Genomic DNA, 118,964 nt, shown 5'->3' with positions numbered 1-118,964 from the left:
TTGTTGGCTGTGTAACTTATACTTCAGTTAACTGGTTTCAGTTGATAAATATTCCATGTGCATTGAATAGGATTGTGTTTTTTAATTTGTTGGTTATAAAGTTTTATACTGACTCACTTGGTTAATTAGCTACTGATGCTTTTAGTATTTTTCTTTTCCTTTTTTTTGAGATAAGGTTTCTCTGTGTAACCTTGGCTGTCCTGGAACCCACTCTGTAGACCAGGCTGGCTTTGAACTCACAGAGATCCGCCTGTCTCTACCTCCCAAGTGCTGGGATCAAAGGTGTGTGCCACCATCACCCACCTTTCTTTGATTTTTATAAATTCATATTGTGACAGGACAAGGCAGTGTAGAGGTTCCTCCATCTTGTATTCTTGCTGAGGCTATTCCAGGTTTAACTTGAATTTGATCTTCTTTTTTTTTCTTTTTTTTTTTTTTTTTTTTTTTTTTTTTGTTTTTCGAGACAGGGTTTCTCTGTGTAGCTTTGCGCCTTTCCTGGAACTCACTTGGTAGTCCAGGCTGGCCTCGAACTCACAGAGATCCGCCTGGCTCTGCCTCCCGAGTGCTGGGATTAAAGGCGTGCGCCACCACCACCTGGCTCGAATTTGATCTTCTTGATGGGAATCCCATGGAAAATTATCCAACTCTATTCTAGGAACCCACGTTCAGGATATCCTAGCTAACTTATCTTAGCTTCTGTTAGACTGCTTGCGTGTGCATTCTCCTCCCCCCACCCCTCCCCCAATAATTGCAGAGCAAGATACCAGGATGTGATTTTCTGCTTTTAAAAGCCCCTTGCTCTAAATGCTTGGGGGGACCTACACTTAGGTCCTAAATACCTGAGTGTAGTCTCAATCAGCTGGAATCAAGACTTGCAATTGTCTATAAACTGATTCTGAGTGGTCATCTCTGGTGGACTCCTTGTAACAATATATACAATATATTCTAAACATATAATCAGTCTGTCTTGGCTTGCAAAAGCCAATCATTTTTGGCATATTTGGCTTGGCTGAGCGAGCCTTTGAATACTTTGAAATCCAGCCCCTTTCTCAGATTGCCCAATTCTTCCCTTATAAGGAAAGGAGATGTTTTCACACTCTACCTTTTGAATCTCCATGCTTCTTTAATCTTCCCAAGTAGGAGTCTGACTAAGGCATATTTTAGTTTTATTTCTATTTACAAAAAGACTCTATTAGTCTTCTTAGTCACTGGATCAATGTTTTGTTATCAGCGAAGGTTTTACTGACTCCCATGTAAGATGGTGGACTAAAAGTCACGTCAGAAGGAGTGGTTGATTATAGTTTGGGAAACAGTCCCTTCTTGTCTCTCATTAGAAAACAAATAGGCTTCTAAGGGATAATGACATAATATAATAATATAATATAATATAATATAATATAATATAATATAATATAATATAATATAATATATAATATAATAAAAATTAACACATCAGAGTTGGAGAAGACAACAAACAGAAGGAAAAGAGCCCAAAGAAGGTACAAGAATCAGAGGTCCACTCATTCACACACTCAGAAACCGCATAAAAATACTGAACTGGAAGCCATAATATATACACAGAGGACATAGTGCAGACCCGTGCAGGCCCTGTGTATGCTGTCTCAGTTTCTGTGAGTTCATATGAGCTTTGATCATGCTGATTTAGTGGGCCTTGTTCTCCTGGTGTCCTCCATCCCCTCTGGCTCCTACACTCCTTCTGCCTCCTCTTCTGCAGGGCTCTCTGAGCCTTGAGGGAGGGGTTTCATGGAGATATCCCATTTAGGACTGAATGTTGCAAGGTCTTTTACTCTCTGCATAATGTCTGTCTGTAGGTCTCAGTATCTGTTCCCATCTGCTGCAGGGAGAAGCTTCTCTGATGATGGCTGAGCAAGGCACTGATCTATGCGCATAGCAGAATGTAGTTTTATAGGAGTCGTTTTATTGCTGTTTTTTGTTTGTTTGTTTTGTTTTTGTTTTAGAACAATAGCATTTGGCTTAACCCTAGATTCCTGGGCCATCTAGTCTCATGTTCTTGGTCACCCAAGCAGTGTTGTGTATGAGTTTCATCTTAGAGAGTGGCTCTAAGTCAATTCAGATAATGATTGGTTACTCACACAAGCTTTGTGCCACCATTTCCTTAGTTATCTTGCAGGTAGGATAGTATAACAGATAAAGAGTTTTTGTTTGAGTTGGTGTTTACGTTTCTCCATTGGTAGTGTACAGCATACATTTCTATACCAAGAGGCTAGTATGTAGGGGTAAGAGCTATATGTGGACACCAGCTCAACTTCTCCAGGTTCAATGAGTTGCATAGCTATTGTCTTTACCAATGGGAGCCTTGCCATCAATTTGTGCCTATAGTCTTGACAACAGCTTGGGTTGTTTGAGGGTTCTAATGGGACTCTTTGGCCAACAACTCAATTAGATATAATCCAGTCCCAGAACTGGAAGTTTCATTTGGTAACAAGAAGTGGCCGGTTGGCATCCTGTCTCCCTCATTATTTGGCGATTTCAGTTAGATTGCTTCCATATGTGTATATATTTTAGGAAGCTTCTACTGTGTTAGGTTTCCACACTTCCCCTCAAATAGCCATTAGTTTTAGCTGTCTCTCCATCATTTCCTTTCCTCATCCTTCTCTACCCTCTTCTTCCCCTCCTGACCCTCCAGTCTCAGCGCCCCATCCATCCATAGCTATATTCTAGTTCCCTTTCCCAATAAGATCTGTCTGTCTTCTCAACCTCAGCCCCCTGCTGTATACCTAATCTCTGTGGTTTTCTGGATTGTAGCTTGGTTATCATGGACTTAACAGCTAACACCCACATATAATTGTATATATACTGTATTTTTCTTTCTGGGCCTGAGGTACCTCAGAGTAATACTCCAGTGCATAAATCTACCACATTTTCTTTATCCACTCTTCTGTTGAGAGAGATCTAGATTGTTTCCAATTTCTGGCTATTATGAATAGAGAAGCAATGAACATGGTTGGTCAAGTATCTCTATGGTAGGATGAAGAGTCCTTTGGGTATGTGACCAAGAATGGTATAGCTGAATCTTTGGGTAGATCAATTCCCATCTTTCTGAGGAACAGCTATAGTGATTTCAAGAGTCGACATGTTTGCACTCTCACCAGCAGTGGAAGAGGATTCCACTTGCTCCACATCCTCTCCAGCATGAACTGTCACTTGTGTTTTTGATCCTAGCCATTCTGACAGGTGTAAGATGAATTCTCAAAGTAGTTTTGATTTGCATTTCCATGATGGCTAAGGATGGTGAGCATTTCTTTAAGTGTTTCTCAACCATTTGAGTTTCCTCTTTGAGAATTCTCTGTTTGGATCTGTACCTCATTTAAGATTGATTTGTTTTCTTGATATCCAGTTTTTTTCTTTTTTCTTTTTTTACTTCAGATATCAGCCCTTTATCATATTGTATAATTGATAATTTTTTTCACTCTGTAGGCTGCCACTTGGTCTGAATGATAATGTCCTTTGCTGTACAGAAGCTTCTTAGCCCTTTGAGATCCCATTTATTAATGTTCTTAGTGTCTGTACTATCAGCGTTCTGTTCAGGAAGTCTTCAACCTCTGCCGATGAGTTCCAGGCTATCTCCCACATTCTCGTCTATAAGTGTATTTCATTTTATGTTGAGTCTTTGGTCCATTTGGAGTTAATTTTGTGTAAGGTGATAAATATGGATTCTTGGACATGAAACCTCCAGTTTGATCAGCTCCATTTGTTGAAGACGCTGGCTTTTTTTTTTTTAATAAAAAAATCAGGTGTCCACAGGTATGTGGATTTTATGTCTGGGTCTTCAATTCGATTCCATTGATCAACATGTCTGCTTCTGTGTTAATACCATGCTTTTTTTTTTATTACTATAGTTCTGTAGTACAAATTGAAATCACAGCTAGTGATACCTCCCACAGTTTTTTTATTATCCAGGATTGTTTTAATTCTCTCTCTCTCTCTCTCTCTCTCTCTCTCTCTCTCTCTCTCTCTCTCTCTCTCTCTCTCCATATGAAGCTAACAATTGTCCTTACAAGATCTGTTAAGAATTGTGTTGGAATTTTGAAGGGCATTGCATTGAATCTGTAGATTGCTTTTGGTAGGATGACCATTTTTACTATGTTAATCCATGAAGATATCTTCAAATATCTTCTTCAATTTCTTTCTTCAATATCTTAAAGTTTTTCTCATACAAGTCTTTCACTTGCTTGGTTAGGGTTGCCCCAAGATATTTTCATGTTATTTGAGGCTATTGTGAAAGTGGCCATTTCCCTGATTTCTTTCCAGTCCATTTGTCGTGTGTGTGTGTGTGTGTGTGTGTGTGTGTGTGTGAATGTGAATGAAAGCTACTGATTTTTGTGAGTTAATTTTGTATTTAGTTACTTTATTGAAAGTGTTTATCAGCTATAAGAGTTCCCCAGAAGAATTTTTAGGGTCACTTACGTATACTTATATCACCTTCAAATAAAGATACTTTGACTTCTTTCCAATTTGTATCCCCTTGATCTCCTTTAGTTGTCTTACTGCTCTAGCTAGAACTTCAAGTACTATATTGAATAGATATGGTGAGAGTAGACAGCCTTGTCTTGTTCCTGATTTTAGTGGGATTGCTTTGAGTTTCTTTCCATTTAAGTTGATGTTGGCTATGGGCTTGCTATAAATTGTCTTTATTATGTTGAGATATGTCCCTTGTATCCTAATCTCTCCAGGACTTTTATCATGAAGGGGTGTAGGATTTTGTTAAAGGCCTTTTCTGTATCTAATGAGATAATCATGTGATTTTTTTTGTCTTTCAGTCTGTTTATATGGTGGATTACGTTTATTGATTTACCTATGTTGAACCATCCCTGCATCTCTGGGATGAAGCCTATTTGATCATAGTGGATGATCTCTTTGACGTGTTCTTGGGTTTGTTTTGAAAATATCTTATTGATAATTTTTGCATCTATGTTCATAAGGGAATTTGATTTATAATTCTCTTACTTTTTTGGGTTTTTATGTGGTCCAGTCATCACGGTGACTGTGGCTTCATAAAATACATTGAACAACGTTCCTTCTGTTTCTATTTTGTGGAATAATTTGAGGAGTAATGGTATTAACTCTCTCTTGAAAGTCTCATAGAATTCTGAGCTAAAATCATCTGGCCTTGCACTTTTTTTGGTTGGGAGATTTTTAACGATTGCTTCTATTTCACTAGAGGTTATATGCCTGTTTAAATTGCTCAGTGTCATGACGTTTTTGTAGTAACAAAACAAAAAAGTCAAAACTCATGACTTCTGTGAACATTGGTGGAAACATGAAGTAGGTGGTTATAGCCAAGTGAGGAATCTCTACTGTTGTCCTCAGTTACACTTGATTCTAAGCCTTCGGGTCAGTGGAAACTGGGTGTTTGATTGTGCTTTCCCAAAGCGTTTATTCAATAGTCACAAGGATGTCAGGTCACACACAGAGGTGAGTAAAAATGCCTATTTAGACAGGCAAAGACAGTTTGGGACAGTTTTGGCCCCCAGTCTGTAACGTTCCTCCACAGTTCTCAACTCTGCTCCTGCCTGAGTTTATGCCTCAATTTCCCTCAACAATGGACTGTGATTGGGATGTGTCAGCCAAATAAACCCCTTCTTCCCCAAGTTGCCTTTGGTCATAGTGTTTATGACAGCAACAGCAATTGAACTATGGCAGAGCCTGAGTATACATGTAGGTGTCCTTGGAGGCCACAAGGCATGGGAGGAGCCTCTGGAACTAGAGCTACAGTGGATTGTGAACCAGCTGATGTGGGTGCTGCAAACCAAATCTGCTTCTCTGCCAGTGAGAAAGTGCTCTTACCCACGGAGCAACCCTTGCAGCCCCTGTGCTCTGGGGGTTAGTGTCTGTTTTCAAGATTTTCTTTTTGCTTTCGATATTCAGACGTTTGATTGCAATGTGTCTGCAGGTTAATTTTCTTAAAGATTTGTTGGTTTCATAAATATATATTCTGATGTTTTTAGCCATTTTTTTTAAAATTGGCTTTTCAAATATTTCCAAGGATTGCCTTCCTCTCCCCCTGGTATTTCAATTATGAGCAGTAGGCTTTTAAGTGCGCCGAGGTGTTTTTCCCTATGCTTTTCTTCTTTACAATGTTTCATTGGCTACTAATGACCACTAGTAAATATATTTACATGTCAAGACCACTAGAAACCATGTAACGAGTTCTTTGATTCTAATACTGGAGTTTTTCAACCCAGAATGCACATTCGGTCCTACAGTCTCTAAGTTAAAGCCGGATTCTACTTACTTCCACTTGTTTTATGTATCTTCTATTCTTATCTCCCGAGCTTACTAAATAAAGCTATTTAAAGTCTTTATTGACTCCATTATCTAGATGTCTGAAGTTCACCTTGTATTTGACTTATTCATTTTCACTATGGAAAACTGTGTATAGCATACCATTTGCCTTCCTAAATCTGTCTTTAAGTGTAGAGTTGGATTATATTAAGCACATTGGCAATGTTGTATGCTTAACTTTAGCAATCTTGGCCATTTGCTGTATTTTTCCATCCTTTTGCATGACCAGTTCTCACATGCAGACATCAGGATCTGCATTGAGGAAGCAGCGACCCATGGTGCCTTACCCAGTACTCTCCTCATTAGCAGGATTTTCATTTACTTCTCATTTCTGCCCCTCAGCCTCATCTGCCTCCTTCAGATTCAGTGTGTGCCCTGGGCTGAGAATGGGTCTGAGGCTAGGACTCTCACTCCCATCTTACGTGCTAAGCCTGATTACCCACCAAACGACAATTTCCCGCCCATCCTGTGACCCTAATTTCTGTAGCATTCCCTGTTTACAATCTTTTTATGTCCCATGAAAAAGATCATCAAAAAATGTTCCCCTAGAAAAAGAAATCTTGCTCTATGTTACTGTGCATTTCCCTGTTTATGCATATGCATAAGCACACTCTGTGTGTGTGTGTGTGTGTGTGTGTGTATGCATATGTGCGCGCACACACCCCCCTCATGTGCACACACACACACACACACACACGTGTACACACACACACAAACACGGATCAAATGGCTATGGTACCAATGAAAGAATATTCTAGATGATTTTGGTACCCTCTGTTTTCTTATTATGCCAATTTCAGAGAAGTAGTTTTATTATGTGTCAAAATGATCAATGGCAAATAGTTGATTGGCATTTTGAATGATGAATTTTTCTTCAAAATCAGCCCAAAGGGATCAGATACATTTCATTAAACACTCAAACTATAACTCCCAATGCTTTCTGATTTATCTTTCTTGAGTATAGTTTTGGGTAGAGGGGCAGAAACTGTTGGCTTACGATAGCAATAAATGTTAAGTGCGCATGCTCAGGCCCTGAGACTCAGCTGAGCCCAAGGTAGTAAACTGGTTGACTTTCTAATTACAATGGGGTGGGTACTTACGTTGTTTTCTGTTGACTTTATCACTCATGCTTCTGACAAGGACATTCCATTGGTGAAAAGACATTGATTCCTAACCACGTTTACTTAATTTTGTGGGTGATATTCATCTGTCATCATGGTTTCATGTAGCATGTGGCAGAGCTAAGATTTGAATCCAGGCAGCCTGTCAGTTGGGTCCATTACACCACATAAACAACAACAACAACAACAACAACAACAACAACAACAACAACAAATCATTTATCATTCTCCGGAGCTGCAGGAAAAGGACAAAATACCGAGAACAGAACCTTGTTTCACGAAAGCACAGGAGACAGGACTTTGTGCAGCTGCCTGTCTTGGAGCCCAAGGCAATGATGTACCATTTGGAGGAGCAAAAGCGACTCACTGTGGCTGGGGGCCGATGGAGAAGTGAGTCGTGGTATGAGGCATGGCTAAAGGCTGTCATGTGTGCTGCTTGACACCATGTCAGGATTTGAGGTTCCATCTCACAGCAAAGGAAAACCACTGCAACTGCGTGGCAGGCTAGACCCACACAAGATGGAGATGCTGTGTTATTAGAGGTGACATTGTTGACACGGAAAGTGTAAGAAGACCTTGGAGGAGCCGAAGGGAGAGTAAAGTTCAGTGTTTCTACAAAGGAGCCATTGTAGAGGTGACTGACCTGATTAGACAACTTTAGACTTAATATCGAATGTCCTGTGTTTAATTGGCTAAGGTTAGGTTCCAGTGTTCCAGGTTGCATGAGTGGTCCTGACTATAGAGTTAGGAATTCAGGAAGCAAAGCATACTTGTAGAGAAAGACCATGAGCTTACTTCAAACATGTTGAATTTGAGGTCCCTCTGAAGCACATTAGTAAAGAATGAAAGAGGAAAATGGATTATTGGATTTGATACTTAGAAGATCAAACTAGCTTGGGCTAGACATGTGACCATCACCCATCACTCATCATTATGCATGAGACATGAACAAGGTGCTTGCTACTGTCATGAACAGGAGTTGTCTCATCGCTGATGAACAAGGCTTAGCAGGTCTGTAAGTCTCACCATAGGAACTGAAGACATGGGATAGGAACTGAAGACCTGGGACAGCCTTTGTAACAGCAACAAAGAAATCCTTGGTTCCTGTAGCTTCCAGTTGCAGCCTCCTAAAAGATATTCCATGCCCAGCGCCTGTTTCTTATTTGGGAGTACTTTCATCTTTAGTGACAGATCCCCAGGAGTTATATACTTTACTGTGTGACTAATACTTCTGAGTTTGGCTGCTCAGCACATACACAGGCATCTCATGCAACTCGAGCCTGCCTGTTCTCCTCCAGAGCAGCACAGGAGAGTGGAACCCAGAAGCCACACTGCAATGATGGTGGCATTCTCAGATGCATGGCAACAATAATCTCCAGCAATGAACCTGTAGCTTCCTGTCCTTCCTGCTGCCTGTGATCCACGAGAAGCCCGCTGTCTTTCTGGATGTTCTACGAAGCTGTTGTGAAGTGGATTTGGAATGCTTGAAATCAAAAGTGTCTTCATTAGGACAAGTTTTATGTGTCTAATTAGAGAACCATTAGTACAAGGAGGCTGGGCTCATCTGGCCTGTGACCAAGAAAGCTGGCATTATCACGCTCCAGGATGCAAATGAAGACTGTAGAGACTTCTACAGAAGACTGTGGCTGAAGCCACAGAAGATAATTTGGCTTCAAATGACAAGAGGGGCCTTTTGTGTGTGGCTATCACATAGAGATGTTGAGCAAAATTCTAAATGCACTCCTCAGGCTTGCCTACACTCCCTTAAGTGAGCTGCGAGGCTCTGCTGCCTCTGTCTGATCTGCTCCTCTCCTGATTTATCTGCTTTTGTTTTTCCTTTATTGTTGAGTGGAGAGGGATTCAGTTACCAATTACTTTTACAAATACACAGAGGGATGGCTTGTTCTTCTCTGCTTTGGCGCAGTCTCATTACAGAAATGTGTGGCTTGTCGGAGCACCAGGGTTGGTGGGTTTTATCCCTTCATAGAATGTGACAATACAGAAATCTGATGACCTGGGTATAGTGAGGAAAGAGAAGAGAGTATTGGAGTAACTTTCTGTCTTTCTTTAGAAGACAAAGGTTTCAGAATGAGAAATACTCAAAGAAGTCATTTTTGTTACTAGTCTCATATCTTATTAGATGATCTAATTTAAGAAGAGGAGTCCTATAATAATCATGAGGAGTGCTGCAGGTTTGAGGCTGGCCTGGTCACCAGCTCAAAACATTAAACTACATAAATAAACAAAGTTTCTAATGTACTGTGTGTGTGTATATATATATATGTATATATATATGTATATATATGTATATATATGTATATATATATATCATGACCTGTGTTAAAGAATAAATAAGAAAACACTACACCATACAAAAGAAAGTCTCAGAAATATGACACCTCAGTGTCAAATTTATTTTTATATTTTGTTCATTTGTTTAATGATTCTGCAAAATGTCCTGCCTCATGAAAAAAATGAAACACACTGAAACTCAGAAAAAAAAAAACCCCACAAAAGCTATGCTCTTTCGGCACAAATAGTTGATATAACATCTAGGAGAGAACAAAACTAATGTTCCCACTGGCATTGTGCACCATCCAGTAAATAAAATCCACCTTGGCTGGAGGTAGAGTCTCCCTTGAGTGATCAGGGTTGAAAGAGGCATCTGTGAGTAGCCCACGTGGCATGTGGAATGGGAGGATTAGAAGACAGAACCTGGTTTGAGCTGCTTTTTCCTTTTCAGGTGATCCTTACTGTGTTCTTGAATCCTCCAAGCTACTCTTGTTTATTCCATTGTGTTGTGTTTGATTTCTCTTAGCCAACACTGATCTATTTGGCATGTTGCCATACAGCACTAACCAAGCACAACCAGTACTCCACATCTCCAAAGAGCATCTCAGAGGTGAGGTGTGCCTGGCCTCTGTGATGATCAGACAGCCCAGATCTTGGCCAGGGAGAGGCATCTATCCGGGTCATCCTCAGGCTGTGGGGAGGAGGCCGAGGAGAGAGGAGACAGATTAAGTAGTCCCCTGCTCCCTCTCTCTGTGTGGTGGTCTGGTTCCTGCTCTTGCTGTTCATCTTGGGAAAACATCCAGGAAGTGACTGTTTGTAGCTATTGGCAGGTCAGGAGTACCTTGTGTGTGCAGTCTGATGAAAAGCGCAGGTTGGCCTGACCCACATCATCCCCTTTCACCAAAGCGCTCTGTCCTGAAGACATGCCACATGAGAACTGCTCCAGGGTACCGACTTGGAACTTTTCAGCTCTTCCCACTTACCACGTGTACACAGTTTAAACCAACCTAGAAAACCTGATGGTTTTTCACTTTCTGCAATTGGCATTACAGAAACAAAGCATATGTAATTATGCTTTTTTTTTTTTTAAATCCACACAATTCCCGTGATCCATTGGTATATGCTTCTGGGAAGATGGGGTGCAGTGTTGTTGTGTACAAAGAAGTCTGATTTCTTCAGGTTCCAATCTGATTTATACATACACATCACTTCAGAGTGTGCCGCCTTAGCTGATAAATGCAAAGCTTTCACCTTGCTACCCTTCTAGCCATCCTTCCTGCTTGGCAAACTTTACCTGCTCATTACTTGTCTTTGATGCAGGAGAAGGACAACTGTATTTATCCTATGACTTCCCACATGATGGAAAACTAAGCCTTCAGCAAACACGGTGGTATGCAGCCTTCAGTGAGAGCTCCTGGGTGGGGACCTAATGTAAGAACGAGGACTTGTCCAGGCTTGGTGGTACAAGCCTGCAATCACTACACCTGAAAGGCAGGGAGAGGAGGGTGGTGAGTTCAAAGCCAGCCTGGGCTACACCCTGAAACCCTGTCTTCCAAAACAAAACATCAAAAATATCTTTTTCTTTGTTTCTGATATAGGAACTGTATTTCATATGTAAAAATGCCTTGGGGTCTTATAACTCTGTAATGATTCCCCTCCCATCAAGTGGCATGACCTTTAACTGATGGACCGGTTCTGCTATGCAGCTCACTGATTCCTACACTTAAAATATATATTTAATTTTAAAGTATGTGCCTGTGTATGGGTATGCGCACATGATGCAGATGCTCAGAAGTCAGAATACTGCCTTAGATCCCCTGAAACTGAAGTTACAAGCATTTGTGGGCCCCTCACCCCTAGCTGGGCATGGGTGCTGGGAACCAAAGGCCAGTCCTCTTCAAGGGCACCAAGAGCTCCTGATTGCCAAGCTGTCTCTCCAGCCACCTTTTATTTGCTTCCTTACATTTTTAGTGTGTGTGTGTGTGTGTGTGTGTGTGTGTGTGTGTGTGTGTGCTTGTACATGTGCCACAAAGCATGTTTGTAGGTCAGAGGACAACTCAAAGAACTCAGTTCTCGCCTTACTCCATGGGGATCTTGGGGATCAAACTTAGGTCATTAGCCTTGGCAACAGGTGCCTTCTCCACTGAGCCTCCATTTCAGTACTTTGATCATCATTATTAATTATTTATTATTTGAAATGCTGGAGCTGAACCCAGATTCTCACATACGTCAGACAAGCACCCTATGAGTGGTCTTCTAGTCCCAACCCTGATTTTGGCCATTTTTGCTTCCTTCAGCTACTGGCAAGGAAGGCCTGGGTTGTAACTGCTGTGCTGATGGGTTTCTGTAGCCTTGCAGACTGTTACGTCTTCCCTTGGTGAGGACACTGTAATCACATCAGTTAAACATTCCTCTCTCAGTTATTTGGCAAATTGATAATAAGCACTGAAAATATTTGTATTCTCTGTGGATGCTCTTTTAAAATTTTTATTGTTTTTTTTGAGACAAGGTCTCTCTGTGTGGTACAGATTAGTCTTAAACTTGTGATCCCCTGCCTCACCCTCCTGAGCCCTGGAATTACAGGTGTGTACTATTCCACTTGACTCACATTTTTCATATTTTTAACAAGAAATTTGATTTTTTAAAATTCTTTTTTCAGTTACAGAATGGCTTCCATTTTTATCATCTGAAGCAGATTAATGTAGCAGATATGTGTCTCCAGATTTTGGTTTTTTTTTTACTTATTAAATTTTAAATGGATGTATAAAGACATAAGAACTGTGCATGTTATATTTTGATATATGCTGTGTAGAAATTTCATTTCTAAGTCTGTAGAAGTCTCAGAGCCACAGTCCTGGAAGAGCACAAAGGTTTACCTCCCCAAATAATTAAAAAAGAAAAACCGTAAATATCTGGTAGGGATAACTGAATAAATTATGATGAAATATTAAACAACTAGCGTGAATAATGTGGTAGAAGCCTAGATAATGACATAGGAAGATACCAAAAATCCACTGCTAAAGCTGTGTCGTTTGAAAAATTACCATGCTGTGTCTCACCCTAGTGTGGAGAATTCCCCTCTGTTGTGTCCTGTTGCAAACCTGAATGGAAATATGCAGAAAGAAGACCGAACGGGATGAAGACTCAGGTGTGAAGGTTGTGTTCTCCTTAGATTTGTGATTTTATCGCTATGGAGGAAATTCAGCAATACTATAGTTCTAATCCTCACACCCGTGGAACAAGCCAGCCATGGCTGAGGACATTTGTAACCCCAGCGCTTGCGGGAGGAGGTGGGGAAACAGAAACAGGAGTATCATGGGGACTGACTGGCAGCCACCCTAATCCCATGTTCGGGGGAGATCCTATCTCAAGGGAGTAAGGTGAAGAGTGATGGAGCAGGCCCCCCAAAACCTTCCTCTGGTCTTTGCACACGCACATACAGAACACACACACACACACACACACACACACACACACACACACACATACACACACACACACACACACACACCAGGAAGGAATGGCAGAGTTACAAAACAAGCATGAAATCTCTGATTGGAGAGCGCTCCGCTTTGAGAAAATGCATGCAGTGAGTGTATCCTCAGCTTTGATCGCTAGAGGTCACTAAAGTCACGGAGATTATCGTCCTTCTCAGTTCTTGTTTTTTGAGTCAAGGGCTGTTTCTGGCCTCCTGCTCCACTTTCAAGCGTTTACTGGAATATCTCTTTCTGCTTAGACATAAAGAAGAGTAAACTGTTTGGATTAGTTTTTTTCCCCTAATATTAATATCCTCTGAAACAGACAGTCATCTATCCATGGGACTATTCAAAACAGATGGGTGTTTCTGGAGAAGTGATTTATTCCCTCCTCTGATACCGAAGGGGTTGTTGGCTGATACCAGCTCAATGTGAGTTCTGAGTAATGTTGTTGAGACAGAACCACAGCTTGCCCAGCAGCAGCACACACCGTTTCAAATGAAACAGCATGGGCCATTTCAAGGAAAAAACGTCCTGCCTTTACTGGTAACGTGTGTGGGGTAGGAGGGCTTCAATGAAGCAGAACATTCGAGAACACCCATTGCATCTTTTGAATAACAGACCACACTCCCTCTTCACGCACTAATGATTCCTCTTCTTTTTTTTCTCTTAAACTCCACATTAACCCAAAATTATGGAGAGGCAGGAATGATCACAAAACTAGATTGGGTCTTGTAAACATTATAAGAGACTGTCTTCCTTCACAGGGCTGCTCAAATCAAGCTAGAAAAAACATAGTTGTTAATGTCAATGTTCTTAATATATTGACATCCCAGAGAAGGATAATTCATGGCCCAGGTGAAGTTGTCATGCTTAGCCAAGACACACCATGTAGAATGTGTGTATTCATTAGGAGTTAAAATGGCAAAGATATGCTAGGTCACCAGTGAGCCTCTCCCACGGTCAATGCTTCAGTTACCAACAGACAACTCGCTTACCTGGTTGTGAGAGTGAGCCTTTGTTTGCAGTTTCCTAAAGTCCCCTCTCTGGAAGAACCCCCAACACTCAGATAGCTGACAGGTCCAAGGCTGAGCCTTTCTTAGCCACAAACTAAGAGCCTTCAAGCCAACATCAATGTGACACACTCTGCATTCGAGCCTACTCCTTATGCAATGGATTTGACTTGACTTTGATCTCAGTTAACTTTGAAGTAGCCAAGGTCCCTACTTTCCATAAGTTTTCTCCACCTCTCCTGTAAGTTAAATCAGACAGGCGGGCAAAGCAAAATCTAAACCTTGAAAGAAGTGAAAACAGCTAGATGCAGTCAGCGATGTATTTCCACTGTTTTGTTTAATGTAGCAAGCACATTGCTGTAGTTAAAGCATTTCATGTCAGCAAATTACTTCGTAGTTGTAAATCATGGTCACATTTTCCATTGCATCGAGGGAGACACATTGTTGAGAACCTGTTGTGTGATTCATCTGAAAAGTTCATTTAACTGCAAGATTACAGACTGTAGTTAATGGTGTACTAAAAACAATTACTACAAAGTAGTGTGGATAAAGGAAATATTTGTGTAAGAATTCTGATATTTGAGAACATATATGTGAAAGCTGGATCTTTTATGCAAGTTCATAGAATTCAACATTTGCATTTGTATTTATAAAATTATTGATGCTCACATCTCAAACATGGGTTGATTTTTCCATATTATGCTCCAGGTACACGAGAGGATTTTATTACTGCCCTAAAGACAGTTGCATTGAATGACAGAGTCCATATACAAATATACACATATGTACAAGGCATGTGTGTCTATGTGTACGAAACTTGCATCTGAGAAGAGTAATTACAAAACCTGGCCCAGCCAAGCACCATTCATCTTTTCCACAACACCTCATCGACCTCATTCTCCTCTCCTAAGTGTGAGGAGGCTGGTAAAGGTAGGTAAAGGTATGTACAGATTTCTGTTGTAAGAGATCACCTGCAGACTGCCCTAGGGTCTGTTCATGGAGCCATTTCCACCGTGTTCAGGAAGAAGCAGAAGTGTGTCTTGTCTTTCAGGTCATTAGGAAGGACTCTGTTCTCCTTGGGGTATGTCAGAGTCCGTCAGCTTTCAGATCCAGGAGACTTACTGGGCATTTTGTCTGAGTAGTAATGCAGTGAAGGCATTGGTATGCTTCTTAACTGTGGCACTGAAGGCACTCTGGAGTAGGAAGCAAGCTATTCATCTCCCTGGGCACTAAAGCACTCATTTCTGAACTAATTTTTGATTCCTTTGGACATTTGGGGAAAATCCAGGAGATACATTATTATGTATACTGAAAGATCTTTAAAGATGAGGCTTCAGAGATAAAGAAGTAATAGGATAAAAACACATGTGCCTCTGCACTCACGCTCCCCCGAGAAAACTGTGCCTAGTAAAACGAGACACTGTCCAGGTGACGAGATGCATGGTTTGAACTGTGCTGTAGGTAACTCTGAGCGCATGTTAGCAGGCTAGCTTATCAGAAGTCGCCCTTTGATCTCTGAGTCTCAGTATTTTTAGTTGGAATCCTCCAGCTGTGTGCTACTAGGCAAGCTACTTAACCTCTTTGAATCCCAGTCTCATCGTTTCTAAAGTAGAGATAGGACACACTTGGAAGAACTGTGGTAAGAATCAGGAAAGCATCCAAATATGAGGCACTTACGCGTTTTCTTCTATGGAAGTTGGTTGTAAACTGCAAAGTGTTAGTTAAGTATTGAGTCATTATTAATGCTATTCTGAATCTGTATGTTGGATGCACTTATTTTTTCTATTCATATAACTTCAGTGAACAAAATAGATGGCCTAGAATTGATGTAGGAATTGTACTTGTTAATGCAAATCCAAGTTTATGAGAGTAACCCTTTACCCCCAAGGGGGAAAACAGTAATTAACAAAGAACTTAACTTGGACATGGGGAAATTCCTATTTTTCTTCCTTTGGACACTAAGGTGCTCCCAAGGTAAGAAGAGACACAGAGTTAGGGGTGAGGTGGGAGAGAAAGAGGGGAAATAATGACTAAACATAAACTGTGATACTGTGATCTTAATTACTTTTAAGAATGGAAGTCTTACCACTGACTCTTTCTCCTGATCGTGAGATGCTTTTCCTCCTATTGGGTTGCCTTGGCCAGCCTTAATATGAGGGCTTTCCCCTTGTCTGATTGTATCTTATTGTGTCCTGTTTGGCTGTCGTCTTTTGGAGGCCTGCTTTCTTCTGAAGAGGAAATGGAGGGGGAGTAGATCTGGAGGAGAGGGGAGGTGGTGGGGACATAGGAGGAGTGGAAGGAGGGGAAACTGTGCTTGAGATGTATTGTATAACGGAAGAATCTAGTTTTAATAGAAGGAAAAAAGAATGAACATTGTCTTAACATGTAGTTTCCTTTGAAGGACTAACATCTATAATTAGGCACACAGCGCTAAATAGACCTAGAAAGAGCTGATGTTTGGGGGCTGAAGGTTCAGCTTTAAGGAATGGTCGAATATTCTTGAAGTTCCCCGTATGTGTTGAAAATGTTCAAACCATGCAGACAAATCATAGACCCATCCTAGAAAAAGCTTGCACCACAGGGTGAGACCAAGAGAGTTAAATGCCTTGGGATAAACAATCTTGTGCATCCTTGAGGGGCACTAAACATAGAAGCCAAGTCCAGTAGTCCAGAACACACAGAGGCAGGGTATCATCGGGGCTCTGTGAGGGTGTTTCTTAATAAACTAGGCTTCTCATGGATAATGGCTTGTTCAAAGTCGTGGGAGACACCTTAGAAGAAAAACCAAGCTCATCTGTCCATCTGATATCAAATGAGTAGACAATGATCCACGGGAAGAAACAGCACTGAAACTTGAGAACTTGCTAGAAACCAGCCCGTTTCTGCTTTGTACTTTGTGAGTTCGGTCAAATTGAGTGTGTGTGTCTGTGTATGTATATATATCTTCTGAACTCCATTTCTTTATGTAGAATAAGGCAGCATTGGGTGACATGCAAAAATGTATGTAAAGACTTGAGTTCTGTGACATATAATAAGCAGCTATGATAATGGATCATATTTTAAATAAAGTATGCACAAAATGCTCTGTCATGTGGTCAGGGGCTTCAACCAAAGGCCCTCTGTGGAAATATGTCAGGAATGTTGGAGCTGTCTCGAAGAATGTTCTATGCTAACTTGGAGAGTGAAAAATGAGGACTTAGATAACAAAAGCCAAACAAAATGGGAATCATACTCTAATATGTTCTTTGAACGTCTGTTCAAGGAAAAGTCGTTTTGGACTAAGTAGAAACAGCTTCCAGATTTAACAATTCAGTTTTGGACTCTGGCAATTGTCTTTGTGCCCAGAGACTTTAAGTATGTTATATTTTTGTTGTTGTTGTTTTGTTTTGTTTGTTTGTTTTTAGTTCTGGAGAAAGTATTTTTATTTATTTATTTTGTTTTTTGAGACAGGGTCTTCCAGGGTTCAGGTTGGCCCCAAACTCACTGTGTTGCTGAGAGTGGCCAACCTTGGACTTGGGATCCTCTGGCCTCAATCTCTCACGTACTGTGATTGCTGGTGTGCTCCACCACACCAAGATGAAGGCATGACTTAAAGTATACTTTATTTGATTATCAATTAGTTGGTTAAGGCTGTTACATTAAGTGTGTTAAATTCCAACAAATATTTATAAAATACACATGCCTGTATTATCTGCATTTAGTTCTTTCTGGGGGAAATTTAGTCAACAAAATTCATGACCCAGAAATGATATGATAATTCTATCAGATGCTGAAAAGCTAATTTTAAGTCAGTATTTTCTCTCCATGAAAAACATGTATAGTAGTTAAAAAACAACGAACATTGATATTGTTTAGTGATGGCTGACTCCTTCTCTCAGAGACTGACAGTCCAGTGTAGACAGTGATCATAAGACACGGGAACGGGACTCCTCGTCTTTAGTGGTCTGCTTTTCCTGGTTGGCTCCTGCTGGTGCAATTATCGCCGGTCCCGCTGTCTGTCCACATCTACTGTAAAGTCAGAGAAGCGGGGAGCTTTCCAAACCTGACTAGACTAGATGTCCAAGGCAAGCCAAAGAAGAGGCAGACTGAGCTTCCCCCTGGGTAGTTTGTTCTGACACTGCCTTGACTTTCATTTTGGATGATTCATTGACATTGTTCACTGACGGTTCATTGAAGGCCAGGCTGCACTGTCATCAGTGATAATTTACTCTATAGTCGTTTATCATGAGAAAATTATGGTCTTTTGTTCATAAAGTATTCAACGAAGTGTTCAGTAAAGCAATCACAGAAGTATAAGACATTAGTAAGTGGTTATAATAGGACAAATTAAATCATTGCAAGGCCTTCCAAGGACAGATCCATTATGGCAAAACATAGGCAAGGATAAGACACAGAAGAGGAGACAGACAGGGAGTGTAGGGATTGCTGACCATGGCAGGCACTAACAGTGAGCCGGAAAAGGATGGAGTGGGGAGAGAAGGAGATTGAATGTCAGCAGACGTGAGAGGGCACATGACTTGTTGACTCGCAGGCTTAGAGATCGGCAGCCCAGGAATGGGGTAGAATCATTCCCTGAGGAAAAATCAGGAAGACAGTAGACAGAGAGGGACAGACAGTGAATGACAACATGCAGGTCCAGGTATTATAACATTAGATATTATGAAAAGCAATGGCATACAGAGAAATACATATTTTCTAGAATAGTACTTAAAATAACAGGGATCAAAATCAGAGGCCTCAAGGACAGAAATATTTCAGCCATGACACAGACCTGTCTTTCATGACTCAATAAATTTTAACTAAATAAAACTACTCATTACAATAAATTGAGAAAATATGGTAATAAACATCAAAAGGACTTGTGAGGTTAGTACTTTTTTTTAATGTTTTCACTATTAAGAGGCCAGGAAAATAACCTGTACAACGTATACAATGCACAAAGGACACACAGAACAGCAGAAAAAGGATCAAAACGTGAGGTCACACTGGAAATCCAACAAGAAGGCTGAAAAGTAATCACTCAAATACACAAATATACAGATAATCAGCGTTCAAAATTAGTTTTCTTGAGGAGTCTTTAAAAATGTGGGTTCTTTAGTTTTTTTCGGCAAACCAATCACTGGAACAAAGCATAAGCACGGAATGAGAAGCGCATGTCCCCTCCCTGGTTCCTCAGCTCTGGGGTCCAGGAATGGCTTCTGGCCTCTGGCTCTGGGGAAACATGGGACCTTACCTGAGCCATTGACCAGCAGCTGGCCACAGCTTCTCAGGGCTTTCCCTGGGCCCAAAGAGACTTTCCTGGTTCTGGATGCTGGCTGGAAGCGTGTGTGGCAGAAACATGGAGCCCATCACAGGGATCCTCACAACACAACAGCTTGGTGATGAGGGGTAGAACACAATATGGAAGGCACGGTTGTTTCTGTATTACTCTCAGGAGTGACACCTGTCATTTCTGTCATAGGCTATTGTCAGTGACGTATCTTGATATAGTATGGGAGGATTCCACATAGGAATAAAATTCCAGGAAGCAGGGATCATTAAAGGACATCTTGGAAATGGAGTCTTGCTAGGTCATGTGACAATGACAGCACATTAACTGAGTGGGGAGATGGCTCAGCTGTTGAGTACATATAATGCTTTTGCAGTGGACCAGAGTTCTGTTCACAGCATGCCTGTCAGGCGGCATACAACCCACCACTTGTAACTCCAACTTCAGGTGGTCCTATGCTCTCTTCCAGACTCCAGGTACCTAGACTAACATGCATATTCCCTTCCCCCAAAATTGAAAAAAAGGTTAACTGAGCAAAATAGAGAATATAAAAAAAACTTTAATTATTATAGAAAAAGGTCAACATAAAGATAACAGACATTGTTTGCCTACATTATAAGCAATGTTTGTTTGTTTCATTTTTTTTCTGTACAGATTTTGATATTTTATAAGAATTGTGTAGTGGGCTGGAGCGATGGCTCAGCAGTTCCCAGCATCTGCACGGAGGCTCACAGCAGTCTGTAACTCCAGTTCCAGGGGATCTGATATCCTCTTCTGTTGTCTGTGCTTGCCCTTCCATGAAATATACCCACAAAGAAACATACACATAAAAGTAATAAAAAATAAATCTTTAAAAAATGATTTTATAATTACCACAGATTTATTTATTATATTCTTTATAAGTGCTTAAGAAACTCAGAACAAGCATTGATCAGTTAATATTAATTTTTCTTACATTCAGTATGAACACGCACAATACAAACCAAATTCCTGACCAAAAAGAGTGAAGTATCATAATAACTCAATATGATTAATTAAATTCAGACTGCCAAAATTGAAAGGACCCATATGCCTCTGAGCTCAGGTATCGTGGAGGAATTCAAAGACAATAGCTAGGCTCTTGGTGGCAGGGAAGCTAATATTTCATTTTCACCTTCTAAAAAGATACTTTGTGCCTAGGCTAGGGGACCTCTCAGGTAAGTTTCCAACTTCAAACTCCGTTGATTTTCAGCAGATATTTATTAAACGCTTAATAAGTATTTAAAGCATAATGCTTTTTCAGCCAACTGCTACACAGTCCAAGATTCATGAGGAATTTCAAGGTGTTTTTGGAAAGAAATGTTGCTGCGAATGTTTATTTTTTACTTGCACCATGAAGTCCAGACCCTGCCCCAGCACACCGGAGGTTGGCATTTGGAGACATGAAAAGCATGACAGAAGTTGTCTGCAGCATTTACAGCTTCAATTGCTTGCTCCATGGAGGGGGCATATCTGTGATTCTGCGCATTTAACCCTGAGCAGGGTCTGCTGGTACCCAACAGAGGTCGGTCCTGGTATTTCCTTCTGCAGGATGTCCGCTCTGCTTGTCTTCCCGCATGAGAGAATGCAGATGTTCCCGAAAGCATCTTTTTGTGGACTGATGCTGAGAGAAGGGTGGGGCTGGATGGGAGCTATCAGGGCCAGCCAGGGGGTGCAGCCCAGCTACTGAAACATGAGCTGTTTTCCAGGAAGCAGATTCACTCCTGTTTCTGCTGCACCAGAGGACAAAATGTTCTACTGCTCTTTTAAATTTCAAGATCCAAATATCACCATTACAAAGACACTCTTGGATCATCTGATTCCATGAAGTGTCACTAACATGTTTCATGTAGGTGTGTGATGCAGAGACCTGGATGTGGTAAAGGCGGGTCCAAAGAACATGGAAATGTCATGTGACTGCAAGTTGGGATGATGAGCTCTATACATGTCTATCAAAATGTCACTCAAATGATAAGACCACTGCCCATTGTGAAGGGCTTTTCCAGGCTGTTTGTGATATGGACACCAATAAGATGTTTGATAGTGTATGGCATATTGCATACTTGAGTAGTTGGGTTTCCTGGAAGATGGAAAGTACCGACATCTGCCCCAGAAACCTGAGACATACAGATGAGGAAAGAGCCTTGGGGATGTTGCTCTTTAGAGACTAAGTTGAGAAGACACATTAGCTCATTCATACACTAGGATTGTGAATGCATCTTCTGTGTGTGTGTGTGTGTGTGTGTGTGTGTGTGTGTGTGTGTGTGTGTGTCGGGGGGGTGTCTCTCAGTCATATATAAAGAAACACACAGGAGGAAGTCAGACATGTGGGTGTGGACTAAACCAAGCCTCAGAAGTATAGTCGGGATTTTGGGCATGTATTTGCACCAAAGCAGACAAAATATATGTACCATAGAATGCAGAAACATCTTGGTCATATTCAAGTCACAAAGTAGGTAGAGAGTCCATAAAGATTAGTCTGAGAGCATGAAGAACTTCCCTGAGTTCATCTTTTCCCACAGTTCCACAGATGGTGAAGACTATGTCAGAGCTTAAATAAAATGGAAGAATGGTGGACACAGACAGAATAAGGCTGAGAGGTGCTAAGTTACAAGTTCAACTTTCAATCTGTTCACAGCCAAGAACTCCTTGGCCAATCAAATCCTTAAATGCTTGAACACAGCACACCAGGCAGTCTGACAGCTGAGCCGCGGCTGGGTCAGTGTCCCTGTTTTGGTACAACCTTCTTTTGGAAAGCCTGACTGGTTTGCCACCTTACCATCTTTATCACTGGGAAACAGGACTGGTTCTCTGAGATGGTAATAGGGAGTTCATGACTAACAAGACGTGAAAGTTGTCCATCTTGAAGAAGAATGGAAAGAGAGAATATGTTTCTTTCATTTACAGCCCTAGGACTCTGTGTGGTAGGAGTGATGATAATATTTAACGAATAGTTACAGAGCAGGTAGCGTTAGTAACTTGTATGCATTATCTCGTGTAAACCCCCATAGTAACCCAATGAGGTCAATACTATCATCTTGTTAAGGAAAAATTAGAGAACAAATGCACCCATGATTTATAAAATCAGTAAGTGCAATTCTTTCTTTGACACATGGCCTTATACTCAGAGACCATTCTTTTTCCACTGGCCAATGTTTCTTTCCTTAAGTCTTGCATAAAGTGGCTCACATAGAGCTGTTAAAGAGGTCAACCACTCTGTGCTATTTCTTGAAAATATGCTCTGAGGGCCTCCTCATCACCTGCTCCTCTGGCAGGCCTTGCCTTGCTTCCCCATTAGAATGTGCCATGCAAACTTCCCTGATGTCTCTGATTTTCCTCATTGTGCCCGTTGCTATATGATATTTTAGAGCTATTGTGTGTCAGCTTATTTTTACCCTTATTCTGGTATGCATGCTTCATGATACTGTGAGCTCGGTCCTCCTCCTCTTCTCCCTCCTCTTCATCCTCTTCCTCTTCCTTTTTCGTAGAACTTAGATCAGGGCCTAACAGACAAGAGATAATATATAAGCAGTTAGTTGGTTCATATGCATAAATATACTGTTATGAATATTTTACTTGGTTTGAAGTAAAGCAGAAAAATCATAATTGGCCCCATCTTTGTTTACTACTCTGTCTTTGTCCACTGTACTCTGTTACTGTATTTATGAAATATCAAGCTTTAGTTAACTCTTCCCCTGTCCAGTATTAAAACTCACTACAAGGAAGACAGTTAAAGGAAGATGACTTTGCCATGGACGGCCACGTGTCCACCCAAACCCACCATTCCTGTCCTGTAATGCTTGGAATGACTCTGCAGCCTTCACCCATGTCCCCCAAGGTTTTCTCTCTGGATGGAGAACAGCCCTAGGATCAGCTCTTGGCAATGACGAGCCAGGTGGGTCATTTCAGGGATGACCTTTTCAGCACAAGATGAGTTTCTCAGTTTTCTCCAGCTAACTACAGATCAGGGCAATGAAGCCTCACTGGAGGATGATCCAAAGATACGGCCTAGGTCTCTGAGTCACTCTGTGTAGGAAGATTACTTGCTCTCTATAGGTGTAACACCAGCATTTTAAATGAGTAAAACATGTGCCTTCAGGATTTATTTGTTTTAATGTCTGTTTTACCTACATTTATATAATAGGCGAGAAAAATTCTGGGAGATTTGGTGGAAATTTTGGTTCAGATTTACAGTCTTTTTGAACTAGAAGACATGTCAAAGATACTCTATATTTTTCTAATTTTTAGTTTTCAGGCTTAAAATATTCTTTAAAAGTAAATCATTGTAACTTTGCTTTTTATTGGTGGGGGGAATCAAGGCGTGGGTCTCTGTTTCCTGACTCAGAAGTGCCGAATGAGAGGAGTTCATGACTGTAGACTTTCCAAGTTCGTGGGGAACTTCTGACTAGGACAAGGCAGCCGCGTCTCCATGTTAACACATGGTGTGCCAGCAGCAATGAAGGATGTGGATGGATGTCTCTGAAATACAGCTGAGCGGCCTAGACTCCCCGTGGGCCTTCCAATAAGGTTAAATGATAATGGACAGGGGAAGAGTTAACTAAAGCTTGATATTTCATAAATACAGTAACAGAGTACAGTGGACAAAGACAGAGTAGTAAACAAAGATGGGGCCAATTATGAAACTACTAGAGGCATGCCTTAACCTACAGTGATTTACTACTTATCTCTGTTCAGATAGAGCAGGGCCTTTGTGAAGGACCATATTAAGTTGGAAGGATCCCTGTGTTAATGTTCTAAAGGCTTTAAAATAGAACAATATTTAATTTGACTCATGGTTTCAAGGGAGATTCGGCCCATTCAGAAGGAAAGGCATGGCTGCAGGAATGCCTTCCTACAAGAGGGGTTGCTTCATGGCAGTGGCAATATGTGAATGCTGCTTTTCATATCCTGGCTGACCAGGAAACAGAACACTCATGGCAGAACCAGAAGTGGACATAACCTTCAGGCCTGCCACCAGTGACCCAGTCTGATAGGTAGGCCATACTGCCCAAAGGGTCCTTAGTTTCCCAGAACAGGGCCACCATCTGAAGACCAAGTGTCAAGACACACAAGCCTGTGGAGGGTGGGGGGGGGAGCGTTTTACATTCAAACCATAGCAGTCAGTGATTAAACTCATCTTCCATGATTATTGTTTTGGAGTATAGAAGATATATAATAGCTGTTTTCCTAAACAATGCAAGCTGGAGAGATAAAAGTACTTTAAAAACTATTGATATAGAATACATAATGATATACTTATCCTGTACAAATCATGATGGATTTTTCACAAACTAAACAGACCTATGATATCCATACAAAATAGCAACCCTATCACACACCCTTGAAAGCCTCACACGCTCCTTTCTAATGAGATTAATCTCTTAAAGGGTTTCTAGCACACTAGCTAGTTCCCTTTTTTATAATGTGTGTGAATGGGATCACATAGTGGATATTCTTTTGTATCTGACTTCTTACACTAAATATTGAGTTGACAGGACCTACCCTGTCCTTCTACATACTTATACACCATTCCTTATTACTGCTTCCATTAAATACGCCACATTTGTTTAGACATTCTACCCTATAGACATTTGGATTGTAGCCAATGTGGTTTAAAGTTATTGCAAATGGTTCTTTCTGCCAAGCATGTTCTAGTTGTCTTTTAGTAAAGTCAAATTGTATTCTCATAGCTATATGTACTTATACCTAGATCAGAAGAATATTAGATACCACCAAAATGCTTTCCATGGTGGGTGAGCCAGTTAATGTCACTACCAGCAATGGGTGAAGATTTGAGTTGCTTTGACAGCACTTAGGATTTTTTGTCTTTATAGTTTTAACCACTCTAGAAGATAGTGATAATATATTGTGATTAAATTTGCATTTCCTTCATGGCTTATGAATTTGATAATATGGAAATATATTGTTGCTCATTTGGATGCTGTAGTGGTTTAAATGAAACATGTCCCGAAAGGCTCAGGTATTTGGGCACTTGGTTCCCTGTTGGTGGCACTGTTTGTGGGAGGTTTTGGAGCCTTTAGGAGGCAGAGACTTGATTGAGGAACTGAGGTGGCTGTTGGGAATTTATTGCTTTACCTCACTTCTAGTTCATGCTCTCTACTTCCTTTGTGTGGTTAAGATGTGATCTCTCAACTTCCTGCTCTAGTCCCTCACTGCCATGTCTCCCTGTTGCTGTGACTCCCTCTCTGGAACCATAGATCAAAATAACCTCTTCCATAAGTCACTTTTGGTCATAGTGTTTTGTCACAGAAACAAAAAAGGTGACTCAAATACCTTTGTGAAGTCTTTTAGCTCCCTTTATCTATTTCTCTATTGAGTGGTCTGTATTTTTTTCTTGTTGACTTACAGTTCTTTATATTCTTTAGATAATGATCTTTTAAAATGTTATGTTCACACACACATAATATCTTCCTACTTTTGGGTTGTTCTATTATTCATTTAATATCATATTTTCATGAACCAATACTCCTTTTACAAAGCTACAAGGCAAAAAATGATACACTGCTAAGTGCTAAAAGCAATTTAGTCTAAAGAGTGGAAGAAATATTGAGATTCCTAAGCCTGTTAAACTGCATATGTATCTTCTAGAATCCAGTGACTTATTTGTCTTTTTCATTCTTGTCTTTCTAATAACAGTATTTGAAAATCAACAGTTCCCCTAGTGTCGTGAAATAGTAGGAGTAATTAAAAAATTCTTTTACATTCATCATGAGTGTGAGCATGTGTGTGAGCGTGTGGGTGGGTGGGTGGGACGCACACGTGGACATCAGAAGACAACTTGCAAGAGTCGGTGTTCTCCTTTCACCATGTGGGTACCAGGGATTGAATTCAAGTTGTCATGTTTGGTAGCAAGGACCGTTTCCAACTGAGCCATCTCATTAGGCCTATTAGGATTAATTAAAAATATATTGCCACCAAGACATCCCCATGTGACTATTTCAATCATACTAATTCCCCAGCAAAGATGGTTACCACAGTACAGGCCCTTTAGAGCCTTCAATGCCAAGTCCAACCTAGCCACAGGCTTCCCCAGAAAACAATCGTCAGCCTTCTGAAAACATTAAACCAAAAATCAATGTCCAGTTTACAATAGCACATAAGGAAGGCAGTGAAAGCAATGTTTTAAGATTTAAGTTTACCTCAAAATCTTCTTGGGCTTTCTAGTCTAGTTAGTGATATTTTTTATTTTAAAACTAAGGACATGAGATATTATTGAAACAACTAGAATTTGATGTCAGAACTCAATCCAGCACAAGTTCTATGTTGGAAAAAAACAAAAAAGACAAAGTAAGTTATAACTCTGTGTACAGTAATGTAAATGAATGAACACATTCTCTAGAGAATTGGAATTTACTATGTGAAGTCTTGTAAAGAAGGGATATTTTTAAAACCTTGGCTCTAGACTGATTGTTGAAATGATTATTTTCCTCCTAAGACAAAATATATTCTTGTCATATAATTAAATATTTTATAACCTCAGAATGTTGTTTTACAGTAGACCAGCTATGAGTTGGGATTAGAGCTGACTGTACTGTGGTCTGGTGGGAGTTGAAGCAGAGGACATGGTTTCTAGAAGTTATTTCTTCAGCCTGGATACTAAGGATCAGTCACCTCCCTGATGCATCCTTTCTTCCCACAGATTTGCTGTCTCCCTGTTTCCTGGAGCAAGGTACCATTCCTTAAAGACTATCTGAACCCCTTTTGTGTTCCCATCAGAAGGGATTACCAAGTAACAGAGTCCTATTAGTAACAAACAAAAATACCATGGGACATACTTTTAAGCCCCATGTAGGAGTAAAAACAAAACATCAAAGTGGATTGAAAGTTCACTGAAATACTTACTGCTGGACCTTTGGAATCATCCTGGAGGTGGGGTAGTTCTGTCTCTCCCCTTCTTGCCTTCATTGTTCTTAGCATGTTATTATACATGTTGGATAATGTAAATGTACTTCTGGGTATAAATGAACATCAACTCTTCTTTTTGAAATTTTAATATAGGAATTTAACAGCTATTGCTTATTATAAGAGTACATTATTAAGTATTCAGAACTCAGAAAATGAATCATTTAGTAGCAAATTCTTCTAATGAGGTACTTTTTTCCCCCCAATGGAAAATGTGATCAAACCACTACAAACTTTGGTATTTGATTTTTCTGGTTTGAGACAAGGTCTCATATAGACCAGTTTGGTCTCAAATTTGCTATGTAGCAGAGGCTGGCCTTGAACTCCTTATTCTCCTGCCTCTACCTTCCAAGCGTTGGGATCACAAGCACATGCCACCACACTTGACTCATGGCAAAGTTGTAAAACACAAATCTCCCTCAAGGAATGTATAAAGGGATAACCTCACGATGGCCCAGTGTAATTTTTTATGGCTTAAATTTCCTTTAAACATGATCTGTTTTATTTTAAGATATAAATATTTTTAAAAGCATAAGTTGTAAGCAACTGGAAAATTGGTTTTAAGTACATGCAATATATGATTTCAAAAATGTTTAGAATCATAGTGTTATTTCCATGACTGAGATTTCATAAACACATCCTACAGTAACTCTTTGTGGTTTGGTATGTTTCTGTAAAACTGAGGCACTCATTAAACACAAACACATTTTCTACCCATCACTGTAGACACTATGCTTTATTGTGTTGTTAGAATGTTTTTATGTATAAATCTTTTCAAAAAATTTTCCTCTGGTCATAACTGTATCCATAGCTAAGTATATAGGTTGCTGTTAGTACAAGGATAGCTAAGTGTTTGGGCCTAACTGCCCTTTTTATACAGGTGTTTGAAGGTAAACTGATATTATATGCAAAACCAATTATTTTCCTACTCATCCAGAACTGTTGCTGTTCAAACTACTGTGCTAATAAAATTCACACTGCCTCTTCTGCTTGGTGCCATATCAATGCTGTTTACTTATCTTTAACATACAGTAGAATTAAAACTATAGAGGAAAATCTCTTTTTCTTATTAGACTGCTGCAGGGAAAAAAAAAACCTTCCTTCTGTGATATCTGTTTCTAATTTGTCTTTGGGGAAAGAAATGCCAAATAGTTGCCTTGTTTTCCCCTCAGATATTCAGAACCTCACCAAACTGCAGTCCAACCAAGATGCGCGCCCCAGAGTGGGTTTCCCTCTCAGGATCATAGTCAATAAACTTGATTGGTTTGTAAAACGTTCCAAGCCACCAGCCCACAAGGCAGGTTGAGCCAATACCTTCACTTATTCCCTGTTCCTTCTAGACCACCAGGGCTCTAGTTTGTATTTTTAAACCTGGGTTAAATTGTGGCATAACCACAAACCATTGTATGCTATTAACAGCGGGGTTCCAATGAATGACTGACGAACAAAATCTTAGCACACGAAGCCCATTCCTCTCAATGGTAAACACATGTTATTAATGAAATGTTTCTAAGTGGCCCAGGCAGTTTGAAGTCTGTCTTGACTGACGAGACTGTATTTTGCTGTATGGGCTAAACAAACAAAATATTTGAAAATATTTTATTAGAAGAATATGTCTCAGCGAATCACTAAGATACAATTTGTAGATCTGGACTTGGAACTAAATGTCCTCTCCTCCTGGATGCTACTCATATTCCTCCAGAGGTCAAAGAAAGCATATAATTCTTCTCTCTTTCTTAAGAAGATCTGAAGGGTGTCAAATTTAACTGCTAGGCCAGCTTCAAAGAGAAATATCTTGATGCAAAAAGATCTGGACACAGGTACTCCATGGGACACTGTGGGCGAGGATCTGTTTCCTGTGCAACTCAGATTCCAAATCCAGGTCCTTGGAGAATTTGTTCTCTAGGATGCTAAATAAAGATCAGATGTGATTCACCCCCAGCTTCCTCTAAGTTCATGAGGTAGGTGATTGAAGACTGTGTTCGTGCCTGTGTGGTGTTTTCATTCATCACTAAGCCCGACTGATTAGCATGTAGGCATCCATGAACATAGACAGTGAGTCTTTTGTGCAAATTTCCCAAACTCCTGTTTAACATAAAGGGTAGTAAACCCCAAACCAAATAAAGCAGCATTGGCGTTGCCTGCTAGACGTCTGTGAACCACTCCAGGGCTTTGGCCACCAAACTCGAACCCACGATGGCTGCATTTAGTTTTGATCAAATTGGGCAGTGTTGCCTCAAGCTGGTTTGTATTTCTTCTTTTCAAACTTACCCAAGCCTGGTTAGAGTAACCAGAGAGTAGAGAGCTAGCAGAAGCACAACCTATCCTTAATCTGTCTGGAGTTCTTTTGAGAACTGCGCTAATTGTGAGGGAATGAGGGACAATACCACCAGCCTCCAAACAGCTCTGAGTAGCAAATGTGTGGAGAAGTGAAGCCTCAAAGTGGCCGGGTGAAGGTATGTACTTCAGAGACACCACACTGCATCCGGCAGGTCATTCTCTGTTGGATGAAGTTAATGTCATAGGTATATGGTAACAGTAAGCTGAGCAGGCATCCCTGAGAGAGCCCAGGTCCAAGCTCAGCCCCAGAGAACACGTGAATGGACCAGAAGTCTAACCAGCGCCACCCGAGCTCTGTCCACTGTTTCTGTTCTCTGTCTGCTCTGCACATGCCATCTTCCCAGTCAACAGCACACCTTCCTCTGTCTACTCGTCCATGAGCTTACTACAGGTGCACACTGCCTATTTACATGCTTCCTGCCTGGGTTCCACTCTAGAAACAGTACATTCAGAAGCCTGTGGGGCCTGGTGTCTTTGCTTTGGTGCATGAATTCTTCCTCCTGATTACTGGTGGCCCTTTATACCTCTGATATGCAATGAACACTCTATGACATACCTTTTCATTCCATCAAAACATTCGTCCTAGCTATTCCCTTCTCTAAAATCCTAACAGTTGAGTCAACAATCTAAAAGTGAAATTGCAGAGGTAGAGGAGATGGCTCAGTAGTTAAATCATTTACTGTGCAAGCTTGAGGGTGGAAGCTCAGGGCCACAGAAACCACGGAACTGCTGGGCAAGCATGGCGGCCCGCCTGTAAGTTCCACCTTCGAAGGCAGAGACAGGGACCTCCAGAGCATGCTGCTTAATAAGGCCAGCTGTAACAGTGAACACAGGGTCTGACTTAGAGACTGTGCCTTGTTGAATAAGACAGAAGAATTGAGGAGCCCGAGTCTTAACATCAACCTCGTCAACCATGGGCCTCTACATGTATACATACACACATGCCTATGTACTCACACATGGGCACCCACACACATGTGGAAACGATGCACAGAAGCATGTGCATACCACACACACACATGAAAAATGAGAAAAACATAACAATAAAATTTATCTGCCAAGAGCTAATCATGAACTCGAGAGTTATTGTGTACATTTCACAATAGCTTGTGTGGAGAGAACACATCTAAAATATGCTAATAAATTAGGATTGACAGATGGTGTCAAGGAGCAGAAGAAGGCTTCCAGATGCCAGACATCCCCTCATGCTCTAGCCTGTGGCCTGTTATCCATTAACTGCTGCTTCAGCTCCCCTCTACCTGGATGATATTATACGTGAGCAAAGCCTGTTTCCTAATACTCCCCTTTTGCAGGTAAAGAAACCATTAGAGGAACTACCTTCTGAGGTTCAATTAAAAAATCGTCTCTACATTTAATTGATTTGACAAATGGTTAGAGAAAAATAATTTCTGCATTACATGTTTTATGATAAGGAATTCAAGGGTCCTAGAATTTTGTAGCTGATAGGAGACTAAAGTCAAATAAATTCATATGATGAATAACAGAGTAAAGACCAGAAACCAAGTCTTTCTGGCTTTTCAATATCACACATAGCAAGACAGATAGATTACATTGTTTTCAATTGTAGTAGGCCTCTACTGATGGCTTGATATTAAATACAAGCACATACCCCCCCCTCGCCCCTCCCACACACACACTAATTGGAGGAATTGGAATTTAACCTTAAATTCATTTCTAATTTGTCCTTTTGAGTTTGATATTCTTACAAATTCCAAGCCAGTGGAAGTTGTTGTTTCGCCCTCAGTATTAGAGAGCCCAGTACAGCAAGGCTGGGTTCATTTTTGTCTTGATTTTTACATTTTTGAATTCTGTCTTGTAAAATCAGTGCTTCAAAGACTCAGAGATGGGCCTGAGGAGACAAATGTCCTTCCAGTTTCAATGTTTATCTTAAAGTAGGTGTGATGGCACGGACTTATAACCCTAGTACCCAAGAGGCTGAGGCAGGAGGATCAGGGTGCGAGTTTAACCTCAACTATAATGTGAGTTTGTGGCCAGCCTGGGCTATCTCAAACAACAAACAAACAAACAAACAAACAGACAGAAAACCAGCCTAAGTCTTAAGTGGTGCAACGGCTTCACCAGCTGTTCTGTTCATTTGTACTCTGAAATTTATTAAGGATTGCCCGTAATTCAGGCATCGCATCTGGCACTAGGTGTGCACACAATGAAATAAGACATTTCTGCCTGAGCCAGTGACCCATTGGTCTTAACCAACATGAATCCCTCCCCACACTTTTTTCAGGGCACACAGAGTATATTTTCCAATCTCCTTTACCATATTCCTTCCAGAGGAACGAAAGTGCAAGCTTCATGAACATTTCGGGTTTACTCTACAAATGTATTCTGTGTATGAGGCCGGTTCCATCTAATCTATGACATAAATGAACAGGACTCTACTAACCTAGAAAAGCGAGGAATCCCAAGAAAAAAGGAGTTTCCTGAGTGCCTGTGCAGAAGAGAGACCCTGCCCAACCCATCATCTTGCAGCAGATCAGGGATGGGAAATTCATTTCACTGTACTAAGTCATTGGCATCCCCTAACCGTTAGAGCAGTTAACGGATAGTTTCCATCAGAAGTAACAAACTCCTCAACTGGTGGCTGAAGATGAAAACGATGCTGTGTTGGCCATTTGGATGGGGCTCGTCTGGAGTGCCCATCTTTTAGATGAAGTAGAGAACCTTTATCACTCTTAGGCCAGCCTTACAGGCCACACAAGGTCATTTCTGTCATTGTTTGGAAGCAACTCCTAAGCACATGAAGATTCAGGCTGAGTGGACACAGGTGCCTCCATCCTCCTTGGAGATGGCAAAGAGCTCCAGAGTCATATTTTCAGACCACCAAACTCCCTCTCTGTAGCTAGAGTTTTCCTGCCTGGCCCACAGTCAGGACAAATCTCTCTCACCTGCCAGTCCCACAGCTGCTCAGACCCGACCAAGTAAACACAGAGACTTATATTGCTTATAAACTATGGCCGTGGCAGGCTTCTTGCTAACTGTTCTTATATCTTAAATTAATCCATTTCTATAAATCTATACCTTGCCATGTGGCTTGTGGCTTACCGGCATCTTCACATGCTGTTTGTCATGGTGGCGGCTGGCAGTGTCTCCCTCTGCCTTCCTGTTTTCTCTGTTCTCCTCTCTGTTAGTCCCGCCTATACTTCCTGCCTGGCCACTGGCCAATCAGTGTTTTATTTATTGACCATCAGGCACATATTACATACAGACCATCCCAGCACCTCCGAAGCTTATCTGAGATATTGTTTTCTTACAACCTCAAGCACTCTCGAGCCGAGCTATCTGAGATATTTGTTCTCTCTTCAACCTGAAGATTTGTTTGTCGTCTGAGTCCAGGTGGGGTGAGAAACTAGGGGTGAAGACTATTTGCTCTCATCCTGTCTTCTCCAAAATATTTGATCTGTGCCATAGTGCTTCCACTTACTGAGAACTGGTATTTGGAAACTCCGAGGCCGGGAAGTGGCAGAACATGATGTCTTTTACTGCTGCAGGCCTTCTCCTAGGCTAAAATGTTCTACCCAATGCTCTGCTGCCTGAGGGTAGAGGACCAGCTGGTAAAGGAAATACTGTGTTTGTGGTTGGGCACATTTGTATTATTAACATGTATTTAACATTCAAACATTATTCCATCAAACATGCAACAAACCAAAAGATGAAAACCATTATTCTGCTTCGATACTTCCAGGACACAATGTGTTTGTAATGGTAAGCTCTCTCCCTCCCTCCCTCCCTCCCCCTCTCTTTCTCTCTCTCTCTCTCTTTTCCTCTACTGCTTTTCCCTCTCTCTTTTTTTGTTTACTATTTTTTCTCAGTTGCATCCTTGGAAGATTCCAGTAATTTATAGGCTTAGAAACCTGGAAACAGAGTGGTAACTCTACCAGATTATATTTTAAACAACTGTGCAGTTCCTCATGCTATCACAGGCTCATCAAATAGTTCACAGTTTCCTCCTTGGCACTATACAAGTAAGAAGTGTCACTGTGTCAAAGGCAAACCAAGTTGTGTAGATATACAAGTGTTTGGAATTCCCCATAAAACCTTACTTACGGACAGGGTAAGAAAAACATGGAGTGGACAGTGGACTCTTCCTGCTGTCTTTCAAATCTGTGACAAACGCCTCTCAGATTAATATTTACCTTCACAGACACTATTTGGAGTGTCTCAGATGTTTATTTAGTTCCCCCGCCTCCTGTTGTGTGTGTGTGTGTGTGTGTGTGTGTGTGTGTGCTGTGGATATCGCTCTGTATAAATAAAACACTGATTGGCCAGTAGCCAGACAGGAAGTATAGGCGAGACTAACAGAGAGGAGAATTGAGGGAACAGGAAAATTGAGAGGAACACTGCCTGGAGCCGCTGCCAGGACAAGGAAGATGTAAGGTACCAGTAAGCCACGAGCCACATGGCAAAGTATAGATTAATAGGAATGGGCTGAATATAAGAGTAAGAGCTAGACAATGATAGGCCTGAGCTAACAGCTAAGCAGTTTAAATAATATAAGCATCTGTGTGTTTATTTTATAAGTGGGCTGAGGGACTGCCGGAGTTTGGTGGGACCTGGAGAGAAAACATTCCAGCTACATGTGTGCATGCACACACACATCGAGGAACCACTTCACAAGTCAGCTCTCACCTTCCACCCCACTGAGGCGCAGTCTCTCTTTTGTTTCGTCACTGTGCTGCACACTACAGACTACTCGGCCTTCACCTTTCTGGGTAATTTTTCTGTTTCACTTCCCAATGCACCGTGGGTATGCTGGGATGACAGGCGTGGGCCACTGCATCCAGATTTCTGCAGGTTTCCTGTCTCCACTTTGCATTTCATTATAGGAGTGCTGGGGTCACAGGTGCATGCCTTCTCGTCTGGCTTTTCATGTGGGTCAAGGGTCACACTTGCATTATCATGTTTATCTAAGCAAAGGCTCTAACCTGATGAGCCATCTCTCCTGTCCCCAGATGTTTAGTTCTGGATTTTTGAGCTATCATTTGACCTGTAACAGCTGCTTTGTCTCTTCACACTTGTTTTGGGTTTTATTTGCGTGTCTGTTTCTGAATCCGTTTTGACAATGGATTAGCTTGAATCTTATCCACCAGGCTCATCCTTGGAATACAGGTGTCAGAGGTGAAGTGGAGAACTGTCTTTCTGGGAGGCTGTGTGCTGCACACCAGTGGGCACAGACAGCATCTGTAATGGAAGAAGAGGGTGGACCCACTACTACGGAGAAAAACTGGACACTCTGAGTGTTTAAGACAGACAATCAGAATGAAGGGTAAGAGCCTGATATTGATTCTCTAGATGACTAGAGACCAGAGGACTGAAGGACCAAGACCAGAGAGTCCTGCTGGCTAGATCCCACACAAAACACAGTATGATGCCCAGGGGCCAAGGAATTGGTCAACATGCTTGTGGGAGTGACCAAGGGATGAATCAAGTTCCCTAATTGGTTGTCAGACCCTGAAAAAAATGATGCCTGTTCGATCCTATAACAACCAAGCAAAGTATAGCTGGCTTTAAAGATGAATTTAGATTCCCATCTGGTAGAAATATACTGATATTACATGCTTAAATCTTTTAGACAATTTAGACTTACAAAACACTGATCGACTAATGGAAAAGTGGTCTTTGCGAATGTAACATGAGCTCTTGTGTGTTGAGGGTAGTGCTGTTTGCCTCAGAGCCGAATAGACTTTTGCAATCTCAGTACCTACTGTGGGTGTGAAGTCGGAGTGTAGACAGTTGGCTGCTTGGGATCCATTTTTCTTTTAAACCGCAGCAGAAGTCTGAATAAAATCCAGCCCGAGTCAGCCTCTAGGCATGGATGAAATTCAAGTTCACAAAGATCTCTTGCAAGCTCAATCCAGCTTATTTACACATTTTAAGTGCCTTTGAAAGAAACGCTGGGCTGTAATTTCATCAAACACTGACTTGAATATTTAGCAGGGCAAATGACTGCTTCAAACTCCCCTTTCCAACAAGTCTGGCAGCTGATTTTGGCTGACAGTGCAGCAAATGGAGTTCTGTGCTTCAGGGCAAGACCTCTGGCACCTTTGCCCAGGCAGCAAGAGATGGAGACACTCCAATATGTTATTTGCTAATCTCATTGGACTGTGGGATTGAGGTGTCTTAGTACCGTTGAGCCATTTGTCCCCAGCCAAAAGCTGTGTCAGTAGGTTGGGACTGCCCTACACACTCCTGATCCTTAAACTGGGTTTTTTTGCTTGTTTGTTTTTGAGACAGGGTTTCACTGTGTAGCCATGGCTATCCTGAAACCCACTCTGTGTTCAACCCAGGCTGGTCTTGAAATCACGGAGATCCACCTGCTTCTGCCTACTGAGTGCTGGGATCAAAGGCATGTGCCACCACTGTGTGGCTGATCCCTAACTGGTATTCCCTCTCTAATATGGACTAAGGGGGTCCAGGCCCTTGAGTCCCCTCCCAGGGTCTAGAAAGAATCTACAATCAGTTGATAATTTAATCTTTGATGATAGGAAATGAATCTACATACATGAAATTTTTTAGTCCATACACTTTATTCTTCTGAGTCAATTCTCTCCCTACACAGTTTCTATTTTGCTCCCTATGCCTTGCTCCTTTCTTGGCTGATTTCTCTCTACATTTATCTGCTGTCCCCTTCTATCTTAATTCTCTTGCATTAGTTCTGCCCCATCTAGGTTCTCATCCGTCTACTTCCTTCCCATCTTAGCTCCTCTCCCATCTCCTTCTCTCTCATCTTGTTCTTCCTCATCTTGTTCTTCCCCATCTGACTCTTCCTCATCTTCCATCTTGTTCCTCTAGTACTCTCCTTTAGCCCTTCAATCTATTTTTTCCCTATCTAGTTAATTTCTCTCTAGTTCTTCCCCATCTAGTTCTTCAATTCTCTTTTCTCTTCTCTGTCTCATCCTCAGGTTCTATCCCTCAAATCCTCCTCTTAGTCTCCTTATACCTCTCCACTCCCTCATCTCTTGGGTAATAGCAATCCTCAGGCAGAGCAAGGTCACCAGGCTTGAATCCCTACAGGGCCATAAAGGCAGATAAGAGTTTTCCTCAGGCAGTGACCACCAGGCTTTCTTTTACAACCCAAAAGGGGAATGGTAAAGGAGGAGGTCAACTGAGAGTTAATGATTGGTTAGTATATCAGAAAAAGGGAATTTATGTGCTCAAACTACATTCCCAGAAGTGGTTAGGTAAGAAGTTAGGAGTCTATAATATTAGTAAGGCTGTGTAAGAAAGGAGGGTCTCAGCTAAAATTGCACAAGAAATAATGCTATCCACCTGACCTAGGAAGCATGTGTCCTTTCCACAACATGCTACCTTAGTTCAGGAGACTGTTTGGCCTTGGGTGCTTGATAGGCATTTTAGATAAATACACCCTTAGGAGTTCTTGGAAGCACACAAGAAAATCATTTACAGGAATCGGCTAATATATACAAAAGCTAAAATATCACCAAGACTTCTTCTTTTTTTTTTAGAGTATTATTTTTTTATTTTATAATTTAATTTAATTTTACATATCAGCCATGGATTTTCTGGTCGTCGTCCCCCCCCCCTCCGCCTTCCCCCCAGCCAACTCCCCATACCCATCTCCTCCAGGGCAAAGACTCCCCTGGGGATTCAGCTCAATCTGGTAGATTCAGTTCAGGCAGGTCCAGTCCCCTCCTCCCAGGCTGATCTAAGTGTCCCTGCATAGGCCCCAGGTTCCAAACAGCCAGCTCATGCACTGAGGACTGGTCCTGGTCCCGGTCCTGCCTGGATGCCTCCCAAACAGTTCAAGCTAATCAACTGTCTCACTTATCCAGAGGGCCTGATGATCCAGTTGGGGGCTCCTCAGCTATTGGTATATAGTTCATGTGTTTCCATTCGTTTGGGTATTTGTCCCTGTGCTTTTTCCAATTTTGGTCTCAACAATTCTCGCTCATATAATCCCCCCTCTTTCTCGCCAATTGGACTCCTGGAGCTCCACCTGGGGCCTGGCCGTGGATCTCTGCATCCGGTTCCCTCAGTCATTGGATGAGATTTCTAGCACGACAATTAGGGTGTTTGGCCATCCTATCACCAGAGTAGGTCAGTTCGGACTTTCTCTCACCCATTGCCAGTAGTCTATTGTGGAGGTATCTTTGTGGATTTCTGTGGACCTCTCTAGCACTTTGCTTCTTCCTGTTCCCATGGGGTCTTCATTTATCATGGTCTCTTATTTCTTGTTCTCCCTCTCTGTTCTTGATCCAGCTGGGATCTCCCGCTCCCCTAAGCTCTCTTTCCCTCGAACCTTGCCCTTCATTACCCCCACTCACGTCCAGGTTGTTCATGTAGATCTCATCCATTTCTCTGTCATTGGGCAATCCCTGTGTCTTTCTTGGGGTCCTGTTTTCTAGGTAGCCTCCCTGGAGTTGTGAGTAGCAGTCTAGTCATCTTTGTTTTACATCTAGTATCCTCCTATGAGTGAGTACATACCATGTTTGTCTTTCTGAGTCTGGGTTACCTCACTCAGGATGATTTTTTCTAGATCCATCCATTTGCATGCAAACCTCATGATGTCATTGTTTTTCTCTGCTGAGTAGTATTCCATTGTGTATATGTACCACATTTTATTTATCCATTCTTCAGATGTCGGGCATCTAGGTTGTTTCCAGGTTCTCGCTATTACAAACAATGCTGATATGAACATAGCTGAGCAAGTGCCCTTGTGGTATGATTGAGCATTCCTTGGGTATATGCCCAAGAATGGTATAGCTGGATCTTGGGGGAGATTGATTCCCAGTTTTCTGAGAAAGTACCATATTGATTTCCAAAATGGTTGTACAAGCTTGCATTCCCACCAGCAGTGGAGGAGAGTTCCCCTAGCTCCATCACCAAGACTTCTTAAGCCATGGCTTGATCTTTGGAAAAGTCCTTGACCTTTCCAATTAGTAGCTTTTGTCATAGTAGCTGGGTTACACACGTTTTCCTGCGGCCTGCAGCACCTCTCTCTTATCTAGCATTTTCTACAACACAGTGGAAAGCCTGGCTTCGTGTACTGAGAGGGCACACGCTGCCAGTGCCACTCACGGCCAAGCACCTGCGACCCTGGAGCCCCCTCAGGTACCCCTAGTATTCAGGTAGGTTTAGTCCCCAAACCCCACCTGCCTTGGCATCTCTGAAGTACTGTCTGCAAGTAAACCCAGAGCAGAAGAAATAACCCCTGACAATGCACTCTGGGCATGCTGAGAGCAGTTTGGTTCTAATCAGTGGCTAACACGCACTGTTTCAACTGATCTTACTTGTTTTCTCTGTACAGAAAACAAAAGCCTTGGAGTGACATGCTTTTGAAAAGATGGCCATGGTTTTATAAAAGAAACTGTCAAAAACGACACTGGGTCCTGTGGCTTTGGGGATGCTCCCAACACAAGGTAAAACACAGTGCACATGTCAGCCATGACATGGAAAGAGGAGAGGGGCTTCTGGCCTTGGATTTCCAGGGCAGGTTCCTCTAGGGAAGTGTGTAGGAAGTTTACTTCCCGGTTCTGCAGAAGCTGAGAAATTACAGTCCCACTAAGAGCACATACGTGTATGGAAAGCAGCCATGCCACTGTTACATGACTGCTGTTGCACTTTTCAGAGGGAAACAGTCATGACTTCAAATGGTCCCCATCCTGGATGTGGACAGTTTTTCTGTTCTTTCACTATGTGGACACTTAGTCACTTGGTCATTGTGAAGTGACTGATGGGTGTGGCCTGAGATCCTGAGAGGGTAAGCTCAATATGTCAGACTACGTCTGTAGCCAGTGGCCCCGCCCCTCCTCTCCCCTGAGGACCTCAAACTGCCAGGCTGTTCCCACAGAACACTAAGGGCTTTAATGGCTGGACTCAGCCCCTCCAGAGGCAGGATGCAAGCTCTGCCCTACAGAGTGAAAACGCCAAGCTCAGGACTTGAAAATCCACCAATCCCTGAGCTTGAAATCCCACCAATCCCTGGGCTAGCCCCAAGCTCGGACTTGAAATCTCACCAATCCCCACCCTGGAGATCTCCATGCTAGAAAGCTCCACTCACCAAGAAACTCTATATAAGCCCTGTCTTCTGCTCAGTTCTCTGCTGATTCTTGCTGGAGCAGAGTTAGCCGCCCTCCTGGGTTTTACCCCATCTCAGTAAACCTGTTGTTTGAATTTTGTTGTGCTGTGTGACCTTGCGGTATTCCTTAGCTCCTGACTACAAGGATACCTTTCCCTTTAGAGCAGTAACACTTTGGGGAATCCGTCCCCATCTGGAGCAGAGCTGCAACACTTGCTCTGGGGAAGCCTTTCCCCTCAGAGCGGTAACACTTACACTGCCTGCTCCCGGTCTTTGTCTCCCAAATTTCCACACGTTTGTGTTCAACTGGCCCCTCTACCTCAAGGTTAAGTATTTTTCATTCAGAACTCACAGCAGGTCCGTTTAACCCTGCCCGATGCCAGCCTTTCCACCACAGCTATAGATTGGGTTTTAGTCTTGAGTTCTAGGTACGTCATTTTGCTAAGTTTTGTTTGCCTGGGACTCCAGCATCTTTGTTTATTTATTTTTTTCCTACAAAGCTTGTGTCCAGTGGCTGAGGGTATAGGTCATACAGGGTCAAAGAGGCCTGTGTTCTGGTCTTAGTTTATCATGGAATCAGGTATATTTTTTCTATTGGTAGATTTTTATTTATAAAGTAGGACTAATAAAATACAGCTCAGATGATTGCTGTGAGGGTTAAATAATATATTGTATGTTAGCTTTCTGCCTCTTACCAAATACCCAAGACAGCTTACAAAGACAAAGGTTTATTTTGACTCATGGCACTGGAGGTGTTACTCTGTAATGGGCAGAGTTGTTGCTTTTAGGCCTCTCCTCTCTGTGGGGCTGGGGGTTATTACACACACACACACACACACACACACACACACACACACACACATATACACTAAATAGTAATAAATCTTAAAAATAATTCAGAAGGCAGGCCAATGTCCTGGGAAGAGATTCTTTAACAATACTTTCGATTTTTACTGATTTAGAAACGTGTACTGACATCTCACTTGCTTGCATTTGGGTGCCCAAGTGTTTGAGTGTTTCTTTTCGTCTTGAAATGACCTTGTTCTTCATGGTCTACACAGGGTGCTTTGTGATTAAGCAGGAGAGAGGAAAGTTAAGATTGTCAAACACACTGAAGACTTCCTATGGGCAATTTTGAGGGCTTGACTATGTTTCAGGCTCAGGATTGATACATTAGTGTGTGGTCTTTTATGTCCAAATTTTGCTCTAACAGTTCAAGGAGAGCACCAGAGGGTCTACAGAGAGGAGAACTGACCACTTTGGGATTTTGTGTGGATAGGGTAAGCTCACTTTGAGACTAAGCTCAGCTTTTGCTTTTCATTGTGAAAGATGCACAGTGGACCTCCCCCCACTTCGTCTTCATTTCTACTATTCTGTTATTTCTCATGTGTCAGTTGTAAGTACTTTTATGGCTATTTTATTTTGTATTTGTTTCAAGTAACACTGTGTATTTTCCAAAGTCAGATTTTTTCCTGATGGACGCTAACCCTGGGCACGGGGCTTGGTAGACATTCACCTGGTTAAGGATAGGATGCACACTCCCCGTGAGGAAATCAGACCACAGTCACTTGTATGTTTCCCTGTGTGCAAGTGGGTATCCCAGACCCACGTGGTTTAGAGACTCTGTATGATGCTACTTATCGTCTTATTTCCACCCATGGATCCTTCAGTCTCAACCTCCTCTGTGCACATAGAGCTCTCAGTGACAGGGCCTCCAACGAAGTGACACTTCTGACATTTGGTTTGTTCCCCAGTCACTTGTCCTTGTCTTCTCCCCCCTCTGATTTGGATATGACATTTATAGTTAACAGTGCTGGGGATCAAACTCAGGGCTTCATCCAAACACTGCAAGTGCTCTACCAACTGAGCTACACCCCAGCCTGTTGCTACCATTAAATCTACCAAAGGCTTCACATGGTGGAGAATTCCCTCCCCTTTCTTTTCTATCAAAATAGCAGTGCAGCTATGATAGGGTGGCGACTTGTCATGGCAAGGCCAGGCTCTGCCATGGTAGAAATGCTACAGGGTGAAAATCCCTTTGGCTGCCCTTACCCAGCTCTAATCCAGCTCATGTGTAAAACTGGCCTTTTCGACCCTGACTTTTCATATTATCAGAACTCAGGCAGGGGGAGGGGTCATTCACTGGCAATTTCAAACCCCAACGGTAATTATAACTCCAGTGTCCAAGGTATCTCACTGATTTGGCCTGTAAGTTCTGCGTTAAGACTGTGCTGAAGTAAGTCTCAAAATGACATGGGCTCAGTCCTATTACTTTCAGGAAGAGTGAGGCACCTCCCTGGGGGATATTTCTGTAATTTTTATTAAGTGTCTTTTTTAATGACTATAAAATAGTTTATAGTATCTTGTGATTATTTAGTCAAAATGAAATCCTTTAAAAATATTTCCTGCTTTTACCTAAAAAACTGTCCAAGGGACATCTGGAATTTAAACTACTTATACTGAGGGCTGGAGAGAGGACACAGGAGTTAAGGGCACTTGCTGCTCTTGCAGAGAACCTGGGTTCAGTTCCCAGCTCCCACATGGCAGCTCACAACTCTCTGTAACTCCAGTTCTAGGGTATCCAACACCCTCTTCTAGCCTCCATGGGCATCAGGCATGCATATTGCTCATACAAGAAGCCAAAACAATCATATAAATAAAAATGAATAAAGTTTATGTCACTTATACATTGTCAACATGACTACAAATAAAATCCTCCAGGTGCTGATGTGTACATGGCAAAGGTGGTTTTGGACAATCATGGTGTAAGTATTGATTCATGGAGTAGATGAATTAGAGAGACAACATACAGACCCTCAGTGCATATGGTTGGACTCATCAACCAGTCTACAGGTCTACCTTACCTGGGCCTCAGAAAGACATAATTTGGCTCACTGACCTTGAAAGACTGCAGTGAAGTTCACAGGGTATCCTAGCTACATTTCTGTTGCTGAAGAAAGCAACTTAGGGAGAAATTCTGCTTGCAACTCCAAGTTAGAGTCCATCACTGTGGGGAATTTCCAGCACCAGGAGCTTACAGCAGCTGGTCACACCACATCCACAGTCAAGAGCAGAGAGAAAGCAAATGCATGCATGATTAGTCCTCAGCTAGCCTTCTCTACTATACACTCCAGAGCACAAAGCCAATAAATGGTGCTACCCAAGCTTGGACAGGGTTTTTCCACATATGTTGAGGCAATCAAGACCATCCCTCCTAGCGCCACCGACCTGCCCAACCTGATAGACAATGCCTCACTGAGAGTCTCTTCCCAGGTCATTCTAGATTATGTGAAGTTGACAAGACTAACCATCAAACACACTAAAAATTAAATGGAAAGTACTGCCCTGAGTAATTTCTTTCCCCTGGCTAGTCCTCACAGTGTTATACAACTTTACTGCTGTTGTTCTCTTAGGATTCATGACCCTCGATTTTCGTCCATTGTGTTGATGATGTCTTCTTTCACATCTACTCACCAGGCTCAGCTGAGCACCGTTTGCCGGCATGTATTATCCTGATTTCCCAGAATGCAGATGAGAGTTTGGAGGCAGAGAACTTCCTTCCACAGCAATCTGAAGAAGCAAGAATGAAATAGGAAGAGAGAAAACAAACAAACGAAAAACCACTAAACCGAACTGGTCACTATCTGAAGCAACTGGTCCTTGAGCCTGGAGAAACTTCTAAGAGCCTTTGAAATGCACCCCAGAGCTGTCTGAGTGGATGCAAAACAGAAACACTTAGCAATCACCTTCATGTTCACAGGTGGTCCAGGGACAATGGTAGACAACACACACGTGAGTGCTGAGTGTTGACTGGCACACACCCGGGAAGCTCCCGGGTAGGCTGCTGAACGGCATTGTCAAGTCATGACTGAAAAGCTGTAGAACAGTTAGTTACTCACTCTGATGGTGGCTAAAATAAAGAGGCAAGTAAATTGAGGTGGCACAGACAGAGATACAGACAGACAGCTGAATTGATGGATTCCCATAGCCTGTCAGGTTCTCTCACACATACTCGTGTGGTGGAAATGACTGACCCTGAGTTTGTAATCCTCAAATCTAAATCACTAGCTCAGTTCACATTCCTGGATTGCACACTCACTCATTCTGTTCTCTACATGCTATCTGCATTAGATTACTCCAGGGAATATGCACACAGTTCCAAATGTGTAAGCCTAAGTCTTACAGGACCAAGAAGTTCTGGTTTGCTACAGCATAATAGAAAAGCTATAGGTCCTATACATTTCAACAAGCTAGAAAAAAAGATTTGAATGTTTTGTCAAGGTGAAATAATAATTATTTGAATACATAGATATACTTAACTGGACAAACACATTACAGAGTGTGTACATGCATGGAAGCATTTTGATACACTAATCATATGAACAATTTTTATTCTTTTAATTTTCAGTCACAAATTAATTTAATTTGAGACTAGGACTGTAATGCTATCCCTAGGTCAATCATCAGCACCAGAAAAATCACTTTGTATCAATTTTTAAAATCCTAACCCTTGACAATTTCCTACAAAACCATTCTTCCCTTGGTTTTTAAGCAGGTTGGTGACTGGTTCCTCAACTGTTGAAGCAAATTTGTTGCTTATCTGTTGCAATATAGCAAATTACTGCAAAACTAGTGACTTGAAAGAACAGTTTCTGATGCACCATTGGTTGCATGAAGAGCTCAGAGGAGCATAGCTCCTCCCATAGAGGCTGTAGTTGAGCTGTGGACCATAGCCATCAAGGTTCGGGAGAGTGGGAAGGTGTGGCTTCCAAACTGACCAGTCCCACAGAATTTGCAAGAATCTCAGTTCTGGATGAAGCTGTTGATAGGGGTCCTCAATGATCTGTATGAGAAACTCTTCCTTGGGATGCTTTCTCTACAGGAAGTGAACCAAGAGAGAGCCATTGAAGCACAAGCCTTCTACAATCCTGCCTCAGGAGTCACAGACCATCTCTTCTGCCACATTCCAGTGACTGCACAGACCAGTCTGTCACACTAGGGGAGGGATTACAAAAGACAGTGGAGAGAATGAGAGGTGGCCATGAAGACCCCTCCTTATCACAACGAGTCCTGGAATAATCTTGTGGGTTCATTCAGTGGCTCCCCAAGTCCTGTTTATTTATTTCTAATATACAGTCCTGACTTTGTCCATTTTTCTCTGTCTTTGGTGGCATGGCCCCAATCAAATGTCCATCATATCCTGCTTGAACTCTTCATAAATGTTTCTTGTGTCTACTCTGGCTTTTTTCCGACTCATTGTTAATGGAGTATCCAGAAGAAGTATGCTTTGGAAACATAATACATATGTCACGCTGGAGATTCCCCAGTTATTCCACGGCACCCTTAGGATGAAATGCAAACCTCTTAATAAGACTTATGGGACCCTGTGTCTCTGATTTGACCTCTTTGTTTTCCCCTAATTCCTATGGTACAGAATTAATTGAGTCATTTGCTCAAATGTAGACACACACACACACACACACACACACACACACACACACACACACACCACACTATGCACACCACATACATGCACATAACATAGACACATACACCATACTATTCACACCACTTATGCACTTATGCACAGATACACACACTATACCATACCACATGCATGTTAATAATACAAATACAAACACTGACTACACTATACATATTACATAGACACATATAACATGCACACCACACTATACACACCACATGAACACACACATACAACACATTATACAAATCATACACACAATATTATACATACCACATAGACATATATAACACACATACACCATTATACATACCACATAGACACATATAACACAGGCACACCACACTATATACCCCACACAGACACACATAACATGCACCACACCATGCACATCATGTAGACACATACTCATCCTATTTATCAGTTGCTATCCCAACCACTTTCTTTCTTTGTCCAACTTTGACTACCTTTCAAATATCACATGAAATTTCTGAAAATTTCCTAGCTCTTCAGTCTAAACTATGTCCATGCGCTTTCTCTAATGCTCTAGCTGTTGATACTTTGTTATACTCTGTGTGTCTACCCCATCCAATCACAGCTGTTGATACACACACACACACACACACACACACACACACACACACACACACACGGTGATATTTTGTGTATGCTCTAACAAATAAAGCTTGTCTGAAGATTAGAGGGCAAAGCCAGACACTTAGTTAGTCCTAGAGGCCAGGCAGTGGTGGCACACATCTTTAATCCCAGAACTCAAGAGGCAGAGGCAGAGACAGACAGAGGGATCTCTGTGAGTTCAAGGACACCCTGGGCTACACAAGATTGATCCAGTCTAAAAGAGAAACAGAGCCAGGCAGTGGTGGCACACACCTTTGATCTAAGAACTTGAGATCTCACCCCTTTAATCCCAGCACTAGGGAGGTGGAGACAGGAAGTGATATGGGTGGGCAGAGAGAGGAATATAAGGCGGGAGGAGACAGGAGCTCAGCCCTTTGAGGCTGAGGATTTGTGGAGGTGAGATTTAGTGGCTGGCTGCTCTGCTTCTGATCTTTCAGCGTTTACCCCTATATCTGACTCCAGGTTGTTATTAAGACTAGTATTCATGTTACACGGATAGCCACACAATACTTACCACAACATATCTGTTAATTAGACAGTGAATAAATGAAGGCTACATTGAAGGAAGTCTTTCTATTATTATAGTTTTAAATAAAAAAATAATACTGTCTCCGTATCAAATTTTCCCACAAGTTCTGGATGACTGCTAAGCAAAGAATGAAGAGGAATCTACTAAAGGAAATAAAATATGGGTCACTGTCCACATTGCTATAAACTTAGTGGGATGAGATACAAATAACCAGAAAGATAACAAACAGAGCACCAAACAAAAAATTATTTCAAACGAGGCCAACAGAGCACATGAAGCATGTTGTTGCAAGTGAAAAATGCCAGCGTGGAGTTGCAATACAGTTCAGGAGTTCAAGTCAAAGCGAAGAATAAACGACTTTGCATGTATTGCTTTGCTTTCCAGGTCATTAATCCACCGACAGTGACAACAACATAAAGATAGAGCTCCCATCTCTGAAAAGCTCATTGCTCATCTGCTCTGAACACGATTAATCAAATGTGATTGTTTGATACAAAACAAGCTTTCTTCGTCCCTAATGGCATCAAGCTGACGCTTACTAGACAGAGGGAACCAAGCATTTGCACATGCTCATTCTGGAGGAGGTCATGTGTTCAGATGAATGGCTTTTAATACTTAGCCAAGCTTTAGGTTGAGTACGTGTGTGCGTGAGCATGTGTTGGTGCACATGTGTCGGCATGTACTGAAGGCCAGAGAGCAATCTTGGGAGCCTTCCTTAGGAGCTGTCCACCTTGATTCCTTGAGACAGGGTCTCTCACTGGCTAGGATCTTGCCATGTAGGCTAGGCTGGCTGGCCAGTGAGCCCCAGGATCCTCCTGTCCCCAGTCCCAGTGCTGGGGTTACAGGCACACGTCATGTCACCATGTCTAGCTATTTTATGTGGCTTCTGCGGGTGGAGCTCAGGTCCCTGTGCTCACAAGCAAGTACTTGACTGATACAGGCATCTCCCTAGCCCCAAAGCTGCAGGTTTAAAAATTATTTCTCCTCTTCTATTATCACTACCCTTGGCACATGTACACTTGTATCCAGCACTGTGTAACTGTGGCTCTCTTTCCAGGAAAACCAAGGAATGATTTTTATTTTCTTCAAAACTCAGTTGTCCAGTACCCAATGTCTACGAACCAATGACAGTTAAGTATTAATGCCTCCTTCTGTCTTTTCGCTCTTCTTTTCTGTCCTGTAACCAACCTGGGGTGTTTAAATAGATTTAATGACCATTTTCAAATCCATTTCTGCACACGGTGCTACTTCTGTGAACTTTTGACCAACGCGTCTGATGAAGGGAGGAAACAAATTGCTTTAAACGTGGAAGGGAGAGCTCTGCAGTTTCAAATGAACAATCAAAAGCGATTTCTGCTCCCACTGCTGCAGCGGGAACTGGATCCTCTGGGAGAACATGGGCGTTCAGGGCTTCCTTCACTTTTAGCTTAAAGAAACGAGCTTTGAAAATTTACCTGTCGGTGGTCAGTTGAAACCTAACTCCTTGGAATTAACTTATACTTTCTTAGAAGGTGATGAAAGTCATAGAGAAAGGAAAATGAATTCCAGCACTTAGCCATACAAAACCTCCCTTGGAGCTCTCATGGAACCTGTGAAGCTGATCTGGCCTCATGAGCCAGTGACTAGTTCCTTGAGTAAATGAAAATATTACAAAAGAAAAACCAACCCTATGTGCCATTTGCATTGAGTTACAAATACCTTATAGCATAGCTTCTCAAACTGTGGGTCTTGACCCCTTTGAGAGTTGCCGATTTAATGTCCTACATATCAGATATTTACATTAGGATTCAGAACAGTAGCAAAACTACAGTTACGAAGTAGCAACAAAATAATTTTATGGGTGGTGGTCAGCACACCATGAGGAACTGTATTAAAGGGTCACACATTAGGAAGGTTGAGGACACTGCTCATAGCAACATGTTGGTGCTCCAAAATAATTTTTTCATCCATTTCAGGACCACTGATAGAATGAGAAGTTCAAAAAATATGAAAGGAGGGTTGTTGATAGAATACACATGTTACTATGGTGATATTTTTGGAACATAGAGTTTGCCAGGAACATGGTGTAATTCTGGCTAATTTCAGCTCAAATTAAATGCTGTTGTGACAAAACATGAATGTCTCTAGGTCACATCAGTGTGATTTTCCCTGGGAAATTAGATTATTCTTCATTGAAAACACCAGTTACAGGCATGACCACACAGCTTCATAAATCTTCCTGATGCAAGACATGGGAAATGAGCCCTTGTAATGCAACCATTATTAAGGAGTGTTCTACATTCTCAAGATACCACTTTGCACAGATCCACCCTCCCAACTGCTACACTGACAAGTCCCTATCAGAGCTCCAATATCAAGCTGATGAGGCATGCCTGCCTCACAGGGAGCAATCCTGGTGGATTGTGGACCACAGCTCTCCAGAAGCAAGTGTGTACTAGAGGGAAGTGTTTGAGGGGAAAAACCTCAGCTCTCCACAGATACCCTCCTCAATGGCTTCTGTCTCATATGGCATCATAGGCTAGCTTTTGTTAAGTTTTGCTTAATTTGATGTTTGTGTGGATTTCCAAAAGCATTTGGGATTTGGGCTCACTGTCTCTATCATGTAGAGGAATGAAACAGACGTTCCTCCCCTCCATGTGCCATTTGGTGTCTGTAGGTACCTAGTATTAACCTCAATGCACATACTTGATGTCAATAGATAGGACTTCCAGGAGTTTGGAAAGAGATGGAATGTCCATTCAATTGATAGTTTATAGTTAGCTTCCAAATATGAAATTCTCAGGTTGCTTCTTGTGTTTTTCAGCTGTGGACTAGCCTGGTACTCCCAACCTTCTTTGAAATGGAGCATGTGATGATAACGGTGTGAGGAAGTAGGTGTTGATGCAGAAAGTGTCTGAAGTTCAGGTAGGCTTCTGGAGTATCTGGACATACCCTGTTAACGTGAGGATGGACAGCCAGGGTTTCAGAATCTCTACAGCTGTGACCCGAGTGTGCAGAGCTGGAGCAAACACTGTGCCATGGCTATCTGACCCCGTGTCTCCCAAAAGTGTCTGCAGCTCTTCTGAAATTTGATTAAATCACTCATATCAACTTAAACAATACAGCTCAGAACAATGAGAGCAATGTGGTAAATTTGTTCAGAATTTGTCTTTCAGTTCCTATAAATTGTAACTCCCAGTGAAGCACTTAGTGTCATATCTTTTTAAACAGTATCCACAAGAAAGTGGAAATAGCAACAGAGCAAACATTTCAATTCAGCTTGATATCAATAATAATCTCAAAATTGTAGGTTACATCACAACCTTCTAATAATTTTCCAGGATCCAAAAATATTAATATGTTCCCACGAATCTGAATGTGAGGGATATATAAAACTCACTATAGAAATAATGTAAGCTATTGGTTAGGTATCTGACCCCAAAATATGATATAACTTTAATATGAAAACAATCATCATATTTCTTGGAACAGAAAAAGACATATTTTGACCACATTCACTTTCTTTTCTTAAATATTTATTTTATTGTTTTTAAATTTGTGAGTGCATGCGTGTGTGTGTGTGTGTCTGTGTGCGCGTGTGCGCGCGCGCGTGCGCGCGCACGCGCAGGAGTCTGTGGAGGCCAGAGGTATCAGATCCCTTGGAGCTGGAGTTACATGTGATTGTGAGCCTCCTGATATGTATGGGTGCTGGGAAGAAAACTCAGGTCTTCTGTAAGAGCAGCAAGTGCTCTTAATGGGTGAGCCATCTCTCTAGACCCTCTCCGTTTAGCAGTTCAGCCTGTGTGTGATCTCCTAGAAGCCTCTCTCTCTCTCTTTCTCTCTCCCTCCTTCCCTGTCTGTCTGTCTCTTTCTCATAAACACAGAATATGTTCGGCTTCTGCATGTTGGGTGCACTTGTCTAGGCATTTGACTGACACAGATGTTTCCTTTATGGAGAAGTACTTTCTGAGCAGAATTCATGGAAACACGGACTCTGGACATATATATTTTGTAGAATTGAGAACTTGCAAGCTTCACTGCATCTCAATATCATTCTCCTCTGTCAGCTCTCGCTGCTATAGATTCAAGTTGGATTTCAAACTGAGTCAATTCAGTACAGTCAATTCCACAGTTTTCAATTTCCTGACTGATGTGGAAGCCAATGCTTGAAAAACAGTCTCATTCCAAAGTGAAAAATCAAAGCCTGTTCCCAAGAATCTTATAAACAGATTCATTTTCCTCCAAAGACATTTATCTGCAACTGCCTAGACCAGAGACTCAAAACTTCATGGCTACTCCACAAAGCTGGGAAGTGGCAGATGAAGAAGAGTCAAGCTGAAATCTCCCTCCAAATCTCCCGTGCAAGCCCACAGTGTAAGGGGAAATCTTAGGAAGAAACTCATTTAATCTTACCATTTTCAAGACAGGAAACCCAACAGGGGAAGCCGATGACTCTTCAGCTAGTCGGCAGCTCTAGGACAGGAACCGTGGCGTTCTTCACTCCAGCTCTGAGTTTTTGCTGGTCTGGCTGCTAATTCTCAACTGAAAGAAATAAAATGATTAAGTTCAGTGAAATGATTCAGGAAAATCGTCCTTCAGTCTCCCCTTCACTCACTGCTTCCTAAATACTCCTCCAGTAAGAAAAGATATTAAAAATATCTCTAAAATTTCATCAGAATAAATAAATAGTATTCTAGAAAATACACTTATTCAAAGACACACCAAAGAATTCCAATATCAATAGCTTGTTAGTTTAGTGTATAGATGAAGACTAGAGGTTTTTAATTAAAAATTAATTTGTTAATTTATTGTGTGGATGCAGGCATGTCGCGATGTCCACAGGGCCAGAGGATAACTTCCTGGGGTTGGCCTCTCCTACAGTGTGGGCCCTGGGGATTGCACTCAGGTCATCAGGCTTGGAGGCAAGAGCCTTTACCTTGGAAATGGAGTTTGTATCTCCAAAAACCATGGCCCCTGACTTTTTGGAAGGTTCTCGTGTGATTTAAAGCACATTCTAAGCTCCTTTTGAGACCCTCCTCTCTGTATTCTTGCATCATTTGATGCTCAGATCCTCTCCTATATAAGGTTTCTGGCTATACTTTCTCATCCCATTTCCTGAACATGAGCTCCGTAGGTTCCTAACTTAAGCTGGTATTTTACAACCCCACATCTCGTACAATAGTAGCCTGAACATGGCTTTCCGCATACCACTCTTCCCCTCCAACATGAGAACTGTCATAGTTTCTTGCTGCTTCTCAAGGCAAGTCCAAGTGTTTGAGGCTCGATTTGCTGCTCTTCATGGATTGGCTTCACTTAGCAGATCGGAGATTCCACTGCTTTTCAATTTTTAAGATTCCTGAGGTGGAGCCCATCCTTCACTATCCTTCACTAAAGGTTTTCTCATTTCTCTGTCTTGGTTTTCACATTCAAGTTCAGTGGAAGACTATGCCTCCAGCTATGGCTGTAGATACCTCATAAACATTCCCAGATTGCATAGCTTTCTTGAGGTCTTTGAGATTGAAGTTGAACTAAAACCACTCCCTCACTAAGAATTCCAGCATCAGTCATACTACTGGCAGATATGGGTATCCTAGAAGCATCATCTAGACTGGAACTTGCCTATTGCACACATCCTTCTCTTTGCCTAAAATACACATCCCTTTTCTTTGCCCATAGCACACACACACTTCAGGTTGACTAGTGCACACACCTTTCTCCTTGCCTGCAGTAAACTGAAAACACTCTACCTTGCCTACAGGACACATAATTCTCCTTGCCCACAGCACACAGCCTTCTCCTTGTCTACAACACACACCCTATATTTTGCCTACATCACATACACTTCTCCTTGCTTATGATGCAACCTCATCTAATTAAACAAAGAATGCACCTTCTCCTTCTTCAAAGCACAAAACCTTTTCCTTGATAGAGTACACACCCTTCTCTTTGCCCACAGCTCATACCTTTCTCCTTGCCTACATTATACGCCCTCCTCCTTACCTACAATACAAATCCTTCTCCTTTCTTACAGCAACCCTCTTCCTTTCCTATAATCCACATCCTTCTTCTTGCCTGCAATACACACTCTTCTTCTTTCCTACAGAACTCATCCTTTTCTTGCCTACTGAACACAAGTACCTACAGCTCATTGGATTCCACAATGCCAATGCCAATCAGCAAGTGTATCTTAAATTAAATATTTGTATACATTTATATTGATAACATATCATTATTTTATTTGGCTCTCATATCTATGAGGTTGATCAAGGAATTGTTAACATATTTATATGTGGATAAAGAAATTGAAGGCAAAAAAACATTATGGAGTGAAAAGATTAGTATTTTTCCTTGCCAACTCTAATATTAAAAAGTCTACAATAACTTATTTTCATGTTTCCTAAGTGAAATATTTATTGCTCTCTAAAAGTAAGATATTTGGGACAAGGGAGCCTGGGCTCTTTCAGGTTCTCATGATGTTTATCTACTTGGCTTCAACTTAGTGGAACGCCAAGGATTTTTTCCTGCAGTGAAAATGTGAAGAGTGTCTGTGTACTTATCATCCTGCATGAGATATGCACAGAGACATGTGATTTAAGTATTCTTAACTTTGCTTTCTGCTGCATGTGTGTACACACTTGTCTACCAAAGAACAGACCATCATGGTCTATCATGTAGAATTCATCACAGGGGAAGAGGTGAAGGAGAGGAGAGGATGGGGAGAGGGAGGGTGTGGTGGTTTGACAGAAAATAACCCCCAAAGGGAGTGGCACTATTAGGAAGTGTGGCCTTGTTGGAGTAGGTGTGATCTTGTTGGAGAAAGTGTGTCACTGTGGAGGCAGGCTTTGAGGTCTCATATGTGCTCAGGCCATGCCCAGTGAGGCATTCATGGCCTGCTCGTCTTTCATTAGACCTGACCATCCAACACTGATATGCCAGGGATGAGGTTTTCCATGTTCATCTTTTAGGAGATTTATTGAAACTACAGGAGACAGGTCATCCTAGTATGTGTTGGGGTTTGCAATGTATTGAAGAATGGACTGTTGGCCGGGTGGTAGTGGCGCACACTTTTAATCCCAGTACTTGGGAGGCAGAGCCAGGTGGATCTCTGTGAGTTTGAGATCGGCCTGGTCTACAGAGAGAGTTCCAGGACAGGTACCAAAACAACACAGAGAAACCCTGTCTTGAAAAAAAACAAACAAAACAAAACAAAACAAAACAAAACAACAACAACAACAAAAGAATGGACTGTTATTTCACTTTGTCCTTGCTACAAACTGCCTGTCTCTATCACAAGGCCAACTTAAGTCAAGAGTATTTAGCAAATTCATAATAAGTAAGTTATTTTTTGAAACAGAATCTCACATAGCCCAGGCTGACCTTGAACTCCTGATCTTAGCTCAAGCCTTCCAAGTGATGGGATTACAGGCATGAGGCACCACACCTAGCACAGATTGTTTTTGGAGGAAACATTTCTTAATGAAATGATTACTCTACTGCTTAGTGTTCACTCTCCTTTTCTTTTTAAAACTTGAGTTTTCTTCATCTTCCTAACGTTAGGGAAATCAGGCATACTAAAGATGCACAGGAAAGAAATAAAAACGAGTAGATATTTAGGGCTCTGGACGCACCATTTACTCGAATCTTTAAAAAGCAATACCTTTGACATCCACTGTGTGCTAGCTGGGTCTTAGCCAGGTTGCTGTTGGATTAAACTCTCATATGCATCAGCTCCCAAAGCGTGATGGGTGTGGCAGCAATAGTCTCAAACTGAGAACTGGTAGACTCTTCAGCTTCTGGAGCTGACTACATCTCGTCTGTTTTCCAGCTCTGAGTGGCAAGTGCACAGCTGAGATGGGAAAAGACTGGGAGGCAGTTCAGCTGGTAAAGTGCTTGTTCTGTAAGCATGAGGAATCGAGTCTGATCTCCAGGACCTACGAAAAGAGAGACAGGTGTGGTGGGGAGGAGAGACAGGTGTGGTGGGGGAGAGACAGGTGTGGTGGGGGAAAGACAAGTGTGAGGAGGAGAGACAGGTGTGGTGGGGGAGAGACAGGTGTGAGGAGGAGAGACAGGTGTGGTGGGGGAGAGACAGGTGTGAGGAGGAGAGACAGGTGTGGTGGGGGAGAGACAGGTGTGAGGAGGAGAGACAGGTGTGGTGGGGGAGAGACAGGTGTGGTGGGGGAGAGACAGGTGTGGTGGGGGAGAGACAGGTGTGGTGGGGGAGAGACAGGTGTGGTGGGGGAGAGACAGGTGTGGTGGGGGAGAGACAGGTAAAAGGGGCTCCATTGGCTGGCCAGTGTGAAAGAATCAGCTAGTACTTGTCCTTGTGAGAGACCTCATCTTAAAAAACAAAGTGGACAGTTCCTGGGGAAGGATGACAGCCAAAGTTATCATCTGGCCTCCAGATGGATGTGTGTACACATTGATACACACAGGAACATGGACACCCATCCACAAACATGCACATGTGCACACTCACACACAGACATGTACATCCTCCCTCTAACTAGCTGAAGAGCCTTGTCATTAGTTCTACATCACTTGGGATCTGCAGAGCTTTGCCGGGACTGCAGGAACTACATGCCTCATATTCACTTTTAATCTGTTTGCTCCTTCCTTCTGGATCCTCAGCCTCAGCGGCAATTTTAGGCATCTTTGGGCACACCGTGGAACAGTGAGAATCTGATGTGAAGCCCTTGATGGACGAAGTGATCTCAGCTCCTCTATGTCTCTGTTCATCTCTGGTTCAAACTGTGGCAGAAGGCGATGCAGTATGGTTTTGCATTTCCCAACTGGAACTGTGGCAGCTGGTCTCAGTATTTGACCTCAGCAGGGGAACTTGACATGCGAGCATGGTTGGGAGCCATCTTTCCTCTGTTCTCTCTTTCCCTTCTTCAACTCTGTTTATTTCCTTCAGACGCTGAGCTGATCTCTCTGCCATGTTGTTGAAGATACTTGTTGGTACCATTCGTTGGGGTAAAATGGTTTGGAAAGGTTGGACTCTCCTTTTCTCTTCCTTCTTCTTCTTTGGCCCTAATGAGCTTCCGTGTACATGTGCCCCTTCCTAGTTCCTGTATAATCCAGTTTCTCCAGAGCAGCCCCAGAAGGCACTGTTTTACTTTTCCAATGTTCTTCACCATAGAAATTGGATTGTTTGTTACAAGTCCATAGACTGGGTATAATTACAAGAAGCATCTAGATCATCATTTGGATTTTGAATATTCCCTCAAGGGCCTGGGTGTTGAAGGTCTGGCCCCAGCGTGTTGCTGTAGTGAAGTGGTTGAAACTTTAAGAGGTAGACCTATGGGAAATCTTAGGTCATGTGGGGGGAATTGTGGCATTCTGCTCTTTCCCACTCTTTCGGATTTCCTTTTTGGGATCAGTGGCTTTCTCTGCCACATGCTCTCACCACGATGTGCCACCACTGACCCAAAGCAATCAGCTGTGGATTGAAAGCCTTGAAACTGGGAGCCAAAGTAAACCCCCTCTTTCTATAAGTTCATCACCTTATTTTTTTTGTGATAGTAATAAAAGCCTGACTAACATGTGTGCACTAATGATGGTGAGCTGATGGCCACACTTAAATGAGCGCACTCGGTAAGTGACCCTAAGTTTAATATCCTATAGAAATATTACACAAAGACTTAATCTCTCTCTCCTTCCCTCCCTCCTCCTCTCCCTGTCTCTGCTGAAAGCAAGCCAAGAAATTCATCGAAAGTGATTCTATGTAGTTTTAAGCTGTGACCGTTCCACCATCTAGTGTTTTTAAACCCAGCCCTGTCCCACATTCCAGAATGTCTGTGGTTGTAGTTAAGTTCATAAGGATCTAGGACATTTTGCACCAATTTGAAACCTTCAACCTATGTGCTTTTTGGAGCAGTTGTATCTCCATGAATTTATCTTCAGAGAGGGGCCCACCCAAGTAGGCAAATAGCTGTTTTAAAAAAAAAGCAGCTCTTTATGGAGAATCCTAGAACCTGCTGGCTAGCTCACCACCATTTGTGAATCTCCAACAGTTTCCTGCCTGTGTTTGAATAGCAGTGAAACGTTTCGGCTTTCTACTAGTGAGGGACTGAGTGTTCGGTTGTCTTTTCTACTCCATCTAAGTTATCTGTGTAGCAGATGTTTCCAGTTGTGTTAATGGTGTTGAGTTTTGTGTGGGGTAAGATGCAGAAAACCAGAGCATAATTTGAGATCAAGCCAAACACTGCTGCTTATTGCTTCCAATGAGCAAAATTTGAACTCATGTTTCTAAGATACAAAAGTTAACATGTTAGTATCTAGAAAATATAGTATGTAGGAGGTCATTCCCACCTGAAAACTCAACTGCTTTTTATGCATAAAACCATTACTTGATGAAAGCCCATTTTCTTCTAAAAACTGAAGAGGTCTACTGCATCTGTTCTTCAAAACTCAGAGAGCCAGCTCCTTCTGCAGTGAGATGAAGCATTTCCTAACGAGATGACATCCTGAAAACACTGTTAGCACAGAACATATGGTCAAGAGCTGGGTAACTCATGCAGTATCTCCAGAGAAGAAGAACTAGGGGCCAAGTGTTATCACATTTCTCTGGGTTTTCCTCTCTCTTGGTGGGGATAGGAACTTGTGGTTTTATCATAAAGGGATAAAATGGCAAGGAATCATGTACTGGCTTCCAGTCACAGAGCAAAGCCATCCACATCTGTTTCTAGTATTCTGTTGAAGAATCTCTCCAGTTGATAATTTGGATTGGATGCAAATTGGTTTGTTTTCCTTGGTCCTTTCTTCCAAGCTCAGATAAAACAAACCTATCCTGTGGGTCCAAAAGTTTGCATTCTGAATTCTTGGTTTACGTGGTGCAGATTCCCTCTGCTACATTGCTAACACATTATCCATCTTGAAAAGAACAAACCTGGCAGGATTTATATTATATAAACTCCCACAACTGACTGCATTGACTGCATTGTGTGTGTGCGTGTGTGTGTGTGTGTGTGTGTGTGTGTGCGTGTGTGTGTGTGCGTGTGTGAAATTAGAATTCTTATGGATTTCCAATGCAATTCTGTCTTACCATGTCATATTTGCTTCAACTGACTTGCCCTCTGTGACTTCTTGTTTAGAAGTTCTATCGTAACATTTATCTAATGAGATTAAAAGAAGGATGCAACCCAATGATTAAAGGTAATAAAGTCTCTTGAAGTGAGCTGGGTAGCTTGACTGATTTCTGTTTCTTGAAGAATCAGATGCATTGTTCTTTTTTTTAAATGTAATCCATAATTACATAATTCATGGATGAAGAGAATACCATATATAGACAAAATTTTAAGCTGAAGTTTTTAAGTTCAAGAAAAGAGAGTCCTTTTATCAGTGTTAAAAAAACATATTAAGGAGACAACTACAAAAGTAAACAAAGAAAAAGTTTTCTAAGATATAAATGTACAAACTCACAGAAACATGCCAAATGTGGTTGTTTATTCATCTTGTTGATAGATGAAAATGAGAAGTGGACCAAGGAGATAACAGGAAATAATTCTTCAAGGAATTTTTGAAAAAGAGATGTCTATGTTATAGAGGCCTAGGGCGCCTTCTTGGCTAAAGGATGCTCTAATGAATATCTAATTAATAAAAAAAGGCATGTTCTTTCCTTTCCTTTTCTTCCACTGGAATTCTGCTGCAGTTTTCCTCCTGAATAAAATGTAGAGTGATCGACTATTACAAAACTATCTCCAAATTAAATGAGACTGTGCAATGTGACTTTGCTTCTAATTACACTTTCATAAAGAAATTCTAATGGGCTAAATGACCACTCCTTTGAAGTGACAGAACTTTAAAAAATCTTTACAAAGATAAATTTTTGAAAGTCATAATAAGAGAATGAAAAATATGAAATTGTTTTAGGAAAAGAATGTTGTGTCTTTGTGTTTTCTCAAGGCATATCAGTATAAACAAGGGGTAAACAAGGGGCGGAGTTCCTGGATGGCCTAATGAGACATCAGCAAAGACAGTGAAAGAGAAGTGGTCACCAGAGCAGTAGAAATGAGCACTGGAGTCCATTGTATACACACACACACACACACACACACACACACACACACACACACACACACAAACCACACAATGACATGTGACACACATAGATCCATTGAGACACATTTGGGATCATTGGGTCTTCTCAGTGTAAAGGAAATGTTAAATGGCTGAACCGGGAACTCCAGGCTGTCTGGCCACCAGTTTGAACTTGTTCAGCGTCTTGGTGGTGTGTCAGCTTCACGTGACCTTGTCCTTGACCTTCGTCTTTCTGGTCTTGTGTAATCTATTTCTGTGGGGCAGGTCTTTCTAGTATTGCATATCTCCATAGAGTACATTATTTCCCATTAAGGAATTGATGTTCCATGTGGAAAGGAGTAAAATTACTGAAAAGAAATGTTATAAACCTGCTAAACCATTGATTCTAAAGAAGTGAGGAGCAATAAAACCAATTAAAACGTGAAGAAATGGAGTTAGAGAAATGGCTTAGTGGGTAAAGGCCACCCAAACCCAACAATGAGGAGTTTGATCCCCAGGACCCACGTGATGGCAGAGAGAGCCAACTCCTGCAAGTTGCCCTCTAACCAACCCCTATCCAAACACACACACACACACACACACACACACACACACACGGAAGCTGGGGCAGAGACACACAGAGAGAAAGAGAATAAATGTAATCAAAATTAAAATTTTACGTAAAGAAATTCTCTTTACGTGTTTTTTCCTTATCATTTTTTAAAAAAGGAAACTAGCAAAGAATGGGGAGAGCTTGTTCATGACTATTCTTTGTTTTTAATCAATAGTATAAAAATATAGTGATTTTCCATTATTCATTCAACAATGGGAGTCTATGAAAAATTAGCTATTTAAGATACTTGAAATTTCTTTTAAAATGAGTCATCTAAGCAGCAGCAGGGGATGGCTTATTTGTGTCAGCATCATTCTCTCTGAAGCTGAGGACCCAAGAGCATCCTAGAAAGTCTAAAGGCTTTGGGGTCATGACCTCCAGCTGCTTTACTTACTAGTTATATGGGTTTGTATGAACTGTTAATTCCAATATTTCTATGTGTGAAATGAAGGTAAATAGAATAGTAGGATGTTGTCATAAAAGGTCAATTTATGTAAAATGCCTAGCACTCAATATGCATACGTCTTAAAATTGTTGAGAGTATCTTTTATTGATTGATTATTTCATGGAATACATAAAAGAGAATACGTATATCAGTTGTAATCACAAGGCTGTAACGTTACATATTAAAATCTCTAACATTCTCTATGACAACAGTTTTCGAATAGGTAAAGGATATTTTTAGAGCTGTCATTCTTAATTTCAATTGTGTATATATTGCAGGGCGTGTGAATGTGAGTGAGTTTGCCCATGGGGGCCAGACACATCAGATCCCCAGGAGCTGGAGTTACAGGTGGTTGTGAGCTGATGTGAGTGGTGGGAACTGAACTCTGGTCCTCTGCAAGAGCAGTCAGAGCGTCTAACCACTGAACCATCTCTCCAGGCCAAGTAAAGATACTGTTTTCAAGCAAAAAGCTTTCTGAAGAGATATGGATAAACTTTCTCTACTGCCCTGGACTTATGAGGCAGCTGAACGCAGGGATTCCTGCATGTTTTTAATAAATGGAGCACAGAATAATGAGTTTGAACCTGACGCTTTACAGTTAGAATACCACCACCCTCCCCTCTTCTGAGTTCAACTGCTACATTTTTTTTTCAAAACAGGGTTTCTCCATGTAGTTTTGGAGCCTGTCCTGGATCTCGCTCTGTAGACCAGGCTGGCCTCGAACTCACAGAGATCAGCCTGGCTTTGCCTCCTGAGTGCTGGGATTAAAGGCATGCTCCACCACTGCCCAGTCCATTGCTACATCTTTTTATTGCTTTTTATTGTCAGGACCCAGAATAATTTTAACCATTAAAAAGTGTAAAGCATCAAATAAAATGTAGTAAAACTGCCATGAATATTATCAGAGTTTATAACCTGAGTCACTCAGAATAGAACATTTTAAAGTGTTAAAAAAAAAAGCATCGCCGGGCGGTGATGGCGCACGCCTTTAATCCCAGCACTCGGGAGGCAGAGCCAGGTGGATCTCTGTGAGTTCGAGGCCAGCCTGGACTACCAAGTGAGTTCCAGGAAAGGCGCAAAGCTACAGAGAAACCCTGTCTTGAAAAACCAAAAAAAAAAAAAAAAAAAAAAAAAAAGCATCATTACCAATTCCACCTAATCCAAAATAATAGGGAGACATTTCATATTAGGAAACATATACACATCAGAACAATGCTCACTGAGCATGAAACTTAATTTATGAAGTTACCCACATCAAAATACCTGTAAATGGAATCATTTCTGCTCTTCCTGTTCACAGGCTCCTTTACTAGATTCTTGTAGGACTGTGGACCTTCTTCCCTGGGGAGAAGTTGCTCTGTGCCTAGGGGCACAAACAGCTCTTCCGTGCTGGCAGCACTGGAGGCAGCATCTCTGATTATAGAGAGGCTGTTCTCTCTGGGGCATGCAATCCTGTAATTTCTCATCCCTAATTAGGACAGAGGGAGCGCCTGGGAAATACCACATTTCATAGTTCTTTTACAAAACTTTGACTCATAACTAATTACCCAGTTGTAGAAAACTCCCACCTCTCATTTCTCTGGCAGAGATGAAGATATTGATGGTGATGATGATGATGATGATGATGATGATGAGGAGGAGGCAAATCAGAAGAATAAGGAAAAGGGGGAGGGAGAAGAAGAGAATGAGAAAGGAGGAAGAAAAGGAGAAGGATAAAGAGGATGAATGGGAGGTAAGAAGGCAGGGGGAAGAGGAGGAGGAAGGAAAGGAAAAGGATACCAGATGGTTAGTTTATCCACCAACTGAAGAGACATCGTGAGGCTAAAACCTCAAATTTAGGTTGTGTGAGAACATCTGGGGTTCTGCACTGTAACATGTGAGAACATCTGGGGTTCTGCACTGTAACATGTGAGAACATCTGGGGTTCTGCACCGTAACATGTGAGAAGTGCTGGGATTCTGCACCGTAACATGTGAGAACATCTGGGGTTCTGTACTGTAACATGTGAGAAGTGCTGGGATTCTGCACTGTAACATGTGAGAAGTGCTGGGTTCTGCACTGTAACATGTGAGAACATCTGGGGTTCTGCACTGTAACATGTGAGAACATCTGGGGTTCTGCACTGTAACATGTGAGAACATCTGGGGTTCTGCACTGTAACATGTGAGAACATCTGGGGTTCTGTACTGTAACATGTGAGAAGTGCTGGGATTCTGCACTGTAACATGTGAGAAGTGCTGGGGTTCTGCACTGTAACATGTGAGAAGTGCTGGGATTCTGCACTGTAACATGTGAGAACTGCTGGGGTTCTGTACTGTAACATGTGAGAACATCTGGGGTTCTGCACTGTAACATGTGAGAACATCTGGGGTTCTGCACTGTAACATGTGAGAACATCTGGGGTTCTGTACTGTAACATGTGAGAAGTGCTGGGGTTCTGCACTGTAACATGTGAGAACATCTGGGGTTCTGCACTGTAACATGTGAGAAGTGCTGGGGTTCTGTACTGTAACATGTGAGAACATCTGGGGTTCTGCACTGTAACATGTGAGAAGTGCTGGGGTTCTGCACTGTAACATGTGAGAACATCTGGGGTTCTGCACTGTAACATGTGAGAACATCTGGGGTTCTGCACTGTAACATGTGAGAACATCTGGGGTTCTGCACTGTAACATGTGAGAACATCTGGGGTTCTGTACTGTAACATGTGAGAAGTGCTGGGATTCTGCACTGTAACATGTGAGAACATCTGGGGTTCTGTACTGTAACATGTGAGAAGTGCTGGGGTTCTGCACTGTAACATGTGAGAAGTGCTGGGGTTCTGCACTGTAACATGTGAGAACATCTGGGGTTCTGCACTGTAACATGTGAGAACATCTGGGGTTCTGCACTGTAACATGTGAGAAGTGCTGGGGTTCTGTACTGTAACATGTGAGAACATCTGGGGTTCTGCACTGTAACATGTGAGAACATCTGGGGTTCTGCACTGTAACATGTGAGAACATCTGGGGTTCTGCACTGTAACATGTGAGAACATCTGGGGTTCTGTACTGTAACATGTGAGAAGTGCTGGGGTTCTGCACTGTAACATGTGAGAACATCTGGGGTTCTGCACTGTAACATGTGAGAAGTGCTGGGGTTCTGCACTGTAACATGTGAGAACATCTGGGGTTCTGCACTCTAATATGTGAGAAGTGCTGGGGTTCTGCACTGTAACATGTGAGAAGTGCTGGGGTTCTGCACCGTAACATGTGAGAACATCTGGGGTTCTGCACTGTAACATGTGAGAACATCTGGGGTTCTGCACTGTAACATGTGAGAACATCTGGGGTTCTGCACTGTAACATGTGAGAAGTGCTGGGATTCTGCACTGTAACATGTGAGAACATCTGGGGTTCTGCACCGTAACATGTGAGAACATCTGGGGTTCTGCACTGTAACATGTGAGAAGTGCTGGGGTTCTGCACTGTAACATGTGAGAACATCTGGGGTTCTGCACTGTAACATGTGAGAAGTGCTGGGGTTCTGCACTGTAACATGTGAGAACATCTGGGGTTCTGCACTGTAACATGTGAGAAGTGCTGGGATTCTGCACTGTAACATGTGAGAAGTGCTGGGGTTCTGCACTGTAACATGTGAGAAGTGCTGGGGTTCTGCACTGTAACATGTGAGAACATCTGGGGTTCTGCACTGTAACATGTGAGAAGTGCTGGGGTTCTGCACTGTAACATGTGAGAACATCTGGGGTTCTGCACTGTAACATGTGAGAACATCTGGGGTTCTGCACTGTAACATGTGAGAAGTGCTGGGGTTCTGCACTGTAACATGTGAGAACATCTGGGGTTCTGCACTGTAACATGTGAGAAGTGCTGGGGTTCTGCACTGTAACATGTGAGAACATCTGGGGTTCTGCACTGTAACATGTGAGAAGTGCTGGGGTTCTGCACTGTAACATGTGAGAACATCTGGGGTTCTGCACCGTAACATGTGAGAACATCTGGGGTTCTGCACTGTAACATGTGAGAACATCTGGGGTTCTGCACTGTAACATGTGAGAACATCTGGGGTTCTGTACTGTAACATGTGAGAAGTGCTGGGGTTCTGCACTGTAACATGTGAGAACATCTGGGGTTCTGTACTGTAACATGTGAGAAGTGCTGGGGTTCTGCACTGTAACATGTGAGAAGTGCTGGGGTTCTGCACTGTAACATGTGAGAACATCTGGGGTTCTGCACTGTAACATGTGAGAACATCTGGGGTTCTGCACCGTAACATGTGAGAACATCTGGGGTTCTTCACTGTAACATGTGAGAACATCTGGGGTTCTGCACTGTAACATGTGAGAAGTGCTGGGGTTCTGCACTGTAACATGTGAGAACATCTGGGGTTCTGCACTGTAACATGTAGACATCTGAGTTCCATCTCTAGGCACGCTGACTCAACATGTCTCAAGCAGAGTGTAGGACTGGACGGAGGGATCAACAGTTCTAGAACAAGTACAGAGGATTTGAGTTCAGCTCACAACCACTATGTCTCTCTCCAGTGGGCAATGGTCTCTGTGCATATACTCTCACAGAGGCGCGCACGCGCATGCACACACACACACACACACACACACACACCAAAAACAAAAACAAAAATAAAAAAAGCAACCAAACAAAAAACTTCCAAAAAACAAATCTCGAGTCTCTAAGTCCTCGTAGGCTGAGGATCAGTGGGGACAGCTTGTTTACCATGGCCTATGCAAGGCCCTGGGCTTGATGACAAGCGGTACAATAAATAAAAAGCCAGTTAATCAACTAATCCCCGAACCTGCAAACCACCCCTTTGGGAATGGTGCTGTTTCTATGTTAGCAGCGCTGTCACACCTGAACTGGAGGAGCCACTGCCCAGCTGTCTGCAGTCCACTCACCCATGACTGTGAACTGTGTGCATCATGGACCCCATCTCCATCCTCAGCTCGACGCTCCACTGCGCTCCCGGCTCTTACCGTCTCCTCTCCTGTCTCTGCTCCCTTCGCTCGCAAAACCAATAGAGCGGAGGGTCCTAGAGGTCAGGGAAGGACTGGAGTTCATGAAGGGAGACTGAGAGGCTGTGAACTAAAGCTCTACAGTTGACGGTCTCAGTAGGTCCTTCCCAGAGGGACGTGCACATGTGACTCCAGTGTGTGCCTGTGTGCGTGCCTGTATGCGTGTGTGTGTGTGTGTGTGTTCCCTTTCAGAATGATGTTACTACCTTCTTCATCTCTCCACCAAAGCAGTGATTTGGGTGATACACACCCCTCCGTTTCATACTCCAAATGATGTAGCCTTCCCAGAAGTAAATTCTGAGTGTCCATAATTGGGGCAGGGCAATGTAGACCCATTGGAAGGAGGTGCATGAAGAAGGTCCAGAAGTTTCTTCCAGCAGGATGTGTGGGTGTCAGCCTTTGTAGTATAGGTCTTTTCTCCTTGAAAGCATCCCAAAGCATTTATAGGCACAGCATTCTTCATCTACTTCATAGCATCCATGCACAACACCAGCACCACCCATGTATGAGCACACACAGCTCGCAGAAGTAAATATGTTAATATATAAGATGATTCATTCTAGTCCCAAGAGCCATTTTAGAAAAAAAAATTCCCTAAGCAATATGCTCTATCCATGGCAGCCAGCCACAATTTGAACGAGTGAAACACCTTCTTACAGTGGTTAACGTATAGATCCAGCTGGGACTTGAAAGTCACCTGTCGGGTCATATTCCCAGGTTCACCAGGATAGGAAGGTCTTCCTGTAGATAGACAGCCCTCTAGGGACCAATGCATGTTGCAAGCATTTAATTCCTATTTCTGTTCTTGTTATTTCTTTAGCATCTTTCATTTCATTATTTGTTGTTTACATATTTTAAAATTAACATGTAAAATTGTGTTGAGTTCTATGAATTTTATTGCATGCATAAATTTGTGGAACTGTTACCAGAATCAAGACACAGGACACTTCCACCTCCCCAAAGGTCTACACCTATGCTTCTGAAGTCACACCTTCCCCGCCCCTCATTCCCTAGCAACCGTGGGATCTGTTTCCTGTCAAGCAATTTTGTCTTTTGGATAATATATTGTGTAAGCGGAGTGGCAGAGTGTGAGTGCCTTGGAGACTGTCTCTGTGGTTGGCCACCTCGGAGCTGTGCCCTGATGCTCACTAATGTTGCAGTTATGGATTATTCACCTGCTGTAGGACTTCTGGATTGTTTCCACATTTCTGTGTCTGTAAATACAACTGAAATGGATATGCATAGGTAAGATTTTTACCTGAATATTAAAATTTCTTTTCAGTAAATATGTAGAAGTATGATTGTTTGGCCATCTGCAAAGTGTATGCTATTTGTAAAAACTGTCAAATCCTCTTCTGGAATGACTGTGTCAGTTTGCATTCTTCCTCTCTGTGTGTGAGGACTTGATGCTCTGTCTCTTCAGCAGCTCTCTGTTTCCAGCGTTAGTGATTTTAGCTACCCTAGCAGCTGTAGAGTGGCAGCTCAGCATTGCTGCTATTAGCATTCCTCTAGTGGTGGCGGGTGCTGGTCTTCTATGATAGATTGAACATGTCTTCCACTGCAGATTTTACAGTATCCATTTTAGGGATAATGTACACCTTTTTACATTAGTGTATCTTTGTTTTCTGCACGTACTATTTTCTCCTGAATTAATTTTGTTGTCGTTATTGTCTCTATTTCTTTGAACCACACATCTCTATTTTCCCTATTTCGCCTACTGTTGCTCTGAGTGAGGTCTGTCTCTAGCTTCCTAAGGTAGCAGCTTTGATCATTAACTTGGGACTTCCTCTCTAATAAGCATTAATGGCGCAAATGTCCCTCTGATTCTGACTTTGGAAGCAGCTATACATTCTGGTACAATGTGTTCTATTCAGCTTCATGTACCTTCAAATTTTCCTTTTGACTTATTTTTTTAATTCATGCCCCCAAATATAGTCTGTCTTGGTGTCTATTTCATATTCTATCTCATCACTAATGTCAAGTTGGTTAGTGTTATTTTTACACCTTTAATATCCCTTCTTTTTTCCTTTTCTTTTTATATGTACTATTAACTGCTAGAAAAAAGTGTTGATTCTCAAACCATCTATATAGGTTCATCACTGACTCCTCCCCATTCAGTCAGGTTTCTCTCTGTGTATTTTGAAACTCTGTAAGTACGGTAATACATATATGTGTTTGCTAAGCTATTTTGATGAACTGATCCCTTTATCCTCACATAATGCTTCTCTTTTTCTGTTAATATATTTGTTATTCTGGGGTCTATTTCTTCTTGTATTAACATGCCTGTTTCAATCATATATAACTAAGTGATCATGAACCATAGCCATGGCTATTTGCATGAGGTCGTCAGAAGACTAAGCCTGTTTTACTTAAAAGTTATCTCAAAGAGACAGATATTAGCATTTATGATCTGTGTATTTGAGAGCAAAAATTTTTAGCAAGCAGTACTTTTGGTCAATGGAAGCTTTAAAGATATAAATATAAATTGATGGAGGCACAGCGTAAAGAGACAATCAGAGTATAATGACCATTCATACATACTGTTATATATATAGTTATATTCACATAAATATTGTATAATAGTATGTTACTAAACATAAATTAATCATTTGTTTCCAAAAAATAATGATAGACATTTTCTAAAATAAAAATTGTGGATTTAAAAGGTTTAATACTTTCAACGATAAAAATTTTAGTCTATAATTCCACAAAGCAATTGACTTGGTCTGTTTCAAATACCAGTAAGAATTCTGTCACTTTAACCACATCACATACAAAGCACTCTGTGGTGGTTCTCTAGAGGAACAGAACTTTCAGAATGGTCTGTATGTAGAAAGGGGATTTATTGGAATGGCGTACAGGCTGTGGTCCAGCTTATCCAACAGTGACTGCCTATGAACAGAAGGTCCAAGAATTCAGGAATTGTTCAGTCCATGATGCTGGATGTCTCAGCTGGTCTTCAGTATATGCCAGATTTCAGAAAAAAGTAGGCTCTAATGCCAGTGAAGGAATGGACTTGCTATCAAGAGTGAAAGCAAGCAGCTAGCTAGCTAGATAGATAGGGAGATTCCTTCTTCCATGTCCTTTATGCAGGCTGCCAGCAGAACGTGTGGTCCAGATTAAAGGTGGATCTTCCCACCTCAAAAGATTCGGATTAGAAATGGGTCTTCCCATTTCAAGTGATTTCATTAAGAACTAATCCCTCCCAGGTGTGCCCAGCCATTTGAGTTTTAGTTAATTCCAGATGTAGTCAAGTTGACAGCCAAGAACAGCCATCACAAGTGGCAACTTCACAGTAAACTATGAATAAGGAAACATGTTATTCTTACCACTCCCATTAATACTAACGTATATGACGCCAAGTATGAAGTGCTCAGTGAGTGTTTATTGACCACAAACAGATAAATGGAGTAAGTCAGCAGCTACAAAAAGAGAATGACAAGCAGAGATATTACCATAACAGCAAGCTGAACAACCAGAGAGGAAAGAATTTAGAAATCAAATGGTAAAACCATGTTGAATAAAATCCATAAAATAAAATGCTAATGGGTCTGGAGAGATGGCCAAGGGTTAAGAGCGATGTGGCTCCTACGGAAGACTTGCTTCCAGTTCCCAGCACTTGTAACTGTAGCTCCAGGGGCCCCAAACACCCTCTTCTGCCCTTCCAGGGTACCAGGCATGCATGTGGTGCACAGACATCCATGCAGGGACACACACACACACACACACACACACACACACACACAATAAAATGAAGAAGGAAAGTGAATGCTAGAAAAAATTAAATTTAAGGTTTATTGAGAGCCAAGAAACTTAGGTGGAATGAAATTTTCAGAAAGTTCTGGTGTATAGAGCAATCTAAGACTGTGAAGGTACAAGGACTTGCCAAAATTTGTGGAGACTAAGGCAAAGGATAGTTTAATCTTCTGCCCATAGACCCTTGAACATGGCGTGTGCCCATTGGTAAATTTGTGGAATGAATGTCTTACATTCTACATCACTTTCTTTGGAATTTTCATAGGCCTCCATAGGTTCTCCATAGGCCTCTGCATAGAAGACTTCGATCCTCCACTATGGTGCCAGCAGGAAGCAGTGATATCCGGAAGAGGTGGGGCTTCTTGTGAGGAAGTTCTGTCACTATCCCTGTGTCCTTGAAGTCTCTTCCTGTGGTTCTTTGCCTTCTAGATACCATGAGGATGACCAGCCTCCTCTACGATGCTTTCCCATCGCAAGGTACCAGGTGACTCCAGGCAAAGCAAAAGGACTGAGTGAGCACAACCTGAGACGACTGAAACGGTGAGCCGAAATGATAGTCCTTTAAAATAGATTCTCTCAGGTATTTTGTTACAGTGACTGTAAGTGACTATATTGCTACTGTAAGGTTGTTGTAAGGTCACTATAACTTTTAAGTGTCATTCAAACTAGGAAAACTTTATTGCCATAGTATCTGTACCCTATGAGACTTCAAGTGGAAAACTCTGGTAATACTCAGCTAATGGCAGTCTAAGTCCCAATCTGCTCTTGACGAGCCAGGCTCACCTACCCGGGTTGGAATGAAGCACGGAAGCGTGTGCTGCATCTCGTCATGTGGGGCAGCTTGGTTAAACACCATTCATCTTGTTTTCATCACAGTGCCACTCTTACCAGCTTTCCTTCTACGAGAAAACTGCATAATAATCAGAGAAATGAAGGGAACAACATCGCCCTGTCTAGGGCAGGAATAGAGGAGAGATAGCCAAGACGGACCTCGAGGTCCAGGGGTGACTGTCATCCAGGGTCATCTCCTGGGCACCATCAAGCCCCCCAGGGTGGCCTATTGATTTCTCACCTTGAAACTATTTCATCCATGTCTTAATTCGTATCCATCCTCTTTTTTTTGCCAAAGAAAGTAACTAGTCTAAGGGCCGCTTGGGAGTTCTCAACAGGGTGATCAATAAGGAGCCCCTGAGCACTTCCTTTTCCTGTATTCTTCCTCTGTATAGCTGTTTTCTTCTTAAGAAACTTGGTGGTGTCCTTCTCAACTTCTCTCACAGTCAAAGCTCTTCTACAACTGTGTCCCCTCCCCTCCAGAGAACGTTGACTTTTTGGGGGGAATTGGGAGGAGGGAAGGGGTTTTTCTCATACTGTCTGGAAGCAATAGGTACAATTGCCCGTGAAGCACGCTTTATCCAACGGTGCTGGGTGAAGGTGAGGCCCGACTGGCCCACAGTGAGGTTTCTGGTTCAGCGCTTTCTACAAACTATTTCATAATGGAAAACAAATGTGTTTTGAATGTGAAACAAAGAGAAAAGTTTCAAAGTATTTCCCTAATTAAAGAGTGGTTATCAAACATGTTCACTGTAAATAAACGTAGGAGATAACTCAGCAAGCTGTATTTATTTGTCCTTGCATATCTCGAGTGAATTTGTGTGTGACAAACAATGGAGAAACGTGTGTGTGTGTGTGTGTGTGTGTGTGTGTGTGTGTGTGTGTGTATGAGACTGGAGCTTGACACCAACTTTCTATTTTTACGTAGTGATAATCATGATCTATTAACGTTCTAACAAGTTTCAAACAAGCTTTGAGCTTTCGTTCCGCTTCATCAGCGTTTTTCTACACACGGAAAGGTCTTTGAAGTTAATTGGAGCCCACCACATTGATGCAAGATGAAGTTAAAAGTGGAGGGAACCTTGGAGTCTGGTCACAAACCTCTGATACCTGTGTGGCAGGACCAGCCACAAGCTCCTAGAAGGCTAAGTACCCTCGCACAGGCGAGCTTCCTGGGATACCCAATCAGGGGTGTCTCAAGTGAGCACGTGACTTAACTGAGAGGCAGTGATTGCTTTCTTCTATGACTTCCCCAGCACCGAGTATCTGGCTGAGAAATAGAAAGGCGGCAGAGAAACCTTTAGGCACGTTTAACCTTCTGTATGAAGGATGCTCATCAGAGCAATGGTTACAAACTGTGAGGTATAGCTCATCCCCCATCTCCATTACTAAATATTTACTAAGTGCACTCACAAAATTCTTTGAGGAAATAATCTAGTATCAAATGCCTAGGTTAGTTTTTTGATGCTTTATGATTTGATTTAGAATCATTTGTTTGTTTTGTGGATACATGTTGCTTAGCTATAAAATTAGGAAGTTCTCCCAGTTCATTCATTCATTCATTCATTTACAATTCACTCATTTGATCATGTTCTAAGCACGTTAGTAGTCTCTTAGGGACACAACACTAAACACGGCAAATGCTGAACAGGCAATTTTTTTTCTCTCAAAGTTGGTATGTTCTTGATTAGATGTTAAGCTAGGGTGGTTTTTAGTAATAAATATTTTTTTCTAGCACTTTATTCGTTAATTTTTTTTAAAATAAGGTCACCCTGTAGGCCAGGCTATCCTGGAACTCACTGATAGCCCAAGCTGTGCTCTTGCCTCAGCCTGGATTAGCACTTGGTTAGACATTTAATTCCTGTTAATACTGATATGTAAGTGCCTATTATTGTAAAGAATTTTTATACTGTCTTAATTTTTTTAGATTTATTTATTTTATTTTCTATGTGTGAGTATATATGTATGTGCACCATGTGCGTGCCTGTTGCCAACAGAGGTCAGAAGAACGCACCAAATCCTCTGGAATTAGAGCTGCAGATGGTTGTAAACTACTTTGTGGGTGCTGGGAACCAAACTCTGGTCCTCTGCAAGACCGACAAGTGCTCTTTTTAACTGCTGAGCCAACTCTCCAACCAACGTATCTCATCTTTCTAAATGTTGCCTCTTTTCATGCCCTTCACACTCTCAGCAGCTGCTGGGGTTGGCTAATTAGTGAAGCGGCAGTTTGTTGTGGGTTCCTTGGAGCAAACACAAAAAACAAATTTATGTTTTCAGTGTTACTTGTTAAGTAGATGCACTAATGAACTTTTTTTTAATGCCCATCATTAAAATACATTCCCTAGTTTGAAACATTATCTTATAATCAGTGTGCAAACTCCACCTGATCCAGCTCCTCACATGAAAAGTGCAATTTGAGCCACTTAGTATACGGAATCTTGTTGTTTTATATGGGACACAACAAGGAAGATGTGGAGAAAATATAAAATAAGTCTTCTCTCAGAGTCACTGTTTCTTCTTGACAGCTAAGTACCCAGCACAGGCGTGGGACTAGATACCTCCCAGTCAGGGCACACGCTGTCTGAAACATTAATGAAACATCGTCTGCATTGGCTTTCTTTGCTCTGCTTTGCCCATGGATGTCCTATAAACAGATTCTCAGGCAGGGCAGACACCAGCATGCTGCTCTGGTGATTTGGGCTTTCCTGTGGGAATTGCTACATGTTTCCCCTCCTTGTTTCCACATCACACAGCCTCCATGCTCACTACAGGTTTGCTTCGTTTCTGCGTTTAAATGTTAAGAGAGCTAGAACTCATAAACAAGGGTGAACAAAATAGTCCTATATACCCTGTTCCTGGATATAAACTTAGATTAAGCATCACCAGAGTTATAAAATTAGTAAAAGTTTACTAGGGAATCTACATTCCAAATAATTTCAGTAGAACTTGTTCTGAAGCAACCAAAATAGGAAGATGCCCGAGTGTCATACCTGTACAGTGTTCATGCACTGTGTGTCTTAGGGTTTCTATTGCTGAGAAGAGACACCACGACCACAGCAACTCTTATAAAGGAAACATTTAGTTGGGGCTGGCTTACATTTTCAGAGATTCAGTCCATTATCATCATGGTGGGACCTGGAGGCATGCAGGCAGACATGCTGGAGGAGGAGCTGAGAGTCCTACATCTTGACCTGCAGGCAACAGGAAATGGTCTAAGACACTGGGTGTGTCTTAAACATACATGAGACCTCAAAGCCCACCTCCACAGTGACACACTTCCTCTAACAAGGCCACACCTATTCCAACACACTTCCTAATAGTACCACTCCCTATGAGCTTATGGGGGCAATTACATTCAAACTACCACACTGTGCATACAGTGATAGTCACTGAGTTAAAATATTACTTTAAAAAGATGTATTTACATTTATGTGCACATACCTGTTTGAGTTTTCTGTGCACCATGTGTATGCGGGGGCCTGAGGAGGCCTGCAGAGAGCTAGAGTTACAGGTGATTGTAAATTTCCCATGTAGGTACTGGGAACTGAACCTCTTAACTGCTGAACCACCTCTTACCCCCAAATTTCAGTTTTAAAACCATACACTGACTTTCTCCTGATGTTCTGTTTTATACCTGTGCATTGTCAGCACCAATTATAAAGTGGTGGTATCCTAACCAACAATTTCTTTTTATTATAGAATCCATTTGAGCCTTTCTATAACAGAAAATCATAAAAACATGAATCTGATATTTATATGTCCAATAATTTGAAACAATTCAATTTTCTTGAACAGCTCTGGGTTTGGTGGTATAATCACCTTATTTCTTGGTGGGAAATCAAGCTATCTCTTTTTGGAGCTAGTGAAATACATTGTTGAATGGACTGTTACTCTGATGCCCTGCTCTGTTCTGAAAATGCCATCAAAATTGTGGAGGGGCACCAAAACAGCTTGACCACACCGCTGCATGACAAGCTTATGGGCCCAGACAGAGCTTCTGTGACAGGCTTACTGGGAGGCAACACCCAGATCCAGGAAAAGCTATAAGCTGAAACCACCCAGGGATCCACCAAGGATGGAGAAGTACCTGACATCCCAAAAATTCCAACCAGATGTCCCTGAGTCTAGCACACACCTACTTTTGTTTTACAGATACCCCTAGACAATTGTCAGCCCATCAGGGTCCTGAACCCTGGAAATCCCCTCACCCCAATCTCTGCCATGATAAAAATCCTACCCTGCCTGGGCTCAGGGCTCTCTGCTCTCACCGCTGTGTTGGACAGACAGAGAGACTAAGCCCCAGAGCTTAAAAATAAAGGCTCTTTGCTTTTACATGTGGGATTTGGTCTCCGTGGTGGTCTTTTGGGGGTCCCCGCAATCTGGGCATAACAAAAATGATCTTTTCAATACACGCATATGATCTCTTTTTCTGGAACTGGGAAAGCTCTTTCTCTTACTCTCCAAAGAGCAACAAAATCCTCTGATCAGTGTGGGTTGGTCCTTACAGCAGGGAACCATGGAGTAATGGAGTAGCTGAATGGTTGAGCAGCTGAGGAGCAGAGTAGCTGAGTAGTGGAGTAGCTGAATAACCAAGTAGCTGAGTATCAGAGTAATTGAGTAGTAGAGTATGTTGTGCCCAGATCATGACCCCCAGAGAGACCACCAAAGATGAGCAAAAGCAAGGTTTAATTCTGGATATACAAGCCTAGGCAGGGACTTTGTTCAATACATCCAATGCAGTGGAGGCTGGAGGAAGTGCCCGCCTGTCCACAAGCTCAGTTTTTAAAGGGAAAAATCACAAGGTTACATCATTTAGGGGTGCTAGTACGGGTACAATTTTGATTAGCTCGCTTCTAGGGGCTTTCTAGAAATCATGGCTTAATCTTACTTCTAAGGGAGTGGTTACCAGCCACCATTTCTCATTGGCTGCCCTCAGGTGGGGGCATTTTTATAGTCAGTTACCCTGGAAACCAGGGAGAGGACATTCCATAGTCCGGCAGGCATTACCTAGTGACTATCTTGTGACTCTGTACTTTTACGCTTCCTGATTTCTGGAATCTGGACTGACTTGTTTCAGTAACCATTGGCCTATTCCTAGAAGGAGAAATCTTAGGCCTTAGTTTTTGGGTGAAAGCATTTTGGTCTTATTTCTAAGATGGCTCATTTTGGTCTCACAGAGTAGTGGAGTAGCAGAGTAGCTAAATAGAAAAGTAGCTGAGCAGTGGAGTAGTTGAGTAGATGAGTAGCAGAGTAGTAGAGTAGCTGAGTCGTGGAATAGCTGAATAGTGGAGTAGCTGAGTAGTGGAGTAGTTTGTGTGTGTGTGTGTGTGTGTGTGTGTGTGTGTGTGTGTGTGTGTGTGTAGGCCTAAAACAGCTTGACCACACAACTGCCATGACAGACTTAGAGGGCCAGACACAGCTTCTGTAACGGGCTTACCGACAGGTAACACCCAGATCCAGAAAAAGCTTTGAGCTGACCCTACACAACGGTCATCATGTGGTCCATGCCAGTGGAGTAGCTGAGTAGCAGAGTAGTTGAGTAGTGGAGTAGCTGGGTAGCAGAGTAGTTGAGTAGTGGAGTAGATGAGTAGCAGAGTAGTTGAGTAGTGGAGTAGCTGGGTAGCAGAGTAGTTGAGTAGTGGAGTAGCTGAGTAGCAGAGTAGTTGAGTAGTGGAGTAGCTGGGTAGCAGAATAGTTGAATAGTGGCCTCCTAGTGGCTGAAACTTTATATACACTTGTTTCTTCTTCTTGCTTTGTTTCCTCATGATCTTAGAAACTCTGTGACTTTAAGATGGAGAGTTTTGTGTTTTTATAGTTTTTGGTCACCTAGAAGAATGTTGAGGGACTCAATGAAGTTATGAAACAAATAAGTAAACCAGGATAGTTGAGCTGACAGATGACTTTTTCTCCTTTTTGAGTTTAAATGGTTGGGGGAATTTTCAGGAAGCGGCATTGAGTCCATGCCAGGTATCACAGCAAGACTTTTGTAGATCATTTGACTTTAAGATAGCCTGGAAAAAAGTCTCTCTTTTCCCTGTTTCACAGATGAGGATATGGATAGAGACAGACCTCCCAACTAGAAAGTGGGGGAACCGTTCTTCTTGCTGGGGTTGGTGTGACTACAGGAGGTTAGACTGACCCACCCTCAGAACCCAGGCACAATGGCTTCCCACACAGCCATCTGAAGTGATGTGATGTTTACAATATGAAGTAAATAATAATGCTGATTGGAAGAAAAGGGGACAGCAATTAAGAACAAGCCCAGACAATTCACAAGAATGAACACTAAACTTAAGATCAGGAATCTGGTGAACCATGAATTGTTCTTCTCTATTGTCTTAGTCAGGGTTTCTATAGCTGTGAAGAGGCATCATGACCATGACAACTCTTATAAAGGAAAACATTTAATTGGGGCTGGCTTACAGTACAGAGATATAGTTTATTATTGTCATGATGGGTGGCATGGCAGCATGTAGGCAGATATGGTGCTGGAGAAGGAGGTGAAAGTTCTATATAATGATCTGTAGGCAGCAGAAGCAACTATGGCACTGAGCATAGATTGAGCATAGAAGACCTCAAAGCCCACCCCTACAGTGACACACTTCCTCCAACAAGGGCACACCTCCTAACAGTGTTACTCCCTAGGAGGGACATTTTTCTTTCAAACTACCACACCTATCATCATAATGACCTTAGGTACATTCACGGTTATTCTCTCACTTCTTAGTCAGGGAAGCATGCACCAAATGTTTTCTGAGACAGACCCAGTTAGTACGATCATCCCTGGGAGACTGTTGGTAGCAGTGTCCCAGTTCCAAGTGTTCCACTTTAGATAATATGCTTGATTGTATTAGTTCAGGTTTGCTTTAAACAAACACCTAACACAAACTGCTCAACATCAGGGAAAGCGTATTGGGCTACTGTTTCAGAGGATTTATTCCTTGGTTGCCTATTCTTACATACTTTGGAAGAAAATCCTGGTGGTAGCACATGTCGTACACAGTAGTGCATAGTTAGATGAGAGCTAGCTGCCTACAGTGCCCAGGAATCAGAGAACGAACATGACAACACAGTAAGACATAGCATCCAGGATACTCTAGAGACCTGCTTCCTTCCGCTAGAGCCCGTCTCCTATCTTCTACCTTTTCCCAGGCATGCCATCACATTGTGAATGCATCGAGGTGTTCATCACTAGGTCAGAGCGCTTCTGAGCTGAGCCTCTCTGGATGTGCCTCATAGATATACCCCGAAGTACACTTTACTCATCTGATTGTTTCCAATCCAGGAATCCAAGCAACATCCACTGTCGCCCAGATCACTCTGCTTTCCAACGCTGTCTTGGCATCCGCCTTCTCAAGACCCATGCTATGCTACTTAGGCCCTAACCTGTGTTCTCTGGCCAGGAAATTTGTGTTCCTCACATTCTTTGCCATCGTTCCTTTTCCCAAAGAACTACTCTCAATCCTCACTATTTCCTGGGCAACTGTTCTAGTTCATTCCCTGCTGAAGCACATATACACACACAGGACACACAAACCCTTTTAAAAACACAGATTGATGTTTATCTAAAGTTAAGTTAAGTTGGCCCTTGTACTTTACTTGGTTGCAATGACTGACTTAATTTCCTTTATCATGGAGGCTGCTTTGAACTCATCTCTCATATTCAATAGTTATAGGGTTTTTGTACCTAGTGACAAAAACTATGTAAGTCACTCCACTTACAGGAAGTAGAGTAATATCTCTCTTGCGATATGGTTGCTTCTTTGAAGTTCCTTATTGGATAATTGTCATCTTGTAAAAGCCGTAGGAAGATACTACATGGATCCTGGTGACTCTGTTGCCTGAGTCTATGGTATTGCCCTACTTCTGCAAAGAAAAAGTCAGATTTTCAGGCTTTGTTTCTGTCTGTCAGGAATATACTATATTATCCTTCCCACTGGGTCCCACGGGTTTTGGCTCTCTGTAAGTTCTTAAGCCACTAGGCTTCTAGTATAATTTCCTGTGACATAAAAACTTATTCATTAGTTTTTCGCTGTGTCTAGAAATAAAGGAAGATGGTCGCTTTATCAAAGTTTTAGAAGTAGGTCCATCAGACTTAAACTGCCTTTATTATTTTAAAGGGAAATATCCTTGATCTTACGATATAATTTTTAAAAGAGAGTAAAGCTGAATTAAGCATGTATTTTAAAAAGCTAATTAAAAAACATACTCAAAGTCCTGTAATTTTTAAGGACTCACTGTTTTCTAAGTTGGAAACTCTACAGTTATTGTGAGAATTGACAATGATACAAAGGCCTTAATTTCATCATAAATCTGTTAATATTACTTTCTTTTCCAGGGCAAATTGAGGATTTTCAAATTAGATTAACACCTTTTAACTCAATTTTTTTCAAAACAAATTAAAAAAAAATCCCTGCTTGTGTTTTTTAAACTATGCTAAAAAGGAGAGACACAAGGCTCTGTGTTCTGGTTGTTCCATCCCAATTAGGGATGGGATGGGAAATAAGTAAGAGGGATACAAAAGAGAGAAAGAAACAGCAGGAACAGACTAGGGCAGGGAAGCCTAGCGGTGTGCTTTTCTCTCCACACAACCTACAGAAACTTCTGATGTGTGGCTCAGACCCAAGTCTGAACTAGTTCAGTCTAGGGGTCATTGGGTGCCAATGCCAGCACATCACTTGGCGACGTGTAAGAAATGCAAACAAAATCTTAGGTTCTACTTCTGACAACTACATCAGAAACTCGAGAGATGAGACAGAGCAGCAGCAACTTGTAAGTGTCCTCTAACAAGCCCTCCATGTCCATTCCGATGCACCCCAGGTTCAAGACCCGTTGCTACAGGATAAGGGTTCCAAGCCAAGTACTGGGAACAGATGAAGGGACCATTAGTTTAGATATTTGTTTTATATTCTTAACACACCACACACACACACACACACACACACACACACATTCACACACACATACACACACATTCACACACACCACATACACACACCACAACACACACCATATACACACTCACAAACACACTCACACAGCACACTACACACATACCACAACACACACACACACCATACACATACTCACTCACACACACACCACACACACTCACTCTCACACACCATTACACACACTCACACCACACACACATACTTACACACACACTCACTTATACACAAACACAACACACACCACATACACACACACAAACACACCACATCACAAACACTCACACATACACATTCACACTCACACACCACACATACATTCACATACCACATACTTATACACACACTCACACACAAACACAACACACACACTCACACCTAAACATTCACACACATACTTACACACTCACACACAAACACAATACACACATATACACTCACACACATACTCAAAACTCACTCACACACACACATATACAAAACAGTGATAATCGGGGAAGAAGAGACTATCCATTTGAAAGTGAGAAGCGACACTGAAGGACTTGGGAAAGGCTGGAGGGAGGAAAGGGTTAAAGCAATTATATTTTAATTGCAATAAATTAATTTTTCAAAATGGAAAAAGCACCTCGATCTCGGTGCTTTCATTCTAGCTCTGCTTTCATACCCGATGTTTCTCAGAGAGCTCAAGCAATTGTGTGTGTGCTGTATGCATGTATACGTGTTCATGTGTGAGCAGATGTGTATGTACGGGAGAGACGTGAGTACGTGTGTGTGGGGGGGGTCAGAAGACAACCTCAGGTGCTGTTTCTCAGGAGTTAGTCATCTTTTCACAAGACAAAGTCTCTCTCTGGTCTGGAACCAAATGGCCTCGGCTGGCTGGCTAGCTTTGCCTGTGCCTGCCTACCCCGAGATTACAAGCACGCACCATACCACCATGCCAAGTTATGTTTTTAAACATGGATTGTGGAATCGGACTCAGGGCCTCGTGCTTGGAAGGCAAATACTTGTTGATGAACTATGTCTCCAATCCCAGACTAGATGCACTAATACTGGTTTCCAACAAGGGTACATTTGATGTGTCTCTGTTCACCTTTTAGGTGACTTCAAAGAGGAAGTTCTATAGCCTGGGAAGAGGCCACAGCTGCTGCTGGACACCTGACAGGGTCTCTGGTCCACAACAGTCTTGAGGATGAGCGACCCTGCTTGTGATCTTCATTGGTCATTTTTCTGTCAGTGCCTTTCCCAGAACTCTGGGCTGTTCTGAAGCCGTCTAACACCATCAAGGTTTTTAAAGCCAAGTCCATAAAAAATTAGCAAAGACTCACAAACGAGATCTTGACTGTTTGAGGGTACATCTAGCTTTTGTGAAAACTTTCAAATAGGCCTTTTCCAACTTTGACGACCTAAGACCCAGGACACGAGCAGGTCCTCCCCTCATGGGCTGGCAGCCAGGGTGGTAATGTTGTATACAAGCAATTCCCGCCAGATGATTTTACCCTAATCAGCATTTGTGTGAACACAACATTTTATTTATTCTGTTGCCTTTTTGTTCTTCTGATTTGTAAACAGCCATGGAGAGGGCAACAAATACCTTTCTTGTTACAAACACAGATCTGTAAGTGCATAGACCTTTCCATGGGGCCAGACTCCAAAACAATTGGGGTTGTCCCTCTATTGAACCATAGGAGTTCAGACAAAAGTATGAGAAACGTGCATCCTTTCTTATGTATCAACCCACATAGGTTGATAGCTGACCCCAGGGCATCCTGTACAGAATGCTGCCCTTTCTTACTTCCCGAGCACCTTAGTCCAACCCCAGGAGATGACATCCTATCAAACAGTAAAACACAGGTTACAGATGTGGAGCCAGTAGACTTCGTTTTTACACTTCAGTTCTCCATGCTTCAAAGCTAGGAAGAAGGGGAAAACTTGGACCACAACTGGACAAGATAAAATACTAAATGTAAAATCTGCTCTATGGAGGGTGCTGGAGAGGTGGCTCAGCAGTTTAGAGCTCCAGGTCTTGCAGAGGATCTGGGTTCAATTCCCAGCACCCACACGTTGGCTCACAACCACTTGCAACTCCTGTTCCAGGGGATTCAGTGTTCCCTCTGGCCCCTGTGGGTATCAGAAACACATGAAGTGAACAGACATACATGCAAGGAAAATACTCATACCTGTAAAATAAATTAACATGGATTTTTTTAAAAAAGAAACTACTCTATGTAGTATTGTGGAAGTGCATTACAGCCTCTTAATTAAGGCAAGAGTCAAAAGTCTCTTTGTATTTGGCCACATAGTAACTATTTTAGGCTCTTCAGGCTGTGAGTTCTCTTCTCCAACCCCCCACCCCTGATATGGAACAATAGCAACCTTAGGCGAGCGAACGAAGAGCTACCCCATAAAGCCTGTGTGTGGACTCTGGGATTTAAATTTCATGTAATTTTCATGCATCACAAAATGCTATTTCCTTCCATGTTTCAATCACTTTGAAATGAAGACAACAGTTCTGAGCTTATGAAGACAAAAGCAGTCAGTGAGTTGTATTCCCTCACAGGTCACAGTTTTCCATCCACTGACAAGATCTGTGATTGCTTACGTTTATTATAACTGTTAGCAGAAAGGCAACTACAAAAAAACCCAGAAATCTACGTTTCACTTTCATGGCAAAGAAATCATTCTAGTTTGAAAATAAATTCCTTTGATTGAAAAAACCGTTTCAGTAGTATAGTGCTCTTTCCGGTCCTGGGGATGAAGGCCTCTGCCTCACATGTAGTAGGCAAGTGCCCGTCCTTGAGCTACTGCTAATATTCTGGTCCCGCTCTTTGGCACCACCCTATGCCCTGACTTAACAGCCATTCTTAAGGGAAAACTCCGCCCATTACCCTGTCTTCTCTCTCCTCCACTTTCCTCCCACGGGGTGCGCACCTCTAGAACCCCTCACCCCCTCATCTCTCTTTCCTTCTTTCTCTCCTCCCTCTCTCTCCCCCCACCAAATAAAACTCTTCAATGAAGCTAGAAGGCACAGTGAAAGAAAGCTAAAGCTGACGGGATATGAGTCAGTTGGCCATTGTTGCCCCCAAACTTCTGCCACCTGATATGCCCTGCTAACTACTTCATATGTATCACCAAGAGTCACATGTAGCACACACACATGACCACACACAAATGGATGTGTACTGTTTTCCATTTGTTACACTGTACTTTGAAGCAGCCCTCCCAGGATTGCAAGGACTTTGTCTTTGTGACCTCATCACGTGGTTACTGCATCGCGACTCTCATATAAGTATTTGTAGAAGCGAAGAAAGCCTGAGAAAACAAACGAACAAATAATGGCCTATTTAAACAGTTAGCCATTTCTAGGGTGGGCTTTTGGAGGACTCGTGTTCCTGTTGATGCTACTTTCTCTTCTTACCAGCTTCTCCTGCTCTCAGGTTTAGCTTAATTCACAAGGGCCTCTTTAGTCTCTTTAATTGACAGCTCCACCATACCACTGCCCCTTCACCCTTGAGGAAGTTTTGCTCACTCCTTAATAAAAACCATCTAGAGTATGTTAGTGTACCAGCCATTAACAGGATACAAGCTGACATTCACTCAGACTTGCTTTTAAAGTTATGTATCAAAGAAGAAAAATAGTAGTAGATACTGACTTCAATTGGGCAACACTGAGTATGAGTCCCATTACTGTTCTAATCTTCCTACCAATGAGAGGGGTAGACATCCTGGACTCCTGTTGAAAACTTCTTAACAATCATTCCTTTTAGAGACAAGTGTTATGTATCAGTTTAGTCAACAGTATATTGAGGAATGAAGAGTTCTCTTATTTACACAGCTCTGTCTCTTCTCAATAGACTTAATTGTTTCCTATAATTGATCTGAGAATTACTGGCTGTTTCTTCCTCTCTCTGGAGACTGGTGGCATCAATCAAGAATTACACTGGCTTTCAGTGTCTTCTTCCTATGCTAGAGCAAGCATGACATGAGCTGTGATTGAATTCTTTTGCTCTGTTCTAGTAAATTTATGGAAATGAGACTAATAAGATGTTGCTATTTCCTTTCGGATCACCCACAGGGGTGGTCAGAGGGAGCTTATATGGGATTTATCCTCTCCGGGTGATTGCTGCCCATTGGTCCTTCTGCCCAGAGCACCATTTCCAGTTTGTATTTTGTTGTTGTTGTTGTTGTAAGAGAATTATCAAAAGACATTAATGCTTTGGATGATGAGCCCTATGTCCCCATCTAACTTCTTTTGGACAAAATGTGTGAGTTTTTACCCTGTATTCTTTTCTTAGCCCCAATCATAGGACCCAGCTCATCTCAAGCTATCATCAAAAGTTCTCTCCCCTTCTGTTCAGTGTCTAAACCCAACATCGATCCACCCTCTATTAGCCTATTCTGGGAATGTGATCCCATTCCAGACCACAGAAATAATAAACAAGTAGTGCTCAGGAGAAGCAGAGGGACCCAAGCTTTACTCAGGGAAGATGGGCATTTGAAGAATGAACATACTATAGTTATCCTTAACTTTAGGCAAAACCCAAACAGTTCTGTCATTGTCCCTCATGACGGCCAACTCTGCTTGGTAAAGAAGGTAATAAATCTATCATTAAAGAAAAGAAAAAAAGAAGCAAGGCCACTCAGCCTTCTGATGGGACAGTGATGCAGGTTGAGGATGGCTATATGTCCTTAGAGACTGAGTGAAACAGCATACCTGAAGGAATGAAAATTTCCTGAGCATTTCCAAATCAGCAGAGGGTGTTTATTAACCTCGTGGAAACAGTAGATGTCTCCCAGAGACACACATCTCAACTTCATGCAGCAGTGGTTGAATGTACAGAAATGGAACCATTTTGGCAGGCCATTCCCAGGGACAATTGCTTGAAACACGACAAACCACCAGCCCACCCCGAGAGGCTGAGGTATGCATGCTACGCAGTTCAAGCAGCTACAGGAATGATGTCTCCCAAGACTTAGGCTGTGGTTAAAGTGGGTAGATGCTAAAATAAATGTTGCTGCTTGGGATTATGGGAAACTCGGGAGCTTAGTATATCAAACCAAGAGGATCTTGAAGCTTTAAACCTTCTTTTCAGAGTCGAGAAGTCACACATCTGAGCTTTAAGTTTATTCTAAATGCTTCAGTTTATGATGGACAGTTAGGAGGTTCAGTTTTCCCTCGCTAGCTTGCCAGACTGTATTGGTTCGCAGGTTGTAGCTAACTGATGGAACACCATCCCCATCCCACTGCGGTAGACCAGCACTGTTGGCTTTGTTATTTCCTGGAGGTTGTCTGTCAAGTGTTTCCAGACTGCAAACAACTGGGTCAGGCTGAGCACTCTCGTTTTCTCAGCATTGGGCACACCCCTCCTCCCGTGACTTGGGTTGAAACTCCAATCTGTTGATTTAGGTGCCTAAAGAATTTCGATGGAAGATGGGTAGGCACAGAGGTAAACAGAGGGTAGGCCCCCAAAGAGAAATTCTTAAAGCCGTTTCTGTTTATGGAGGTCTGAAGCATTAACGTGTGGGTTGCACATTAGCAGAGAGAAAGAGAGAGGGATTAAAAGCGGAAAGAGTGTAAGAGAACATAAAAGGGAGGGAGAAAGAGACAGAGCAAGAAACAGAGTGAAAGTCAGCTCAAGTGGGTGGCTCTCCCCCCTGGCAGAAGATCAGACAAGCGAGTTCGAGCCAACGTCAATTTCACTTTATTGGACCACACTGTCTCAGGCAATTAGAAAAATATTTGTTAAACATCAGATGAGAAAAAGGAACATGGAGGCCAATAATGCACAACAATGTTTATAAGAGAGAAATCCTGAAGTGGGAAGAGTAAACACAATTATTCCATCAGCACCTCCTGTTCTAGAGGTGACTTACTCACATGCAGAGAACAACCCTGAGCACAGGGTCAAAATACTCTGCTGCTGGCATTCTCGAACCCCCAGTGTGGCTTTAAGATTCAACCAAGAAGAGCAACAAGAACTTGAAGAATTAAAAATATATACATGTCACGGGATTACCAATCATTTTTAGTTCAAGTGATAACAAGCCAGAAGGATAATAAAATTATAATTCCTAGTCACTCTTTGCTTTTCCACTTCGAGTGAAAAAAAAAAAAGAAACTAATCGATAATGTATACCAACAATAGCCACAGGCTATGTGCACAGAGAGGGTTATTTAGAGAAGAAAGTGTACATCAGCTCTTTATCCAACCCAACAGACTGTCCAATCCCTCAGAGTTCACGTAATTCATCTCAGCGTGGCGGGTCCTGCAGTCTGCACTGCCCCACTCTGCAAGGACAACAGTGGAGAAACTGGCAAATATGAGGTGCTGTATCGATCTCACCTTCTAGTGGGTGTGTCGCGCGTGTCTGTCACACACACACACACACACACACACACACACACACACCACATCTACCTACACATGTGAAATTTCCATGATTTACACCCGATCCACATGCAGTAGATCAACCTCTTCTTTCCCTGATCCCCAATCTCTACCAGTCTACCCTCTTTTAATAGAACTTCTCTTTTATTTTCCATCCTTTATTTTATCCAATTCCTTAAAATTATCAAATTCTACACATGCTGTTGGTAAAAGAAAAAGTTCATGAAGTTTTTCTCACATTACAGCAAAACAAAATTGGATCAAAGGTAATCTTTCTCATCTTCCACCACAACCTAATGCCAGCCTGCAGATCAGTTTGGCTTTTCCAAAATAGCAAACATATCAAAGTGAATGTTAGGTTTTCATGGAAAAAGCCAGTTACTATGAAATGCATATAAAGACACTTTTTTTGTATATGGTGACGTTCCAAGAAATGCTAAGTTATTAAAAACTAAAATATCTACAAATCCTAACACTAAATGACCATCATTAGTCTCAGGATTTTTTTTTTTTACTGCTTTTAAGAGAGAGAGAAAAAAAACCATTGTCTTAAACATTTACTATGATTATGCACGATAATGACTAGGGGACCTGCAGGCAGATGTAACGGAAGGCATGGCTGTCTGCCTGCCATAAGAGAACTGGAAACAAATCACAATTGTACGTTAAACTGACTTGGGTGTGTGAGTAAGTGCATCGTGTGTGTGTGTGTGTGTGTGTGTGTGTGTATTATTTGTGTGGTGTTTATGTGTGTGTGTATATGTGTGGTATTTGTGGTAGGTGTGGTTTTTGTGTGCGGTGTTTATGTATGTGTGGTGTGTTTGTGTGTGTGGCATGTGTGATGTTTGTGTATTGGTGTTTATGTGTATGTGTGGTGTGTTTGTGGTGTGTGTGGTGTTTGTGAGTGTGTGTGTATGTTTGTGGTGTTTGTGGTATATGTGGTGTTTGTGTGTATGGTGTTGTGTGTGTGTGTGTGTGTGTGTGTAGTGTTTGTGGTATGTGTGGTGTTTGTGTGTGTGTGTATGTGTGTAGTATGTATGTGTGTGTTTGGTGCATATTTCTCTGTGTAAATGTGCCTCTCTTTGCATCCAGATTCTGCTTGAAGAACTTCAGAATGTGAAGTATTTATTATGCCCCCCAGTCAAAACACGAGAGGAGAGAAGCTCACACGGGCATCTGGTCACTTTTAAAGTACTGTTATTGAATCACTGTTCTTGGAAGAGACTGATGTGGTGAAACATTTCTGCTAATTTCCCCTAAAGAATGTCACATTGGGTAATGTTCTGTGGGTGGTCATGTAATGAGACACTGGTGTCTGTCTATCACACATACTGTATATGAAAGGAGGTGTAGATAAAGGTAACTTGAATTCCACCCCCCTGTGTTTATATGATGCTTATCACTATGCTAGCTAGACACCCAGGCTAGGAGTTTTATGACAAGTAAAAGTTCCCTCTCCGTTTATTTGAAATCAATGGGCACTGAGACTAGGCAGGCTTCTGAAGGGGTAATATGGACTGATGGGTCAGCATAGTCAGAGATGGAATGACGGGCCCAAGTGGCCACAGTTCTCCTATTTCTGATAGTGTAAGCAACTGTTTCTGTGGGATGCCACTTGAAGCAAAAGTTTTATCTCACAAACACATCATAAGCACATTTGTGAGTATCTAGCATTGAAACTGTTTTTACCCAAACCAGTGACTCTTGTAAAACCTGGCTAGTCACAGTCCTAGTCTATTTTGAAGAAGAATAGCATTGGAAATTTCAAAGGACAATATTTGGTTCTTTTTTTTTTTCTATAGAGAAGAGTAAGAGTTGAAACAACTCATGTGGAATGTGTCTATGTAGCATGCATAGATGAGTACTTGCGATGTGTATATGCCTGTATGAGCATTAAAAAATACCTACTCATTTTATAAGTAAACATAACATTTTTAAAGCTGACCCCCAGATACTATTTTTTCTTTACATCATGGAGTTAACACAATAATGTATGTTGTTGAATAAGACCAAACATCACTCAGTCCAACTGGATGTTTACAAAGTCATACTACAGCAGTAAGGGGACACATAGAACATCTGTATTTTCCTTTGGAAAGTCTTTTACTTCCTTCCTCTATCTACCCTCTAACTTCCGCTGTTTTCTTTCCGTCTTGAACTGTAACGAGGACATTCTGGCGTGCAGATTTATTCCTCTTGACCTCCGCTGTGGTTAATCCACCCGAGACAAAGATCAACTTCTGGCAAACACTGCTTCCCTTCCCCTCAGATCAAGAAAGAAATCCACCTAGTTGCTTGCATTCTCTGGCTTAGGTGTGCCTGAGAAAGAAAATCCCGACAGGAAAGAAGCAGCTAACATCTGTGACATGTCAGTCTCCGCTCACTCACTGGGCACCACTTACAGAGGCACTGTGTTCTGGTATATTTGGTCAACTGGACACATTTCACTGCCTTGAAGCTCTGCAATACTAAAGAGGTCGTAAGGGATGCTGAGGAGCCCGCAGTTCACGTTTGCATGCTCTGGCTCTGTTCTATTCTTTAGTCTCTTTGGGTAAGAGTAGATAGCAATATAGATTTATCAGACACACTGGGAGCAGCTAGGATCAATGAAGCCTTCACCAATACTAAGACCTCACTGGGACCATTGATTCTGACCTCTTTATCAAACTTTTCATCCAAACTGCTAACAATGAACAAAACCAAGGCATCTGAATCCCTGTATTTTGCCTTTCTTCTCCTGGTCAATAGCTTGTGTGAAGAGATTACTCCACACGAAACACTGTAGACTCAGAACCTCCAAACCCTGTTAAGAGACCCACTACATGAGGGAATGTTAATGGCTGCTTGAGACAAAGTTGTCATTTTTGCAAATAAGTTAGTTTAGTGGTTAAGAAGGGACCTTGGCCTCAAATCTGGTAACACATTGCTAGTATCTGAGAGAAGGGTTGAATATTCAGCATTTACTTCTGTTACCCAAGCACTAATTAGTATTTCCTGGAAATAGTGGTCTAGTTTTCAGTGACTGGGGGTAAGGTCTTTGTTTGCAGAAACACATCACAATTCCATAGGTTCTTAGAGAACCCTGGGATTTTAGAATCAAGAATGGAGAGATCAGTTAACTCACTGGTTCCCAAACCAAAAGTAACTCTTAATTTCCCCTTAGTAGCGATAATAAAACCCAGATTCTCAAAATCCAGCTTTCTCTCAAACTTAGGGAAATAGAATTTGGATGGCCAGAACCCAGCCTCTCAAGGCCTTGTATTAAATCTGAGGATCCACTTGTCAGATGCAGGAATTGCTGTCCAGGCCAAACCAATTAACGCTCAAGTGCGAGCAGAGCCTGGGGAATCTGGGCCTGGTTGTGTAGGTAGTGCTGTGCAAGGCAGATGGCCTGCTTCCTCACCTCTGCCCACATGGCAGAACTTCTAGACCACTCTAGAAGATGGGATGTGCCAACCCATTCCCCAACTCAGTATTTTGCACTAGAAAATTCCAAAAATAGTGGGATGCCTACTCAAGGGAACAAACGTTGAAGAAGCGTAGTGTTCTAGTCAGCTTCTCTGTTGTTGTAAGAAAATATGGAGGAGGAAAGTGTTTATTCCATTTTATAATTCCCAGTGCATCATCAAGGGAAGCCAGGGTAGGAAAACCAGAGGCAGGAACTGAAGCAGAGATCATCCAGGAAATGCTGCTCACTGGCTCGCTCCCCAAGGCTTGCTCAGCTTGCTTTCTTGTAGAACCCAGATTCACCTACCGAAGGGGTGGTACTGCTCATAGTGGGCTAGGCCCTTCCATGTCAAAAATCGATCAAGAAAATGTCCCACAGACAGGCCCCAGGTCCGTGGGTAGAGGTGACGTTTCACTTGAGTTTTCCTCCTCCCCTGGACTTCAGTTCCTATCAAGTTGATGAAAACTAACCAGCACACATAGAAAAAAAATCACAGCAACATGAGTTGGAACCCTGGTGTTTTTTTAAGTTAAGAGGCAGAAACCACAATGTAACAAGCAAGGAGACAGGAAACCAGCAACAAAACACATACAGAGCCTAAGCTGTGATACAGACACCATGGGATACCACATCACGTGACTGTCGGTGGATTCCTTGGCAGGGCACATGCGGCCCACGTTGCTTTTATTTAAGATCTGTAGACTTGACTCATCTCTGAAGTTTATTCGAAGTGGAAATAAAGGAAGGGGGAGAAGACCTCTCTTGGACAGCATTTCTCAGCCTTGACTGCACACTGCACGTGCCTGAAGAAGGGTGGAAACACTAGTGTCCAGTGCTTGCTACAAACTGGTTCTTCTGGAGCAGGAGAGTCCAGGTTTTTTTTAAAGGATTTTATACATGAGCATTGTATTTACATGATTCCCCACTTCTTCTCTTTCCAATTCCTCTTGTCCTTTTCCGATCTCTTATTCTATTTCATGATCCTTAACAATAAAGGTTACATATATTATGTCTATAAATTTATAAATGAAACCCACTGAGATCATTTGGTATTGCTTTTCTGTGTTTAGTGCTCACTGGATGAAAATGAGAACATGGCGGCTCCAAGATAGATCTGAGGAGACAGTTTTTATTGTCAATATGACGGAGAGTACAGCCAGAGGCATCTGGAAGAATCCAGAGCAGGGAGAGAAAGTAGCAGACTAGACATGGCCAATAGACTGAACTGGACGGCAGGGGGTTGGGGGGGCGACGGAAGGGAGTGAGAAAGGAAGAGAAGAGGGAGGGGACCAAGAAGAAGCCGAGAACCAAGAGACCAAGAGAGGAATCACGAGGCCAAAGAGATCCAAGAGAGTGCACAGCCAAAGTGGCTGGGTTCTATAGGAAAGGGCAGCTGCAGGAGAGGGGCAGCCCAGGCCCTGGGCTGGAGAGTTCAGGGTAGGGGTGGGGCATGCCAGCCACACCCTGGAACAGCTAGGGACTAAGGGAAAACCTGGCGGCTAAGCCTGCTTTGATATATTAAATAGGTACCCCAGGTTTGAGACCTAACTCTGACCTTTTGGGACTGACTATCAGGGACTTATCCTTGGAGAAGACTGATTTCCCCATCTCAGCCAGCATTAGTCACTTGTAGCCCTTCCAGGAGGGAAGCCCTGTGAGAATTCCCTTTCCCAGTCAGCCTGTCGTTTCAGTTGTCATTTTTTGGATTTTGCTTGTGGGACCGTCCTGCTGAGATTCCCTGGCTGCAGCTGTCCTGTGGTACACAGAAGAACTACCATGCAACAGACACTCTGCTATAGTTGTCACTGTGCCGTCCCTGTTGCCCCACGGTGATGCCACGGTTGGAAACAACTACTTAGGATAAGAGAGAGAAACGTGGTCACTTGGTCACTTTTCTTTGTGACTCCAAGAGGGTGACAAGTGAGCTATTCACTGGTGGGTCACTGTGGTCACCTTCCTATGAGGCACATACACCATGTTATCCCCCCCCCCCCCCCCATAAAAGTATACTTGTAGAACAAAGCAAACAAACCAAACATGTTAATGGTTGAAACATATAAATAACCGTTGGGGCTAATGCAATCTGATTGGGCAAAAATTGAGGTGGTGGAATGCGGATGAATGAGGCTTAGCGAGGTCAAGGTCAATGCACAGGGGAGGAAAAGGAGTGCCGATGTTGAGGAGAGCCAGGTCACATGAATGTGTCTCAGGAGACCAAAGGTCCTGCTGCCCAGGGTTCTTCAAGCTTTGGTTTTCCTGCTTCCTGTGGTCAGTTTTCCTCAGACCCCAAACAGAATAATGCAAATATCTACTTCTCCCCAAGCCTTCACTAACATGAATGGCTCACTTCCAGCTTTTTTTTTTTTTTTTTTTTTTTTTTTTTTGGTTTTTCGAGACAGGGTTTCTCTGTGTAGCTTTGCGCCTTTCCTGGAACTCACTTGGTAGCCCAGGCTGGCCTCGAACTCACAGAGATCTGCCTGGCTCTGCCTCCCGAGTGCTGGGATTAAAGGCGTGCGCCACCACCGCCCAGCAAACTTCCAGCTTTTTACAAGAAATGAAAACTTCCTAAGGTTGCTTTCAGAATAAAATTATCTATGGATCCATATGGTTAGTAAATACATTTATTGTTCTATTGAAGCATGGCTCTCTATTTTGAAACTTTAAAATATATACATGAAGGTGTGTGTAAATACGAATTCTGAAAGTCCAAGAGAGATGTGCAAGTGTCTGCTGCCTCAATGTTCAGTGCTGCTCTGCTGTATTGACTGCCCACATGAGCTCCCACCTTTAACGAAAGAGCTGTGGACAAGAGGAAGAATCAAGTTTCTTTAAGGGTATGGCTCCCAGTAGACCTCACTCTGGTGGATGATCCCATACTCCTAAGTATGTGGGAACTCCATACCCCTTATATATGGGGACCCCATACTCCTGAGTATATGAGTGACCTAAGTTGGGCTAGGTGGGATATTTAAAAGAGCAGCAGAGCTGAGTTTTACAGTAAAAGAAGCATGCAACAGGAAAACAAGCTTGTGCGATTTTCCTTAGGGCTTGGACTCTAACTACGGGGACAGTCCCACCCTCTTGGCGAAGGACGTAGGACAGTGAAATGCAGAGCAGCACCTTCTGCTTTAGTTCTTCTGGGTTCCCAGCTCTGTCTCTACATTCTATCCTCACAGGCTATTCTGACCTCACCCTTCTTGTCTGAGATCTTAGGATTTGCCGAGTAGAAACCAGGTGAATATCTGGAAGCATTTTTCTTTTCTTTTTAATTGAAAATAAATTTTCTTTCATATCATATACTACAATCCTGATACAGTCATACACTGTATCCTTCCCTCATCTTCTCCCAGACCTGCCCCACCTTCCACTTATCTAACTTCACATCATTTTTCTCTGTCTTTAGAAAACAAAAAAGAAAATGAAAAAACAAGTCAGAATCAAAAAGAAAAAACACAAGAAACACATACACATAGAGACACATAAAAACACAAAATTTGAAATTGTAATGTACAAGTGAAAGATTGTTAAGGTTAAAAAAAAAGTCAAAACAAAGCAATCTGAGTCACAAAAGAAGTTCCCCAAGTTACCATTGAGTTAGGTTTTGTGTTAGCACCCTGCCTGTAAGTGTGGTTTGTATACCTAGTGAGACTCCATTGGAGAAAAGTAATTTTCCCTTGTGAGTGGTTATCAAGTGGAGAGAGCTTCTGGGGTAGAAATGGGTGCTCGTGTCCACTTCCCCTCTCAGGGCTGGCACCCAGCCCAGCTTAGATCCGTGCGGGCCTCATATGCTGCCCAGTCTCTGAGTTCGTCTGTGCGTCAGTCCTCTGCGTCTGGAAGGCCTTGTTTCCTGGTGTCCTCCATCCACACTGCCTCTTACAACCTTTCCTCCTCCTCTTCTGCAGAGTTCCCCGTGCCCTTCGGGGAGGGATTTGATGAAGACACCCCTTTTGGGATTAAGTGTTCCAAATCTCTCTCTCTCCACACATTGTTTAATAGTGAGTCTGTGTTTGTTCCCATCTATGGCAGGAGGAAGTGGAAACATCCCCAGATCATACCTCTTTCCGCTAGTTTGCAAACTTGTGTCACTAGAAACCCAAAGACCCATGACAGTCCTTCCCTCTGGTTTTTAAAGTTGTATGTTTGTGTGCGGGAGTGCATGTGGTTGTGTATGTGCAGGCCGTGTGTGTGTGTGTGTGTGTGTGTGTGTGTGTGCGCGCGCGTGCGTGCATGTGTGTGTGCGTGTGTGTGTGTGTGTGTGTGTTTGTGTGTGTGTATGCTTGAGGCTGACTACTGTTCTTTCACGGCTCTACCTTTGCTCTTTGAGATAAGGCCTCTTACTTTTAAGGAATGGCCTAGGCTGGCTGGCTAATAGCTTTAGGGATCCGTGGCCCTGCAAGGCTGGGGTTACAGGACCACACAGTCACGTGGCCAGTGTTTTCTATGTTCTAGAGATCTGAACTGAGGCCCTCTTTGCAGGGACAGGCACTACTTTACCTACTGAGTCTTTTCCACACACCTCTTCTCTTTTTTAAGTGAAAGATACATGTCCAGATATTTTTAGTTGAGGTTGTAAGAACTTTAAAAGATAATGAAAGACATGAGAAAGAAAGCAGAAGGCCCCGGAGGGTCTGTTCCCCATGCAGTCAGATGATTCCAGTTACTTACTTTGTCATGCTTGAATTTATCAATCTGCACTCCAAAGCCATGCGCTTCTGCAGCCCTTTGTAATAACATGCCACAGAGTCACAACGACATAATTACACAATATAAAAACAATTACTTAACTCACATTACCAGTCAACCTTGGCAATTACCTGGACATGTTTGTGGGCAAACAGACGTTTGGCTGTGTAAGACAGCTCTGTTAAAAAGTCAAATTACGATAAAATTGTGGTAGTTAAAAAAAATAGAAACAAAGAACTCTCAAAAGTGTTTGAAAAGGCACAGCTTTGATTGCTTGATCTATGAATAAACTTTCTAGAATATTTTTCAAATTTGGCAAATAACAAGATTGTGAGCCAAAGGATGAAAGGTAACTACTGAAGAAGACCTCTCGAGTCCATTTGTGGCTGGAAACAGAAGATCCTTAAATGAGGCTGGAGCTGGAGACGGAGACACACACACAGTAAACTCATGCCAACCCTGATGGTTCTGTCAGTATATAAGACGCCTTCCAGAAACTGAACTAGAGCAAGAAGTGCGCAAGGGTGGACAGTGTCCAGAGCTCCCTCCCACCTGCCTTGGTCAACACATCCAAATGCTGTCGCTTTGCTGACTTGGTTGAGGAGCTGGGCATCAGTATGAGAAAAAAATCATGAGCTTAGTGTTTGGGTGAAAAATAACTCAGAGCACTGGATTGAACTGACCTTCTCTCTGACCAGGAGGGCTGAAATGGTTGCCCAGGGAGATAGAACCCCGCAAGGCAGCGAGGCCATAGATTCACGTTCTGAACACTGTCTGAATTGGTTCAAAATGAAAATAACACCTAAGGTGATCATGGATAAATATGTGTTACAAATGTATGTACATGCATATGTGCAGAAAATAAAATATTGAATGGTAATTGTATGTCTAAAAGAGTTCATTCAGGGAGAAACATTTATAAAAAATTTCTTGTGTGCTTTATTTTGCTTTTCATAAAAAGTCTTCCTCAAAACAAGGCTGAACATTTAATTCAATATAATTTTCTCTTTGCCATTAGCCTTGGTAAACATTTGCACTATTCTCCCATACCGGTAGAAATAAACTCACAATGTCAAGAAAAAATATCCATTGATTGAGTATTGATCTGTATTTTTTTATGAATCCATATCCTCTAGTCTGTCATTAATACACCATTTTTGTTTCTTTATTTTTCTTCTTGTTAGTGTGTGTGTGTGTGTGTGTGTGTGTGTGTGTGTGTATGTGTGGTGTTAGATGGGCATACATGTACCACAGCATTGATGTCTCGTCAGAGGACAACTTTGTGGAGTCAATTCTCTCCTTCCACTTTTACATGGATTCTGGAAATCAACTCAGGTTGACAGGTGAGTGTTTGTACCTGCCGAGTGTCTCCCAGTCCCACACTATCAGTTTGGAAGTGTCTGTAAGTTATGGTATAAAATGTATAATTTATAGTTTGATGAGATTATTTATTTGTAAAGAATGAATGAAAAGTAATGATAAGCTAATTACACCAAGCAACAGCTAAGCCAGGTTAAATTTGGCTGAAGAGAAGTTTATGAAATAGACATTCACCCCAAACTAGGCTTTAAATTAGTAAGCAGACACGAAGGTAAACATCGTCCAGGGTGGACTGGCCCCCCTACCTGCCAGTTCTTTCCATGGCCTAGGTATGTGCCAATGAAATGACCCGTGGAGAAGAAAAATACACACACTAGTTCTGCAATATGCACTAGATAATCTAAAACAGGGCAACCATACCTCTCTGACACATGTGTTCACAAAGGATTCACGGAAAGGACCAGAAAAGGTATCAGGGGACAGGCTGATCCTTGGGGATAAGGAAAAAAAATAAAGCTCTAAACCTCAGAAGATGAGCTCTATTGTCCTTTCCCCTGTCTCCCTCCACTGGAACAAAACCCAAAGAAATCCCCTTTGTCTTCCTAATGAAAGCCAGAGAAAACAGCCACTAAACACATAGGCACACTTTGGAAGACAAGGAAACCCAGAGCTTACCACATGGAATTCAAGGAAAATGCAGTTTTCTTTTTAATATTATAATTTTGATGTCTTTAAACTTATTCTCAAAAGAAATGAATGCCTGTTTCTTTAAAACTAACTTTCTTTTTTTTAAAAAAGTTCACTTAAAACTAATACCAAAGAGGTACTGAGCTGCAAATAACTTTGCTATGCTCTTAGGTTGGATAATAAACTTTAATGGAAGGCTTACCATTTAGCTTTTCCGATGCTATTAAGTCATTACAATTTTATGAAGTCTCAATTACTATAGCAGTATATTTGGCCTGGTCTGATTTTGTAAGACTAATGCTCAACAAAGATGGTGGTGGGATTTGATCTTAACTTAAAAGAGAACATTGACAGGACTGGAGGGAAGTAGCCTTCTGCTCACAGACCAAAGTCCAAGGGTCATCATAGCTTGGACTTCACAGCTGCTGTGGGATGGTCTGTATGTCAAGTGTGTTGCTGATTGGTCAATAAATAAATCACTGATTGGCCAGTGGCCAGGCAGGAAGTATAGGCGGGACAAGGAGGAGAATAAAGCTGGGAAGTGGAAGGCTGAGTCAGAGACACTGCCAGCCGCCACGATGACAAACAGCATGTGAAGATGCTGGTAAGCCATGAGCCACGTGGCAAGGTATAGATTAATAGAAATGGATTAATTTAAGCTATAAGAACAGTTAGCAAGAAGCTTGGTACGGCCATACAGTTTGTAACCAATATAAGTCTCTGTGTTTACTTGGTCGGGTCTGAGTGGCTGTGGGACTGGCAGGTGAAAGAGATTTGTCCTGACCGTGGGCCAGGCAGGTGAGAGAGATTTGTCCTGACCGTGGGCCAAGCAGGAAAACTTTAGCTACACACAGCGCCTTTGGATTTCAAAGGGGTTTCACTGACTAGCTTCTAGACACTACTGCATTGGAAAGTGGAAAATTATCTTCAAAATGCATTTACAGAGTCCCAAAGACTCAGTAGTTACTTCCTGTTCTTGCCAATCCTTGGAGGCCAAGTGCTTAAATGCCAAGTGCAGAAGGTCATGGACCTTCTGTGGTACCAGATGAGGCCTCTGAGCCAGCCTGGTCACTTGAGAACACCATGGCTATAGTCCCTTTGCCTACCTGACCTTTATTGCTTGCAGTCTTTGACACAAAGCTCATTGTGAGGTTGGACATAGATTGTGGGAGAAATCTGAGCTTCAGCTGGTAAAGGGCACTTCAACCAACTGAGAAATGCAGACTCCAGGGGACCAAAGAGTGCCAGACTGACATCCATCAAAAGAAGTGGAGAAGGGCTCTCAGTGGACCGAAGAGAAAACCTAACCTGAGAAGGAACTTTGCTTTTGAAATGAGTCTCTCTCTCTCTCTCTCTCTCTCTCTCTCTCTCTCTCTCTCTCTCTCTCTCTCTCTCTCTCTCTCTCTCTCTCTCTCTGTGTGTGTGTGTGTGTGTGTGTGTATCTATCTATCTATCTATCTATCTACCTATCTATCTATCTATCTATCTATCTATCATTTATTGATTATATATGACAATGGGTTTCATAGTGACATTTTCACAAGTACACATATCCTATTTTATCAAATTTACCACCCACCACCCAATGAGTTTATTCAGGGTTGCTTGTGGAAGCACAGGTGAGGAATTATTTAAGGGGAATGGACAATTTACCAGTGTCTACACCACTGAAGGAAATGTCTCTCCCTCCTCCAGCCACCATTTCCTGTCTCTAGATATCAGGAGGGGTGGAGCCAATGTTGTCCAGGTCTTATGCAGGTGTCACAGCTGCTGTGAGATCCTGAGTATGTTGGACACGTCATGTCTGGAAGACAGAGTTCCAGGACACTCCATCTCTTCCTCCAGCTCCTAGATTCTTTCTGCCCTTTCTCTCTGTGTTCACTGAAGGACTTTATGAATTTGATAGCTTTATCTTTGAGCAGAATTATAGTGCATTAATTCCATTTGTAAAACATGATAGCCTCAGACATAACTGTTATTCTAACCAGAGTGCTTGAAGTATGCTTGTTAGCCCTACGAAGAAGAGAGTCTTGGGTTATTACTTAAAAGACTTTTGAAATTTTTCAGCCATATACAAAAAATAGAGTTACTCAATGAACAAACTGTATGCCTATGATCAACTCCAATGACTACTTGGTGATTCCTGCTTCAGTTAAACCTCCACCCAATTACCAACTCCTAAGTTATTCTAAAGTTGCCTCTGGCCATATATCATCTTATCTGCAGATATTTTAGTGTATATCCACATGTCATTTGCTTTTATATTGAGTCTTGGGCACACGTGTGCAAAAAATAGAGAGTTGTGAAGTTGAAAATGAGTTCCTGCAGAAAGGGTTTCTGCTTGGTTCTGGATAGACACGTAGCCAAGAAAATCAGCTATCCTGTAGAGCTGGGAGCTTAGCTCAAATCCTCTATCCTCAAGCTTAACTCTATTTCTTCATTTTCTAAAAAAAAAAAATGGTTAATTATGATTGCTGGAGAGATGGCTGAGTGAGTGGTTAAGAGCACTGGCATTCATTACAATCTAGCCACTGAAGCATTTGACTTTTGTATTTCACTCATCCTAGAATCTCTCTCTCTCTCTCTCTCTCTCTCTCTCTCTCTCTCTCTCTCTCTCTCTAAATGAAGCAAATGTGTAAGCTGTTAAGTACATTCTATCTCCTAGTGGGTCACATTTGCTTTCTGATGAGAAAATCTGAGAAAAATCAAGTGACTTGCTTATACTAGCAAGCAGTAGGAGTTGGCCTCGAAGTCTTTCATTTCCATAGTCCATTGCAGTAATGTTTCCCAAGTATTTTTCTTTTGGATGTGCAGTGCACTGAAGAGTTGGGTGTATTGTAGCTCTGTGTTGACATAAATTATTTTACTTCTTTGGGGAAGTTTATAAATATCCTAATTTTGAATAGCCATCCTATGTATGGATTTAGAGATACAAATAACTGTGAACTACATTACCAACAGATAAAATGTTGAAGCAGAAGAGGCCAAAGTGACCACTCAGGCATAATCATTTGCTTGATGGTATGAATTGTATCATGCCTTGTTGGATCGCATATGCTTCCTGATAAACTCATTTGTATAGGTATCTTTTAATGATTTAGAAAACTGTCCAGTTACCCTGAGATGGTATCACTGTGAAGGACATCCCTGATAAGTCCATCATGTTCAAATCCTTTGCATCTTGGAATATGCCTTGTCTGCTCAGTACCAGCACACTAAAAAAACCCCTTCATCATAACAGCTTAAAATCATGGTTCTGGGATGGAGCTGCCTTGTCTTTGGATCTCAGATGTGGTGCTTGCTGTTGTTTAGTTTTAGTAAATTATCCAACTCTCTTTCTCAGGTTTCATTTTCTGAAACATGGGAAACAAACAAACAAACAAAACAATGCCGACTTCGTAGTCTTTTGTAAAAATTAAAGTAATCCACATAAAGCATTTAGTGAATGAATCATAAGCTACTGTTCTACCTACTTCTATGTTGACTTGACACAAGCTAGAGTAATTTGGGAAGTGATTCTCGATTGAGAAAATACCCCTACCTTGCTTGTGAAAAAGCCTGTGGTGCATTTTCTTGATCAATGATTGATGTGGGAGGGTCTAGTTCACTGTGGCCATTGCCTCCTCTGGGCTGGTGGTCTTGGATTCTATAATAAAGCAGGCTGAGCAAGCCATAAGCAGCACCCCTCCATGGCCTCTGCATCAGCTCCTGTCTCCAGGTTCCTGCTCAGTTTGAGTTTCTGCCTTAGCTTCCCTCAACAGATGTGGATGCAGGACATGTAAACTAAATAAACTCTTTCCTACACAACTAGCTTTTGGTCATGGTATTTTATCATAGCAGGGTGGAAGCTTAACTAAGACAGCTACTATTTGGGAAGCTTTATGAAGACATGAGCAAAAATTCTCTATGTGCCTGAATTATTCTCTTACTTACTCCCTTCCAGGCTCAGAGAATTCCTGTTCTTCAGGCTCTATCAGCTTCTCAGCCTGGGACCACTGGCTACTGGCCCTGCACTCACAAATCATCCCATCGTGTCAGTCCATGTACCCTCGGGATTTTCAGTACTGTCATGTAGACATCCCTTCATGTTTGGTTCTGGTTTTGTTTCCAACAAGGTTATTGAGGTATAATTTTCATGCCATGAAATTTATCCATTTTAAGACTCCAATAATTTTCTTAGTAAATTTGTCAAGTTGAATTTGAAGTATTCTTATTAGCCTTAAGAATAAGAGAGTCTTGGATTATTACTCAAAAGGCTTGTGAAATTTTTCAGACATATACAAAAAATAGAGTTACTCAAGAACAGCAAACTGTATGTCTATGATCAATCCAATGACTACCTGGTGACTCCTGCTTCAGTTAAAGCTCCACCCAATTCCAAGCTCCTAAGTTATTCTAAAGTCATCTCTGGCCCTGTATCATCTTATCTGCAGATAAGATTATCTTAACATAATGTCAAACATTTTTTATTACTTTCTTGGCCCTTTGTACCTGTTTGTAGTTAGGTGATGTTCTCAAATGGCATTCAGGCAAACTTCGGTTCACCTTTTGTCTCTGTCTCCCTAGATATTCACATAAATGCATCCAAATGATAATATCTAGCCTTTGCTTTCCAGTTTCTCTTGGACAGTATGTTTCAAATTTAATTCTTGCTGTAGTAAACACTTTACTCCTTTTTTGAAAGAGTAATAGTCTATTGTTTGACATCACACACTTTATTAATTCATCAGTTAAAGGGCCTTTGACTATTTTAATCTTTGTCTATTATGAATACAACAAAATAATGCTTATGCATGCAGAGATCTTTGTATAAATATATATGTTCAATTCTCTAGTTGAACTGCTGAGTTTTATGGTAGTTCCTTAACCTCTTAGGAATCACCAGCTTATTTTAAAAGCTAGCTATGCAATTTCACATTCCTGCCAGCAGCAGACACATGTTCCAATTATTTCTCCACTCTGTTACCTACAGTGTGTATCACTCTCTAACAACAACCACAACGAACTAAAAAAGCATAACTCTTCTAGCTGGGGTGAGGCAGCATCTTCTGCCCAGGGCTTTCTGCCAGCCAATGGTGCCACACACCTTGTCGTGAGCTGCGGAGCACTTAAACGCCACTATTTGAAGAAATAGCTATGCAAAACTTGCCAAGTTCAAATGGGGTGTCTTTTTATCCTTGATTTGTAGAGGTTCCTCATCTATTCACAGCCCAGAATGCATATCAGCTCTAACACTTGTAACCTGCCCCATTCTGTGAGTTATTTTCTCACAGTGTCCTTTAGTACAAGTGTTCATTTTGACAAAGAATAGTTTATATTTTTATGACATTAGGGGGGGTCACATCTAAGGAACCATTGTCCAATTCAAGGTCACAAAGGTCTGTATGTATTTTTCTTCTAGAATTTGTACAGTTTTGCTACAACATCTAGGCATTTGATTCATATTCTAGTCAGTTTTATTGATTGTATAAGGCAGAGGTCCAATTTTATTCCTTTGTAAGTAGATTCATAATTTTCTTATCCTAAGTCATTAAAGTCTCCTTTACACTTTCTTGGCACCTTTGTCTAAAACTGCTTAACTATAAATTTACAAATTTATGTTTGAATCTAATCTATTTCAAATTAACTCCCATCGTTTTGCAGGTGGTTTTTCAAATGTCCTAGTATCATTTGTTGAAAACCCATCTACCCCTTTCCTACCCAAATCACTTTGCACCCTTGGCAACAGGCAGCTGCTCCTGATGACCAAAGAGAGCTCGGGTTGAGGACCCCCCACTCCCGTGGCCACGCTCACTCTCTTCTCTCTTCTTGCCTTCTAGTTTTGTGCTTAACTCTATCTGCCTGGAGAGGAAGCAACTTCTCTCACATTGGCAATTCCTGCCACACTCTCTTCTAGAAATAAGCATTGAATGGAAAGCTAGACTATTGGCAGAAGACAGCTGGGAAGAATGAATGACCGTGAACTTTCCTTTGGCAGACCACAAGGTAACAAGGCTTTGTTTACACTTTGTAACAAAGTTTACAGCTGACAGCTCCACAGCTTCCCTAAAGCTGAGACTCTCAGCAGAATGACAGGTTCGAGGGCACCCTGGGAGAAGTACCTCACCAGTACTGATGTCAAATGGCCATATGCTATGTCCTCAAAGGCAATTCCCTTTGCATAGTACAACCTCCTGACTCTTCCCTAGGCACTGGACCAAATTAAAAGCCAAGGAAAGGGAAAGCATTGTGACAGAGTTCTGCAAGCATCCAGTAGAAGGCAGGTTCTGGGAAGGAGGACTCAGCACATTAGCCTTCCTGGTATGACTACATGTACTAAGGAGGCAAGGTCAAGGCCAACTGCAGTTTGTGTGTTCTGGTCTAGCTGCTGGGCCTCCTACTGCCTGGATCACTGAGCTGCAATGGTAGCCAGCCCTATGCACCTCTGCCTATGGGATGTGAGAGGTTTAAGGAAGGTGCAGGGAGCGGTGGCCAGCTGCTCCAACATGGAGACACTTGGAGAAACAGCTAGATGGGAGATGGACTAAGCCTGAGGGTCCATCCTGGTTATATTCCTTATCATTTTATTTAATCTTGTGGTACATGTACAATGCTATAAGAATATAAATATGTAGTTCGTTGATAAAAATTAGAAAATAAAGAGATAAATAAATGAGAGGTTCATCATATCCTCTAAAGGAGAAGTTCACGGCTGGTTAAGTGGCTAAGAGAATTTAGTCAGAGCAGAATGTCTGGGTGTGGGTCCCAAAGCGCCTGCTGATCAACTCTGTCAGCTTGTTGGGACTGAACCACTGGAGCTTTTGTAGTTTATGTAGAAGGGATAATGGAGCCATGTCTTAGTTAGGGTTTCTATTTCTGTGAAGAGACACCATGACCACAGCAACTCTTATAAAGAACAGCATTATTTGGGGCTGGCCTACGGTTCAGAGGTTCAGTCCACTGTAATCATGGCAGGGAGCATGCTGACGTGCAGGCAGGCATGGTGCTGGAGAAGGAGCTGAGAGTTCTACATCTGGATTGGCAGGTAGCAGGAAGAGTGCCACACTGGGCCTGACTTGAGCATTTAGGACCTCAAAGCCCACCCCGAGGGACACACTTCTATAGCTGGAGCCTTTTCTCTGTCCTGCGTGGTCCCACAGCAGTTTATGAAATAATCATTCAGAGGCTTAATATTAATTACAAACTGTTTGACCTGTGTAGGTCTCAGGCTTACTATTAGCTGGTTCTTATACCTTAAATTAACCCATTTCTATTAATCTATGTGTTGCCATATGGCCAGTGACTTACTGGTACTTTCATATCTTGCTTCTTCTGTGTCTAGCTGGTGGCTTCTGACTCCGCCCTTCCTCTTCCCAGCATTCTTAGTTTGGCCACCCTGGTTACTGGCCAATCAGCATTTTAGTAAACCAATTCAAGTGACAAATCTTTACAGTGTACATGAAAATTATTCCACAGCATTTTCCCTTTTTATTGTCTAATTAAAAAGGAAGGTTTTAACTTTAACATAGTAAGATTATATACAACAAAACAGTTATTAAGTAAGAATTATAGTAACACTATGTAACCCATTTGCATTGGGCAAAACTAGAGAAAATACTTTTATCTATCTTGTCTTGGTTAGTCTAAAGTTTTGTCTTTCTGTATGCCATCAATATGTGTTGCTACCATTGGTTAATAAAGAAGCTGCTATGGCCTATGGCAAGGCAGATTAGAGCCAGGCAGAGAATCCAAACAGAGAGATAAGGAGAAAAAAAGCAGAGTCAAAGGAGATGAAGAGTGCTGCTGGGGGAGCAAGATGTAATGGAACACAGGTAACGCATGAAGCCACGTGGCAAAACATAGATTAACAGACATGGGTTGAATTAAGTTGTAAGAGCTAATTAATGATAAACCTGAGACATAGAACAAACAGTTTGTAATTAATATAAGCCTCTGTGTGTTTACTTGGGACCAAGTGGTTGTGGGACACAGGAAAACTTCCGGCTACACACTTCCTCCAACAAGGTCACACCTACTGCAACAAGGCCACACCTCCTAACAGTGCCACTCCCTATGAACCTATGGAAAGCATTTTCATTCAAAGCACCACAGTCCACCTCAAAGAACAGTAGCAGGTCTGGTGTAAAATACTTAAGACTAACTTTAAGACTAACTATAGTTTACTAAGTGCCATGGGCATTCACTCTTTATTTTATAATACTTACTTTGTTTCTACCATGTATTTCAATTCTAACTGAAACATTAGGGAGTTATTTGTACCCTAAAGCTTTCTATTCTTCTCACTTTGGAGTACGTAAGGATTAATGTTATTCAATAATAGCCACTAAAGAATCTGATGTTTGATGACTGACTATTAAACATACTAATTATGTGGTGTTTTGATTCATAGTAAAGCTAGCACTTCTGAAAAGATGAGTAAATGCAAACTAAGTCCTCCAAAATTGGAAGTAATCTATATTATTTGAGTAATATAGATATGTTGGTTTGAATGAGAAGGCCCCCATTCTCTGAATGCTTAGTCACCAGATGGTGAAACTGTTTGGGAAGGATTAGGAGGTTTGTTGGAGCAGGTATGGAATGTTTGGAGGAGGTGTGTCACTGGGAATAGGCCTTGAGGTTTCAAATGCCCATGCCTAGTCTACCCCACTTCCTATCTGCGGATCAGGGTGTGGCTCTCAGCTCCTTCTCCAGCATCATGCCCGCCTGCTGCCAGGCTTCCCACCATGAGGGTAAGGGGCAAACCCTGTAAAACTGTAAGCAAGTCCTCAATTAAATGCTTTCTTTTATGAGAGTTGATTTGGTTGTGGTGTCTCACAGTATAGAATGGTAGCTAAGATACAATGGTAGCTAGGTGATTTAGTGATACAGTGAATTAGAACATATTACTTTTAATATACAAATGACTTTGTTTTTTATGAAAAGTAATTCCTATAAGAAAAATAGAGCCGGGCGGTGGTGGCGCACGCCTTTAATCCCAGCACTCGGGAGGCAGAGGCAGGCGGATCTCTGTGAGTTCGAGGCCAGCCTGGGCTACCAAGTGAGTCCCAGGAAAGGCGCAAAGCTACACAGAGAAACCCTGTCTCGAAAAACCAAAAAAAAAAAAAAACCAAAAAAACAAAAAAGAAAAATAGAACAAAGCTACATTGACATTATTTTCATAATAGGTATATTTCTGAATAATTAAGTACAAGTACTGTGATATTACAAGATGATTGATTGCTATCATGAAGAGACAGATCTTTCTTATAATGTGAGCTACCTGTGAGTTTAATTTGTATGTGTGTATAGGAAACATTTTTATAGATGGAGGCTAACCTACCTTCTAGGTTTCTTTTAATCTTTTGATTTTTTAGAAATAATTTTATCTTCTAGATGCACCAGATTCTCCCAATGATTCAAGGACACCAAATCTCTTTTCTTTGTGATCATTAAGGCTTTTGGACAAACTGAATGGCAAACAGATCAACAGATATCCTCCCACTGTGGCCAAGGTTAAGTTCAAGATATTGCAAGGGACTGCATAATGGGGACTTCAGAGTCTGAACTAAAGAAATTCTAGATTTCCCCTTTATGCCTCATGAGAGGATCTTGATCTATCCAAGTGAGTGTCATAGCTGGAAATGAGGTTGTCAAACTCTCCTTCTAACTTGACTTGTAGTTTAGTCTTCTAGTTTTGCAATCATATTTATCTCTTGCTTTTCATGTTTATTTTTTCAAAACTGTAAATTTTATTTATTTTATGCATATAGCTGTCTTGTGTGAAAGTTTTTCTGGGTACCATGTGTGTGCCTGGTGCCTGAGGAGACCAGGAAAAAGTGTTGGATCTCCTGAAACTAGATGGTTGTCAGCTACCATGTGTGTGCTGGGAATTGAACCCAGGTCTTCTGGAAGAGCAATCAGTGCTCTTAACCACTGAACAATCTTCCCAGCCCTTATCTTTACTTCTTATCCTGTCTAACAATGCAAAATTATGTCTTTGATGATGCTTCCTAAGATAATTTTATACTTTCTTCCTTCCTCCATGTTTCATCATTTCCTTATCTATTTTTAAGAGATCAACTTCTGTTCACCATTATCCATGACCTGTTCCACACAGTTCCCCCAGCCATTATGTCCGTTTCATGGTTTGTTTGCACCTAAGGTATGTAATGTCACACTCTTCATCGTGGTGGCCAAGCAATGATGGGAAACCCTATGGGAATTCCTCAGTTCCCAAACACACTCATTCAAGAAGGCTGTTCTCAGAACATCCATCTTCCTTTCTGACCTGCTGCAGATAAGCAGCAGCTGTTGGATCATCCTTCCCATAGCTACTGACTCCCATTCTGTGGGGTGATAGGATCTCAGGAAGCCAGCTCTGTCAGCTGGATCTGCTTGTGGCTCCCGTCCTGCAAGGCATGTTCTCAGGAATGCAGTCACTTGGAGACATGAAATACCATCAAGGAAGCATTTCACTCTACTATCCAGGTGTTGCCCTTGTCAACAAGGCCCATGGGAGTCTTGTTCGTCTAAGAGCTCTCCACAGTCAAGTTCCCAAGAAGTAAAGCCTAATGTCTTTCTTGGCATGCAGCTCCATTCTCATCAGCCAGTGCTTTCGGGGAATAGATGTATTGAGCTAGGCATTATCCTACACACACACACACACACACACACACACACACACACATACACACACACACACACACACACACACACACACACACACCTTGATTCATGTCTCCTTTTGCTCACAATATATTTCTTTTGTAGCAACTCCTCCTTCACTCGACTATCCGACTGTCCCCTCTTTCTTCAGTATAGTAAGGCTTCAAAATTAAGCTCAAGTCTCTCCAGCTTCCACGGATCCTGCCTACAACTGACCAAGCCCTGTGAGATTTATCCTATTCTGTTTCCTTTAGCACATTATTTCCCCCTACTAATTTGACAACTGTCATGTTTCCTTCAAAGAATTCCAACATTTTGCACTTGGAAAGGACCCTAGATAATCTCTTGGTCTCTTTGCTCCTTCATATTAGTAATTAATCAAGGCTCTGACATTTGAGCTCTTTTTTGAGGATCCACATGACTTCCCCTTCCTGTGAATCCTGGGAGGTCTGGAGCTGTGCTCTTCCAGGGCCAGGGTCTTATCACTGAAGATTATGATGCTGGCCTGCAACTATTCAGTGCACAGAAGTGGAAATCTAAATTCAAGTCCTATTGAAGAAAGGACCAAAAAAAAAGAATAAAAAGAAAAAAAGAAAGATATTTTATTGCCAAGGGCCAGATCACCAATAGCCCCCCCCCCCCACAAAATTCCACTTTGTATAAAGTCACACTAGAGAGGCTAGGGTAAGAGCTGAGTCAGAAATACCCTCTGTGGTCCTGAGAGCCAATATGTTATATACATTAGGAAAGAATCAGATCATACTTTGAGAGACACTAAAAAGTATGTACAAGTTCATATGCAAGGTTGAAGTAGTGGAGGTATATGCGTGAGTGTGTGTGTGTGTGTGTGTGTGTGTGTGTGTGTGTGTAGAGGTATACATTTACATACATGTGCAAATAAATATACTACCAAATATCTGTTGCTGTATGTATATGTATGTATGTGTGTGTGTATGTATGTGTGTGTGTATGTACATCTATATGTATATTACTGACCCTGAACTCTGCTATGACTCTCTAGAGGGCCATGGCTGGTTTTAGCACATCAGAGTCTGGAATCTCTAGCTGTGCCCTTATTCATGGTATGTGCACAGTTCATGTGGTTCTCAGGACCTTTTATGCAGTGGCTACACAAGTCAAGACGAGAAACTTGGCTAGCAGGAAACACAGAAGTAGAGCGGTTGTTTAGCTTTCGTGATGCTCTGGGTTTCACCCCAGTACTGCAAAAATAGACAAACAAATAAATAAAAGAATGAAGTTAGTGAGCTGCAAACTCTGCAAATTCCCAGGACTCTTCGCCATCTCTTAGTGGTCGAGATGCTCTCCCACTCCTTTTCGATACTGTTATTCGGATGCCACACTCAAGCAGCAAATAGGCTGGGTTCTCTGACTTTCTCAGTGATATCCCATGACCTCTTAGTGTTCCAGAAGGGATGAGGTCCCTTGGCCTGGACATCAAGGCTCTCACTGCAGCCTTTGGCAAACTCTGGGTGTGCTGGTCTGGTGGCCAGAGAGTGGATCTGGTCCACTTAGCTGGCTCTCTGGGCAAGTCTACACTGGATTAAAACTATTACAGGAGACAAGTTAGCTGTGCTTTAACATTTTAAGGACCATTTTCAATTGTGACAGCAGAGTTATCCAGAGCAAATGATCCAGATTTCAGTGCAGGCCCTCCTGAAGTCATCATTACCTCCTTCTCTGCCCCCAGGGTCCTGCACCTGCTGGTCCCAAGCACACACTCCTAAAGACCTAAGCCAAGCTGCCCAGGGAGCATATCTCTGCTTGGACTCGGCTCTCTGCTTCCTCCCAGGCTAACACCCAGTGACCGAAAATGCTCTTGAATTAGGTGTGAAAGAAGCTCCTACTGCTCAGGAAACAGCAGAAAGGCCGCCTGGCTGGGGAGCGACTGAACATCAGAAGACTGGGAAAGCAAAAGCTTAGCATTCATTCTCTCTCCGAATGGATTCAGATGTGCCAAAAGACATTTCCATGCTGACATATCAGTGTGCATGCAAGTGATGCATTAGGGAAATCTGATAGGCATGAGAAAGCATTTCCATGCCTGCCTTGACCCCCGACATTCTGGCCCCTCTCAGACCCCAGGAAGTGAAGTGACCCTGGCACCATATTCCTTGGTTACAGGCACAGAGGTAAGGAAGCATGCCTAATGGAAGGCTGGTGTGAATTCCCAAGCCTTGCTTTTTGTTAGCCAGGGCCATGACACTTTGTAAAACCTCCATTTGGGTTGAACTGTGACAATTCTTGTAACGACAATAATTTGGATTCCAGAGGTAAAGTAGCTTGCTCCAATTCTAGCCTTCTCTGCCCTGTGTACCCTACACGATGGCTTCCAGGAAAGATGTTCATGGCTTACCCAATGTTCTCTGACTGAGCACTCCCTGGTTACCCTAGCAATGGCTAACTTCAAACCAAGCAGGAAACTTCTCAACCCCTGACCCTTTCTGCCCCATAACTGTGCCAGATTGTAAGCTGACTGCAAGCTCTACTTTTTATGGGAACCCCCACTACGCAGGTATTTTCTCTCAAAGAAAGGCCTGACCTGTGTTAAATCATTCATTCCCTTTTCTGTCCTACATTTGCACTGACCGTTCAATTTTCACAAGACCTTCACTCCCCTCCCCAACCTTAGAGCTACTAAGGGCTAGGAGGAGATTTCATTTTTCACGCTGCATTCTGCTGGGAGCACAAATGAAGTTGGGCCGGCCAGTGAGCCACAAGTATTCATCTTTTTTTTTTTTCTGCTGCCCTAGAGCTGGGATTACATGTGTGTGCCACCGTACATTCCCCCTCATCTGGTTCTGGAGATAAACTCAAATCCTTATCCTTGTGTGACAAGTTCTGTACTGACTGAGCCATCTCACCAGCCCCAGAATCACTCATTCCTGAACATGAAGAGTTAAAGACAAAGATTGACCAGAAGGGACTGTGTCTGAGCTGTGACCTATGGGCAAATGTTACCCTGTGGTGTGTCATTGGCTTTGGGGTCTGTGGGCTTGTTTTGAGCTCTTGTCAGTGAATAAAAATGCACAAAAAGTAATCAACAATCTTCCTTTTGCACACAGGTTAGATTTACAGTCATTGCCACAGTTGGGGGTCCTCGGAGATTACCAAGCCTATGTACCTTCTCCTAACTCTCTTAATTGAAGATCCTTTTACAATGCTTAAAGCACTGTAGATACTTTCCAAAAGTAAAAATAAACTTAGCACTCGTTAAGATCCTGGTTTCTCTAACAGCGGCTACTTTCTCGGTTTATAGAAGAGCTGACTTTGTGGGGGAACAAATGATGTCACATTAGACATGCCGTTTTTCAACTGCTAAAAACAAAACAAAACAAAACAAAACAAAAGCTCCCTCCACCTGTAAAAATAGAATAAATATTTTCTGTATATTTTAATACCATGTCTTAGGAAAAGGAATCCATCACCCAGACTCTTGACTGACACCCCTTTATCCCATGATTAAAAATGATGCTATGCCTCCCCCCTTCAAGAGCCTCCGATTCAATAAGACAGATCTAGATCTTCAAGAGAGTATCAAAGAAATGCACTTCCTGTGCTCCTCCCCCAAAGGGCAATGGTGCTTACAGGGAAATTCAGAAAAGATTTAAAATCCCTTTCAATCTCAAGGTTTTCTAATGTCTGAGGAAGAATCCTCCAGTAAGAAATAGCTCCAACATGTTTACATAGTTGCTTGTCTGTGTTGTGGGATGGCCTCTTTGTTTTCTATGCTGCCTTTTATAACGAGGAAGCTGTACTCATGCCCAAAGCTCTGACATGAATCCTGCACTTCACTTTGCTGATATTAATTCTCTATGGCCCTAATGGACACACCATGGTCGGTCATTCCAATGCTTCTCTCTTTATGCCGAGTTACATTCATTATGATATGGTGAGAGGGAAGACTGAGGTTGGGTTTTCTCAAGAGTTGCATTCTCTTCCAGTTTTAAGCTAAGCAGAGACAAGCAAACTCCTCATGCATGTAATAAGCTAACTAGGCACCAGTCATCTCACTTTACAAAATGACCTAGCTGTGGCATTCTGAATTTTGGCAAATTATGGAAAATGCTGGAGCAGAGTTTCATAGTGTTGATAAATAGTAACTCTTTGTTGTTCCTTTGAAGACAAGTGTACATAAAAGCCACTGGTATTCCAAAGCATGAACTAGCTCAGCGGGGGCAGGGCTAGGCAGCCTGTGTTCACTCTTGTGAGAGCTCCAAACTGAGCCACAATTTTGTACCAAGTTCAAACAAAATTTCGAAGCCAATTTCTTTTGAAAACACAGGCAAGCTTTTCACTTTGATATTGTATTTAGGCAGTCAAACAAGAACAAGACTTGTTCCTACTTTTAAGAAATTACAATTATTTAGTAGTTAGGAGGCTGAGGCAGGAGGATTCTGTTTGAGGTCAGCTTGAGCTGCGTGGACTGAGACTGTGATCAAAACAAACAAACAAGCAAACAAAGAGCGTTTTATTTCAGGGTTGGTGTGTAGTAATATATGAGAAGTGTAATTTTTCTTTTACTATCATTCTAGTGAATAAATGGAGTTTTCCTGGAAGGTAATTTATGGTATATCCTGTGGCAAAACGGCAGTTTCCTTCTTCAAAGGATGATGCTTCCTGATTAAAGTGAAGCTCCATGTTCATGAGGTAGGCTCAAAAATGGAAGAGAATGTGTGTGATCTTGGCTGTAGCTTTGGTCACTAGATCTGGAATCTGCCTCGTAATATACATGAAGAAATGTTTTAGATGGTGTCTTAATTAGGGTTCTATTGCGGTGATAAAACACCACAACCAAAAGCAACATGGAGAAGAAAGGGTTGATTTCATCTTACAGAATGAGTTCCAGCATACAGGGAAGACAGGATAGGAACTCCAGGCAGGAACTTGGAGGCGTTACCTGGAGCAGAGCCCAAGGAGGAGTGCTACTTCCTCTTGCCTTGCTCACTTTGCTTCCCTCTACTGCCCAGAACCATCTGCCCAGGGCTGAACTGCCCATAATGGGCTGGGCATTGTCATAACAATCAAGAAAATGCATTACCACTTGCCTACTGGTTAATCCTTGGTGACATTTTCTCGATTAAGATCCCTTCTCCCCAGATGACCCTACTGTGTATCAAGTTGTCATAACAACTAGCCAGCAGACAGCTACACATCTGTATCACACCTTGGAAAACTGTGACAAATTAACTTTTTCTGAAGATTCCTTGGGTCAAAATAGTTTGACTATACTGCATGCTCCAGTTTTTAGTTATATACACCTTATTTCTGCTTTTAAAATTCTTGACTTCTTAAACTTGATTGTCCCTAGGATATTTGTCTTGGTAGAAGCATTCCATACATAATATATTTGGAAAAGCTACAAATTTAACTGATGTTATAACTATGTTATCTATATAATAAACTTAGAGTTTAATCTGTCAGCAGCATTGACCATATTGCTATAAAAATTAAGACTGATTTGAGAGGGATTTTAGTGAAAAAGTTTTTAATCTTCCTCTGATGGCTCAAAGACTTGAGATTATTAATTCTTTTTATAAAAATTGATCTGTACCCAGAATAATCTATCCTATACCATAGATTTTATAGTCATCAAGACTGATAACGACTTAGCAATCATTTTACCCCTGAATGATAACTTTAATAGGAAGTTATGTTGTGACTACTCACCACAGACTGATGAAGTTGATTCATGGGCACTACTTGCACTGGATTCTTTGAATCTTGTTTCACATTGGTAAGAAGTTCAATATTTCAATCAAGTTCAAAACCACAGCCAGATGTTGAAGTCTTTCGAGGTCTGCTTTCCAGCCTACCTCTCTCACAGTCAGTATTATGCCAGTCATGCTGCAACTGAGAAACAGAAACCACAACAAGGATTTGAAGAGAGAGAACCTCTGTCTTAGCTTCCTTCCCTGTTACTGCAATTAAACACCCCAACAAAAGCAAACTCAACAGAGAAAGGTTTATTCTCACAGGTCAAAGTACAAGAGCTTAAAGCAGTTGGCCACAGTATGTCTGTAGTCAGAACGGAGAAATGGAAGCATGCTCACTAGTGTTTAACATTATTTTTCCATTTTATTCCAAGATCCCTTGTCCAGGAAATGATGTCGCCTATAACTAAGACATGTCTTCCCACTTCGATGAACAAAATCAAGATCATTCCCCTGCAGGTGTGCCTAGCTTTTCTCCTACGTGATTCTAAAGTTCTTCAAGTTAACAATTAACTCTAGCCATCACTATCTCATATAAACCATTTAGAACTGGGTAGAAGAGTTCCCTGGGCTGGTGGTCCCGAGCTGTATGTGAAAGCTAGCTAAGTGTAAGCCAGAGAGCAAGCCAGCAAGCAGTGCGTCCCGTCCCGTCCCGTGGTTTCGGCTTCACGGCTCCACGGCAGGTCCTGCTTGACTTCTCTCAGTGATGAGCTGTAACCTAGACTCTGAAACAAGTCCTTTCCTCCCTAAGTTGCTTTTGGTCATGGTATTTTGTCATAATAAAAAGGTAACTAGAAAGTGACCTGGCAGCTGCAATGTGCTGATTTCCACAGCAGAGGAAGACCTCTAGGTCTGTGAAGGATGCTGTGTAACACAAAGCCATAGACTGAGCAGCTTGTAAACAACACACACTTATTTCTCACAGTTCTAGAGGTGGGAGGTCCACGCTCAAGGGATCTGCAGAGTCCATGTCTGGTGAAAGTCTGTTTCCTGTTACACAGACAGTTCTTTCTTGAGGTGACCTCACATGGTAAGAGGACAAAGCGGTTGCCGAGGTTTCTTTTGTAAGTACACTAACTTCATCATGAAGGGTCTGCCCTTGTGATCTGCTCATCTCTCAAAGGCCCAACTGAGTAGTGCTATTCAGTAGCTTGGTTTTTAACATGTATTAGTTCCATTTCCAATGTTGTGATATAAGGTCCCAACAGAAAGCAATTTAGGGGAGAAAAGGGTTTATTTCAGCTTATAACTCCAGATAACAGTTTACCATTGTGGATAAACCAAGGCAAGAAATTCAGGTATGCATCTCACATCCACAGTAAAAAGCAGATAAAAATGAATGCATACACAGTCACTCATATGCTTGTGCTCAGCTCAATTTCTCCACTCTTGAACTGTTCATGACTCCATGCCCAGGGAATGGTGCCACCCACAATGGATTCAGTCTGCCATATCAATTAACTTACTTAACCTTTACCCTCAAAACATGCCCAAAGGCCAATCTAATGTAGACAATCCCTCATTGAAACTCTATTCCCAGTGATTCTAGATTGTGTCAAGTTGGCAATTGAAACTAACAATCATACATATATTGTAGGAAGACACAAATATTAGACCATAGCAGAAAACATTTGTAAAGACATAAAGAATGCTGTTTTGTAAAAGTTTAATAAGTTATAACTAATAAACAATGTTTTTTCTCTTTAGTTGTTTATCAAATCTACATAAAGTATGTTTCTAAAAGGTCATTGAGTAGACATGACTCTATTCTCTGTTAAAAAGTTCAACATTGAACTTAGCATTACTAGTTTTTGTGATGCTAATATGGACACATTTAGCAAAGCAGAACACATTATAGGTAAAATTATAATTGTATTCAATCAAATACAGAGAAAAGTCTTCTTGCAATTGGGTGGCATACACAAAGAAGTTATAACCATATTAAGCAAACTGTAACAGCTTCCCATAGGAAACAACAGCTGCTGCCAGCATCAGAATTTAAAAACATTTGATTAACACAACTGACCATAAAAATCTATTTATTAAAGTTACGTTAAGTACAGAACAAAACAAAATAACCAAGCCAAAACACAGTCTATATTTTGCAAGGTGGTGTGTGCTTCTCTTGTTCTTATTTAATTTGGAATTAGGAATGTTTCAGCATTCAGAAGAATTATATTATAAAAGCCCACTAGTTCCATGTTGGCACTGAATGATTCTTCAATTAAAAAATGATTAGTTGGAAATCTTTTTTCGAGATACTCATGTGTTGGAAGCCAGAAGACTTCAGGTTTTGCAATAACTACAAAGGCAAACTGATTCCTACAAAGTCAGGAAGATGAGAAAATTAAGTGATGAAGAGCTCAAACAGTGTGTAAGATTCAATTTTGAAATTCTGTAAATGACTTGTAGGAACAATCTTTTGATCAAGCTCTGTTTTTGGTAATTGGATTATATCATGTACTGGAATGGAATGAAAGCCCTGTGACTTTGGAGCAGCTATTTGGCAACACATTAGAATTATGAGCAGAGAATTTCTTTTTATGAGTTTTTGCCTTATAAAATGTTGTGTGGCAAAGAGAATCTCAAACTGAGGCAAAGAGACATTATCTACAGAGTATTTGGTCTTGTATGTGAACACATTTCCCAAGGCTAGAGCTGACGGTCTCATTTACTTGTAACATTTTCTCCACATTGACTCCATTCATGACCCACTCACCAGTGTATTTTCTCAATTATAATGTTATACATTACAGGGAAGAACAGACAGACATCCATCTCAAACATTATTAGAAATATTCATTCGAAGAATATTTGAAAAATTAAAAAGATAACATTAGGAAAAGTAAGAGCCTATGAAAATAATGTATCACATATGATATTACAGAACATTTTTAGTGAATCAGTAGTAGAGATGTTGTGTGTTATTTTTACTTATATTTAAGATAATATAAATAATTTTAATGTTTTTCTTTAATCTATGAAACTATGAATCATTTTTATAGATAAAGTGACTATGCAAAGAGTTTCTGCCAAAAATACTTAAGTCAATCGATTTAAATCATGTGCCAATTTGTTGAAGGTTTCTCTCTCTCTCTCTCTCTCTCTCTCTCTCTCTCTCTCTCTCTCTCTCTCTCTCTCTGTTGCTCAGGTTGGCCTTAAACCCAGGTATAATTCATAGACATTTTATTTCTACTGAATTGTTTGAATCCATTCATAAACTCAAATAAAAAGTCAGTCTAGAAGGTAGAACATAGCCAAGGTCAGTCTTGAATTCCTGATTTTCCTGCCTCCACCTTCCAAGTGCTGATATTGAAGATATTTAATGAATACTTGAAATATATCATTTGAATCAATTGTAATATCCCCCTTTCTTTTCAAAATTGTCCTGACTTGGGATCTTAGTGTGCTAGGGTTGCCATTTTAAAATTCTACCGTAGACTAGGAGGTTAAACACAGAATCTTATTTTCTCCCAGGTCTGGAAAAGATGGAAGTCCAGCATTGGATCAACAGCGCAGTCCTGCCTCTGATGCAGGCGCTACTCCTGGCTTCTCATACCACAAATGCTATGGCAGGCTGCCCCAAGTCCTGATTGGCAGGGACAGAGCCCAGTACTTCTGGTGAGTCTCACTAGGGCACTAACTACCCAGAGAGCTTCGGTCACATGATCACGTCATCCATACTACCTCTGATAGGCCTCATCAAATACCATCACATGGGGCGAGGGTCACAGTTTCAAAGCACAAAACTCAGTCCATTACACTTAGATTTGTAGTCCTATACCTAGGAATTAGTCACAGAATAAGAAGGGACAACTGGTCCAGTGCCACGGAGCTCCACATGCCCAGTCCTTGTGTGTCCTTAACCACCAACATCCAGGTTCTCAGCATGCAGATGAAAATGCATATTTCCCTTTCATCTCTGCACTCCAAAACGAGCCCTTTTATCCTTTTCTCCTTGTCTCTGAAGGATCTCTATTCTCAGAACCCTTTCTTAGCCATGTCACTGCTCCAGTTGAAGAACACATTTCCTGCTTTCCATCGTGCTAGGGAGCGTGGGATTCTGGGAGGCTGCCCTGAGGCATTTTGCTGGGTCTCCCTCGCTTTACCATCATTAGTAACTCTCCAGCTACTCTCCGAGGCTGACACCAGGCTAGAGAAGCCACCCAATGGTTTTCTGTGGTCTGAAATAACCGTAGAATATTTGAGGCTTTTATTGTTACTTCTGGGTCCTCCTTTAACTGTGGACTTCTTCCTGTGGGTTCATCACTACCTCAGGACCAGTCACCCCCACCTCTACCCCCACCCCCGATTCTGCCCTCCAGAGTCAGCTTCCTCCTCTTGGTAAAGAGCTAGCTCTTAAATAATACCACAATATTTACATGGACATACTTTAAAATTTGCTTCTCATCTTCTACAAGATGCTTTGGGACCCTTCTACCAAACAACTCACACTTACAATCTGAAGCCTTGGGTTTCAAGATTATTGTGGCTAATACAAGTTTAAAAACAACAATAATAATTCAGATGACTTCATTGTTTACTGCATCTACCCTTGTCTAAGTAATGAAAGCCAGTGGCTCCATGGGGAAGACAACAATCGGGGGACAGCCCTTAGTTAGTACCTCAAAATGTCCTGCCAAAAATGCTGGAATTTTAGGGCTTAAAAAAAGCTTTATAAATTATTTATTAGATCCACTCTTTTATAGATGTTCTATGAAAAGTTGAAACCCAAATAGAGTAAATGCTTGCTTTTAAGATGGCATGCAACACTGGACCACAATGAAATTCACCTCCTTCAAGCCAGAATTCTTTCCACTGATTGACAGCTGCCTTTCCCATGTATTCTGTTTTTCTGAATTACTCTCAAAACGTGTCTTTGAGAATTGGAGACAGTGTTTTGGATACAGTAGAATCCTCTACATGACACATGATTCTCATGAAATTTCCTGTAGAAATGTGCGCACACTCGTGCTTGTGCGTGTGTGTGTGTGTGTGTGTGTGTGTGTGTTGTATACATGTGACAGAAGATAACTTCAAGTGTTCCACAGGTGCCATTCAGTTTTTTCTTTTCTTTTCTTTTGTTTTTTAGACAGAGTCTATCATTTCCGCAGAATTTGCCAAGTAAGCTGGGCTGCCTGGCCGGCAAACCCCAGAGGCCTACCTGCCTTTATTACAAGCATACACCAAATGCCTGTTCTTTCCCCCCTGTTGTTTCTGAGAACTAAACACAGGCCCTGCTGCTTGTGGGGCAAGCACTTTTCTGAGCAAGCCTTTTCCCAGACCCTTGCATGGGAAGTTTGGCTACTCGGACCGACTTGGTGTAGATGTGGACCTGTCCCAAGCTCATGCACTAATCCTGGCATTCCTGCCCAGCCAGGGCTTCTCTTTGGGATCAAGGATTTCCTTTGTGAACTTGCATTCAATGTCCAGAGCCTCGGAATGTCATGGAATGGAGTTGCTTTAATAATTCATACTGCTGAGGGGAAGGAAAATGATTTATGCTGTAAAAAATGAAACCCTTTCCAATTAGTGTATAATCTAAACCTTAACTGCTTATTAAAAACATTTTTCTCACGGAGTTGGATCAAGTTTCATCCCCAAGATTTTCCATTTTAAGCAGAACTTTTTAGATGCAGATGACTTTGGAGCCGTATCCACTTTAGAACTAACACACTAGGATGTTAACCTGTCCTGTGCACACCTTTGGGGCTCCACAAACCACAGGTATCATGTTAGAGCTTTGGGGAAAGCTGTTCTAGAACTACCTTATAAAAAGGCCAACACTGAACCTGTAAAAATATCAAGTTTAGTAGTTTTTTTTTCAGACATGAATTGTTTCTATATGACATTTTCAATTAAATCAGCTCTCGACTTAATTAGGCCTGTGTTGACTGAATATCATTAGCTCCTTTCTTCTTGTACTTCCTCTTTGAGAGAAGCAGAAGAGGAGCATGCAGCAACATCTTACCTCAAGAAACTCAGGTCCAAGACAGCAGGTTTGTATTATTGTAGTCTCCGAGAGCAGTCTTACTGATTCCAGTCGGATTTTACCTCCCTGCTCTCAAGAGTCATCGAAACCCTTTCAAACCATCAACTTAACTCACAGAAAAGTCACCCACAGCTCCAAGTAAACTCTTCCTATATCCACAACCTTTTAGTCTAAGTCAAAATAAATAAACAAATCTATTAAGGGTACTATTATAATTTCAGGGTCCAGGTTATTTAACATATGGGAGTATCAAATGAGGAATAAAAGGAAATGTGGTGCAAAAGTATGATGATTTATATAATTATTTCCTGCCATGCTTCATCTCAGAAATGCAGGATTTAAAGGGTGCTTTGCTTTACAAAACAACAATACACTGTATATAAACCAGAGTGCAAGCACACCAGCTCTGCTTAGCAACAAGCCGAGCACCGGTAAGTGGCCTCCAAGTCCTCAGCCCACCCACCAACTAGTGGGGGAAGTGCATGGAGTTCTCGCCACTGTGTCAAACAGAATTTTATTTTCTAAACAGACCTCACCCAGTGGGGTCTTCAAGTATTCGATACTCGTGTTTACTCCTTAGGTATCTATTCTGAGAAGTCATTGCTTCCCCATCTCTCTCTATATATCTCTTCCTCCTCCTTCTCACTCTGCAAATTTTGTGGGTTCTTTCCTAACACAATGAAATAAACTAGAGAAATAGTAACAACCACCCTTTACTTGCATAGTCCTTTCCCTGACTTCTACATGTTTATTTTTCGTTTGATGCTGAATACAGGCGGCTGGGAAGAGGAGGCTTGTGAAGAAGTCTGGGACTTCAATATACAAAAGACTAGAACAAGCCCACACAGCTTCTGATGACTGAGCCTGGATACTTACAAAGGTTTCCAACTCCTAGGTCCTTCTGTGCTTCCTCACCCGGGCTCTCGCCTGAAGGTCCCTGCCTGCTCTCACCCCTCCTGCCCTCCAAGCACTAATTTTACTAATTTTACAGCATCCAGGGGCCATGCTTGGCAGACCCTTCCACTGCACCAGCCTCTTCTATTGGCTCATGAATGAGAGACCAGGAGTTAGACAGAATCCGGTAGGCAGACAGATAGGAAGAGGGACCATCTCTAGGCTGTAAAGGTGGCAAACTTCCAAGATGGTAGGCTTCTTCTCACCCTCATGACCTGAGACAAAGGCCTGGCTGCTTAAAAAAAAAAAATCTTGTCGGCTTTTGTCTCTTATCAGCTGGCCAGATGGACTGGCTCAACACAGTCAAGGCTGGATCAGGACTCAGGGCATGACAGTTGTGGGTCCATCAGCAAACAGAACCAAACAAAATACCAGCCCTTGAAAATAGATTTGGTTTTTGGCTTCTCGAGTCCCCCTCTGCCTTTTCTCTGTGTGTCAGCTGCATGTGTGTTTCCCCCAATAAAACCCTTTCTCAATTGCTGATTCTGCCTGCTGCTTTCTGCAGTGTTTGAGATTTCTCCACTATCTGTGGTGCTCAAGATATTTCCTGCCTTTTAATTCTTTAACTGGTGGAAAGAAATGGATGCAATCAAGACTCCTAGACTGTATCATCAAGGATCACAGCAAACTGGGCGCCATTATCCCTTTCATATTAATCAGTTTACTAATTTGGCTTACACACCAGCTCCTCCCCTCCACCACCTCCTCCGCCATCTCCTCCACCATCTCCTCCACTATCTCCTCTGCCATCTCCTCCCTCCACCATCTCCTCCCTCCACCATCTCCTCCACCACCTCCTCCGCCATCTCCTCCCTCCACCATCTCCTCCACCATCTCCTCCACCATCTCCTGCACCACCTCCTTCGCCATCTCCTCCACTATCTCCTCCACCATCTCCTCCCTCCACCATCTCCTCCACCACCTCCTCCACCATCTCCTCCACCATCTCCTCCACCACCTCCTCCGCCATCTCCTCCACTATCTCCTCCACT

The 118,964-nt window shown here is 42.0% G+C and overlaps 1 long non-coding RNA gene across 1 annotated transcript; it reads right to left on the bottom strand.

Moving 5' to 3' along the window:
* Positions 1-50,904: 50,904 nt before the first annotated feature.
* On the bottom strand, positions 50,905-93,335 carry LOC131910763 (uncharacterized). Its single transcript, XR_009379215.1, has 3 exons — positions 93,196-93,335; positions 72,273-72,366; positions 50,905-51,025 (listed from the first exon to the last, which is right to left on the bottom strand). It is a non-coding gene; the product is annotated as an uncharacterized LOC131910763 (long non-coding RNA).
* Positions 93,336-118,964: the final 25,629 nt, after the last annotated feature.

This window comes from Peromyscus eremicus, chromosome 5 (genome assembly GCF_949786415.1).
Source record: "Peromyscus eremicus chromosome 5, PerEre_H2_v1, whole genome shotgun sequence".
Classification (NCBI taxonomy): Eukaryota; Metazoa; Chordata; class Mammalia; order Rodentia; family Cricetidae; genus Peromyscus; species Peromyscus eremicus.
This window is presented reverse-complemented; position numbering and strand designations above follow the sequence as displayed.